The sequence below is a fragment of the Garra rufa genome, chromosome 21 (assembly GCF_049309525.1).
Source record: "Garra rufa chromosome 21, GarRuf1.0, whole genome shotgun sequence".
Taxonomy (NCBI): Eukaryota; Metazoa; Chordata; class Actinopteri; order Cypriniformes; family Cyprinidae; genus Garra; species Garra rufa.
Window position 1 is genome coordinate 42,174,524 of NC_133381.1, and position 144,179 is coordinate 42,318,702.

General features: G+C 40.1%; 1 protein-coding gene across 6 annotated transcripts; it reads right to left on the reverse strand.

Moving 5' to 3' along the window:
- Positions 1–2,031: 2,031 nt before the first annotated feature.
- meis2a (Meis homeobox 2a) lies at positions 2,032–62,562 on the reverse strand. 6 transcript variants are annotated; one of them, XM_073826657.1, is made up of 13 exons: positions 61,729–62,562; positions 61,120–61,340; positions 60,596–60,737; positions 60,291–60,341; positions 59,791–59,841; positions 59,187–59,336; positions 52,356–52,470; positions 38,611–38,753; positions 22,241–22,317; positions 7,274–7,332; positions 6,398–6,508; positions 5,729–5,814; positions 3,496–3,662 (listed from the first exon to the last, which is right to left on the reverse strand). In XM_073826657.1, exons 1-12 carry the CDS (start codon positions 61,738–61,740, stop codon positions 5,756–5,758), a joined length of 1,191 nt encoding a protein of 396 aa, XP_073682758.1. In that variant the 5' UTR covers positions 61,741–62,562; the 3' UTR covers positions 3,496–3,662; positions 5,729–5,755. The 6 variants fall into 6 exon arrangements, with proteins under 6 accessions (XP_073682761.1, XP_073682760.1, XP_073682758.1 ...); XM_073826658.1 differs by having other exon boundaries at positions 6,398–6,487; positions 38,611–38,756; positions 61,729–62,559; XM_073826655.1 differs by having other exon boundaries at positions 38,611–38,756; positions 61,729–62,559.
- Between the last annotated feature and the right edge of the window lie 81,617 nt (positions 62,563–144,179).

The following is a 144,179-nucleotide window of genomic DNA, read 5'->3' on the forward strand; positions in this document are numbered from 1 at the left end:
TTTAATTGTGTTATTGCGTTTTAAAATCGTTATCATCGGTGTGAAATTAAATACGAAAAAAATATAGGCTATATTCGTGCGCGCTCACGACATTAAATAAATGTTCAGATAATAATTATTTGTGAGGTTATTGTGAGTTGACCGCGAGGTGATGAAGGTTTGCTGTAGTTTGAGCTGAAGCTGAAGCTCTGCACCGATGCAGGTTTAGTTGTTTACTCTGCTCACTGTTTCTAAATCAAAAACAGAGAAAGAACGGAAAGAGAGAGAGAAAGAGAGGGAGAGAGAGGCCGAGCGTCGGTATTATTTCCCTGCATGTGCTTTATTGATCAGTGACTGTGAGCTAATGTCATTATCCTCATCAATAGAGAATCACTGTGATGCTGACAGTGATTAATGATCAGGGGCCTCTGCGCGTGACCCCCGGGGCCCACAAACACTCTCTCTCTCACACACACACACACACACACACACACACAGCAGATGCCGCTTCAGCTGGAACATGTTCTCTGCTTTATATGTGATATATGTAGAAAACAAGAGTCGCTTTGGTGAGAGTGTCGAGAACAAACGCGGAGTTCGTGTTGCGATCCCAATTCACTCGCTCGTTTTCTCCTGTTTATTGCGAACATTTCTTCTGCTTTTGTGTGTTCTTACATTCCCGTGACTCTGACACGATGATGATGATGATGATGAAGGCTGGATCATCCATCATTCCTGTCACAGGCGCAATTCAATCCACCTCCTGTCCCCTATTAATATTAAAATAAGCTCACAATGATGCCGCCCTTCCTTTCACTTTTCTTTTTTTCTGTTTCTTTCTTTCAGATCATATTCTACAATTTCACAATGAATTTTTTGCACGTCTATTTTCGCGAATGAATAATCATTTAAATTGTATTTGTTCGTTTGTGATCCCGGGTGAATAAATACGCATAAATAAATGCAATACATTTAAAGAATTAAAATGTGCATAACTGCACCACGCAAAAAAAAAGAAAAAATAAAATAAAAATGCACAAAACGCAAATCTTTATATATATATATATATATATATATATATATATATATATATACACACGCATATCTTCAGGTAATCATTTATTTCATGTCTTTAGAGGATTTCACGATGAAACGGCGACTGGTCATTAATTTTAACCGCTGGATATTTAATTGCAATGATATGTTTTTTGAAGTTATTATTTTGTAAATTAATAATTACCGCTGGTATAATGGTAAATTATTAATACCGTAATTCAGCTTTTTACAAATAATTCAAAACCTGCTTTAGGGAAATGCGGTTGTTTTCTTTTATCCATCGAGCGTAAAAAATTAGACATTCGGTACAAACGAGCCCTTCAGTAAATATTCAGAAAAACATATTAAACATTAAAGTAATGAAGAAAGACTAACTTTCACATCAAGCTCTTGAAACATTCGCCTGTGAACATGTTTGTTTTTCACTCCGAGGTGTTATTGCTCTTTTCTAGAAATGTGTTTTAATGTGTTTAGGGCTTTTCATTCGTTGCGTTTATTGCGCACGTGAGCGTCCTCATCATTGTAATCGATAATAATAATTTTACTAGCATGTATAAATGTTGTTGTAATAATAGTAATAATAGTGTTGTGCCGTGGTGCAGCGGGTTGAGTGTGAATGGAGCCGCAGTGCAGTGAAGCTCCAGCAGGAGGCGCCGCAGAGACTCAAACCTCCTTCAGTCTCTAATGTCGAACACTGACTGTCCATTTACCCCCTAAACCTCAAACTACCCCTCTGTGAGTCCAGCAGCTCTAAGTCAGCGGAAGCTCTTGTGTTTGTTTTGTGTCAAAAACAAACATCTTAAATGGAGGATCGGATTTAGAGAACATTAACACGCCATGATCCCTTTAACAACAATAGGCTCCTGAAAAAAAAAACTGTTCGTCACGTCCGACTTCTTAAATTAGATTAGGCTAATGATATATGATGTGTTATTATATTATTAGCTGTTATTTTTTATATCGATGACTTTTTAATAAGCGCAACACACAAGAATCTACCAAAATCAAAAATGAAATATTTATTACAGCATTTGTGACTGAACACCTTTGAAACATTACGCCACAGTCCTCATACAAGTATTGAATGTATTTCTGACAAAGCTCAAGGGAGACAGTATTTCATCTTCTAGTGAGGAGCACGTGCTGAGAAAGGAAGGGGAAATCATGGACATACAATATCAATGCCACAGCAGATCTGAAACTAGCAAAAACATTCGTCTTCAATTGAGGTAAACACATAGAATATCTAACATGAAACAATTAATAGACTGAACTCTGTACGAAGTTTCTTACAATATTCTCTCAGCTTGAGTTCATAATTTAAGTTCTGTTTTTTTTTTTTTTCATCCTGTTAAAAGTTTTTCACCGCGTCGACCGTCGATCGCTTCTCTACTGTATGTGCCAAAGATTTCAGAGAATCCACGAATCGGTATCGTCCGTATGGCAGATATATATTGATCCCCAGGCGTTAAACTGCTGCAGGATGTTGTTTTGTTTTTGTTTTTGTTTTTCTCGAGGATACACGTCCTTCATAAGGCTCTTACTCTGAGAGTCCGAGATACAAAATTAATAATAATAATAATATTAATAATAATAATAAAATAAAAACGTATAAAAGCAACACAATCCAGTGCTTGGGCAATTCAAACGAAGAACTTCACCTACAGGGCAACATTCATTCATGGACCAAAAAGGGAAAATGCATGACGAAAAAAGAGGAGGGGTCTCGTGAAGAGAGCGGGCTTCAATCGGCAGAAACTCTGATGGAGGAGGAATCGTCGTCGTCGTCGTCGTTATTACCGGGAACTGTGGTCCGTGACGGGGCGGAATCACTGGCGTTTGGGCCGAGACGCTTTTTCTCCCGTTATTGCTGCGATCGGAGCTTCTCTGCTTCGGGGATCAGCACACACAGTGTGAAAAACAGGGCAACGTTTTACTCTAGGACTAGCTCATGAAACATAAAGTGAGTGATAAAAATGTACAAGATTTAATTTAGTTTCTATACTTTTATACTACAGTAGTTTGAACTCTTGGAGTCTCTTTTGTCTTTTTTTTTTTCTTTATCATGTTTTGTGTGTGTGTGTGTGTGTGTGTGTGTGTGTGTTTGTGTGTGTTTATTTTCAATAAGCTGAAACATCCTCTGTTGATTTGAACAGACACCCAAGACTTTACAAAGTGTTTTTGTCAGCTCTTGGTCCTCCAGCAACAAAAGTAACAAAATTCACAAGATAAAAAACAATCACAGCTCGTCTGGAATTCCACGTGAAGCTCTGATTCTGCTGTCGGTCGCTTCACCGCGTTCTCTCTTATCCTTCAAAAATCTTTCGTGGGGTTATTGTCCAGTTCATCCGTGATGGTGTTGGTCGGTTCCCTTCGGTCGTCGGCCGCGGACGCCCACGCCGGTCCAGCAGCGCTGTGGTCAGGGGGGGGTCAGAGGAGTCGTGGTCGTTTCCGCTCGAGGAGGGGTCTCCGTGCATTAGCATGGCCGCACGGGATGGAGGGTGACGAAGTGTGACAAACGCAAGAGACGAAGGGCTTTCGGTGGAAGGGGGGGTGGGTCGGTGATGCCATGCTCATGCCCACAGGACCACGCTGAGGTACGAACTCCCCCGGCACGCCTCGCCGACCTGAGATTCAGAGAAACACACAGTCAGCGGTGCAAGACGAATGCGCCCTGATCTAGATTCAGGCCACGTGTCTGCAGCTAATGCGGCTAAAGATATTTCAAACAAAGAGCACACTTGAGCAGAGACATTTGATAACGGCCTGTGTCTCTGCTCTGTGTATCGACTTGTGCACGCCTGTTAGAAGATACCTAGATGGAGCGTTCATATCACTTCTCCATCCTCAATCACGCTGCAGAACGAAGAGTTCAAAAGCGTGCATTTTACATTCTCTGGGAATCGAACCCATGACCTTGGCATTGCTGGGGCCGTCCAGCAGAAACAACCTTATAGTACTAAAATGATTGAATCCTGATCCCAATCAAAAATGATTTAAGTTACTTTACGAACTTGCTAAATTACTGGTTAACAACACCCCGCAATACCTGCTTATTATACAGGACAAGGTCCTACACTGGAAGCCTATAATTGAGCCGTAGTATGTGCATGTGTAGCACTGAGCTGTTGAATCAGTGGAAGGGTAATCGCTAGTGTTGAGGTGCATGAGAACGGGGCGGCACACAGTGTTTTGTAACGTGACCCCAGGGGCATTAACAACAGTCATTTAAAGGAGGGGGACGGGGTCACTCCAAGGTCATCAGGCACTCACAGCACATTCCTGTAACACGCTATGTTGCAATTAAAGAACAGCGTAGGCCAAGTATTTGAGAGCAAACTGCATGCATTCATCTGACACGCACGTGTTTTTTAAAGCATCTCGTGAAACTAGTAAAACGAGTGGCAACTGCAATATAAACCTGCAGCTCTTCCCTTTAAATCGGCAGCAGACGCGCGTGACGCCGTAAACCGCTCTCTAGATCCGCATCCTTTAGTAACAGCACACCTCCGTGAGCGCGCTCCATCGCCGATCATAATTAAACAGCAAATACGGCATATTGTGTGTGTGCGTAATCGAATCAGAGATGGCTAATATTCCTCTGTATTAAGCTATTAATCTAATTGCTCATGAAGCATAAAATATGTTACGTAATTAAATAGTCTCAAAATTATCCCACGCCGTATTAAAAATTATCCAAGCTGAGCAAATGTTGTCTCTGCGGCTGTTTTAGGGAACGCGCTCGCCACGTTTCCGAGTCTATTAACGAGGGGGGGGGGGCCTTCGTGGCGGCATCACTATGGTGACCTACAGGAAACTGCCGTCTATTTACATATAAAGGGTTCTTTTAATCAAGCAAAGTGTTATTATATTGAGGCTCATTGAGCAGGAAGTAGAGGTGTTAAATAAAATCTTCTCTGCCCTGCCACCTTTGGGACGCCATACGTCTTGATTTCTCAAATGTCAGCGGCGCGGCGCCGACGGGCAGCGTAATGGGTGTCTTAATCAGACGAGGAACGCGAGCGAGATCTCCGCGTTTACATGCGGTCGTTCTTTAATGCCGTCCTGTCGTAGCCCACGCTCTCCCATCTGCGGATATTCCGATTCGATCTCCCTCCGTTCCCAGTAAAAAAAAAAAAAAAAGAAAGACACGCGGCTTCCCTCGGTGAAGGATGGCCGTGTCACCCGCCGTCTCTATATCTCTCTCCGGGAGCGTAATGTACTGCACTGCTCCCGTCTTTGCATATAAGATAATTTGGGCATCAATCCTTCCCCTGACGGATTTATGTCACTCCGAGGACAGTTTCACTTCTCCTTTTTTATCGCTTCACTGGAGCCCGCTTAATTTCACCCCGTCATATTCTACCCCAGGAGATGCCATTTTTTTCCCCCAAATGTCCAACATTTGCATTGGCCGCATGAGACATGGAGCGCGGCGCCGCCGAGGCGATAAATAAATTCCACTTTAGTGCTTTTCTGCCTTGTTTTTGTTGCAGGCCGTCCAGGAAACATCGCACGACCCGCGTCTCACCTGACTCGTTCTGCTGCCCTGATATTTAGCGATCGCAGGGCGAGCGTAAAGCGGAGCGTCCATGCTGTTATTTTGGGCTTTCAGGGGAATTCTGACAGGAAATGGACAGGAAAGACTCCTGAAAGAAAGGCGGAGGAAGAACAAGAGTCCCAGAGTACTTACTTCCCCCTTTTCTTTACTGTACAGCCGTTACATGTAGTGCCACTGGCCGTCCATGCCCATATTCATGCCCATGCCACTCATTGGACCTGCAGAGACAAACATCACAGACAGTCGATGTCCATCAGTGCTCGTCATTTACGACATGACTAAACACAAGCAAGCTGACAACAACTCGGACAACTCAGGAATTTGCTTTTTCATTGGCTCAGGTAAGGACCTTTTGATTTTGTCTTCAAAAACATTAGTTAAATTTGCATAGCAGATGAGATAATATGATCTAGGGAATCTGAAGAGAGATGAGTTCTGAGCAGAGAACTCTAAGATATTTTCTTTTCTGAAACTATGGGAGACAGCTGAGATTAATGGAAGAGAAACATTTGAGAATCAGGAGGCTTAAATTGTTTATTCAATCAATTGCATTACAAGACAAGAGTGTCCAATCCTGCTCCTTGGAGGTCAACTGTTTTGAAGAGTTCAGCTCCAACCCTCATCAAACACACCTTAACCAGCTAGACCAGGTTTTCAGGATTACTAGAAACCTCCAGCCAGGAGTGTTAGAGCTAAACTCTCTCAGAGCAGAGCAGGATTGGATTGGACACCCCTGGACTAAAAGAAATATCTTGAAGAGATCTCAGAGGTGATTGCGGGAAGATGGTCGCTGTATCTCACCTGCCGGCCGGATGCCCATGTGTTGCTGTCCGTCCAGCACGAAGCTGCCCATTGGCTGCCCCTCCGGACTGTATGCTGCTCCCTGGCTCACTGAAGGATCAAGAAGAAAACCTGAGTGAAGTCAAACGTGGACACCAGGGGAAGAAGAGAGAAGACACACCAGACAATCAGCGATTATCCCAGCAGCAGCCCAAACACAATGAGCTGTTCATCAGCCACACACAGACACTCACTCATCATTCTCCAACGTATGCATCAACAGGACATGAGAAGGTTACATCAACATAACTGTTCAACAGCACTGACTGATGTCTATCTCTTGACTTGCTTCACTGTTCTCGGGTTCAGTAGATCATAAGTCAGAGATCTAGAGACTATGCAGTGGAACTCTGAACTTTGCATGAAAATCTTCACCTACATCAGGAAAAAGCACCACTGCTACATGACCTGTATATTTCATTCTGATGTTTCCTGATTATCCCAGTGTTCAGATCCTAAAAATAGGATGCAATCTCTTACTCGAATCATCACAACTTCAGCACAGCGAGAAACATTATCAAGCCATCAATAACTCAAAAACTAGAGAATTTCCCTTATGTTTCTGGTGTGAATTCATGAACGATTATGCAGATCGCTTTCTAATGTACCATAACACAAAGAGAAACAGTGAAACGCTCCAGAATTACTGTAAAGTTCTCCTGTGGCCAATTAGCATTGAAATGCGCTAATGTCCCTCTAACCAGCGAGATGGAGAAACATCCAATTAGATCCAATCTGCTCTCGTTGTAGCGTAGACAAGGGAAAGGAGAGCTCGTGGACTCTAAAGTGAGACACAAACAGTGGTGAGAAGATCAGAGAAGATGAGATGATGTTTACCTGCTCGATTCGATTGGTCAATCATGGGCTGCACTATTCTTCTTCTGGCATTGATGAACCTGAAAACACAGAAGAAAAACAAGACCGATTACGTCACCTGCCATCACAAACCTAACATGTAGCATTCACAGTATTGTAGTACTCGAGTCCGGACAAGACCGAGATCATACTTTCAGACTAAACTTGGATTCGATTGAGCTGGTCTTGGCTAATCATAAAAAATATAGTCTTGGACGTAGGCTTGGGATGGACTCATCTTGTCTACTCAGTCTAGTCCAGATAAACCAGAAAACAACACTGAAACTCAGGAGCTCAGGATTTGAGAATCTAATTCTCTGATTTTAATAAATGAAAATGTTTGAGTAATTTGTCAAAGCTCTGCCTTTAGAAAGCTTCTGGAATAGCTTCTCCAAGACAGCAATCAGATCAGTGGAGATGTTATCTGAAGTCTCCTGCTTCTCAAAACATCATCGCACATGTGTCTTAGAGGAGATCTCAACAACATGCTCAGATCTGCCAAGAGAGATCACAACCATTTCTCATCAGGTGATCTGAGCTGTTCTCCACATTCATAAAGCTCTTTTCTCTTCCGGAGGAACTTCTACGATGATCATCAAACAAGTAAGTGAGAAGCGGACCACACCGTAGCCCAAACCAAACCCCCGCCTCACACATGCACAAACATTATTCTTCACGTGTTAGCGCTCATGAGACGTTCAGAAGGAGCCCGAAGTTAGCGAGGGCCGCGATACAAACGGCTCTTTGAGTTCGTCCCCTGCCCCCTGGTAAGGGCCCGTGGCAGGGGTCCCTCTCCTCTCCAGCTGTCTGTAAATGAGCTCCAGGCTTTCAGCAGCTATTGTTATGTCAGCGAGACCATCAATTAGCCTGTCTGAAGTTTTATCACCAGCACGGCGGCAAATAAGCGCAGCTCCACAAAACCTCCCGGCCCGGCCTCTCTCCTGCAGCTTTTGAGCGCCGAGCCGCTCGGGTCATCGGGAGGTCAGTGCCAGCCGAGGGAACCTTTTTAATGCGGAATGGGCCGCCGAGGGCCGTGTCAAAGGCAAAACGGCCGCTCCGCGTCGGGAGAGACCCCGTACTAAAGCGGCACAGAGGAGCGAGCGTCAAAGGTGCCCACATGTGTTTGATATTAGAGCGAGGGTTCGGATCACGCTGGGGCTATCCCGCATGAAAGAAGCGGGCGAGCGCACACAGGGCGACTCTATGGGACCGGTCATTAGATACAAGCAGGACTGGAATCAATTTGAGCTCTAATCCCTCCTGAAGCCGTCGTACATGCTCTTACCTTCCATTAACTTAAACGCCCGCAATCTGCGCTTTCGCAATGACACGCTGAAGTTCACTACGCGGACAGCTGGGAAAAGACGAATAACTTTGCTTTCTTTGTCTGAAAGACAGGAGCACTAGTAGAGAGCAATGGACTCTCGGATGGCATATACAACTAAACAGAAGAAAATGATTGACATGAGTGTAAATATGTGATGTGCGGGTATCACATGAACACACACACCTGTACGATTCATCACTTGCACATTTATGAAATATAACGCAGTCATTTACTGTTGGGCTTTATGGAACAAATGTGGTCCATGGCATTACCCTGTGGTTAAATATTTGTGTATAATGACACTAATCGTTTCCATTGAAAAGTCTGAGGTCAGTCCTATTTTTGTTTTCTTTTTTTTTTAAAGAGAGATTTTCTGCAAGAATTCATTAAAAGAGATGTACAATGCTATTAAAATGTTACAAAAGTTTTCTATTTCAAAAAAGGCTGTTATTTTGAATCTTCTATTTATCACAGAATTCTGAAAAATAAAATGTATCACGGTTTCCGCAAAAATATCCAGCAGCACAACTGTCTTTTCAATATGATAATAACAAAAAATATATTAGAATGATTTCTGAAGGATCGCACCGAACACTAAAGTAATGGTGCTCAAAATTAAGCTTTGCATCACAGGAATAAATTACATTTTACAATACATTCACATAGAAAACAGTTATTTTAAATTGTAATAATATTGCTTAATATTGCAGTTTTTTACTGTATTGTACTGTACTGTACATTAAAAAATGCTTCTGACCTAAACTTAATTTATTTGCCGTATTTGCTGAGTAATAGTAATCAGTATAACATACTGTCAGTCAGCCATTATCACAAAAAAAACTGATCCTTCCTGATTATACATTATAACTTAAAACATATTTTGTCAAAAAAAAAAAAAAAAAACTCATAAATGAGAAATACCAGAGAGAGAGAAGAGTGATTTATGAATTTCTTTAAGAGTAGCTGATGGGACTGACTGACCTCTTACACACACACACACACACACACACACACACACACACACACACACACACACCACATTTCTCCAAACTCAGGCTTTCATTTCTGTCTACACATTTTGATTTATATTTTTCACAACACATACATTTAATGGATACTTAAAATAACAAATTACTTAAAAAGACATAAAACAAATATAAAAACAACAATAATGTACAAGCAAATACACCAGATGTTAACGATAAGCCAAAAAAATGGTCAAATGTAGCTTACATAAATACTGAACTAATAAGGTGTTTAACAAAATCAAAAGGTGTTGAGATGATTCAGTACGTCTATCTGTTAGACTCTTTACTGAAGCTGCACAAACTACAGAAGTGGAACAGAACCCTCAGAAACACACACACACACACACACACACACACACCGCCTGCCGCTGCGCTCTGCATGGGAACCCCATGCTGTCTTCAAACAAATAATTAAAGGAGAGGTGAAGGGTCACGGCAGGGTCATTTCTCTGGATATGCCACAGAATGTGTCCTTTACTGCCGCTCACAACAAAGACAAACACTCCATGAGACGCAGCACAGAATATTCAATGCTCTGGAGTCCCCTAAACACGGCTGCATGTGCATCAGGAAAAATAAGAAAAGTGCCATTTTCTACAAATAGGGTCCCATTATCTTTTATAAATAATAAGCCCAAAATTCCATGCTCTGTGGAGCGCTATTAATCGAAGACAAACTAGTAATTAGCACATAATAACAAACTAGGTTTAAACAAATTGAACATATCTGTAATGCCTTTGTGTAATGTATCTTTTCAGCAGTCTTAACCTTCAAGGAAAACAAACAACAGTCTCATCATAACATAAGCTACTGAATTGATACATAAAATTCACTGTAGAAAATATGGTTACTCATATGGTCATTTTAATTACCCAAAACATAATTTAAAATTAAATACATTTTATAATATATGTCATATTTGTGAAAAAAACTTTATATTTATAATATTTACAATTAAATGATCCTATTTTGTTATTATTGACCATATTCAACAACTCCTTTACTACATTTATTTAAAAAAAAAAAATGTCTCAATCTGTGAGAAATACAAACTGATCAAAATACTGAATGAACTGAATAACAGCTCTATTTAGGCTACATATTCAACCCTGTTACTTCTGACCATTTTACACATTGTTGTATTTTTGTTGCAATAATTGGATAATTCATGTTTTTAATAATTTTTATTTTTAATATCAATTTATTTAAAAAATCTAAATATAACAAATTTTACATTTGCTAGGAAACAACAAAATCAAGGTTTTAAACTGTATAACTGCATTTCGCTCAAATTAGGATAAAATGATTGCAACAAAAGTAGAATTAAGCATTGCAGAAATGGAAAATTACATTTTCATTGCTCTTTTTTGTACCCTTTGGTGCAAGATTTCATGAAACACACGTGTAATCAGACAGAGCAAACACACATGGACCGGCTGCGGCTGTGAGTTATGGACTCAGAACTGCAGGAGGCCACTTGACCTCGCTCTAGCGTGGAGCTGCATCAACATTCAGAAACCTCACTTCAAACACACGTTCAGCAGCCAAACTCTCGTGAGAGGAGCAGCGGGCCGACAGACCGCGAGTCTCAGGGGCCGTTCGTGGAATTCCTGACAAAGAGCGGGAGTCACGTGATCTCCAGCGAACGTGAGCCGAGCCGCGGCCACACCTGGTAACCGGCCCCGTCGTCAGCATTCCTTTGCTGAAAAACCCCAAACCAAACCGCCCTCGTCTGGACGCCGGCCAGCGGCGCTCACCAGGCCCCGGCCGATCACGACGGGAGGGCAGAGCCAATCGTGAACGGGGTCGCCGGTTTGACGGGACAGCAAGCTTGTGCGCCTCTGAAGCTGCGAGAATTCAAACACGGCGCAGTCGCCTCGTCCCGCATCTGCTCGTCAATAAAAGCATCCCGTCCTGCCAGAAAAACAGACCCAACCAACCAAAACTAATGAAGCTACTCTTTAATGAGGCTCACAAACAAATAAATAGATAATGAAATAAACAGAGAAAACAGCGAGGGCTCGAGGGAGGAAGCGGAGAGCGCCGCCGTCAACTTTGACCTAGGAAGTGTGCGCAGATTAACGCCGGGCGGCACAGGTTTAATCAAAGCAAACAATTCCTCAATTTACACCCACTAACAGGGTCAGACGTGTGTCCACAGGCCAAACACACATGAGAGCTGTCTGTCCATTTATCACAGAGAGACAGACTGTCTCTCTCTCTTTCTCTCTCTCTCTCTTCTTTAAGTTAAACCAGGAGTGGTGAGACGAGCATTACCTCACCCGCGTTTGATTTACTGCAGATGGAAGAGAGCATGAGTGTGTGTGTGTGTGTGTGTGTGTGTGTGTGTGTGTGTGTGTTTACATAGTTTTCTGCGGCGGGAGAGGAAGAGCGTTTCATTCCGTCTGTTTGTCTGTCTGTCTGTTCTCCAGCTGTCTCACTCTCTGTTCTCTGGAGGAGGTTTCTGTCTGTCTTTGTGTTTTCGGGTTCTGGGGTGCAGAACTCATTAAAACCCCGGTGGAAAACCAGACTCAGACTTATATGTTTGTTTTGCAAACTGACACCATTTAACGAGCTGCTAATTAAAATAAATCAATAACACTGCGGCACCGCTCTCTTCGGATTGTGCTGAGTTTTCCTCAGATGGGCTTCAGCGTGTCACCACAGCGATTCCTGATCACGTCCCGTACGGACACAACAGGTGGGAATCAGACGTAGGAGTAACGCACCAATTCCATTCAGTGGTAGGTTTTTATCCAATCCATTTGAATTGTTCCAGGAATGCATAAAATGTTCCACGAATGGCGTAACTCGCTGCTTTACAACCATAGTATGATGCATTGTTGGAAAAACTAACTAACTTAAAGGGATAGATCACTCAAAAAAAAAAAAAAATGAATGCAGGGCAGTTGGACATTGCAGTAGATCAGAGGTAAAAAAAATACTGTTCAGTTTCTTGCACAGACTGTTTTTTTCATGTTTTAAGACTTCAATGTAGGGTTTAATTTAGTTTTGTCTGTGTATGTTTTTTTGACTCTCAAAGCCATTGACTGCCATTATATGACTGCCAGACTGCAACGGTTTGAGTTAAAAATCTTTGTGTTCTACTGAAGAAACAAAGTCACCTACATCTTGGATCCACTGGGGATAAGCAGATAAATATCAAAAAATTTCATTTTTGGGTGAACTATCCCTTTAAATCTCCAAGAACTGTTGTTAATGGCGCGAAGCAGGTAACCAATCAGTTTGAGATTAATTTAATGTCAGATTATTAATATTGAACATGGCGTCTGAGAACTGCAATTTTTGTTCTTGGTTATTTTGTGGGCTCATGTGCGTCACTTCACAAATACTGCTTAACAAACTAAAGTTGAATGAAATTTATTATGTATGGAATTATAGAAGATACTTGCTTATTTCGTTTAAATGCAAGATCTATGCTGGTAACCACAGAATTTGTGACCACGGTTGCTTTTGGGAAACGCAGCGCTGATTGGCTGAATGAAGGCGTGCTCTACATGCACCCATATAAAAGCAGCGCTCGGAGACGGCGGAGCGAGTCCGGAGGGTCCGAGTCGACCCCAGCTGTCAGCTGTCCGTCAAACACCTGGGCCAGGAAGAGCCGCTTGTTGCTCCTTTGATCCCGCAAGTAGCAGCTGCTGGTTTGTACAGCGAGACTTTGTTCTGGCAGTTCTGCTGTCTCTCTGTCCTGCGGCACAACAGCAGCCAATCTACCACGCGAGAAACACCTCTCCGCTTTCATTGGCTACATCAGCAAGCTCTGACAACTGCGGCAGGTTTGTCTTGGCCCCGGTAAAGCTCACAGACATCTGACGCTGCGTCCTTAAAGACATGATAGTCAGGGCTCAAATCAGAGCCAAAGACGCCCCGGGCGTCAACACACCTGTGTGAGGAGCCTGAACCAGCACCTCTCTCTCTCTCTCTCTCTCTCTCTGTGTCTCACCCTCCCTCTGCACCTTTGCTCTGCACTGTTTTAAAGTTGTTTTTGATTATCACAGACACTCGTCACTGTTCTGACCCGACACGAGGCTTTTCCTCTCTGGGGAAGTGTTGGCACTTTGTTTCAGGATCTCAAGAAAAGGTTCCGCCTGTGTTTTTATTTATTTGATCAGTTTTGTTTCTTTGGTTCATTTGGCAAATGCTTTGCTCGATCAGTTCATGCATTCCTTGGGAATCGAACCCATGACCTTGGCGTTGCAAGCATGATCTACGGTTTGAGCTACAGGAATACTAGAGGAATTATATTGTCCTACCTACTGAGGGACCTCTATAATGGGACGTGTCCAATCTAAGAGTAAATATCAGAGTTAATATGATTTCTTGTGTTTGGAACTACAGGTCGAGGCACTTTTACGTTTAAATAACAGAAGCCACTTTCTTTGCACTTGTATACATTTACAGATGCGGACATTAAAAATGTACATCATAAGAAAAGGGCCCATGGCCCGTAGAAAAGTACATCATTCCTTGGGAATCGAACCCATGACCTTGGTGTTGCTAGCGCCATTCTCTACTGTTTAAGCTACAGGAAAACTATCAGAGCATGTTTTACAAGAAAATACTATTTCAGTGTTTATATGGGCTGCTTCCTATTTCTTTGAAATAATTTGTGAAATTTACCAGAAGCAACAATTTCTGTGTGAAAATTTGTTTCAAAGTAAATCCTATTTTTTCTCTTACTCAGTTGTAATGTGTCTTGTAATACAATATTCTCAATTTTCTCAAAAGAAGCATAAATTATTTTATTGTTTTTAAATAATTGTTTAAAAGGAGACACTGCAGGCAAAAATACTGTTTTTACATGCACATGTCAAGTTTGAGATTTTGGTCTTTTTTTGAGACTTTTTTTTAGACCAGTGAAAAGAGACAGTTTTAAGTGTTTCTTTTATAGCAGTTTATCTATTTGTGTCAATAGATTTCAACTGCAATCCATATTTTTAAAGGCAGTTTTCTCAAAATGTGTTTTTCTCCTACACTGAGCCATAAACGCCACTTCAGCAGCACTTACACACACCAAACTTTACATTTTTATTTCTGTCAATATCCTAAAGGTTTTTACAGAGGGATTTGTTCAGATATATTTTGTTTGATTTTGATTTTGACAATGTTTTATTCTCCAAAAAAATGGTAAGTGTTTCCTGTCTGTTCTTTTTTGAATTATGTCATGACAAAATGAGATACCCAAAGTTCCCTCTGTAAAAACTTTTGACTCTAATATGTAAAAAAAAATTAAACAAGAATTTAGAAACTGACTTAACCCAGTGTTTAGATTTTTGTACTATAAATGTATTCAAATGAACACGTATTTTATTAAATAATGCCTAATTTGCATATTAAAGCTAACATTTTAAAAAACGTGTTTAATTTTATCAAATTAAATGATCAAACTGGGTAAGTAAGGTGGTAACTATTAGTTATTTTTTTGTATCCTATTCACCTGCAGTGTCTTGCCTTCAATGTAACACTGATGAAAAGGGATATAAAAACAATTTTAAAAATGGAGTAATTTTTTTTCCACACATGTTGGAGGGTAACGCTGGTTAATGTGAGTGTAAGTTACGGCGAGGAGCCGCTGCAGGGCACCTGCACCCGAGATCTGCCCGTCATCAGTGAAACCTCTCAATTAACCTCCTTTCACTTACCGCCGCCTGCGAGGACTCTGTCATTAGCCTCCACACCCCCGTCACCCCATTCAATCTCAGAATCAGCCCATTCTCTCAGACCCTAAAGGGGCCCACGGTTCAACACCCTCTCTGAGTCTCTCTCTGTTCCCGTCTGTCTCTCTGCTCCACAGACCCGTCTCACGCCTCATAATGAGAGACCAGAGCTTTGGATCTGACTGGAGTGTCCATTGAGAGACATTTAAAGGGCCCGCTTTGATTTCACCGTTGCATTTTTGACCTGTCCCGAGTCGGTGAGTGTGAAGAGGGTTTGGAGTGAGTCCAGTGTCTGTGTGTCTTGTTTTGGCATCATTTCTGCTGCTACCTCATCCAGAACATCTCGGCTCGCTGGCACGACGCGCTTCAGTAAACAAACCTGAAGTATTAATTTATGATAGCGCTGCTGGCGTCAAACTCACAGCGCAGGCCATGAATTGATTTTTAGGAAAATAGATCTCAGGTAAGAGGATGGCATTAGAGGCTTGTGTTTGAGAGACTGAGAGAGAGATGGGAAAATTGCAACATTATATAACATAAATATTTTTCTGATGTGGAAATATAAGTTTGTCAAAACTACAAGCCGGTGCCAGATTCCGCGACAGCTTCATTTTTGGCAAAAGCTGCAACTCTGTTAACCATTATTGCCCTTATTTACTTACATTTTAATTCAATTATTGTTTGTTTGTTTGTTTGTTTGTGAAGCTGCTTTGAAATGGCATTGTATAAAGCACTATAAAAATAAAGGTGACTTGATTTGTTTATTGCAAGAAAATAACAAAATCATAGCTGTGTTACAACTGTACTCATTCCCCAAATTATGGTTGGAAAATTGCAACAATAAATAACATTCTTAAGTTTACAACAAATAACAAAAACTACAAAACTGTTACCTACTAGCACCCTTATTTGTATGTATACTTATTTATTTATATTATTTTAAATAATTCAAAATTTTGTTTTTTTTATTTTAAGAAAATAACTATTATTTACAGCAGTGTAACAGCTGTATTCAGACATTATCCAAATTTATTTGCAAAACTTGCAACCTTATATGGCATAAATAATAAATAAAACATGATTATTGTTTTCTGAAGGTTCAGCAGATAATTTACTGGCCAATAGTTGAAAAAGCACTGCAAAAAAGGCTTCTATTACTTAGTCATTTTGTCTTGTTTCTAGTCAAAGTATCCTAAAATTCTTTAAATTGAGATGCATTTACTAGACAAGCAAAATGGCAAGATATCTAGTCTTGTTTCCTAAGGGTGGGGAGTAAATTAAGTGCATTTTGATAAAAACAAGTAAAATTGTCTGCCAATGGGGGAAAGTAAAATACTCTCTAAAGATATTCCACTGGCAGATCATTTTATTTGTTTTATACAAAATTCACTTTTTTTTGTAATTTTGTGTATTTAGTAGATGCATCTTAACTTAAGAATTTTTAGATATTTTGACTAAAGCAAAACAAAAAACACTAGGTAAGATAAGGCTTTTTTGCAGTGTGAACACATGATTTTGTAAAAGTTTAAGGCCTTTTGTGTGAGGAGTGGAGTAATGCACAGAATCACACAAACCTGTTCTGTCTGAAACTGATAAACTCGTTCCTTCAAATCCTGATTGTCAGTCGTTCTTCTCTCCAGGGCCTACCTCTCTTTCTCTCTCTCTCTTTTTCCTCTTAACTTCCTCTCAGCTCACGCTATGTTCATCTGCAGTGTCAGCAGAAAGACGCCCCGCTCTCTCTCTCTCTCTCTCTCAGGCTTTATTTCACTAATGTGGGCTGTATTTCCCTCATCCTCGGCATGAGGAGCAGCAGATCTGGCTCTCTATAAATAACTGGAAAAAGCCAACTGATCCGTCTGAGAGTGAAACACAGGAAGCTCTTAGCCATACATCCTCCACAGGACCAGCAGAGCCCAACGCAACCAAAACAATCTCGTTCCTCCCGCGTCTGCGAGGCCAGAGACGGCCGTCCTGTGCTGGATTTCCACATATGAAGTAGCAGTGAACACTAAAGCACGACGGCAGCTCATAAACACAACCTTGGCAGTACAGACTTTATATTTCAGCTTTAAGTGGGTTTCCCTTTTACAAGCCCGAGCCCAGAGCCGGATGGGAAGGGTGAGTGCGCATTTATTTTTCAGCGATATAAAAAGAGCAGATCGAAGCTCAGCGCTACTCCCGTCCGTGACATCTCTCCTCGTTTGCAGCTTCTCATTAACAAACAATACTGCTGTGAAATTGCTTTAATGACAATGTAATAAAATTGCTATTCGGCTCACAGATGGCCCGAGGCGCAGCACCATCCTACAGCGCTGCGTCAGACGGCCGCGTGTGTGCCGTACCTGCGCGCCATATAAATTAACCCACTTATTCACCTTCTGCTCTCACGTGCTTCTCTTTCTTCAATCCTTCTCTATTTGTTTCCCTCTCAAAACAAAACGTGCCGTCCCAGAACATAAAAGCGCTTCACCCCTGTGGCCCGGCTCACTTTCATTTGCATTCACAACGACGCACAAAAATGATTCTCTTCCTCAGTATATCTGTCTTGTTTTCCAGTACAAATATCCCAATGTTCCTAAATCAAAAATGCAATTAATGCATAACACACACGTAATAATTCATATTTTAAAGAAGTATTCAAACTCCATCCAGCAGATTTTTTGAAGGGAAATGATAACACTAAAATTAACTGCATAAGTTAACTTGAACTTACAATGAATTTCTTAAGTCATTTTGATTCTCGATTTAACCCTTGTGTGACCTTAAAGACATTTTTGTCCATTTCACTTTTGGTTTTTTTTTGTTATAAGTGTGCCTTTGTTAATGCCAACTGCATAAATTTTGGCCCAGGTGTTTATTTTTATTAAAATTTTAATATTTCACCATTATTTCCTTCAAAAAATCAGATTTACCCTCCGTACAAAAAAATACTTACACTCAGGACCTTAAGGACAAAAGTTTAAAAAATAAAACCCATTAAAACTGCAATTTTTTAACCCAGGGCCAACTGACTATAAAATGATGCAATATTTGCTAACAGACATTTGTTCTATTGGCAAGGCTTCAAATTTAAAAATTTTACCATTTTTTACTAGATTGTGCCATTTTTCAAATTTGGCATGTACATTTTTTTTATTAAATCTAACACTACATAACAAATATAAATGCCTCAAAATGAATGTTGTTGTTCTTCACTGACACACCAAAGAATCTAATAAGAAAAGATAAAAAATCTGCTTAGCATTTAGTATGTGGAAATTAACTAATATTTTTCATTTTTTCACAAAACACACCTGTGGTATTATGCAAACAAACCAGCATTTAAGGGGTTACAATTCTGAAAATTAAAGAATGTTTGGTATCTATGGATAGAACAGATGCTGGTGAAAAAATCAACATCAGTGAAAGTGAAAAAAAATATTAATAAATCAGATTTTTATGACAGTTTTTGGACCTATGTGTAACTTTTTTTGATGCAGTATGTTTAGATATATTGTACTTGTAAACAAGACAAAGATACTGAGGAAGAACATCATTTTTGCATTTGATTTTCTCTCTGTATCTCTGTCTCTGATAGGGTTCCTGTGAGGAGGATACTTCTGATTTGGCCTAAATGAGCGGCGTCCATCGGCCAGATGCAGACTCGTATGCCAAAAGCGGATCGGCGCTCTGGAGCTATGAGAGACATCAGATCAAATGAAGCTGGAGCGGGGGGTGAGGGTGGCACTTGGGAACCAATTCTGCTAATTAACTGCCAATTAGCGGTCCGTAAATGCAAGCGTTGCTGACGACGTTCTCTGCCAGCAGCTCGCGCCGCCCATCTCCGCTCGTCCTCTCACGCGGTATATTTAGAAAGACCGGCCCGCGATGTCTCCCGTGAGGCGCCAAAAAAAGCCAGGGCGCTCTCATCTAGGTCAAAGTTAAATGGATAACCAGCAACTTCAGTCATGATTCTGGCGGTGCGTAAGACGGAGACAGACAGACGTGTGTGCGAGCGCAGATCTGCGTTTAAACTCGGTGCCTCCAAACTTTCCCATGCTCTGAGGAGGAAAGTCAAACATCTTCACAGGCCAGTTTATACTTTTTACATTACATTTGGAAAATATTAAGCCATTATTTTGAATTTCATAACAGCTGGCTGTGCCAAGTGAAAGGGTCATAAAAAACATAAAGCTGATCTGTTTGTTCGTGACTCATTTGAGTTCGGGGAGGGAAGAGAGTTATGAAACCCTTTCTCCAGTCGTCTCAGCGTCAGCAGACTAGAATCCTTCAGGATGATTATTCATATCAAGAGGAACAGAGAGCCAGAGATTGGACACCGGCAGAGATGGTCCAGTCTGAGACATCTCAGCTTTCAATGAAACAACACACAACCAATAAATAGGCAAATACAGAGAGTGTGTGTGTGTCTGTGGGCATCAGGTAAGATCAGGTCCACACAATCACACAGATGTCGAAGGTCGTTCATAAGTCACCTATTTTACTCCATTTGTCAGCTCATTAGTCAAATCAGTTACAATACAGACAGATGCATAAGAAACCCAACAAACCCCATCATTGGGTGTTTCCTCAAGAACTTTCAGCCCTCTTGACATTAGGACAATAAACTTTCTTGTTTTTCTGCCACATTTCAAATCATCATTTATTCAGTGGCGGAAATGACATTTGAAATGGTTTCCTTTTGTCTACCATGTGTCCAAAATACACATTTTATATACATAATTTACCTTTTTTTCTTCATTTCAAGAAATTACAGCTTGTTTGTAAATGATATGCAATGCAAATATTCTGTCAAGTGCATTAACCTTTGAAAAATGTTCTGGAAACAAACCTGACATTAAAATGGTTTACGATTATGTCACTTTTTTATATTTGCATAATTAGTTTTACATGTAATAAATCATATTTTTACATAGTATTTTATAGTTAACTCTTGGTCTGAGTTACAAAAAAAAATAAAAAATGATGAAGGCATGGTGAAATGATTCCAAGACCGTTTTAATAAAAATTAAGCCCTGGGACATAAAAGTTCCTGAAGTTGAAGAAACACCCAGAAATGGCTACAAGAGCAACCAATAATGAGACAAGCCTGTCTCTCTTTCATAATACTGAGTGAGTGAGTGAGTGAGTGAGTGAGTGAGTGAGTGAGTGAGTGAGTGAGTGAGTGAGTGAGTGAGTGAGTGAGTGAGTGAGTGAGTGAGTGAGTGAGTGAGTGAGAGAGTGAGTGAGAGTGAGAATGTGTGTGTGTGTGTGTGTGTGTGTGTGTGTGTGTGTGTGTGTGTGTGTGTGTGTGTGTGTGTGTGTGTGTGTGTTTAGCAGAGGCATGTTGCTGTCAGCATGTGATCAGGCCTCATTTAGACAGATAGAATAACGCACACACACACACACACACACACACACACACACACACACACACACAGCTGCACTTATGGTGTGGTGTGTAAAGCGTCTCTCTGGTCAGACAGGATTGCTGTGCACTCTCAGATCATAGTGAACCACCAACACCAGTGACTGTCACACACACAGAGCAGAAGATCCACGGCACAGAGAGAGATGGACAGGTAGATGGGCTTGTCAGAGCAGGAGACGCGCTGTCTATTGACACGTTACACAGAGCGCCCTTGTGCCTCCTCCAGGTCTGATTGTGCCTCCGAACAAAGACCCGATTCAGGACGTCCATGCAAACCTCGTCCTGCCCGTCTCTCTCCCCTGTGCTCCATATCAAAGGCAGGATCCACACAATGACCATCACAGGAGGAATCCGGGACGGTTCTGGCCCAGCAGCAGGAATGTCAGGAGGATCTGAGACCTGAGCGAACGCTGCCGCAAATACAACCTGACCTCAGACGGACCGATAGATAGACTCGAGACTTTCAGTATCTAGAATCTAAAACCGAGAGCGTTCATCCAGCCTCAACTCGCTCGTTCGCTCTTGGTGGTTCTTAGTGGTTTTGCGGGTTATTTCAGCATTAATCAGCATGAAACAGGCAAAGCAACTCAATTTTCTGCTGCCGTAGGTGTGTGACGGCACGAAAGCTCAGTTACCGCTGTAATTGAAACGCTACGCACGCCGCCAGGCGCGTGAAAGTCAGATAACGGCACTTCCTGTGGCCAATTTAAGTACCTGGCCAGATCCGGCAGACAAATCGAGCTCATTCTCCAGGCGTGTTGCTCATTGTGAGCCGGCACCAGAATGAGGTGTAGAGGAAAAATGAATCACAAAAGCAAAAAAAATCAATTGACCCCGAGGTGGCGCGTGGCCCGCGGGCCGATAAAGCCGAGAGCCGCCGCCTGTACCCGACAGATAGAGCGCTGCGTAAATGAGTCCGCTTTGATAAATACATTAAGGGAAGCTGTGAATAAAAGGCAGGGACTTCTCATTTGTAAATAGAAGCTCCACTACACGGAATTAGACTGATAAAATAGCGCTCCGTATAATTAAGTTTGTGTAAGGCCAGAAAATCCGTGCAAATACCTTCCCGGTGTTTTGAAAAGAAGCTGTCAGCTCAATTAATCTGAACATCGGCCGGAGAATGTAGCGAACGAAATTAAGCCAGCGATAAAAAAAGAGCCCGGCCGAGTATTTTGATAAATCATTCCTGTATCATTTCTTTGGCTCTGTGATCATTTTATTTAATCCACCACCTCCAGTTATGAGCTAAGCCATCTACAAAGACGCTGCCGGCCAGAGCTCTAATCCGCACGGAGCGCCGATCGGGGGCGGGGAGGTGTTCGACTCTCTGGAGGAGGCGCGCCGCTGTCCTCTTACCCTTAATGCATCAAAGGGAACGCAAACGTTCGTCGAACGGTGATAATGCGCTCGCACGCTGCGGCCCGAGTCGAGTCCGCACGCAAACGCAAACGCTTCTGACGGCCACCGCTGCTGGAGATAGGGATGAAAAGTGACTCGACTCACCAGTTGTTTACTTGTAAGATGGTGAGGCCCGTGTCTTGAGCGAGCTGCTTTTTCTGTTCTTCTGAAGGATACGGGTGCTGCAAGAGAACACAAGAGAGAGACGCTCCGTCAGGATCACGGGGAAACAACACAGAATCAATGAACACTGCACTGCCGGTCATATTCATAGAGTAAACATTAAACACACGACTCACAGATATACAACTAGTCAACTAGTAGCAACAACAAATAGCTGTGGAATAATCAGAGTCCAACCCAATGATTAGAAATTGGTCACGATGCTGCTTCTGCTGGGCTTCATTACACACCACAACTATTTGTTGTTAGAATGACAAAAAGTTGAAAAATTACATTTTAGATGTAGATGTAGATCAGTGTCTCAATAACTGAAATAGCCAATCAAATCAAAGAAGGCAGGGCTTTACTTCAGTTTGACACTTTAGTTTTAATGGTGAAAGAGTGTGAGGTAAGATGTAAGTAGCTAAAGATTTAATAATTTATAATAAGTGTTTAACGACAGAAATGTCAAGTAAAATACTCAACATTTTTGTCAAATTTTGCCATTTGAATTAAAAATGTAGACTGTGATTTTTGTGCCTTATGTAATTCATAAATGAATGTGACTAGATGAAACACATTCACGTGTGCTGAACATATTAGGCATACAGTTAAGAGTTCATGTGTGTGTGTTTAAAAAATGCAAATGAATCAAAGGAATTACTTTACAATAAATAACATTTTTTAAATGTATTTTTCCATTTTTGGTAACACTTTATTTCGATAGTCTACTTTAAACACTCTGTGAGCAACTACTAGCAGTCACTAGAATATTAATAGACTGTCTGATTATTATCTGATATCTTTATTCTGATACACATTCTACTGATTATATGTAGCCCTAGTAATATGCATTGCTAAGAACTTCATTTGGACAACTTTAAAGGCAATTTTCTTAATATTTTAATTTTTTTGCACACTCAGATTCTAGATTTTCTAGATCTCGGCCAAATATTGGCCTATCCTAACAAACCCTACATCAATGGAAAGCTCATTTATCCAGCACAAAATTTACCCTTATGACTAGTTTTGTGGTCCAGAGTCACATATGTAACTTTGCAAGTACATGTCAACTTATTCTACTAACCCTAACCCTAACCTAATAGTCTACTCTAATGAGAGTTAGTTGACGTGTAGTTGCATATGTACCTAGAGTTAACAGATTGTCTGAAGGGGACCATCAAAGCAAAGTGTAAACTGTAATTTATTCCTGTTAAATCTTTTAATTATTGAAAAGTAGTTATTTAAAGAAAAAAGTTCCATCTCCGCAATGTTAAAGTCATGGTGTGTCCTGTATTTGGTTTGAATCCAGTCCTGCACATGGTTTTGCTGGTCTTTAGTGGAGAGATCACTCTAGTAATGAGCTGACGGCTTGAAGACTAAATCAAGGAAATGTTAAGTGTGCAGGAAAGGGCTTTGCATTTGTTGCATGTTTTGCAGTATTGTCTAGTAACAGTGGTAAAGTGCTGCTGCTTATACGATGCAAACAACAACATGAGAGATCAGCGGGGTGAGGGGTGCGGATGAATCCGGCACGCCAAACACGCAGATCCGTTCGGCACCGCGGTGAATTCTCCAGTCAGATTAAACGCATCGCTCGGAGCATAAAGACGGAAAACATCCTCCTTTCCTCGACGGTTAGAGAAACGACTTGAGCTCGTCCCTCGTGCCGCTGCTGAACGCAGGCCAAGCGCTAAAGCAAGACGTTTCTGCAAAGGTCTCTTATTGCCAGAAGTCGCACCTGCAAACACAATCCCCGCGCGGGATGCAATGATACAATTTGTGTCACTGTTGATCTGCCAAATGTGACATGATAGAAATGGCAGGATTGAATTTGTGCTGTGCACGTCTCAAGCATGACAAACAATAGTGATCCGCACTGACAGATGTCTTTAAGAGGCAGATTAAGAACCAAACAAACCTCACGCTCCGCTTTTATTCAGCCCTCGCCACACGTGCGCCCACACACACACACACACACACACACACACACATACACACACACATGTGAGGACAAACCAGGCTGTCTGCAGTAGGTGTAGGTGGCACATCATCTCTCTTCTAGTAGGTCAATCTTACAAATTATGCAAAAGTCACCAGGAACAAAAGCATAAAATAAGCTCAGCTGAATTCTGACCCTGAGCGCTCACCAACGGCCGAGGTTTAATTAAAGAGCGGGAGGAGGGAACATTTCAGGAATGTGTCCAATTAATCAGAAAACAATTGTAAGATTGAACAAATAATGAAGGAAAAAGAGACGCATGAATCAGATTTCGACTTGTGCACACTGGAGCTTTTAATATGCTAAAATCATTAACAAAGAAATATGATAATGGGCACACAGAAATACATTTTTTGATTGCTAAGTGCTGACATATGCTTGGCAAGACGAGGTCTGTTTTTCTGTGAAGCACACATACACTCTCTCACAGACAGCAGCAGATTCTCTCTCACTGGAGTCCTGCACTGAACTGGATTTAGTGTGAATGGTCATCATGTGTGTGTTTGTCATCAAAATCAAAATCAAAATTTAATCTCATGTGCTGTCTTTAAACTCTATTACACTGTCTCTTCTGCATCATTAAAACAATCCTGTATGGGTGATAAATAGTGTCTCCTCCAGCCACCACAAACCCAACGATTTCAACAAACCAGAGACATGTTTCAAGAGCAAGATGACATTATATCTTTTCGCCCCCGCCAGGAAAAAAACAGAAAGCGCTTAAAACCCTTCAAACCCAGCTTAAGATATCCTGACCGCAGACACGCAATATACAACAGATCCGGTTTCATTGAGCTCTGCTCCACAAATCACTGTAAATACAGACCTTGGGTCTGATAAACGCTGCACACGGCCATGGAAATGCGTATGTGATTTCTCATGCACAAACTTGGTGGTGGCGGGTATGCTACCATATGAATGGAAATGTGCATTTGGATAACGCAGGTCATGCACAGACTAATAATGCAGGTTATGCATAAGATGAAACCTATGCAACCCCTAATCCAAGTCTCATTATTTTTCAGTTTAGACATTGTTGTGTTCTGTAAGTACAGCTGTGGAACCAGAGTCCGAGGGACATCGCAGGTCGAGTCTAGCGCTGTAAAATAAAGCATCGAATGACAAAACAAGTGAAACCTGAACTGAGCACTACCTTAATATGAATTATTAATCTCGTCCAGCGGTGTGCATGACACGCTAACAGCATGACGAAGAGTAAACTTAGCATGAGAGATCAGAGAAAGATTGAAAGTGTTCCTGTCGCTTTAAACTCAATCAATAGAGTGAATTACTAAGAGCCGGAGCAATATCCTGAGAAACGGACTGACCGCAGAATGTGAAGAGGTGCAGTCTATAAATTATTAGACAGAAAAATGAGCAGCTTATTTTATTGCAGATGCCAGCGCTAGCCTGCGATCGAATCAACTGTTAATTACGCTGCAGCCTGTTAATGGCACCGGCTTTTTGCTGCTCGCGCCGTTCTGAGCGCACACACGCGGTCGGGGAAGGAGTCCTCTGGGATGTGTCAGTGCATCACACAGTCCGCAGCAAGTGCATGTGGGCCGATTTTATTTCCCAGAGTGCATGTGTGTGCATGTGTGTTTGCACTCTATTGGCTAAATTACAGGGTGTGATGTGCTCTTCACCACAACTCTGTGTAACGTCGAGCCTGAACCCCCAGTGCCCCCAAACACACATCAACCCCCCTTCTCACACACACACACACACACACACACACTCACACTCCCCAGCGGAGCGGCTGACCGTGTGCTTGATGAATGACTTCATCAGTATGAGGCCAGACTGCAATGAATTAAAGAGTCCTGCAGCCTAATGAAACCCAGCACATCCCCCGACTGAACCGCTGAACGCCTCTCCGCCGTTGCAACCCAATTCACATGCCATCCATCCAAAATAGTGGGCGAAATAAGAATTAGTGCACGGAAGTAGTATGTTGAAAACAGTGGGCAGAATGATGCAGAAAGTGCATGCTTTTTTGGCTGTTGCAACCCACAATCCATTGTGCAATGGATCGGTTAATTTTTTCTTTTGCATGCAGGAATTGCAGCAGTTTTAAATCCACAAACTTACATGCATTAGCTAGATGCTAACATGCTAAATGCTAGGGCACTGCGCTGTATTGTTTTGGAGGTTTGTGGAACCCAATCCTCAATACTCCATTGTCTTTTACCAACCATTTCAATTATTCTCAAACTACTCCATCATCGCTGAAGCGTTTGAGTTTCCCCGTGACACGCAGCTCAAATTGACTGTGATCATTTCTGTATGTTTAATCAAACTGAGCGCAGCAAGATAACACAGACTCCCAATAAAATCAATCAAAGCCCTGAATGACATTTTAATATCTGCTATGCAGAAATCTGCTGAAAGATTGGCACATTTTAAATTTAGAGCGGCTGTTAATAATGCATTTACATATGTGTGTTTCTGCAAAATTGATATTCTAGCCAAATGAAGGCTGCAGGTTTATTTTGATAAGACTGATTTGAATATAACACACATATATATATAAATTCCATTTTACAAGGCAAATTCATTTTGCAATTGTTGTATTTGCAATGAGGAGCTCTGCATTTACTGTGAAGAAGTTAACTTTGATTATGAAAGGACTTGTGATGTGTGTCAACAGAACAGAAGCTAAAAGACTTTTGTTTAAAAGATGGACAAAAGCAGCTTGCTTCTATGTACTCTAGCTTGTGTGTGTGTGTGTGTGTGTGTGTGTGTGTGTGTGTGTGTGTGTGTGTGTGTGTGTGTGTGTGTGTCTCTAAGGTTAAATGTGTGTGCTTAGGTAGTGTTTTGTGTGCGTTTGATTTTCTTCAGCACTATACACTGCATCCAGACAACAAGGAGCAAGCCGGCAAGAATGCAACCCGACTCACTTGCACAAAAGAGAACACGTCCTCAGTTTTATGAAATGCACCGTCGCAAATACACCCCCCGACGCTCGAGTGATGCATGCATGCCAGCGCTTATTGTGCTTGTCTGCATGCACACGTATGAACAAATGCGTCTTCGTGCAGCTCTGGGATCGGATTCAGTCCTGACTGCCATGCTGGCTTTTTTCAGAGGTAAAACAGTTTCAATTTATGTGGCTTCAAAGGGGCACCTGGAGCCCAGCGCGCCATGAAAAGCTATTGAGGAGAGCAGCTACACTCCCTCTCTTCATGTGTCTCTCTCTCTCTCTCTCTCTCTCTCTCTCTCTCTCATTCTTCCTCTCTCTGTGCCCCCACAACAATCGCTGGCTGGGCTGGGCTCAGAGCCGCTGGACCGCCGCCAGCCCCCCTGTTTGCTCTACACCAATAATTTATGTTCACTGAAGATGGTGCAAGGTTCTAGAGCGACTCTAGCTATCAATTTGCCTGCCAAGCAAACTGTTGCCCCGCAAAAACATGGATTGGCAAGGCCGGGCGGAGGGGGATGCTGGGAGGAGGTGGGCACCCCCGTGAGGTTGGCCTGGAACGCAGTTGCTGAGGGTAAACAAGCATTAGCGCTAAAAATCAATCACTCCCATTCTCAAGGCCGTCAGAGAGAACCACGCAGGGGAACAAACACACACCCACTGCAGTGAGAGATACACACACAGTCCAGCACACACACACACATGCACACATGAAACAAAACGCACAAACGATTAGAGAAAGTTTTGCTCTTTAGCGACGGATTTCAGCTCTAACTGCTCCGGCAACTGACATGTGCTCTCTTGGTTATAATGCTCGCGTTCTGCTCTTGAAAACAAAACAATGGTTAAAATAAAGTTAAGAGTATTGAATGTAGGTCCTGTGGCTCTTCAGATGGAACTCTAACACAAATGCTTACGTGCTGAAGTTTACTACTTGGTGTTCGGGGATTGTTCAAAGCGCTATCCCTGACTAGGTGCAGCATTGCAAACCCCTTGAATAAGAGTGAGCATGAAGGTTTGTGTAGACCTTGTGACTTAGACACAAAAAAACCCTCTACTATGTGTGTGTGTCTGGATGTGGCCCACAGCCATAGTGATGAGGCTAGTTAATCATCAGATCAGGTTCATGGCTTCTCTTACAGACTCGGCCAGCCGGCTCTTTCAAGGGGAGGAACCTGATCTCCATGTCCTTGCGTAGGGAAAGGGGAACAGAAGATAGGCTGAATCTCTTCTCATCCTCTTAACCCTCTGGCTTTAGGGTGTACATTTGACCAAATTAAAGTCTCACTACAACAGCCCTAGAATTTCTCTTTCCACCTGATCAGGCAAAGACTTTTTTTTTCAACCGACTAATTGTTACTGCATGCACATGCAGGAATATTCCCCAGCTTTCAAACAAATTCATTGCAGAAGTGGAAGCGAAAGATTCTTGTCAGTTGACACTACTGGCTGTCATAAAGTCACGTGACCACTCATGCTCAGAGGCAAATTGGCAAATCAAGTAGATAAACATGACCTGAGTTCACACAGTAAAATGAAAGCCTGTGAAATGAGGCAAACAACCTGCTGGCCTCAGAACAGATTCACAACTGAAAAAAAAAAAAGATATCTGGCCTAACAAGATCTCTCTCTTGTCGCTGCCTTCACCGGTCTGTAATGACTTGATTAGTCTAGATGGCACCCGTGAGCAACGGAGCCGAGACCTCACGGGTCACGTTCATTAGGCCACCGGGCTACTACCTATGCTTACTGCTGTCTTGCCCCCACCTTCCCACAGGGCAAGACTTGCTTATGCTATTCTTTAAAATATTTTGCCTGCATGAGACAGAAAAGGATGTTTATTGCTTGTGGGGTACATGGACTGGGCTGGAGAACAGAAATGTTGTCCAAAAGGCCACTGCGCAGCCAAAGAACAACAGGGTCGTTCTCCTCGCAGGCAACAAAGTAGTTCAGCAACCCCTCAATATTCCAGCCAAAGCCTTTTATGTGAGCTGGTCTTGGCAGCACGCATTATTGTAAGACTCCTTTTGTTCAGGCTGAAGGACAAGGCAATAGAATCGAAGATATACATAGCACATATAATTTAGCTTTTAAAAGTAGTTAGTCTGTACACATGGTGTCTGTTAAAGGCATTTTAGCATCTTTTACCAGCAGTTGCAAAGGAATAATCCAGAGCTATGAACCCATAATGTCATGTCTCATTTGTTACACTCGAAAATTCATGTTGTCAAATCTGCTTTACAGTCCAAACTCACAGTAGAGGAAACCTCGATGTTTAGCCATTAGCTTGGAATGTGGAGCAACCAAGCAGCCGGCAAACAGCTGCAGGGGCAATTTCCTGTAGGTTAATGATGCTAAAAATGTAGAAGTCAAGCATGGCGCCCATTTAGCTGGCTCTCCAAGAGGACTAAACAAAGTATCAACATCGAGAGGCCGTCACGGAGAGTTTCGGTAAACTCTGCCTTGCTGAAACGATTGAGCCGACTGAAGCTGGACAGAATAAGCCAAAGATCTCTCGCGGTCACGACGGCAAAAGCCTTGTGAGACAGCTGGCGGCGCCAAAGCGAACGTCATATCGTACCTGTTGTGCTCACTGCTTTCGTCGTTTATGACCTTTGAGAAATACTCTTCTTTACACAGGGCTTTGTTACCTTTGAAAGAAAATCAAGACCTCCCGTCAGCGCTGCACACTCAGGCAGTGGATTGCTGTGAGCCCTGGGGACTCTCCACTCTTGATGTTTTAGTCTAAGGGATGTATGAAGAGTTTTAATGGCTCTAAGAGCAGCAGAGCTAAGGAACAGAGCAAAGGGCCTCTTTTAGGCACATTCCAGCCGCCTGCGCTCTCCCCATAGTGCTCCTCTGCTCAATCCTGCCCTGAGGCCTGCTGACCTCTGACCTGACTGACCGGCTTGGCTGTAGGCTTCTCGTTTGTTACTGACTTTATCCACTGACAAAGCAAGCAGGAAACTGGCAGCTACCCAACAATCCCATGAGAGGATGACCAACAGCTTGCTCAGCTTACCGTTTATTAGTGGATGGGGGTCAACAGGCAGCGCAAATAAGAAATGTAGCCTGCTTTCTTCTTTTTTTGGCTAACCATTTCCTACCTAATGAAACTGCATGGGTCGAAAGAATGCTTGAAACCTGAATGGCTGGTGAGAATGGCAACCTCGAGTATCGGAGCAGATTAGCAACTCTAATGGTAGTTGTGCAATAACTTGCAGGCCTGTTCAAACCCCAAAAGGAGCGATTCATGACAGGATTGAGTTTCCCTATCACTGTGCCTTTGAGCAAGGAACTTGACCCCACATCGCTCGGGGTGGACTGCCCCCGTAGTAGATGTACTGTAGGTCCATTAAGCCAGCAAATAAAAAAGCGCATATCAGTTCTGACTCTGTCTTTCTTCTTTCTGCACTTTCCGTGGCGCGTACTGAGGCATCAAAGGGAGCTACAGTAATCCAAACACCGTCGTTACTCTGAAAGTTTACGCGTTGCCCTAGAGGGAAAGATAAAAAGGGATTGTCAGGATCCACTTACAGCTTTTTGGGCTGATCCAGGCCACAAGCAAGAACTGCGAGCTCAAACGCAGCAGAGTGCTGCTGGTGCACTGGACTCCTGCAGGACGGAAGAGCAAAGGGAGGTCATTAACCTCTGCAACTAAAATGCACTCAGATGGCTCCCTGCTCTGGAGGCTGATGACAAGCGTCTGTGTTCTTTTCAACAACTTGTTGAGCTGTCTCCACCCCCACCACCTGCCCCCACTTCTGAAACCAACACCAGCCATCCCCATCTCAGGAATGTAACCCAAGCCCCGCTGCTCTCCAATCACTTTGCAGAGAAGCCTGCTTGAGGTGTAAGACAGCTGTTGTTGTGTTCCTTCCATTGTGTTTGTGTATTTGCTTCTAACTATTCCCTTTTTTCCCCTTACTCGATCCCTCGCCTTACCGCTACACAATAATTCATGATCCCTTGCAGAGTCGAGTCTGACTTTGACTGACGGGAATCGAGCGGCGTGCCTCTATAATGGTAAAAGCGCTTCAGTAATGGCTATGCCATTGAGGGTTGGGCTCTGTAGAGGAAGATCTAGTGCAGAAGTCATTACCACATACTAAAACCAAATGAAGCCAAGAGAATTCAAAATAAAGCTCTGCAGGGCAGGAAAAACTGTTTCCCATCAGGTTTTCAATGTGGTTCCTCACCTTTAACTCCAGAGTTTAGACTCTTGGGAAGGTCTGGGCCATAAGGCTGTCTGCTGATTCACGTAATGTCTCAGGAAGTTATTTTCCTGAAAGAGCCTAGCCCGTCCCCCCCACCCTTGCAGCAGGGCCGTGACAGAGGAGAACAGAATGGAGATGCACAGTGCAGGCTCAAGCATCCGTGTTTGGCAAACAGAAGACAAACCACGGACTGCCATTTGTCCACAGACAACAGACTATTGAACTGGCTTTGTAGATCACTCTAATCCTAGGTGCTTCTGATGTTCTTCCACATTTCCATTACTGTCATCGGTTACTAAATCCAATGCAGCAATTGAGGTCTCGTTGTAAGGTTAGCAAAGCTGCACGACAAAATTGCTAACATCTGCAGAGTTCCCTCCATGTGTCAGGGGCTTGTCTTCGCTTAAGCACATTTTTTTTCCAGTCGCCACAGCTTGTTTCAAAGGCATATTCCACATTTGTTTACTTAATTCTGCTCAAACCATGCCTTAAAGAGATTCCTCGCTGTTAGAGTCCAGATAACGTAAAATGATGCGTGAAGCCTTGCCTTCCTTTCCTCCATAGGCTTCATTACTTTTTAATATGTGTGCAGGAAGAGGGAAAAATGGCGTGGAGATAATCAATGGTACAGAGGCAGTAGCCCATTAATCTCCCCACGGATTCCGTTCTAATATGCACACTTGCTTGGGCAAACATGGGCTCTGCTGTGGTGCACGTGTCTGCCTGGATGGGCCACTTAATGAAACAGCCAGCCTTCGCTTCCTTTTGAGGAGATTTTGCCGAATGAAAAATGAACTGTCTGCTGTTTGCCACGCCAAGGAGCGTCGACGTTTTATTGAATTCAGGTGGGAGTTGTACGTTCCCTGTGCAAGCAAGACAAACAATGAGAGCAGAAGGCAGGAAATGGTGTGAGCACTAGAGCAGGTCCCTATGGAGATTTTATCAAAGATCCCTAATGCAAACAGCAGCACAGCTGACCGGGGGAGGCGCACGAAAGCCGAAAAGAAAGAAAGGTGACCTGCGGCACTGAACCTGGACAGAGGAAGCAGATAAACATGGCACAGAGAGAGCAGGAGAGCCTCTTGTGTGGAGGTGTAGATGTAGAAGAGGATGTATACAATGACCGCTGGTTGGGCGGCTCTGAAACCAGAGCTAACCGCTGGGCTCACGAGCCCTCCTCTCAACGCGCAAAGAGCCACCTGTGGACGGAATTTGCCACCGTGACTGTCTCCAAAGGTAACCGAGATACACCTGCCGGGACGGGCTCACTCCTGCGCACGCGTCACGTGGATGTGTCGTCAGACGAGAGCGAGAGAGAGAAACAGAGCGGAGTAATCTGGAGGAGAGGGTGGGCGGCCTGGCAGCCATAAACACAGGGACAAACAGCAGCGATTGTACGACATAAGCCAGGGTGAAGTTCGATATGTTTTCTATGTCGGAGGGTTGCTGGTGGGTGAAGACAGACAAAAAGCCGTGGCTAAGAGGATTGCAAGGCAGGGATAGTGCATGCCGGAGCCCTGAGGTGGCAGAGATTTGTGCCTGTATGGAAATGTATGATTCACCCCTCCAGCAGCGCGCTCCGCTGCCGTGAACACGCTATACTTCATTTGCTGGCGATTATGCGGGTTGCTGGCCCTCTAAGCCCCTTTGAACTTGTAATTGCCGCCGGTTTTAAATAATGAACATTAAGGGAGATTCAGAAGAGTGTGTGTAATTACAGGTTTTCCCTGCTTTTCTTCTGCACCACAGTTGAAGAGGGAGAGGAGGAGGAGAAAGAAGGAGGAGGTTCTGCTTGCTGAAATCCGCAATGTCTCGCCAAGTCTCTTTATCTAAATCGCTGTAGATTTGAGCAGGGATTGTCGTGCCCCTGGGACATTACAACTACTACGATCTGATCAATATTCACATGCATTCACATCTGGAGCCAAAACGCTCCGGTTTGATTAGGATATCTGTCTTTCTTTTAGCCTTCTTTCTTTGGCATTTTGCGGATGTTTTTGATACTGCTCACCAGTTTAAGTCATCACAACAACCTCCCTTATGAGCTGTGAGGATCAGATAGAGGCACCACGGTGTGGCCGCGGAAGGCCTCGGTTTGCCAATGTCTTGGGAGGCTGAACGGAAACCACAGCAAATTGGCGCGTTTTGTTTGTTGCCTTTGATGCACCATTCAAGATATGAAATGATGTTGTGCAGTCACAGCGCTTGGTCGTCATTATGAAATAGAAAGGAGGTGCAGACAGAGCACAGAGGGAGGCCCATGAGGAGAAGTGCTGGAAAAACAAAACAGAATAAAAACAGCAGCAGAGAATGGGCGGGAAGATCACAGAGCAGAAATAGAGCTCTGGGATTCAGAGGAGCGCCAGTCCCCTGACAAACTAAACAGAGAAACGCAGTCTGGTTTTGATTTTTGCTCCACACACACGACTATCCTTTCTTAGTTTTCCGCTTCTATGTCTGAGCTGTTTCTTTGACCACACCCCTAGTTCTTCCCTCGTTTTGGCCTGAGACATACTCTACGTAAGCATCGATTTCACACAAACACAATATGAGCATCTTCTGCTATCACAGGTTTCCACTTTTACGTCAACTACTGCCATGGATTAGCAACAGTTTGAAGAGAATCAGGCTGAGCAAGTTAGTTAAACTTTCCACAAATTTATAACAGCTTCCTGAATAACAACAAATCTGGACCATATGATTGCAATCTTCTGAACAGGCACTGGCACCTTTGTTTGTGTACTTGTCTGGGCGGAGGTCAGTTTGAGCTGTCCACTGAGATCTAACTTCAGTTATTAAACTGAGGTTCTTGTTCTCCTCACTGTTTATATGTATCTTCAGGTCAGAGCAAATGCATTCCCTTCACACACACATGCATGGAACAGCGTGTTCCAGCCTGTTCAAGCCATCTTTATTAATACCGACTCAGTCTGGGTATGTAGGAACATTCCAAGTGTCAGCAAGGTCATCCCTCAACTGAAAGATTTCACTCTGTCTCTGAGGTTCAGAGAGACTCATTTATCTCTGAAAAGCATCAAAACATGATAAACATGCCATAACTTACACAACATACAGGATGATGCTCAAAGACAAGATAAAGACAGAGCAATTGCCTTCAGGTTAAAAATGCTATTGCAAACTGCCATATTCAGCAGCAACAGTTCAAAACAAGGATGCACAGAGATCTGAAAGTAAATCCCATTAAAGGAAGTGCCTAAAATCAGAGAACAATTAAATTTACTTTCATTGCCATTGCTGCCTAAAATGCACCTATGAATGCTGAAGCATGTTGGTGTGTGCTACAGAGTTTTAAATGTCTTAAAACAGACATGAATTTAAGAGGCAATGCTTCTATTTTAGCAGCTATTTTAAGTCCTTGCATATGACAGAGGATATGGCTTCTCATTTAATTCCCCAACCTGCAAGTATTAAAGAGTCACTCGATATGGACATCTGAACTTTCAGCCTCTCTGATTCAGAGGTTCTGACAAACGTGCACTTACAGCTGACTGCAGCAGTGTGCTGTTTACAGTGACATACTTGATTTCTAGATTTACAACCAGCAGGAATGAACAGAACAAATGGCAGCCAGCAGCCACAGTGTGTCCTTACTGTAGGATCACTATCTGTACTCAGCTTCACCAAACCTTGTCGCAGTCTCAGCATTACCACAAGGGTACTTCTATGGCCAGTTTTCGCTTTCGGATATGGTAAGAATATTACTGATGAGCAGTTAAATTTAGCAAAAACTGTTGCAATGTTTATAGTTACTTGCTCAATAAAACATCAGGTTTTAATAGTGCACACATTTGAAGGTTCATCAGGGTAAGTTATGTTTCTTCAGGTTTGCACATATGTGCAGATACACACACACTGAACAGATCTGTTATATAGGCTGCACTGGTGACAGAGGGCAAACAAGCCCATGATAGATTAGTGTTGCCCCACTGCAACCCCCCGGAGCGTCACAAAACAACCTCGCTGGGCCTTAAATGAAACCGCTGCTTTAAGAATGCCCTGCATTACAGCACACAGTGAGGGAGGAAACCTCTCCTGAGAAAACCCAGAGCTTACATGCGGCGGGGGTGAAGAGAACCTACTGACCACATTTCATGTTTCTGCGTGTGTGAGAGAGAGACGTAGAGAGAGGAGGAATTTGACTGAGGTTTTTAAGTGTGCTTTTTGTGTCTGTGAGTGTATTGTTTGAAACTACTGCAATGGAAATCAACACTGACGTGAATCAGACATGCAAACAGCTGCAGTCAGAGCAGATCAGCCCAAATGTTTAGTCTGAGACGGGCCTCAAGAACGTCCCCACACAGCTTTACTGTGCGACTCTATTGGCTGATCACTGGCTGATCCTGTTTATTTTTTTTACACATTTATCTGATGAGGCTTTTAACTTGTGAATCAAAGGCGGCAGATGAGAAATTAACATGTGACACTTAAGATTAAGGATGTTTCCATCAACAAATCAGCCCTCTTTATTAAAGCCCCTATTAAACGAAAACACTACGTAATAACTTTCTGCAAAACTGAAATGACTCTTCAGCTGACGTAAAGGCTATTGGGTAAAAATAACATTAGCCAACAATATCACAGCTTACTTTAACCTGATCAAATCCAGGTAGATAAAAGGATAAAGATCCGGGTGGATTTCTGAATTAGCCTTGCCCTACATTATTTTCCAACAATAATTCAGTTTACAGTCTCGCCCCAAACTCATGCCACCGGTTGAGTCGCATTTCAGGCCGTCCCGTTATTTTCACAGCTTTTTGAAGGTTTACCGAAGTGAAAGGACAGCACAGGCCTGGAGTGCTATCTTTGTATCTGAGTGCTTCCTGTTTTCATTGCAGGCTGACCCTCGTCTTAGCAGGAGACACGCTGAGGGCGCCAACGGACTAATTGAGAGGATTCAAAGTTTGTCTCCATTAAACTGTTAGGTGACCCCGCAGCTATGTCAGCGCAAACTACACTTCGCCACCACGCTCTCTCTCTGTGAGCTGCGTAGAAGGTTCTTTGTCTTGTTCATTAAATATGAAGCCTAATAAAGCAATACACCCCACAGTGGAGTTTATCTTTCCGATAACATAAGCTCTGTGCCGTATGGGAAAGCTTACAGCAGCCAGCTGGGATTTCCTCCCGCTAATGGCACTGGAAGAGATCCAGAGAGCTCCAGGAGGAAGAGAACATCTCTGGGGCTTCAACTGCGGCACGTTCTGACCCAAACTCTCGAGTTCTACAGGGGCACTTCAGTCAGGAGCTGCAGTGCATGGCTTCATCTTTCGCACCCCTGTGGGATTGGCTGTTGGCTGCCAATGCCCTGTTGGCTCACCCTTGGAGCATCAGAGAGGGACACTATTCCTCGGGAGAGGAGGCCATCGATTTCAGCCCACAATTGCAACTGTTAGCCGGCGCGTTTTTTTGTGAGCGCGGGGGATGGAAACGGGGGGAGGGAAGGGGTTACGTCCTTTTGAGCCCCTCAGAATGGGTGACAATGGCTCAATGTTGAGAACATATGTAAAGGGACCCCCACCGCTCATGGAAGAGCAGCTCCGCTTTGGCCCTGTGGTTGAGAAAATACAACCTCGCCGCTTTTCTTTTGCCCCCTCCAATGAATAGTTGAATGGAGAGCTGCCGCTACAGGCCATTCAGGGCCAAAGTCCCCATGAATTCACCCGCACACAAATGCATCCTGAACTGGAAAATACATTTGCTTAACAAATTAAAATAAAAGGCCTGATGTGTTAGTGTGTGGCGCGGTCGTGCAGTGTAAAGGATTGCGCGGGGGGCTGTGGTCGCTACTTCGGGATAATTCAATTAAGTCTCTTTGGTCGGAAAAAAATAGAAAGGTGGGTTAAAAAGGATGGATTATTGCTCACGCTCATAAAAGACTCTGCAATGAGAGAAACACCTAAAAGGACGACGGAAACTTCTGCATTTGCACTAATGAAAATTCTCCCTGCGTTTTCGTGTTGTTTAAAACAATTCTAAAGGAAGCAGGAGTACGTCTCTCGTGAATGTCGTGAATGGGGATCTCCTGAGCTGCCAGTAAAGACGCCTAATGATCTCTGAAAAAAGCGCGAAATTCCTGCGTGATATGGAGCCGAGTGAATGAAGCGAGAGGCGTTTGTGGGTAAAAGCGGCGATGTAGGTGGTGGGTTGACGCCTCCCTCTTCACCGCTTTACACACAAGCGCGCCAAGCGGCTCTGGGAGTGTGAAGGGGACGACAAATGAAAAGAGCGCAGGAATAAAGCAGAGAAAAGCAAAGCGTCTTTGTCTGTCTGTCAAATTGGGCTGCGGTGCAGTCATTCTGATGATGATGAGAGTTATAAGCGCATGGCAGAGTTCAGTGCCTCTGATTAGCCCTTTAAAATAGCCGTATTTAAGAAGAGTTATTATTTTGGCATGGGTTAGATCACCGGGTCCAAGCTTTCAGAACAAGTCCCTCACACACGCGGTCCTAACACGGCAGCCGCTCTCAGTTTCCTGTAGAGCACACGCTGCGTTCACGTGCTCAGGGACGGCAGCACCTCCCTCAGAAACCCGACCCTTCCTGTCCTAATCGATATATCCTGAGCCGTGGATGATGTCGTGACATCAGAGAGGCCGATGGAACACGACCCCGCGTGCCACCTCTCCACACCCACACACACACACACACACACACAGGGCTCTCTCCTTGTGCCACAACAACTAGCATTTGCACTTGAACTCTACAAATATTCTTTGGGAAGAAGTGATCAAAAACAGCATGGAGCTGGAGTGGTCAATCACTCTCAGTTAATTAGTAACAGCACACCCACATTTGTTGTGAGTATTACTGCAGCTGTGATTTAGCCAGCATTACTGCAAGTCTGAAATTGCTCATATTCTGATACTGAAATTAATATTGAATGACATTACACATAATATAGCTAAATAATTTATTTCTGCTGTTCAAATGAATATCGTTCTAAGCTGAGGCAAATCAGGATCAGCCACTGTGTGTCACTGAGTAACCCAACACAATCAAGAGGAGTGATACAAACTGTAAAAAGTCCCACCGCTGCTGGCATTCTTTCAACATCCAATCAGATTTGAGGGCCGGATCTAACTGCTGTATAAATGTCGATGACTGTGCATTGATTCTAGAGCTTCAGTAAGAGTTCACTGTGAAAAAATGAGACTTACCGTGAGATGCTGGAAGAGCCATGCCCGCATGATGTTAGTGGCGACTTTGGGGAAGATGCCCCTCTTTTTCTGACGCTTTTTGTCCTTGTCTGGATCGTCATCGTCGCCCGTGCCGGGTGAGGCCACGCTGTTGTCTAAACCATCTCCTGGACAAAAGGAGAGTCTTTTAGAAACGTGGCACACGATCATAAACATTAAAAAACAGACACACCCTTACGTCAAATCCTTATTTTGCTCAACACCATGCAGAATTACTAAGAACTGGTGCTAAGACAAAAGCTACAGTGTGATAAACACAAATGCACAACCCTGCAGCCCCTTCCCTTCCTGTGCCTCATTTGCATATCACAAACACATCTGACGCTCCTACGCCGATGTCCGTCCGGTGCACGTGTGAGGGCAGGCCGGGTCTCTTCATAACCTACTTCCCAGACTTACTTTCTTTGTCCTCTGCCATTAATTGTGCATTAGCAAAAATGATTTACTTTTAAAAGTCAGTTATTTTTTCTTGGCCTTGGGCGAAAATGCCTTGAAAGCCTTCCTTCAGGGCATCTAAATTATGTATCTGAAAAACTCCTGCACTACGCTGCGATATTCTACAAATTTACACTTGCACGTCTCTCTGTTTTTGGGGAGACATCAATCAGGCGCACCTATATGAGCAATAATCACGCATTAATATTTCAACTAATCACTTTAAAAAGGAGGAAAGAGAACAGATCCGATGGGTGGCGTAATCAAATGCAAAATACATGAAGAATACAAGGACAGTTGAAAGCCTTTCCTTCCCCTCTCTGTTTTAATCTATTATTTTTCTCACTAGTGCTGTTTTATCGCCTTCGCCGTGTGGATCTGTGCTAATGATGTGACCTCACAGAGGCACGCGAGAAGCATCAAACGCCCAAAATACACACTCATTCAAACTGCACGTTCAGAGATTGAAAGACTGCTTGACCGCGTACGGTGGTCAAACGTAGGCCAAAAGAAACGGGAGTTCACGCGTTTGCTCTAATGACGTCACCGGAGGAGGGGTGTGTGTTTGGGAGTGTAAACTTGTCTTGTTGTGGTGTGTTATGAGTGGACCACAGCGAGCAGTCCAGGCCAAAAGGTGGCCAGATTAATTTTATTGACGTTTCCATTTTCACTGCAACACGATAGCCTACTGCTCACAGCGGCCAGAGCGACCCACGTGTATTTACAGACCGACCCGTCGCTTCATTACCCTACGGCCCCTGACCGCTCGGGGTGAAACCAGACGCCCCTCGCGCACACACAGACACTCGCTGATAACCAAATCTATATGTACACAAACTAAACACACACTCACGTCTGGAGATCGGTGTGTGTCCGACAGATCTACATCACAGTAAATCAAGGACATAATGCAGAGAATGAAATGTACACAAAAATGTTGAAATGCAGTGGACACTCATTTTAACACAATTATCCTGATAGTACATTGGGGCATTGATAACAGGGTGTGTTTTTAGCTGATACCAATAATCTCTTCTATAATCAGCCAATAAACCGGCCAGTATATACCACTCTATCATCACTAGTGAAAATATGCTCTCACACACGACAGTGAGTCAAAGCAGTGGAAATAATCAAAAAAATGATGCAATGGGATTAGTGACAGAGCAAGAGCGACAGAGGCAGAAGAAAAAGGAAAAGAAAAGAAAGGGCAAACTTGCTCATTACATGTGAAGCTGCTAATCTACATGGCCCCCCCGCTCACTGGTTAGCGCTGCAGCGCCGCAGGGCGAATCGTCCCAAACGCTAATGGCCTCTGACTGTTCCCTGGCAACTCTGCCATTTGAACCTGTGCGGATGTGAACTCCAGCACAAAACATGAGGACGACACGAGGAGAAGAGGAGAGGGGGAAGGGGAAGTATCCCATCATGCACCTCTGAGATGGGGGCAGATGGGGGGGGGGGCTATTAGGAGACGCCCAAAGGCCTCCGGGAGACGAGGTGCTACAGTCTCGCCCCAGGCACTTTTGGAAAAGCAGTACCCTTGGAGAAGGAAAAAACATGCCCTCTCTCTCTCACCCTCTCTCTCTGCCTCTTTCTGGCTCAAACGTGACCACTGTGTACATGTGTATTTGAGTCAGTGTGTGTCCACATTAAACTGGATCCCACTGACCCGCATAAAACCGACAAGAGCAAAAATGACTGTAAAACTCAGACTAAAGTTCAGTTTCTCAGCATTAAATATTAATTATTAAAAATGGATCTGCACATCAGCCCGTGTTCCTGGCAGCTTGTCAGTTGAGTGTTCCAGTGCAGTTAAATTATTATTCTAAAAATGTGATCTTGGACCACAAAACCATAAGTGTCAATTTTTCAAAATTGAGATTTATACATCATCTGAAAGATGAATAAATAAGCTTTCCATTGAATGCTTATTTATGCTTGCACCTAGGACACGGTTCAAGACCATGGGCGACAGGGCTTTTAAAGCATCCGTTCCTCGTCTGTGGAATGCCTTCCCAGAACAACTCAGAGCCCCCAAGACCACGGATGTTTTTAAAAGAGAACTGAAAACCTTCCTTTTTTAGAAAAGCGTATTTTTAAGTGTCTGTGTTTTATTATCTATTTTTATCTGTTTGATCTTTGTAGCACTTTGAGATTTGACGTCAAATGTATAGTGCACTATAAATAAAATTCATCATCATCATCAAAAAAATTTAAATATTTAAAGTTGTCCAAATGAAGTTCTTAGTAATGCATATTACTAATCAATTAAAAAATTGACAAAATATTTTCATGAAACATGATCTTAATATCCTGATGATTTTTGGCATTAAATACAAAAATTGATCATTTTGACCCATACAATGTATTTTTGGCTATTGCTACAAATATACCCGTGCTACTTAAGACTGGTTTTGTGGTCCAGGGTCACAAATATTATTTAATAGTGTTGAATCAACCTAAATACATTGATTTGCATCAACAGAACAATTTTTAACGATTAAATTTGGTAGAAATAGCTCTCCAAATGTTGTGTAGTAGACACTGGAGCAGAACAGTTAGTTGAGAGTTGAGCAGTAGATTGAAGCTGTGCTGACGGTAAGAGCGTGTGATTATACAGCACATGTAATCAAAAAGGCAAAAAAGGCAAATCAAGTGGGCTGAAGCGCTTCACATTTTCCACCCTTTGTCTCGGAGAGAGTCGCAGTCACCGATTTGTTTGGCTCGGACATTTGTTTCAGGCTAATGGGGCATGAACGTGGAGGCAGTGCCGTCACAGGCTGAGCTTAAAGACACTAATTACAACCTCCTGCTGAGACGCCGTCCACAGGAGCTGCTCCTGCTCGTCACAGAGTGAGCTGAGGCTGTTCACGCTGGAGAGCAGTGATCCAGACCGCTGCACTCACCCGCAAACACAGACCGCACACCTCAGCCCTGCTCCTGACATGACTACTCGCATTCACTAGTCCTCTCATCCAGAACAGTAGTCAGTGGGTCAGTGTTTACCTTATGCTAATGACTCACCCGCTCATGTTTTCAGCTCCATTTTCTTCATCATTGATTAAATTCAAAGTTGCACTTTATTATGGTGTACATTTTTACAATATAGTCAACACAGACTAGCAGCTACTCCAAAAACAAGCAACAGTTTAAACATTTAGCTCGGAATAACCTTCACACACACATCTGTACAAACGTCCTCGGACAGCTGCGCTCTCACAGTCATTCTCGCCATGTTGTTTTCCTGCAGATGTAATGTGCAGTTGTTTGCGCTGAAGAACTAAAGCTTCTCTTTTGGTTGTAAATGAAGTGGAATAAAACGCTTTAATTAGACGTCTGTATGAGGAAGCGACTTAATAACACAGACACAGTCACGTCAGTGTCATCCTAGGAATGCTACGGATTTCTAAATCTCTAAACCCTGTGCTGAGAAAAAGAAAATGGAGCAACGCTGTTTGGCTCACGCACGGAACCAGAGGGGGAAAAAATGTTAAAACCTTTAACAAACCAACCTCGCGAATGACAGGAGAAAGTAAAAGGAGCATCAGCATTCAAAGGTTGAAGATGATAATCATATGCCAATAGTGCTTCAGACGAGCCTGTGTGAAGCGCTTGAGTAATTACACGTGTAATTAACCTGCTACCTGTAACGGCAATTATCTCATTACATCATAAACAGGGCCTTGGAGGGACGGCGTCTGATCGTAGCGCTGCATCCCGCCGCCCCTCATCTCGTCTCTTCATTAGTCCGCTAATCACTCTGATGAGTTTATGAGACATTAAGTGCTGCGGCTGTTTCCTGCATCTCTGAGCTTCTGGCCCGTGCGAAAGACAATCACAGGGAAACAACATCCCGAGAGACGCTTTAAGGAAGCTGCACATGAACCTATGCTGTAAGGACAACTAATTCAACACTAATGCAAAAACAAGCACAGATGCGGGGCAGGAGCACTGCTGCCTATAGTTCACAAACACAATCCCAGAGTAGCACTAACACTCAACTCATCAGCTCATTAGTAGAGACTCCAAGACCTGAAACAGCTGTGTGAGAGAAAGGAGACGTGCAAAATGTGCAGTTCCTTCAGGAACATCGTTGGGAACCACTGGACTGATAGGGAAGAACTGAAAAAGTCTAGAGACTGCACACACCCACAGCACAAGCACACTCCAATTGCCCCTAAACACACCCCAACACATGCTACATGCCCCACAACACACACCCAACACCCTTCCTGCAGCCTGTGTTCCAAATCAAATTACAATAATTGGCCCCAGAGGTTACTGAGGTGCATCCAAGTCTATTCTCGCTCTCTCCAGTCAGTATCAGCACACTTTGAAGCTTGTATTACGATGGAGAGCAAATAATGACTGCGCACATGAGAGCCACTGGAGGAGCCGCAGCACTTTCACACCGCAGTCATTAGAGAGTTAATTACTAAGATAATTACTACAGCAAATTACATCAATTTTCACCAAAACAGGATTTCTACGGCCTATGAACGCGCCATTATAAACCACACGACGGAAAGACTGAAACAAAGCTGCGCTGGATTCGGCTTCATTCGCCTCAAGAGAGGGGATCAAAGTCCTGCCCCAAACCGTGAGATTGTCGAGGGTCCGATTCTACACGTCACCAGACAAAACCTGTATTTATGGAGATTCTCCACCCTCAATTGCACTTCAGACTAACACAGACTCGGCGGACACCTTGGAGTTATTACGCACGCCCCTCTCCGCTCCGCCTTCCAGAGCCGGGCATCAGCAATGGGCTTACGAGGGCAAGCCGCGACCGTTAAGGCACGAGACACGAAGAGGCCAGTGAATTAAAGGTTCTACACCAACAAGTCAACCATCAGATCGCGGGCTCCAATCGGCAGGCCTCTCTCATCAGCCGTCTGCCCTGAACTTTCGCTCACAAATGTCCTGGAGGCACGGAACAAAGCAAGCAGAACTGATTGCTGCACCGCGGCCCCACTCCGTTCCGCTGCGTCTCGACTCTGTTTGGCTTCCTAATGAGCTCACTAAAAACCCAATTCATCACCCATAACCCCTTCTCAACCCTACTTGAAATGCAGTTCGGAGGAGTGCTCAAGGGCGGAGGGGGGCGTCGGTGACGGGGCGGGCCGCGGACGAGCGACAGTTCAGTCCTTTTCACTTTAGGAATGTGTGCCTCTCTCCAGCGGCCCTACAGCAGAGATTTCCACATTAATACCCTTCCTCATCCCTGGGAAGACTGGAATTCGGTGGGAAGGGAATGCGGTGGAGGGGACTGGGTTCTGCGCAGATGGAGATACAGTTTAGGAAGGCAGATGTGTGTGTGAGAGAGAGAGAGAGAAAGGGGTGTGTGGGGCGTAAAGTCCCTGAGTTCCTCATTACACGCGGTCAGAGCGATTCCTCAGGGCACCTGAGCTGAAAGCAGGAGATTAAAGCATTGATGAAGCCTCCGTTTAAAATGCAGCTGTTTTATTCTGCTTTGGTAATTAATTCTTTTTCCGATAGCGTATTGATTAAGCGCAGCCCCTGATGAAGTTCAAACTGCGAAGAGCCCCCCCCATGGGCCTCGGCTACCTCATCGCGGAGTCAATGAAAACTTCCTCTGATTCTCTCTCGCATGCACATGTGCAGTTTGCGCTCATAAATTAGTCAGCGTTCTGTTGGTTGCAGCTGCCCGGTGCACTAGGGCTGGGTATCGCCAACTATCGCCTTGATATAACATTCCGAAAACTAGATTGTGACTGAAAAAGGTCTGTGATCTTATTCATATTAATATCCATCCAGATTTAGAGAGCGAATGCTTCACGATAGATCGACGTGCACAAACAGAAGCGTCCTCGTGTAGTTCAGAGATGCCGTTCACCGTTGGGAACACCTCCAGAGTTCACGTGTGCATTCTTCTCTGCAGCAGCTGTGAGCTCCCATCAGCCCAGCGGCCCCTCTGGGGACCCAACTAGCAGAGAAATCAGATACTGCTTTACAAGAGCAGGAGAAGCTCGCGTCTTATCCAGACACTTCTACCGGCTCCTTTACAAGTCAATAACCGCGGCCCGCTGTCCTTCCCACAGTCATTCCCAGTGTTCAAGCACTCTTCCACAAATGTAAAAATAATGAGCAGAACTGCATTAATGGAGAGAGAGACTTCTGTTAATCAGTCGGTGATGAGTTTTCTATTGACTGTCTCTTGTGTTATAGGTAAACTCAGAAACTCATTCTGGGCTGGGTGAATTCAGGTGAAACTCATCTTAAAGCCAAAAAAGTGAGCTGAATTCACCTTACTTACACTTATTCGAGAAGCTCAGAAGCCCTGCATTTGAACCAAACAGGAGCAGGTTCAGATTACAGCCACTCCGGTGTCTGTGGAGTTTCTAACATTCATTGAACAAAGACATTTAGGAAAACGGTTGACTGACGCGGGTGTGGTATACGTCTGTGACGCAGCTATACTACAGTGTTTGAATGAATTCACCGTGCCCCTGAATTAGTCCAAAAACACGTCTCAAATCTACGAGCAGCTTTATGTCTGTCTGCTTCTTCAAAGCTGTTATCTGCTTTGCTTTTCGCCCTCTGTGTATTTTTTTTCCGTCTCACTCTTTTTTGGCTTTTTATTGATTTTTCAATTTTCTCTTCCTGTAAAATCTCAACAGCAGATGCAGCCGTTCCCCTAAAGCTCCCGAGCGGAGGCAATGACTTCAACCATCAGGAAAATCAAAGGCAGCGAGAAAGAGAGCAACAACGGCTTCTCTTCGGCGTAATGCACGTGTTGCATGCATCGAGGAAAGAGGCGAATTCGGTGGAAGCGGACTGCGCTCCGACCCAGCGACCCCAGCGAGGCGTAAGCGGCCCGATGGAGCACGAGACGGACCGAGACGAGACGGCAAAGATCTCCAGCCAAAGGTCGCTCTAGCCGCAGCCGCCGCCTCCGGATGCTGCGGGGAACGCGACTCATTTACCGCACAACGATGCGCTTGGACGCCGGCCCACCCAACAGCAGGTGCTGTGAACCTCTGCAGCACTGAGCTGCTCTTTACTCATAAAGAAGGAAAATGATCTCATGGGCATCTGAGGAACGCAGACCGCGAGGCCTTTGAGGAAGAAACAAAACCGTTCTGACGCGCTTCGGCCGGCTCTGCCTGGCTCCCTCTTGTTCTGTCTCTCTCTCTGTTTCTTAATAGCGCTGGAGTTTGTCCTGCGGGCCGTGCGAGGGCTAAAGGCAGCATTCCCTCACTTCAGAGCGCTTCTGAGGGTCGGCGGGTCGGATTCGCAGATGTCTCCCGCAGACAGTCGGTTGTCTGAGGACCGCGGCCCAGCGAGAAACACACAATGCAGGCCTGACCCCGCAACACCGCTAAACACAACATGTTTTTCTTTTTTTTGTCTCGTTTGGTTTTGTGCTTTGTCTACACTTGTGTTTTCCCTCATGACTTGTAAAGCTTTTCCACTGGAGGATGTCGAATGTGGAAAATCGGTTGCTATCGCGAGATGCCATTGTTTGGTATTACATTTCAGACATCTAAACGGTCTCTCCTTAAACTTCCTCCAATTGTTTCAAGAGATTAAGTCATTCTAGTTCTGAGGGGACGAGGAAAGATGCTTTCGAGAAGAGAAAGAGGGAAACGGTGGACAGAATAACTTCACGAGGAGAAAGACGAGTATTGCTGTGCTGCTGCAATTAAAACCAAATGGAACCAAGAACAGTCCTCACGGGAAAATGCGTCTCAGGAGTGAGAAAATCAAATTAACTCTAGTTTCTTAATTCACGCTTCTGGAATTATTGTGAATGAGTCATCAGCACACAAAGAAAGATACACCAAAATGCGCCTCTGAAACAATCAGCCAGGTCAGTTAAGTTTCACAGTCGAGTCCTCCGCAAACTCTGGTACGAAACACCCACTCAGTTCCAGAGGAATAACATTTATTCCGCGCTTCACTCTAAAATGCATTTTCTGGGGGTATGAGATCAGAGAGGAGGCAGCGTTTAGCATTCAACAGCCTTAAAACATGGGAAGTGTGTAATTGGAGCTACCTGAACAGACCAGGAGGCAGTGTTTGAACAGCAGCCTCATTTCCTCATCCTTTTTTAATGGTTGGTGTGTGTTTGTGTGTGCGCGCACAGCCCTCTATTCTGAAATTGATAACATTCTAAATGAATTATCATGATGCATAATGAGCGTTATCTCGGCCTCCTCCCTGAAGCCCGCAGCCCTGCGTGGCACGTTGATTTGTTTTGTTGCACATTAGCCTCCGTTCTTCTAGAGAGCTCACCGCTCCAGGCGTGCAAATAAGAAATTATCCTTGCTGACTAACACTCCTAATACCTCCTTAGGGTAATTAGAAATTATTAGACGGCTGCCTCCAATAACGAGAGCTAATAGCACTAACCGGCGTCAAACCCCTCCATCCCCGTCTCCTCAAACGGAACGCCGGGACGGCACTCGCGGCGCACGGACAGACGGACGGACCGACGGAAGGACTGGCGCTCTTCCCCGACACGCTCCCTCGTGCTCGACGACTCATTATGGCACACGAGGGAGCGGAAATCAGACTATAAAATGAGCTTATCTGCAATAATGCCCAAAAAGATTTGCATAAATACGTTAGCGGTGCTTGGGAAGGCAGCATCTCTTTCTCATCCGCCCACTCGTTCCAAAGATACCTGTAGGGCATCGGCGCTGTGACGTGCTTCAGAGACCACACCGCCGAACGCAAGCCCTTCACCGGCATTCTGGCTGTTTGGAGGGAGGAGGCGGCTGGGATTAGGGAGCGGAGGGGCGTAAGACATGTTGGACAAACACAATAGGGGCGAGGGGACGCATACTGCAGGAGAAGGGGTTAATGCCGAAATAAGTACACCTTCAATAGGCAAAATGAGCAGGTGGGCCTGGCAGCGAAGGTCCCGCAGGACTGCTTCTCAACAATGAGACTCAATGTACAGACGTAAACAAAGATGGTGCATTGGAATTTATATAAACTGCATGAACCCAGTAATGTGAATTAACATGTTAAAACAATAATATTAACATACATTGGCTTTTTAACACCTGGGTTGTTTTGTCTTTGACATTGTGTAGTTTTGCCAATGTTTTTTGAAGATGAGACTGTCAGACAATCTGTCCATGTTTATCTGTCTGATGTTTCCTACCAAATGTAAGATATTTTTTAACAGTTAAAAGATAAGTGTTTTCTCCTCTCCTTTAAAGGAGTAGTTCACTTTCAGAACAAAAATGTACAGATAATGTACTCACCCCCTTGTCATCCAAGATGTTCATGTCTTTCTTTCTTCAGTCGTAAAGAAATTATGTTTTTTGAGGAAAACATTTCAGGATTTCTCTCCATATAGTGGACTTCTATGGTGCCCGCGAGTTTGAACTTCCAAAATGCAGCTTCAAAGGACTCTAAACGATCCCAGCCGAGGAAGAAGGGTCTTATCTAGTGAAACGATTGGTTATTTTCTAATAACATTTACAATTTATACTTTTTAATCTCTACACAGAGTACACACAGAGCTAGACAAGACGAACATTTGAGGTTAAAAAGTATATAAATTGTAATTTATTTTGGAAAATAACCGATCATTTTGATAGATCTTTCCTCGGCTGGGATCATTTAAAACCCTTTGAAGCTGCATTTAAACTGCATTTTGGAAGTTCAAACTCAGGGGCACCATAGAAGTCCACTATATGGAGAGAAATACTGAAATATTTTCCTTAAAAAACATAATTTCCTTACGACTGAAGAAAGAAAGACATGAACATCTTGGATGACAAGGGGGTGAGTACATTATCAGTAAATTTTTGTTTTGAAAGTGAACTACTTCTTTAAGTCTACTTGTTTTGCTATTCTAAGTATACATGATTATCTACAGTATACCATGTTATATTCCTACTGTCTGAGACCCAGGCCTGAAACACATGGTTTAGACAGCGCTGGCCTCAGTAGCCCCTCGCCGGCACAGAAACACGGGTCAGACTCTCATGAGAACAGAACCGCTCATGCCATCCGGGAAAACAGCGCTGGAGACTAGTGTGATGGGATTATCACCTCTTAAGGGTGACTTCTTGGCTGACCCCCTCAGGCACAGCGTGCTAAAACAAGAGCCCGAAAAAACACTCAGTGCAGTAGCGCTGTTTTATTAAAGGGCCAGCGCAGTGCTAATAAAGCTGCTAGAATTGAGCAGGCATGTAAGGTATTCCCTTCCTTTCACTAATCTCATTTCTCTTCTGTCTGTAAGCTTTACTGTGCTTGTTATTTGTCTACAATTGTCACCAGCAGTATTTAATCGTGATCATGTCCACCTGCGGTCACTGAGATGAACACACACCCTGTACAAGGACCCTGAGTCCGGAGGTCATGAACAACGTGTTTTTCACAGATTGATTCTCTTGCAAGCAACAGGAAGAATGTGATTGTTTGTTGATGTTTTCTAACATGACATGGATAATTAAAAAGCTTTAAAGCAAAGACACTATTAAAAGTCAATATTTCTGTTGCAAAGGATCCAAAGTTACAAAGATCTCAAATAAAGCCATGCGATATCCCTGCTTCCCATCGTTCTGTCTGTGTTTGTGGGTCAGTATTGAGTTTACTAAGACACACGTATGTGTAAGAAACACACAATGATGTCCTAGTAAAATTCTGTCTTTGTGTGTCTGAACTTTTCCCTTTTTCGTCTCTCTGTCTGTGGCATAAACTTTAACATTAAAAAGAATAAAGTCTGAAGAGAAGAAAGTCTAAGGCCAGATCTGCAACAACATCTCAACCGTAAGTGTGTGTGTGTGTGTGTGTGTGTGTGTGTGTGTGTGTGTGTGTGTGTGGAGGGTCTCAGTGCCTGAGGGCCACAACTGATATTTCATTTTCCTAAAAAACTGCTGTGGAAAAGGGCAGAGGATTCCCGCTCACTGCAGTCAGTGAAATGAAACCTCTCAGCCGCTTCCAGCACAGTGAACTGATGTTGAACAGAAAGAGTGTGTTTGACCGGATGACACTGAACACGCTCATGTGTGTGAAGATATATGATGGTCTGATGGCTTCATTAACTCATTAACACTGGACAGACACGCTGCTGTCGTCAGTTAGCAGTGATTGCACACAGACAGAGACGGATGGGTCCTTCTGTAATGATTGATATTAAGTCAAGCCAAATGTTTTTGTATAGTGCTTTTCACAATACAGCTTTACAGAAAATCATAATTTTGTGTGTATGATGCCTGAGAGCACAAAGCAAGTTTTAGGGCTGGGCAATATCACAACATATAATGGTTCTTAGTTTTTGCGGTTTTAGAAATATTTCTAGTTCTTGTTAGTTTTTAGTTTAAATTATTTTCAGTGTTGGGGGTAACGCATTACAATTATCGCAAGTTATGTAATCAGTTTACTTTTTTCAAGTAACAAGTAACGCATTATTTTGAATTTTTAAAAAAAGTAACACCAGTTACTTTTTTCCCCAGCTCTCTGTTGAGAAAGCATGCGAGTAAGATGTTACTTTTGTTCTAAAAATAAATGTGAACATGCATTATTTAACTCACTCACAAAAAACTGATTGAGTATTCCTCGAAATGAATAAAAACAGTGAAATTCAATTTAAAATATGACACAAACCTGCAATAACTAAATGTTAAACAATACAAATATCCTTTATGAATTCAATCTCATTTTATTAACCAAAATCTTTGCTGCTGACCTTCGGTGATCCAATTCAACAATACTAATAGACAAAAATTACTCAAGATAAACTAACATTTGTTCTTCTTTTTTTATTGCTTTGTAATAGGCTTTTGGTGTGAAAAGGCTCTGACATTGCCAAAAATAGAACTTTTTATATTAAAAACAAACAAGCTAACACTGCCCAGATTTTAAAATTAACGCAAACGTAACGCATCACTTTCCATAAAAAGTAACTAAGTACCATAATTAGTTACTTTTTTTAGGGAGCAATGCAATATTGTAATGCATTACATTTAAAAGTAGCTTTTCCCAACATTGATTATTTTAGCACTTCAATTTAACCTGAAGAAAACTAAGAAATGTTGCCTTGGGAACTAGCTTTTATATACATATACAATTTTATTTTATTTGAGTTAATGTTTATTACTATTTATGTTATTCCAAACAGACTAATACACTGATCACTAATCTGACTATGTTTAAAACATTTGACCCTCAAAAGTACAGACAAGCACACACTCGTACGTATATTAGAACGATACTATACTGCATTTACAAACAGCACAAGGCTCCAGAGTTTGTGTCTCTCACACACTTTCCAGCACTGTCAAATAAACTTTGTTTTAGGAACTCACGCTTGTCCTGTCTCATGTGAACGTGTGGACTGGTTGCTGAGAGCGAACGAGCGCTTCTAGCGTGAACGTAATTGCAAGAATGTGAGAAATGAGGCGTCTGTTCTGCTAGCCGGGGTGAAAGGTCACAGTGCGCTGCAGGACGGCTGCATTGCTGCACCAGAGCTCCACATCTCTGCCTCTTCGTGACTGCTGTCCTGCTCTCTATCTCTCTCTGTCCTGCCTCTCATCTCTCGCTCTGAGTGTGTCTGTCTCACTCTCTGTTTGCTTTAGTTTGGGCCAGGGCTTGACCGGATCACTCGGAGGCAGTTCTGCGTGCTGTACCGTAAGTGTGTTAGCCCGTATCGACCAGCCGTTACTGGATCCAGTGTGAGAGAGTCGATAACTGCAGTGGAGGAACAGCTCACTGGTACTTATGACTTCAGCATGATCAATAACACTCTCCTCTGCTTCATCACACACAGCTGCACTATGGATCATACACTATATTATATTTCTATTATATATTATATATTGCTATATCATTAGTAGACTACACAGTTTTTATACTGAGCTAATGATATATTTTTTATCTCCTAACCCTAAAGGGCCTGTTCACACCAAGAATGATAACTACAATGATATCTATAAAGTTTTAATAATCGCTGTAACTCAAAGAGAACAGCGAGTCCACATTACAATGATAATGACACAGGGGGATGATTTCAAAACTGTTTTCCAGCTGATGAATATTTAAAACATTGACAGGATTGAAAGCTTAGAATAAACAGAACGTTATTGTACATTGGTGTAGTTATCACTATAGTGATTGTTCTTGGTTTGAATTGATCTCAAAACTTTTTTAATCTGTTTTCCTCATGGGGACTGTGGGATGGTATGACACAACGTAGCTGACGTGAGGTTTCGCTCTCCACATCAGCAAACAGTGTTTACGTCATATCTGATATGGTTCGGTCATGAAAGCATCACAGGACTCACCTTGTTCGCTGCTATTGTCTCCGCTCTGTGACGCGTGTCCTCCGCTGGAGGGTCCCGGCGTGCCGGCCGAGTGTGTGGACGTGGCGTCGTCGTGATCTCTCCAGGACGCTGGGTTCTGGAGACGGCCAGAGCGGATCCATCCGTCCACGTTCCCCATCCACAGCACAAAAGAGAAAGAGAGAACTCATGAATGAGCTGGACAAACACTTCAAAGATTCAGATGCACATCTAAACACCAAACAGATGTTATTTGTCTGGTGCATTTCACAATTCACATTATTTCAAATCAGCTTTACAGAACATCAGCTTTAGTTCATCATATCTTAATAACTTCATGACTTACTGTCACTTTAGAAGATCAAACTGGACAATAATATAGTTAGATATATTGCTTTACGCAAGCATGCTGTATGCATGCAGATAAAAGTGGATATACTTATGTATATTCTTATATTATATGTATCTGGCTTTATGTATAGAGCTGTTTGATAATATGTGACCCTGGACCACAAAACCAGTCATAAGGGTCAGTTTTCTGAAATTGAGATTTATACATCATATGAAAGTTGAATAAATAAGCTTCTCATTGATGTATGGTTTGTTAGGATATGACAATATTTGGCTGAAAATCTAGAATCTGAGGGTGCAAAAAATCCAAATATTGAGAAAATCGCCTTTAAAGTTGTCCAAATGAAGTTCTTAGCAATGCATATTACTAATCAAAAATTAGGTTTTGATATATTTACAGTAGAAAATTTACTAAATATCTTCATGTTACATGATCTTCACTTAATATCCTCATGATTTTTGGCATAATTTGGCAAATTGATCAGTTTGACCAATACAATGTATTGTTGGCTCTTGATACAAATATACCAGGGTCCATGTAGCATACATTTGTGACGATATAAACAACACAAGCCGCCTAACAGTGTCATTACCATCTCAGCATCTTTAATGCAACAAAAAACAACATTATAAACTTGTCATAATTTATTCACCTGCATGTTGTTTTAAATCAGCATAACTTTCTTCTCAGAAACACAAACAAATATTTAGCAGAATGTCTGAATGAAAACCACAGCTTGTCAAGCAATGAAGTGTTTGTCTGTTGCTCATACAAAGCAGAACATGACATACTTTTCTCATTTTTAGAGCCCTCCCTCATTGGCTTTCATTATATGGAAAAGAGCAACTTGGACATTCTGCAAAACATCTTCTGTTGTGTTCCTCAGAAGAAGAATGACCAAAACTTGGCTGAATTCCAAACGTCTGTGTTCTGAGCAGCAGTTGATCATTTCCACTGTCACAAGCACAGCATCTAATCGGACACACACACAGCGGTCCACGAGGGCCGTTTGTCATGAGTAAGAGGGCATCTCCTCCTCACCCTTCCTGAGGTTTCTCAGGGTCCGATCGGGCCGCGGGGGAAACAGGATTTGTACTGTACAGGAAGAGCTTTATCTGTGTTACACATAGACGAGCAAGAGGAGGAATTTCCTTTGCCACTCCAGCGAGAAAAAGTCTTACAATCCCGGCACACACACACACACACACACACACACACACACACACACACAGTGAGTCACCTGCATGCACACTGTGAATAACTGCAACCTAAAAATGGCATAAATATTATTTAACATTTCCAAATCAATTCACAGGTTAAATCGGATAGCTCCTTAAGGTAGCAACTGCAGGTCATCTGTCACTCACGAGTGTGAAGTGTGTGTCTGATACAATAGAGTCCCATCCAAACAAACACATTAAACACACACACACACACACACACACACCAGAGACACAAATATCTGCAGAACGACAGCAAGCATTTGCTGTAAGCTCATTAGAGACAAAGCTCAAGTCTTAATCTGAGAGCAATGGAGTATGTGCAGCAACACACACACAGACTTAAGTGTTCTTACGAGTCTCAGCGGCGTATGTCTGCTGTTAATGCTGTTAGTTCACTACGCTAGAACCGAGCCAATCCACACAGTCTACAGACACAATCACACTCACAGAGCTCTACCACAGACATATCATAGTTATTTCAGTCAATATAATCCATAATTATGTTATAGTACTATGCTAGTCCAGTCTTTGCATATGAAATAGGTTACAATGTTTACTCTACCCTATTGGTCAATAAAGGCCTGTTCACACCAAGGATGTTAACTGTAATGATAACACAACTATAATATTCACGATTATCATTATTCATTCATTTTTCTTCAGCTGATGACAGACAAAAACACTAACAGCCAATCAGAATCCATCTGAGTTTGAAATGTTTGAGCAATTAGGACGGCAGATGCCACTTATAATAAACAGAAAGGTGTTGTTCATTAGTGTGGATGCAGTCATAGCAGTTATAGTTATTGTTCTTGGTGTGACAGATTTTAAAAAACAATCTGTGCTGCTCAAATTCAGATCAGATTCAGATGATCAGGGATCTTGTGGAAAATACATTTGAGCTGCTGGGATTCATCAGAAATATCTGCAGTGTTTTCATATTACAGCTATTTTATTCCAAAAGATCACGGAGAGTATGATTTATGCCATTTTTAATAACATTCCCCAAACCGTGATTGGACGCTGTAGCTGCAGTGTTTATCTGAGATGAATATCAGCTGTTGCTCATGTAATAGTTTAGCAGTGAAAATGACGTTGGCTCTGTCAGAACATTTACGGCACGTCTTCAGAGAAGAGCGGAAAGAAAAAACAGCCGTCTCTGCGTAATGCAGTTCAGCTGAAGCTTCATCCACCGAGAACGAGCTCGTGTTGTTCCAAGCCATGAAAATGACCGGGTTCTGTTTCCTGTAGCCGAGACGCCCACTGCCGCAAGACAGGCCTAAAAACACACGCGCGCCCCTGTAGTTCCACTCGAACAAGGCCGAACCGTATGTGCTGACGGCTACACATCCACGCGAGCTTCCCAGAGTTTTGCAGCTGATATCTAGTTTCCTCACGCCACTCGGCAGCAAAAAAGCAACAGCCCTTTTCCCACTTATGAATAATGCAGCCGCCCCTCTCTCTCTCACTCACTCGCTCGCTCTCTCTCAGGCCTCACATCACAACAAAACAGTTGTCAGGGCTCCCAAGAGTCCATTAAAGTTCAAACAAGCTGTAAAGAAAGCGAGTGAGAGACATCGTGTGACCCAAACGGCTGAGAGAGCCTCCACCCCACCCAGGAAAGAAAGCAGCGAGCATGTGACTATTCCCCATCGCCGCAGATAATTAGGAGTCAAACGCAGCCGCTGTGTGCTCTCCTCTAATTGTGTTAAAGAGCACCGTTAGCAGGCCGCAAACACAGCGCCGGCACAATAGAGCAGATAAAGAAGAAGATAGAGGGTCGCCGTGTCTCCGGGGGCCGTCGCACGGGGTCACGGACTCGACGCTGATAATGCGAGATGTAATTAATATAAAAGCCGGAAACAATGGCGGAAGGAGAGCGGACGATCCACCGCTGGCCGCCGGGTCTCGCTGACCCGCACCTGCCTTAACTTTGACTCGCAGTCGTCACTAGATACCACGCACTTGCAGAAAAATGTATGTCGAATTGGAAATGCCTGCGAACACGTAAAAATGATCCCGCTGACACATGCGAAACGCAGGCGAGCGCATCTTCAGGCCCTGACCTTTCGCCAGGCCTCCTGCGCGTCACATCCACACGCGCTTCTGTTGCATTTAACATGTAATTACACCAGCGCTCCCAAAACATGCTAAAGGGACGGTCTGAAGCATCTCAGAATGACTATTCAAAGCGAAACTGCCAATTATCTGACAAGAATGAGAAAGGAGCCCTCGCTGAGCTGGAGTAATTGACAGCCCAGAATTTTTAAAGAGATGTGAGTGAAGGTTTAGTAATGCTCTTCTGTTTGACACAGAATGGCAAAAGCACACCTCACTTGAAAAAACACTTGAAATTTTTTTATATTATTTAACATTTCTAAATCCACCTACATACATCAATTTGCACTAACAAAACTTATTTTATGGATTGAAATGTTGTGCGATTGCAGGTTACCAATTTATAATTTTTGCATGTCACTATGTTCTGAAATCCATGAATTTATTAAACTGGAGAATAAACCTCAAACACACACTTGCATCTGAAGCACTAAGCAGAAGCCTGCAGCACTATAGAAGCACAGCAACAAGTGAGTGTGTGTCCAGACGAGAGCAGTCGAACCCTGATCAAACAGATCAGACCAGTGCTTTATTAGGACAGGCTGATGATCTGCATGAATGCACTGACTATATGACCTGGAAGCTGTGGTCGTGTAAACAGTTTAGCACTACAAATCAACACAAAAACAACGTTTTAAAAAGAAAACTTGTTACTGGCCTTAATATATTTGAGAGAGATCTCCACAGCACACTCACAGAAGATATTTGTGTTTAAAAAATGACTCTAGTGTTTTAGATACTTCTATATGTGGCTTATATTACTTATTTATTATCAACATTCAAGCTACTGACAGCCACAAACAATTAGGAGAAATGTGGATGCCAAAGGCACGTCACAGTATTTCACCACGTCACAGACAAATCAAAATGATGACACTGAGGTCAAAACACCATCAACATATTATGAATTGCACTTATTTATTTATTTTTACATTTGCAAAAACAAATTTCATATAACATTTTAATTATTGTCTATATTATTAACTGGTTACTAACAGATTATTAACTAGACAAAGCTAACGGAGGAGGTAGATGTCATTTTTATTATTTAAAAAATTAAATGCATTGTGCAAATCTCTGTAGTACAGCGGTTGAATAGTGTGGATACTTTGATTTAATTTCGAAGCTTATTTTTGAATAACTGCAGGATGAATGTTTTAAGGCGCTGGACAGTAACAGAAGGCAAATCAAAAATATAATGACATCCTGACAAAGGCCTTGTATACTCTGACAGCACTATAAACCACACTCAAAGACAATGTAGCATTCAATAGTAAATAAAAGTGCCTATATTCACAGCCTACAGCAGGTACAGAGAGAGAGAGAGAGAGAGAGAGAGAGAGAGAGAGACAGAGAGAGAGAGAGAGAGAGAGAGAGAGAGAGAGAGAGAGAGAGAGAGAGCACAAGGCATGTCCTTCATCCCCAGCAAAGCAACTTTCACCAAATGAAGTAGCCCCGGGCAAAATATATTAAAAATGCATATCAAAGCAGAAAAAAATGGATGAGATAGGTACAACCTAAATAAATTTGCATATCCAACTATCAAACTGCTGTCCTCAAACATACAAAAAAGGGAGGAAACGCATATAATAAAGTGCAAGATCCAAATGAAATTGCAAAAGCGCTTAATTTAGATTTGTAATATAATCGGAGCAGTTGTCTGCTTTGTGTTTTGTGCTGAGCTGAACATCAGGCCAGTGTGTCGCTTATGAAGTTGTGTGTTTCTCAGTATGTGGGGCAGCAACAGGCCTGCAATCATTTATTCTCATTAACAAACAGCCGCACAAGCACACTATGCAAATGTGACGTTTGGACCTCAAAACACACACAAAGCACTCTGCTGCACATGCGAGCTAATGCTCACACATATTTAGATATTTATGCAAACAAAAAATAAAAATATTCTACACTAGCTATTAAAGCTCACATTGTGCATTTGACTACAAAACTCAAATTATCAGACAAAAATATCCAGCGTTAATCGTGTAATGTAATGGCGATGCAACATGCACAAGATATCAGCATGTTTTAAATGATATGCCAATGGAAATCTTAGGCTACAAACCGCTCGAAAAAAAACGACGTAAAGGCAATCTGAATCCACAAAATATTAAATGCAGTTTCGACTCGCGGTCAGTGTTTAGATGTCCAGTCGAATTAAGTGTCGTTTTGAACTCAACTGACATTTCTAATTTTGTCATTAGCAAAATTAACCCAATAAGAGAAACAGCGGGTCTTATTTCTACAATTACAAACACATCGAGTGAGTTGTTTAGTATATAGAAATTGAAACAGTCGTTTGAATGTGATCCCGGTTTTTAATCGATCAATACAGTTTGAGATGAACCTAACAGATGCTCAGAAGCCTCAAATCTGCTTTAATTCTTAGCAGGCTTGATCTGCTGCTGTGAACTCCATCTATAGCTCCTCAACACATCAACGAGACTCACTGCAGGACGCTCGATATGAACTACACGACGCGGAAAAGTTTTTTCCCCCCCAAACATTTCATTTACAACACCGAAATCAACACGTTTAAACACAGCCGAAGTCATTTAAATGTAAAGCTTCTGAGTCGCTATTGAATTCAGTATAATGGAGCATCGGGCCTGTAAACCGGACTCAGACCACAACAAAAATCAATAGGAGACAATTAAACACATTAACAACAACATCATCATCCTGGCAAACTATAGAGAAACACATTACAAACTTGACTCTCCAATACTTTAAACAAAATAGTGTGCACGCTCACATAACACTGATGCATATAAAATAGATTATAACGCCATTAGATAGGCTATATCCATGTCTCAATTATTAATTTGTTTTAAAGCAGACATGTGCAATGCGCGACTGCAACAGCCCAAAATATAGATATAATATAATACAAAAGCCAAAATAATAGTCTACATCAGCTAGCAGCAGTAAATGAACAAAAAATAAATATTTCCACACACACCGTATTTGCTCACAAGCCGCCTGCAACTTTCAGCCAAGAGTCTATTTTACCATTCAATTTAAATTAAGAACATCGTTTCTATTATTATCAGCCATTTGGATCACCCACGTTATATTTTAGAGTAGACTGCAGACAATATCCAACGCAGATAGAAGCTATTAAATCATTGTGTTACTTACATGATCGGCTAAGTTAGTTGAAGATCCCGAGAGTTCTTCGTGGTCTGATTTTGAGCTGCCATCCCGTTCATCAATCACTAAATCTATGGGCATTTTTCCTTTCAAACAACTGATGTACCGATGGCAGAAATTGTCGCAGAGTTCGTGCACCTTGAGAAGAGAAAAGAAAAGCTCTGTCAACAGCCGCTCCAGAAAGAAGCACGATTAAAGGCCATTATGAGCACAGACAAGGAAACAATAGAGAAATTGTAGCAATGCTTAATATTCTCCTGAGACCTATGCAACAAGTTAATCGACAAAAATAAACGCTTGAGACCAACATCATAATTACGCAGAAACTATAACTTCTGTGTATATTTCTGTGTAATACATTGGAATATTTCTGTTACATTCCTATGAAACCAGTTTCCACAGAAAGTGGAAATTAATGAGTAACATGGTTTTAATATCAAATTATGTTCGGAGTAATTTTGTCAAATTGTATTTTTATTTTTATTACACCAAGTAATACAAAATTTGAATTATTAATTAAAAAACAAATTAACCAGTAAATTCACCCAAATTATTTCTAAAATTAAATCAATACAAATCATTGAAAGATTACCTTTTCTAACTCCAAAAGATGAAACCGTAATACTTGTATGGCTTGTATCATCTGTAAAGAGAAATTGACGTCGTTAGAATTGTCTCTTCTTTGCTATTTAATTTTAATATTCGTTGCATAATATTTCGCAGTGAACAAAAACCGCCCATTCAAATATAAAAAAATTGAATTCAATAATACGAAATAATTCAATAATGTGCTTGAGAAATAAAAAGCAATTATTTTTTGATATCTAAAAATTGCAGGTGGAATGATTGGCCTGTGTGAAGTGTTAAGGGGGTTGATGGTGATATCAGCCCTATAATGAGTGACTTATTTCACACTAATATCCTCCACTCCAGACCGCTGTGAGCGGCTCTCCTGTTCACTTCAAACAGCCCCCTCGTATTTACTTTCACTATCTCCAGATCCAATGAAAGAAAAAGTCTCGAAAAAAATGAGTCACACTCGTTTTAGAGAACTCAAGTGCGAAGACAATCAGTGCTGAAGTGTTATCTTACCAAATTATCCAATTCTGGATTTGAAGAAAATAAAGGCTTTTCTGCGCGGACCTAAAACACACCAAAATGAGGGTTAATAGCAATCGATGAAGAAATGCGCAGCAATTCAGTCGTTAATGAAAAAACATTAAAATTGCAATCGGCACTAATCTGGTTAAAGTAGAAAAACAGTCGTTTAACGTAACATCCAAGTGCACTGATGGAAATTTAATTATCGGTCTTAAATAAAAAGGACGCTTTTAAGTCATCGATTATTATTATCTTTGTTTTAATGCTTTAAATACGTATGTCGGCTCGTGAGTGACCTGTTTGGCGAAGACAGCGATGTCCTCGTTGAAAGAGTCCGAGGAGCACACGTCTCCTCCCGCCACCCCGGGCTCGCGAGGAGTGCATGTGGCCAGCTCACACTTCTCAAAGACCAGAGCCAGCAGAGGAAACAGAGGATGACTGCAGAAACAACAGCAACACACTAACCTTTAGAGCGCTCACTTCACATTAACTGGCGATCAACCGACGAATAAAATCAGGAAGAGTGTTTAATAGTTCGAGCTCGGCGGGGAATAACGCCGCGTCCCGAAACAAAGCAGAAATGTTCGGATGCTACATTTTTTTTAAATCAGTTGCATTTACTGCTTTTGTAACTCTTCAGAGATTTTAAACTGGAATGGAATTAAAATTATTTTTAAGTAAAGTTGAAGTTGTGAAATAAAAGTGCACTCTAGCAAAGCTTGCAAAACGCCGTGCAGAAACACTATTAAAGTTTCAGAAAAAATACAACTATTACGGGAAAGAGCTTGTTTGAAGGATCCGATATTAATACGTAACTCACCCGTAAATTTGATCTTTATCCCTCTTTAACACGTCGTTGACAGCTGAGCCCATGCTGGTGGGCATGACATTGGGATGGGGGGCATGTGTGCCGTAGTGCTGGCTGGCGTGGAGCGGCGGTCCGTGATTCAGATGATGGACCTGCGGGAGCGGCCGAGGCGCGTGAGGATCCCCGTACATCCCGACCCCGTCCATGCCGCCGTAATGAGCCAACTCATCGTACTGCAAGAGAAGCAGAAAGTCAGAAAGAGAACACAAAAATGAAATAAAATAAAAAAGACAGACACAAGGCTGCAGAGAAAGAGGGCTTGAGTAGCGTTGTGGGGGAAAAGCTGAGAAAAAGTGTCGAGCGAAACTAAAGTTTGCGGGCGGATTCGGCCGTAATTACCAAAAACATGGTAAAGTCGTGCTTCCCGAAGGGGGTAAAGCGTGTCGTTAAAGCGGCTGCAGGAGCAGGAGCCCGTCGGCGGAGCTCGGGCGCTCAGACTCGGAGAGTATTCCCAATCAAGTGCGTCAGACTGAAGGAGTTTTGCTCGTGCGTGCGGCGACACTCGAGGCCTGTGATAGATAGTGTATTAGTGGAGGTGAGTGTTGGAGATTTTAAACCTACCCTTTGCGCCATCAGCCTGCGCTCCAATAAACCTTTGGGTCTGTGTCGTCGATTTAATTTCCCAGTCCGCTCACAAACTCATGCGCGGCGAAAGATCCCTTTTTTCGAGCAACTTGGCGAATTGTCCTATTCTCCAGTACGGCCGAGGACGAGCGCAGGCATCAGGAAGAGTTTTGCAATTATTCTTCTTTTCCTCTTTGCCCCCCAGAAAAGAAAGGGAAAAAAGTCAAGCGCCAAACTGAAGGTTACAGCCGGCCCATCAACAACCTGCATGTAACTAAACTGTCGTGTCTCATGGCTTTTTGCCACTCCAGCTGTCAATCAAAGCCAGGGGTTGTCAAGGTAATGAATGAATGATGGTTGGTGATGATGTTCAGGAGAGGATGAATCTTTTTAGCCCCGTTTTCATCCCACAAGTCCCTGTCTCCTTTATGCCTCCGGTCCGCTTTCTTGTTTTATTACTAGTGTAAAAAAAGGAAAAGAGAAGAGTTTGTAAAAAACGCGGCGGCGGCGGCGATCTCTCTCTCGCGCGGTCTGAGATGAGTGAGTGTCAGTGAGTGTTGGCAGGTCGGCCGCTCGCTCGCTTATAGAACACAGTGAGTTGAGCTGCGCGCATCGGCGGGAGAATGAAATGACGGAAGCCGGAAGTGGCGCCGAGCACAGCCAGTCCTGCACGAGCTCCACGCCAAACCCTGCGCGAGAGGCGAGCGTCCAGTGCGCGAGGGGGGAGCCACGTAACTCAGCGCACCGCGGATCCCACTCACATACGCTGAGGAGAGGCGTCGCGGCGCGTTGGGCACGCGTCCAAACGTTCAAATAGCGCTATTAGTATCTTTATTGGACAAAGGAAAGTCACTGCAGCCTTCAGACTTTGCTTAATGCATAACTGAGCGATGTGATACAACCGATATCGAGTGTCACACATGTTCCCCCATTTTTTTTTTTTTTTTTTTCTAGTGCGAAGCACAACAAGGTTTTGTTTTGTTTTGTTTTGTTTAATGGATATTTGGACGGGCCCCTCTCAGAATAAAGTGAACTTTTCCACACGCCAGAAGAAGAAATGAGGTTTATGTTTGGAATCCCTCTCTTTAGTCCAATAGCATTTGAAGATTGAAATGTGAGCCGTGCATCGCGCTCCTAAATTATCAAAGAGCCCCAAGATCATCAATCATTAGGAAGGCCTGAAGTTTCAGAGGAGGAGCAATGATATTGATTGTGCTACAGATGGCCCCTAATACCACAAACAGACCCTTAAAATACTACTCCTCATCAATGATCATATAGCCGGCATCGCGGCACATGTGACATCATCGCCGTATCGATCGCTTTTTACATAAATGTCTACATTTAGAGCTCTCTGACTTGTTTTGTTCTCGAAATTAACAATTCACGGCTTAGTGGAGCCGAAATCGAGCGGGATCTCCACAAACAAGGTCAATAAAGTGCTCCGCAGACGCCCGAGCTACGGTCTCGAGTTCTAATGAAGCAAGCAATTAAAACGGATTTCATAAATGCAACGACTGCTCTGTTTATGACAGAGGGGAGGGAAGACCACGAGGAGAAAGTAGAAGGGATCACTGTGCAATAGCGACTGCAGTGGACACAGAGAGCGCGCTGTCTGACCACTGCTTCATCGCGAGGAAGAAGATCAGGACCATTTCTATAGAAACGCGTGATCGGACAAAAGTGGTAAGTCCATCGCATCCTTATAGAATCGAGTCTGCCGCGGCGCACTAACACTGAGACTACCACTGCTGATCTACACCATCACAGCAATTACAGAAACAATTTTAATTCATTTGGAACAACTGCAACTTACTTATAACGCGTGCAAATCTAACAAAACGTATCTGTGAAGTCATACAACAAATCAATACCATAAGAAAAATGCTCTGTTAACGTTTTCGGTTGATTAAAAAAAGACTCTAAGATGCGCATTGGTTTACTTTTCAGTTTATCACTGGTATAACCACAGCGCTTCTACCATATAAAACCGACACGACGACTCAAACTTTACTGACATAGAAAAACGCTTTCGGTTTCAAAAGTGTCTGAAACACTTCGCTTCGTCTTTTTAAGAAATAAAATATTTTAACCTACCGAGTGAATTAAACTCATGCGTAGATACTTTAATAATAATAAAAAATAAAAAAAAAAGCTCAAATCTGTGTTGTGAACGGGATCCGTGGCTCCGGCAGAAGATGGCATTAACAGGCGGTAAAATTTCATCTGCTGGTGTCAAATTGAGGTCATTTTAGGGTTAAAGCTCTCGGTGTCTCTGCCCAGCTGCGGGTGAGAATACATTTCAACGCAAACACTTTTACATAAACTCTCACAATTTTTAACTCATCCTTTCACGAAAAAACATCACATAAAATAAACACAAAAATATAATCGAAATGTAAAACATCAGTCAGACTCAGAGGCGTATCGATTTCTAGTTTTGTGAAATTACTTCATGTAAACAGCTTCATCCTAGCAACAAAAAACGTTCGAGGCTTAATGTTCAAGGCTTCAGGACATTGTTAATGTCGAACTATTTGATCCTTTTTAATTCTAACGGTTTCGTCTTAAAATTCTAATTATTGTTTTATAGGCGACCTATAAACAGATTTCTACAGAACAACAGGTCGCCGAAGCGGGAGTTCACGCGCCTCTATACGCGCCCAACGAAAAACACGCCTAGTGCTGTTCCCTCATATATTTGCTCAACTATAAACAATTCATTTCATACAAGATTAATTATGATTTTTAGATCAACCATCCCTATTTGTAAATGCTCCATCCTTTTAAGTTCTGATACGTATGGAGGTCCTGTTCTTTAGTGAATATTTATGTTAGGATAATAATTTCTCTGTTTACTGCTTTAGCTCCGCTTAAACTCTGTCTGACCTCAGGGAACATGTCATTCTAGTCCCTGAAGGAAAGCTGTGGAACTCCAATGTTTGTAGAAGTTTCGTGAGTAACTGTAAATTCTTGTGTGTGAAAGGCGTATTTTCCTTCAGTGGCACTATTCTCACGGCACTGTGAGACTCTCAGTGTGTGTGTGTGTGTGTGTGTGTGTGTGTGTGTGTGTGTGTGTGTGTGTGTGTCCTCTATGCTAGTCTGCAGCTCTTTAGCGCCACCTGCCGGATCAATCAAGCCCCTCAGTGCATCCACTGTAAAACTCTAGTTGAATTAAAATAAAATAAACACTCATATCGTGAGAGCGAAAAATACATATATCAACGAAATTTGTTTTAAATAAATTATATTGAGCTCATAAAAGCTTGCCGTGAGCCAATTACGAAGAACGAAATAAACAGACTACCAAAGAGTGCGCATACAATGCATTTTTGTTTGTTTTATTCGTTTTTGTTTCGTAAACTATAGTGTTTAAACTATCTTTTGTAGATGCTGTTGAAATATCCACACTATCTACAATTAGAGAGCTTTAATTTCAGAATTACGCTTTTATTTTTCACGTGTCAGTTTTCCCTCGGGTTAAATTCATAAATGTTATATAATAATATAAATGTTATATGTTATATAGCCTATTTTTTTATCACCGCAGGTCAAAACATCTATAATTATTTTCTTCAAAATAAATGTATTCAAATGTATCACACACCGCAAAAGGAGTACGAACCTTTCACGCTTTGTTATTATTGCTATTAATGATCCTTTTCGCCATGGTTTGGAAGTGCAAACATATCTGATGATATCTAAGATTAAAAAAGGGAGGAAACTATATATAATCTTTACAGTACTAAATACAATGGTAGCCTATATTAATCGAATACATTATGACTAATAAACGAACAAGCATTTTAAAAAAGAAATAAATAAACAATCAATAAATAAAACGCATTACAGCGCCTGATCAACTCTTGTAAAATATCTACTTTGCAGTATCTTGAAATATGCCTATATGTCAAAAGCTTTCCGCGTCCACGAGAATATTTAAAAAAAGAAAAAGAAAAAAGAAATGCTCGATTATTAATGATCTTGGGATAATAGGCTAATGTGTTATTTGTGTTGCTGCTCTCTGCTGTGTGTCGCTCGTCTCGAGTGCGTTAAGAGGCTTAAAGCTCTGACACCTTTACATTCAATTCAGCCAACACCTTTAATTTACACTCATATCCCGCAACAAGAAGAAAGTCATTACGGCACGTATATTAAAAGTATTTTCTCCGATTAGATTTTTTTTTGGACATTGTTTTTTATTATAGTAGCTAATGTATAGGCCAATATGAGGAGATATTATGTTTTTGTAATTCATGTGCATTCGTCTAAAAAGTATGAATCAGCTAATAGCTAAACAATATATATATTATCAGTTGGCTATTTTTAAAGAATTGCGGTTAGCGGTAGAAAGGGTTAAAGTTTTGCACATAGATTAGAGTTTTAGTGACTGCGTGTCAAAACAGTAATGAAACACGAGCCACGCCCACTGACGTCACTGACAACTCATTAGCGCTAATCATTTGCTTTCAGGCTAGAGGACAAAATCATTCCGCTGATGTCTTATTGGTAATTCGTTTCAGAGCAGGTACTCCAAATACACCGAGTGTTCACACACAGAACTATAACAAGCCGCCACTTTCCACAGGTTCGCTCATTATGCAGCTCCAGGAATCGGGTCCCCCTCAGGACTGCTGATTTCCCGCGATTTAAACAAATACCCGGCGCAGAAGAATTGTTTTCCGTTTCCACTGTTCAAATTAAAGGTGTAAAATCCACATAGCTGTTCGCAATGTGTTCAAATAAATGCCGTTGCCATCTTTGTTGTTGTTTTGTTTTTCTTACATCTTCCCATTTGACTGTATCTCCCTTGGTTCTGGAAGAGTTTACATGATCAAGCCGGGGAGCCAGGTAATTACCACACACTGTCAAACACAGGGGCCGCTGATTCAAATGCAGAGTGAAGTATCAAAGAGGAGCGTTCCCTTTGCAGGCGGCCCCAGATCTACATAGGAGACGCTGGCGAGACGACTGCCACAGGGACACCGTGAGGATGTGACAGCACTTCCATTACAGGCCTGCATGGGAACGTTTGCCTCTGCCCTCCAATCTCGCACTCTCACAAAGCCTGACTGTTCCTAGTTTGGCGTAAACCCTTAAAAAACGATTTAGAGTCGGGTTAAAATGCCGCTTTTAGATGCACTTTAATTATGATACTGTTTACGCTGAAAAAGAAACCATGCGGTTGCTACCTTAAAATGTTATTTCTGCCTTATTTAAGGCGAGACACTGCAGGTGAATAAGGTAAAAAAAATAAACTAATAGTTATCACCTCACTTAGTTGATTGATTGCATTGATAACTGCAAACATTTTTTGTATTACAAGTTTTCTAAAATGTTAGGTTTAAATATGTAAATGAGCCATCATTTAATGAAATATGCACTGATTTGCATACATTTCTAGAACAAAAATCTAAACACTGAAGTCAGTTTCAAAATTCTTGTTTTTTTTGTATGCTTTTACAGAAGGACTTTTGGGTATCTCATTTTGTCACTCCATAATTTAGAAAAAAACTTAAAACAGACAGAAAACAAAACAAATCCCTCTGTAAAAACCTTCAGGATATAGACCAAAATAAAAATGTAAAGTCTGGTGTGTGTGAGTGCTACTGAAGTGGAGATTTATGGCTCCAGTGTAGAAGAAAAAAACTCATGGCCTTTAAAAATATGTATTGTAATTGTAAATACAAAGTGCTATAAAAGAAAAACTTAACTGTGTCTTTAGAGTGTTTTCTTTCGACTAGTCTAAAAAAAAAAAAAAATGAAACAACAAAAATCCCCAAATCTAAAACTTGACAGGTGCATGAGAAAACTGCGTTTTTACCTGCAGTGTCTCCCTTTAAACCATAAAAACTTGTGTATTTCGATTGATTACACTATATTACAGAGTATTTTGTGACATACTTCAGTAAACCCAGTTAATTTAGATTATTTTTAGTGTAGATTAGGCTATATTAAAATGGTAATGAATAATGTAAACATAAGCATGATGACGCACTTCCGCTCACATTACAGCTACCGCAGCTGTTTTATTAGTAAGTTGGCTATCCAAACATCTGACGTATTCCACCAAAAATAAATGTTGCCACATTTTCCTCAAATGCATCATGGAATTATTTCACTCAGCTGCATCTTAAGAAACTGAAATTGACTTAGTTGAAATTAAATGATGAGGCGAGTTAAAAAAAAAGATGCAATGGCTCAGTTGGTGTGCAAAACTGTTGGAATCTAAATCCGGTCTGGAGGGACGTTTGAGTGTTTAACATTATAAACATGCCCCTCTTCTCCAGCTCAGAGGGATATTTTACATGTAAATATTCACACAGCCAAAGAGCAGGCCATGAATTATTGAGCACTGTAAAGAAGTAAAACGTCTCTGTGTTCAAGCTCGAGAATGGACAGGAAGAAAGTGAATTATCCAAAAGAAAACCTAATTGAAGGATGATGAAATAAAGCCTGTGGTTATTTCAGATCACCACACACACACATGTATATGGCACATCTATAGGTGTGTGTGTGTGTGTGTGTGTGTGTGTGTGTGTGTGTGTGTGTGTGTGTGTGTGTGTGTGTGTGTGTACCTGGTATTCATCACGTTGTGGGGACCAAATGTCCCCACAAGGATAGTGATACCAGTAGATTTTGACCTTGTGGGGACATTTCTCAGGTCCCCATGAGGAAACAGGCTTATAAATCATGCACAATGAGTTTTTTTGATGAAGTAAAAGTATGCACAATCTCCTGTGAGGGCTAGGTTTAGGAGTAGGGCCATAGAAAGTACGGTTTGTACAGTATAAAAACCATTACGCCTATGGAATGTCCCCATAAAACATGTAAACCCAACATGTGTGTGTGTGTGTGTGTGTGTGTGTGTGTGTGTGTGTGTGTGTGTGTGTGTGTGTGTGTGTGTGTGTGTGTGTGTGTGTGTGTGTGAATCTACACAGTCTCACGTCAAAACTTGTCAAAGTTTCCCGCTGAAGTGAGTTGGGCTGAATTCTGGCTGTTCTGGTCTTTGTTGTGTTGTGGCCTGTGGCTGAACACTTGACAGACTGTCAGGAGCTGATGGGATATGAGTGCAGGCACTAGAAAGCCGCTCATTTCTGTGGTTGATTCACCACTCTGTTCTTTATTATCAAACAGGTAACACTCAGAACACTAGAGAAACACACAACTAATGGGAGACTGTGATTATTGTGTTTGTGTTTTTCACTGTGGAATTATGATCGTACAATAATTGTGCATTGTTAATATAATATTGATTCTCAAATCATGTAAACATGAAGATTCTCTGTTTGCTCCATGACCTCACCATTGAAAATGCAGAAATGCATGACTCTAATGAAGTATCCCAGTGCAGCACAAGGCTTGCTAATCCCCATACTACTATTAAGTAATTGTGAATTACTGTACTATAATTGTGCGAGTAAACTAAAAGTCTATTAGCAATTTAACAGCGTGCAGAAGTCTCTCTCTCTCTCTCACACACACACACACACACACACACACACACACACACACACACACACACACCAGGGCACTAAACAGACACAATTCACAAGTGGTCCTGATGTCTCAGAGGACTTTTAATATGTATGAGCAACATCAAAGAGGAATATCCTGACATGTGGCACCTCCAAATGATCAAGCTTATTATCACATATATGCAAATGTTTGCCATTTTTGTTGCTCTCTGTTTGTGGAACTGCTGTGGAAAAGATGATGGTTCGAAACACTACTGATGATATCCAGTGACCGCTACTTGCATGCATTTTGTTGTTCTTGTGCATCAAGCTTATATTCTATGAGAAAATACCGGTTTTGTTTGTAATTTGTAATAAAAACCCTTTGAAGAGATGCTGCAAATAAATAAATGAAAACAACGATTATGTCTTGTTCAGATACTCACCGTGTTTCTTTTTTATACCATATTCTTTCATTAGTTTCACGTTTTTACGGGTCATTTAAAGGTGAATAAAAATCTCCTGATGCGAATACAATAACAGGCTTTTCTCCAACATTAACGTGAGTGCGCTATAACAAAAGCATACAGCGCTGAATTAAATTCAAAGAGGAAAGTATGTTTTATTATGAGCTCAACTCCGATTTATGAATATCATTCGTTTTCTGAATGTGTCTCTTGAAAATCGCTCAGATCTCCTGTGATGTTTACTTTTATTCCATTTTAACATTTTATTACGAGCATTATAGATGTTTTACTGTATGCATATATCAAAAATGAAAGAAATGACCTATATTCACAGTGTAACTTGAGGAGGCTTTTAATAAAGCGCTTGTGGTTAATGGATTGCTAATGACAGGTCACATAGACTGAGATGACCGATGACCTTTTGTTTTCTTAAACGCCATTGGTATATAACTTTGAGAGCTCATATCATTCCAGGGGAAGCCTAATAATATACAATAAGCCACCAAGTGGCCAACAGCCTTCACACATCATGAGTGTTTGTGAAATCTCTTCATAACCAAAGTCATTTTGGGGAATAAACTGACTTTTAGTGACTTTTATATGTTAAATAAACAGACTCCAGGCCTAAATAATCCAACTCTTCAGCAAATAACCAAACTAGCGATTGGACATCGATTGGACCGCATGAAATAAGCGTTGGGACCACAGCGATCCGTCAAGCCGTGTTTAGCTGACGTTTTCTAGAGTCGCTGTCAACGGTCCAGCAGAACTGATGGAATCGTCCTTTTGTTCCTTGATGCAGTCAGAACTGAGCCGTGAATCTTGCATTCTCCTTTAATAGTCAGTGGTAGTTAATTATTAAAGGTATGTATTTGAATTATAAATATACTAGTTATACAGAAGTAGGCAAAGCAGGCATAGCGCCTGAGGCTAAATTCCTCCATTAGCCATTATTTTCCAGTCTCCTGCCTCCATTTCCCTGCCTCCTAGTTTTATGTCATCTCCAAAAACAGCCAGGCATTCCTTTGTACTTGCCATCTCCTCCCCGCTATGACCACAAAAAACCTCCCCTCCATACATATAGCTGCTGCCGCCGCCTTGAAGTGGGATGTCATACCTGTCTTACATTTAATGAATCGCTTTCTTCAGCGTGTCCCAGAATTCCAGACACTCTCCTCGGAAAGCTGACGGTGCTTCCAGCGAGCGGCCCGCCGCGTGTCAGCAGTCATCCGGCGTGGCGCGCATTACCGTACATCATTAGGCGTGTCAGGAACGCCGCCGCTCGCAGGCCGCACGCCGCCCTGCAGACCCGGCCCAAACAAAGGACTTTGGCGCGCTTCTCTCTTTTCGTCTCTCTGTCTCTCCGGTCCGACTCCCTCTCCTCCGCTCGACCATCATCTCCTCCACCTCTGGATTTATGAATAAAATACGACACGCTCAGAATAAGAAGATGGCACTGCAGTAACTGTCAAATGCCAAGATGAAATAATAAATTCAGGTGCCTTTTTCTGCTCTGTTGAAGGAAACTTTGTTCTCTCCAAAGCTAGCTTTTTCGTCTTCGTTCTCTCGCTCGCACGTTTTTTTTAAATATATTTTCCCCATATTTCTGCAAGTCTTTCTCACCTCCTTCAAGCAGTTCACATTCCCTTTCCATTTGCTCGATGCTTCTCTTTCAAAGCTTTCATGGAGTGATTGATGACATCTGAAGTGAAAGCAGTGTGATACAGTTTGTAACCTTCATCAAAACATCCATCCACTTTAAATGTAATGAAAGCAGCAGTGGATGAGGCGTTAGCGTTGGGCCCGTCTGAGAGGAGTCTCTGATTGTTCTGTTGGCTGGACGGGTTCAAACTGGGTCAAAATCTTAGCAATGTGTGTGTTTCATTAAATGTGTGCCATGCCATTTGCATGCAACACATTTGCAATTTCCTTAGGTTATTATAGTTAAATGACAGGCGCTTTATCCAAAGTAAGTAAGGAGTTCATTCTGTCTATGCATTTTATCAGGTTCTCTGGAAATCAAACTCAGGAATCGCTGTAGGAGAATGCAGAGAAAATGAACTTGCTTTGTTGCTTCCTTTCTCGCTTTCCTGTGCACATTCAGTCCTTGTCCATGTTGTCTGTAATACACCAAGAAGAGAACCTGGTGTGATCTTCCACATCACGCATTTAGAAATGAGACAATACATTGGGTATGGTATGGCAAAAACAATGTAAAACAAAAGTTAAACATTTACATTCAAGGCATGTATTTATCCAAAACCAATTTACAAGAGAGGAACAAAAGCATTTTTCATCGAAAAGCCAACAATATTTGTAATACACCATAATACCACATTTATTAGTCAAATGTCTTGTCTAGCTCTGCAAGATGAGCATTTAAGATTAAAAAGTATATAAGTTGTAAATGTTTTTAGAAAATAACCAATCGTTTCGCTAGATAAGACCCTTCTTCCTCGGCTGGGATCATTTAGAGCTCTTTGAAGCTGCATTTTAGAAGTCCACTATATGGAGAGAAATCCTGAAATGTTTTCCTCAAAAAAAAATTCAAACAAGTTACCGAATTGACTCGTATGAAAATGTATAATTTTTGGTAAAAAAAAAAAAAAAGTAAAAAAAGTAGAGTAGACACTGTAAACAGGTGTGAATTGCCAAGGGAGTGTGTTGTCCAGCTTCGGTCAGTGAGTAGGAACCTGTGAAGATCCCATGAGCCCATCATAACCCATAACCAGCTGATTTCACATCTACATCTCCTGCTGAGCAACAACACTGGATCTGTGTTTACACCTGATGGAAATGTGTCATTTTGTATTTAAACTCTTGAATGTTTGAACGTGTTTATGGAGGGAGTGTGTTTGTGATGGATGATTGATGAATTCTGACAGCACACTCAATGTTTCCTCAAGCTTCATGAAACATACATACACTAACACCTCAAAGATCTTCCTCTCTGCCATTCCCTGTCTCTCTCTCACGCACACACACACTTCTCATTAAGAAATATCCATGAAGTAAACACATTGGGGACCAGCTGCATAACCTCTGTGTTAAGACAGTGTCTTAAGAACTAATCTGACCCACTAGCAGCTACCAAGGGGTATTGAGTTGTATTTTTGGATTTTGATTAGACCCATGTACGTTTTTATGTAACTGACTTTAGAAGCAAAACTATGACCTTGTAAGACTGGTCTAAGCATCTTATGCAACTGGTCACAGATCACTGTACAACACAATGATTAGATGATTGAAGTCAATCACTGTGATGGACTGTCCAGTTCTGAGATGCTCAGATATTCTCCTGCAGCCCTACAGAGGACAAGTAGTTTGGAGAATGCATGGATGGACAGTCAAACAGTGAGTATTATGGATGGATTTAGCCTGTATTGAGCAGTTTATAGGTGAAGTGTGTCATTGCTGCTTTTCCTGACCGCTCTCCTCCTCTTTGTCATTGGTCAGTCAGTCAGATAGTCCCGCCCCAAACTCACATCATTGGTTGAATTAGAAGGCTGCTTAAACTACCCAACATACAGTAGTTAAACAATTCCCAAGACCATAGTTCCGATGAACGACCTGTGTTTAAAAACATAGTTTCTTGTTAGTATGACAGGTTGACAAGGCATGTAGATCATGCCTATGGGCATAGTAAGCAAAATAACCTGCAGGGCATACTATATCTGTAATTCCATTTGAATACATATACATATTTCAATATATTTTAGATTTTGAAGAATGTGCATAAATGCGCAAGTAAAGTAAATGAAACAAATAAAGCAAATGACAGGCAACAAAAATACTGAAGTAGTCCTCAGATGCCATGTTTGTTACAGCAGGAAAATTAGACATTGAGAATTCTTCATGTATACAGACAGAAGTGAAGTGTATGCCAAACAGGTTAACATCATTACGAAAATAAAGGGCTTCTCTTGTCTGAGTATATAATCTATAAAATCTGACATTAATTGTGATCTTGAACTGATTCATTAGCAGAAGTTATTGCTCCACCCTGGTACTACGATTTATTAATGACAGTTGCTCCAGTGTGGTGTGATCAAGTTACTGCAGTTTTGACAAACAGTCATGACTAACTAGGTCATTTCTAATGAATGATGTATTGTGCTACGGTGGTTAAGCAGTGAGTTACATTTTTGTACTGGAAAAGCATCTCAGAACTCAGATGATGTGAAATCAGAATCAGAAAGTGTCACAGAGTCACAGTGTTTCACTCTTCAACGACCAAAGATGTCAAACAACCAGTGACTGACTGACAGAGACTCTGAACATGGAGCTGCAGCACACTCTCACTCCAGCTCATCACATATGGACACTTGGTCAGAACCCCTGGCATCACTCTTTAATATATATATATATATATATATATATATATATATATATATATATATATATATATATATGCCTGTTATATTCTGAGTTTTCTATTGTTTTCAATTGAGAAATGGTTAGGTTTAGGGGTGGGGGTTGGGTTGGGTTTAGAAATGTCTATAAAGTGTAGATAAAATTATTGGGCTGTTTAAAATAAAAAACACACCCCAACATATGTGACCATAGAGCACAAAACCAGTCATAAGGGTCAATTTTTTAAAAAATCTAGATTTATACATAATCTGAAAGCTGAATCAATAAGCTTTCTATTAATATATAGGATATGACAACATCTGGCTGAGATACAACTATTTGAAAATCTACAATCTGAGGGTGCAAAACAAATAAAAATACTGCAAAAATCACCTTTAAAGTTGTCCAAATTAAGTTCTTAGCAATGCATATTACTAATCACAAATTAAGTTTTAATATATTTACAGTAGGACATTTACAAAATATCTTCATGAAACATGATTTTTACTTTATATCCTAATGATTTTGGGCATAAAAGAAAAATCTATCATTTTGACCCATACAATGTATTTTTGGCTATTGCAATAATATACCTGTGCTACTTAAGACTGGTTTTGTGGTCCAGGGTCACATATTTCATAATGATGGTATGCTATAAATAATATTTATAAAGTCTACGTTTTTTCATTGAAACCAATGGGGTTCCCTGCATGTTGAAAAAAGACTCTAAGTGTGTTAAAAAGTGACTTCCAAGAGGTCCTGACCAAGAGTCCATATGTGATGAGCTGGTATTGAGAACATGTTGAGAACTGAGCCAAAACTAGCTGAACATCCGAACGTAAGGTCTATTTCCCGCTTTGGAAAAGGTTCTTTGAAATATACATGGTACTGAACGATTGCTGAATGGTATTTACATCGCACATGATGTTGTCCGTGATAGTAGCACGAACCTTTAGTTAATGTCTGTTAGTTACGATCAGTGACCCAGTGGATAAATACAAGACAAAACAACATTTAATATGCAGCTGCGCACGACGCTAGGAGGAAACTACCATTAAAGCAAGGCGACCGGCGTTCTTTTCACTAAGAATAAAGTGTGACACATCACAGTCACATCAGACCAGCTTCCTTTGCTGTGAGTCATTTACAAGAACAGAATAATTTAAGAAAGAAGAAAGTTGGAGCCCTACTGTCAGACGTGCGCTTGATGGCCTCTTTGTCTCAACACTGACTCTAATTGCGTGTGACGTTTATAAAGAGTTCCGACTCCATTTCTTTTCATTTCCGTGAGTAAGATAGCTGTACATCCTCCCGCCATCTGCCGAGCAGCGTGAGGAAGACGATCTGTTTGAGAACGCTCCATTCCGCTATGAAGATATAATTGTTCCCCCTTAGCTGCAAAACAAAGAGCAATCAAACTATGTGTTTATTTTTAATTTCCCATGCATGTTTTATCGCGGCATATGCCAGCGCGCGCTACGGCGGGAGGACTCTATCTACACGCGCCGAGAAATGACTTCTGCCGTGCATATATGCCTGCCAGATAAAGAACATTATCACATTCCTACATTTCCAGCGGCCTATCATCGTCACTCATACGCCCGCGCTCACGCCGACCGTCCGGGGAGGACGGCTGGAGTCTGTCAGCGGGTTCGGTCCGGCCCCAGAGCCATATCGCGGCCCCCGTACGCCATGAAAAATCGTCCTGTCTGCGGGGCCGGATTCGCCCTGTCACGGCCTAATACACGGATTGATTCATGGTGAGAATGGATCAGGAATATGTCCTTCTGTCGAGACTATTACCCGTCTCAGCCCATCTCTCAGGCTGTAATGATGACGGCTGATGGGCCTCTAATTTTTGCTCTCGCTGAGCAAAAGCTATTTCTATTGGTCAGGCCCTTCGGCCCCCTGAGCGGAAGCAGCTCGTGAAGCGACCCGTGACACGCTTTACTGAGAGATTCCAGCAATAACCAGCCGTATGGAGCTGCTCTTCCAGAGTCAGGAAAAATATGTACATGTATTCACTGCAAATGATGGCTACACTTTGTTTTGATAGACATTCTACTAACTAGAAGTAACTTTACCACTACATGTCAACTAACTCTCATTACAGGATTAGTAGACTGTTAGGTTAGGGTGAGGGTTAGTGGAATAAGTTGATATAAGTTTAATATCAAAATATCTAACTATCAAAATAAAATGTGACCCTGGAGCGCAAAACCAGTCTTAAGTAGCACAGGTATATTGGTAGCATTGCCAAAAATACATTGTAAGGGTCGAAATTATTGTGATTTTTTTAGTATGCCAAAAATCATTAGGATATTAAGTAAAGATTGTGTTCCATGAAAAGATTTTGTAAATGTCCTACTATAAATATATCAAAATTAAATTTTTGATTAGTAATATGCATTGCTAAAAATTTCATTTGGACAACTTTAAAGGCAATTTTCTCAATATACTGATTTTTTTGCACCCCCAGATTCCAGATTTTTTAAATAGTTGTATTTCAGCCAATTATTGTCTTATCCTAACAAACCTATTTATTCAGCTTTCATACGACGTATAAATCTCAATTTAAAAAATTAGTTGGACATGTTCTCCAGAAGGTGTGCATTACTGATATTTTTGTCTTGTTTTGCAGATGTACTTTTTGATATGTTGAAATCAAGAGAAAACGATATAGGGTGATCTTGGGAAAATAAGCCAATGATTTTGGTCGTACATTCGGAGTTACTATGTTTAAGGATAGAAAAAAATAAAAAAAATAAATAGGAAGTTGCAACTTTTTATCTCACAATTAAACTAATTTTTACTCACAATTTAGAGTTTATATCTTAAAATTATGATGTAATTTCACAGAATTAAGAGTTTATGAGAATTACAAGAAAAAACTGTTTCCCATACATTAATTTTGCCATTAACATTGTTTAAATGAATATATGAAGCAAAGAGTTATATCAAATATCAACATTAACATCAAATGTGTAGCATCATTTAGAACTAACATGATCTAATAATGGTGATACTCGAGATTTAACATTACGGACAAACGTGTGAAAAAGACATTAATTAATTAATGATACCTATTTTAGAACATAAAACATGTAACATGCATATTCTGACATTTTTTTGCACGCAGCAGTATTATATCACTTGTGAAGCTAGTGCATACTCGCAAAGTCAGTGTCCTCTTTAGTCACATGACATCTGAGTCTCAGGTGATTATTGGTTGAGTTTAAGGCCACATGTCACCCCTGAACGACGCCCTCAAACTCACCCTCTTCACCGCAGGCCAGCGGCGAACGCTAATGCGTGTGGATTTCACTTCTGATGGCTGTTCATTTTACTGCTCATTTGAGCAGATTTACAGCACACGTTCTATCTCTTGACCGCAGCGCCACTCTTATCTGTAATGAAAGCGAGCCGAGCATTAATCAACGGCCCCGACCGTCGCATTAAATGTATTGTATATGGGGAGTAAACACGCTCCACGACTCCTCCGTATCAGGCCGGTAGAGAGCGAACACGCCAGAAAAAACCCTCATTATATTTGTCACAATTTCACATCTGCTGTTTTTGAAGCAATGTACCGTGAGGCCATAAACCGCATTACAACCGCGCATAAATTTGTCTGATTTGTGGCTGGAGTAACTAATTCCTTGAGTACATTTTAGAAAAACAAGCAGCCAGCCCTGAAATTGCAATTCTATAAAGGCTTTAAATTACTGAGTACGGTATGGAGGACCGGCCTGATGTGCGCGTTATGGAAAGCGACGTTGCTTCCCGAGATTGAGTCAATAAAAGGCAAGATGACTGAGGCATGTACTCAAACAGAATTAAAAGGAGACGAGACACCGGGCCGCAGAAGAGCCATGCATCTCATTTAGAGAGAGAGAGAGAGAGAGAGCTGCAGGCCATGCGTTTCATTCACACGTCTGGAGAGCAATGACAAACAGCACACGTCTCCACTAAACCATGCGTGCACTTACAAACAGGTGTTACGTTTTGTTCAGAACAGGTCCTTTTTAGGAGTTTACCACTCTTTCTTCTTGCAACTGTTGTCCAGATACTCCCTGAATGGCATGTAATTAAATGCTTGTTTATGAAATTGAATGCAAAACAATGCATGACCATATAAACAGGGGTTCAGTTCCCGAACAACAGCGTAACTCACTGCTAAACTGCCATAGCACACTGCACTGTTGGAGAAACTAGAGACTAGTCACCACTGTTTCCCAAAGGAACTCTGTTGCACCTCCATCGTTCAAACCATGTTGGAACAATCTGTTGTTAATGACATCAAGCAGGTAAGTTCTGCTAACTAATCAGTTCAAGACCAAATTAATCTCAGATTTTTTCTCCAAGTAACAAACATAGCATCTGAGCACAGGCATTTTGTTTTGTTCAGCAAAGTGCTGCGTTTTCATCTTAGATTAGGACCTTGTTGCAATTGTTGCCAAGTCTTTTTATTAAACTAAATGCAAAAAATTCCATCACAATATAAACAGATTATTAAGATTAGGAGAAAAAAAAATCTATATTTAGTTTTTCTGTGATATATACTGCAATGTGAAGAAGTACAGGAAATTTTTGTTGCCATTTTTGCATTTTTCTTTATAGGATAGTGAAATATGACAGGAAGTGAGCAGGAGAGAGATAAGGTCAGGAAAGGTCCAAGAGGTGGGATTCGAACTGAGGACACTCAACTTGGGACAAGTGCAACTGTGCCATATAGGGTTACAAAGGGGTGGAAACTTTCCAAAAATCCCAGGAAGATTCCAAAAAATAATGGAATGTTTCCAAAATTTGTCAATAGTGGCGTACGTCAACCACCACTTTGCTGCAAAGTATTAAAGTTCAGTGTGTAAATCATAAATGATCTCTCAGATCATGTGTGTTTGTTAAGGTGAGTGTAATCAGATGCACTATGTTCACCTACTGGAGCAGAAAATAGCTGGAAAATCCCACAGATGCACATTGAAAAAGGAACTGAGAGACATCAACAAAACCATGAACACACCTAACAACCACCCAGAACACCCTAGAAACCCTCTGGAGTGAAGAGCAGTCATATTTTGTTTGTAAATGTAAAGTTATGTTTATTTGTTCAGAACTGATCACTATCTCGTATGGAGAGGGATTTCAGCACATCGCTGAGCTTCGGATGACAAACGACGTTCTGAAGTTTACTGCTCGAGCGGCGCCTGCGTCCAACAGACTCATCAATTATTTCTAGACTCGAATCTCTCTGTAATTCTGCTGAAGCATATTAACACCGTAGTTCAGATCAAAACAATTCTCCTTCAGGATTCGAAAGAGGAATTCGGCGGAACGGAAGCGCAAAATTAAAATAATTTCTCTTGCAGCGTGTAAAACAATAGCACTCGGTTAGCTTTATTAAAACGCCCAATAATAACTGATTTAAGGGCTATAAAATAGTATTCATTAGAGGGTCATAGTTAAAGAATTATTAGAAGTATACCTAAACCTGTCACTTTTATAGCAAGCGAGCGAGATCATATAATTTGAAAAGAGTGTGATTATATTTGAGATTTGTCCTGAAGCATTAGCGGGGAGCTCGTAAAGAGCTGAAATTTAATATGATGCTTTCAGTCAGTTTAATTGAATTTTAATTGCCACTTTGGGCAGAAGGTTTAGATCGGATCGATAAAATATTAAAGATTCAGTGCTTTGGTGCGGAACCGTCTCCGGTTTCGCGCGGCACAGAAGATCTGGCTCTGGAAGCCGTTCTTGTTTATGATGTGTTCTGCGGCATCCGGTGCCGCTCCGGCCTTGTCCGACACTCCGGAGTGGATAAATTAGACGGCGGCGCATTGCATTAATTAAGCGGCTGAGGGAAGAGCGTTCGGTCACCTTCAGAGGGAAGCCCTTAATGTGCCAGAGCTATAAATATTTTGAAATGTCACACCTCGCTGAGACAGCATCAGAGCCCAATCAGCCCCATAAATCAGCAGCGCCAAACGGCCAAGACCCAAAAGATGGCTCTTTGGTATTTTAGAAATAATTACTAATACAAAAAGGGTAATGAATGAAGCTATAAATTCCATTAAAAACAGACTAGCAGAGAATTATTTGTTAAAACTATGCATTGCTCCAGGAAAACGGTCCTTCCTCAATCATTCCTTCCGGCCGTATCCGACGCAAACACGAAACCGCTTACATGATGTCATCGCAGACGCTGATTAACGGCCGCTTAATTGATCGAGCTCAATGTTGAGTTACACAGAGACGGCGACAATAAGCGATGTGACATCAGATTTTAAAAAATTACATTAGTGCTTCAGGGATGATGTATTTTTGTAGGCCGAAACTGAGCATTTCTGCACTATACTTCAAATACAGTGACTGGAAGTAAATCTACTGTTTTACTATACTTCCACATCAGAGTGAATGAACCTTATGCATTCTGCTTTGGACTGAGATGAAACAACACACTAAAATAAAAAAATAAAAACAGCAAATTAAATGAGTCATCGGATGCCCATTTTCAACAAGTTCATATGATTCTTTATGGTCTCAATGAAGAGTCTATAACACTGGTCTCAAACGCAATTCCTGGAGGGCCACAGCTCTGCACATTTTAGCTTCAACCCTAATCAAACACACCTGATCCAGCTAATCAAGGTCTTCAGGATTACTAGAAACTTCCAAGCTCTGCAGAGCTGCGGCCCTTCAGGAACTGAGTTTGAGACCTCTGGTCTATAATATACTTTGGTTAACAATTCTCAATAGTAGTGTAAAAAAACACCCTTTTATCTTGTCAAAATCAGCTCTGCAAAATATCAACTTATCACATGGTCCCTTTAAATGCAAATGAGCTCTGCTTGCCCCGCCCCTCTCTGATGTGGGATTATGAGCCGTAATGTTTACTTTAGCCGGATTTAGCTGCAAAACTTGCCAACAAGCACATTATTAAGAAAGGCCGTTTGCAAAGATGCGTAAAAAACCCTTATACTCACTTCTGCTGTGGGTGAAGCTCACACAAACATAGACGCATATATAGTTTGGGATCAGCGCTTTCCTTATACAAATGAAAGTAGCGTTATCATCTTCATTGGCTCAGATTTTGGGAGTAAATGAGGACTGCTGTGTTCATTATTACATCCAACAACAGAACACCTCAATCGCTCATTTAGAGTCTTCCTCTGCTCCTGAGTCACACAATGAGGATCGGAGTCAATGAGGGCGGGGCTAAGGTAAGACGCTCATGTCAATCAACTATTGTGGGAGGGGCCTCTGTCTGTGTGTTCTCACACCCACAAGAAGCTGAGAACGACCTGATTTTAAAAAGGGGATATTACTTTTAAAGATTAAACAAATACCACAGGGTTGATTTTAATCATTGTAGGGTGGTTGTGTACACAAACTACCAACACACATTAATGTTCAAATAACATATAAAAGTGAGTTTTGACCCCTTTAAGTTGAGTCTGAACTGCCCTAACGGTAAAGAAAACGCTCTGTATCTCCACTCACAGTCAACACAGAAACTCTGTGTTAGTATTATTAGCAGCGTTAGTCCATCTATCCTGTCTGCTGAAGTGTTAAGACATTGGAAACACACGATTTGCAGCAATTACAGAACCCGCCCCTGAGAGTGCTCTGTGCTTCTTATAGAGACGTCATGTGAATATGTATCAGCGGAGGACGGCTCTCCTCAGAGACTCCGTCTGACAATAGCTGCTGTCATGTACAGAGCCTATAGTGTGGAATTGCTTTAATACTGTTCCTTGTACAACAGCTGAAATTACTGAGCCAAAACTATACATTATGAATCATTTATTGTCCCTAGCTTATGTATTACCGCCCAAGTAAATCCCAGCGAGGGCCCAAGATCCTCTCTGATGGACACACCATTATTCACGGGGCAGCGTTGGCACAGGACGACAGCAACGCTGAGAGACACTAAAACACTCCCTCAAGATGAATCCTCGCGCTCCACGTGCCGCTTCTGCCTCCGAGTCAAACTCTACATCCTCGCTTTAATCAAGAACTTTTTATCATCTCCAGAGCAGAAAATACTATGTTCTCTTTACTGCATATACAAGCCAAACTAACACTGTATGAAGAAAGGAATATGCTCTGTTATGAAGCAAGACTGTTTCTGGCGATCCCTCATATTGGAAACGTTTTGCTAAACCAAAAATGAGGACAGAACAATGCTTTCTTTTTTTTTATTCACATTAAACTTTTTGATCGTCCAGCGTTCTAATTTTCTTTATGGTTAAATTACTTCAACATTTATATTTAAAAGTTTTTTTTTATTTTTTTTTATTTACTACTTTAAGTATTTTTAAAAAAATATATATTATTTACACACATATAATCAGAACTGTTGAGTCATTTTTTGCAAACAACTATTTATACTGATACAGGACACTTCAAGACAGGAATAAAAATCATAAATCCTTTCGCTGGAAAATGATTGGAATACATGGCAAAACACTACTGACTGGTTTATCATTACGACCCAATCTTACTAAAGCTACCAAAACTATCACTCATCATTTTTACAGTTTTCATAAAAGAGCTAGGTAAATTTACCCAGTTGACAAGTTTAAAAGTAGATTTCACAAAAAATAAACAAGGTATAAAAATGCATGTGTCCTTGTCAAAAATGTCAGATATACTGTGCACTGCAACGATGACCAGTGTTCAAACTGCATTTGAAGTAAATTCAACCTGAGTCCATCTACCAATTGTACTCTATTACACACCTTTCTTTCAAAGTTATCTGACATTATCTTGTTCTTGTCATATTTTTTCGCAATTTTCTAAACTATAGCAAATAAACTGTAATAATGTAAGAAATGTTGAAGGTATCTTAATACATTTAGGTTTGACTGAGAATTTCTTACCTTTACAAACATAGGCTAGACATGAGAATCATCAGGGGTTGAATAATATCATTTCATGTTATGTGTTTTTTTCTGCAAGGTTCTGTATCTACGTTAAGATTCGTTTTTTTTTTTTTTTTTTCAAATATAAAAAAGCATATACTGAATCAGCATTTTTCCTCTTAAAAACAATATCTACGTTTGCACTGGACTCTAAATTCTGGATATTTTCCTTGAATCTGCCGGAGCCGAAGCCAGTTCAATGTTTACCTTGAAGTAAGACGTTAGTTATGGCGCGACTATTTCCTTGAAAGGGAGAAACTAGCAAAGGCGCTGTCACGTTCTGCTCAATTTCGTATGATAAAAAGTCCATTGTCTACTGTGAAAGTTGTAGGGATGTAAAACGCATAGTAAGCAGTAACTTTCAATACACAAATGTGTTGATCAAGGCGTCGAATCATCATGACCTAAGTTACTCAAACCCGGATTTTTCGCCCTCAAGCTAGATTCCAGATCGCGTGGATTCTTCTACGTGGGATTCTACTGAAATTACTGGATTTCGCCCGCGAAAATTAACGGAACAACGGCAGATGTGGCTGCAACTTAAGTAGTGAATAATTAAGCAGTCGTTGTGAACTGGAGGGACGTTGTGACCTACCTACCATCCGTCGAAATCAACCGCGAGCTCAACGGTAGGTGGACCCGATGCGATTGTTGGCGGCAGGAAACACAAAAGGACTGAACGCGACTTCCGGTGAGTACACTACTGTCTTAGCGGTACGTGCCACTCTAGCTTTATGGGACTGTATTGTACAGTTGTGCGATACTGCAAATTTTGATATCCATCCGATACCAATACAGGTCCAATATGGCCGATATTGATACCGATACTTTTTCATTTCAAAAACATAAACTTAAATGACCAATAACACATTGTGTATAAATAATAACTATTGATATGACTAAAATATTATATTGTATTTATTTGACCATCTAGCACCCTCTATTCTAATTATATTCTTTATAAAACAAATCTTTTAGACTCTATTAATTTACTTACTGCTTGTTTTCTTAACAAAAAAATCTATCTAATTTAAAAAAAACCTTTCTATGTGTACTGCGTTAGACTAAATGAGACTTGTCATAACATGTGCATGTTACTGCGGTTTTGTTGATTATGATTGGTTCCAAGTCCTCTTTTGTAAGTCGATTTTAGATAAAAGCGTCTGCTAAATGTCTAAACGTAAATGTAATATTATTCACCTTAAAACTGTGTTAAAAATTCTTTGCCTTTCTAAAAGGAGTTTGCAAGCAGAGGACTCTAGAATATGAAAGCAATGCATATAGTTTTATGTTAAGCCTTTACCTCCCATAGAGGTATAAACAAAAACTTAACGTGGCTTAATGCATTAAAAAGATTAATATTAAAAGGCCAAACCCAGTATACTGATGATGCTAATGATGTGCAGGCAAGCAGCCCAGGATATGAACACAAAGTGCATGCATGTTAAGTGTTTTCCTCTGATAGAAAACCATTTATACAGAATTCTTATTCTTACCATATTATTTTAATGTATTGTCTTATTTATAAACACACAGGGTGGATAGCACAAACATTTAAAAAGTTTACTTATGCATTGAAAAATAATGTGGATAAGTTGGTGGTGTTGCCACAGATGCAAATTTGTACTGTTCCATATCTCGCTTTAACCAAAAGTATCCGCTTACGCTTGGAGTCACGTGATGGCATGACAACAAAACAGCATAGCAGCACCAATGTTTGCATACGAGATGTGAAAACAGCGGCATATACACACGTCTATTCTTTGTTAAATGTATTGAGCAATGCGTGAAACCACATGAAATCAGTAGCAGTAGCAGTGTTATTTCAGATGTTTTCCTGAATTTTTGTGCAAACGAGCTAATAATATAACAACATAAGTTTGTGTATCTACATTTACACTTGGCTTTAGATTCCTAGGAAAGGCCATTAAAATGTGGAAATGCCAGTAGCAGATTGCGTTCCACTTGACTGTTAGATGTCACTGTTAGCCAAAATCACAGAGTAGTTACTTGCCTGCTTCATGACCCGTATTTGAGCGTGTGCAGTATAAGTGAAATCCAGTTTGATTACATATATACATATACATATATTGATGTCATTGTCATGTATCAACATACTTCTACTTTCATGACATATTCCCTGTATTTGGCTGTTGTGTTCAAGTGGACGTAAAGTGTGTGGAACTCTTGATTATCCGATGGGACAGCATACAGCATACATACTGTTGTAAAAATGCAAGTGAAATTGTTACAAAGCTATATTTGCACATTTTTAAGGCATTTAATACTTTGTACTTTAACATAATCGTATACATTTCTGTTCATAGTCCCTGTGTTGGATGCAATTTAATTGTGCTGCTTCTAATTAGGTGATAAAAAGCATTTGCAAACATTTTACAACATGCACAGTTTCATTTACGTTTTGTTTTAACAGCCTACGCATTTAGAATGGGGCTTAAAACAATTGATATATGTGACCCTGGAGCACAAAACCAGACTTAAATAGCACAGGTATGTTTGTAGCAATAGCCAAAAATTTGTTGTATGGTTTAAAATTACATATTTTTTTATGCCAAAAATCATTAGGATATTAAGTAAAGATCATGTTCCATAAAGATATTTTGTAAGTTTCTTACCATAAATATATAAAAACTTCATTTTTGATTAGGAATATGCATTTCTATGAACTTTATTTGGACTTTAAAGGCGATTTTCTCAATATTTAGATTTTTTTGCACCCTCAGATTCCAGATTTTCGAATAGCCAAATAGTGTCTTATCCTAACAAACCATACATCAATGAAAAGCTTTATCCAATTTCAAAAAAATTACCTGTATGACTGGTTTTGTGGTCCAGGGTGTAACACCAAGAAATTGTGTCTTTAAATGTGTGTAGGGTGACGATCTTTAGTGGAAAACTAAAGATGTAGGCTAAATCCTGTTTTTCATAGTGAAAGTTACTGAGTGTAATTGTTTAAATGTCAGAAAACACCAGTTCATAAGATAATTGGTGAATTGTGTCTGCTTTCTCAAATGGTTCTGTTTATTCACATCATGAAAACAGTCCAAATGAGTCAGGCATGATTCAGACTGATTGAGTTCTCCAGTTTGATTTGCAGACACTTGTAATATGGTGCAGGATTGGGCTGATGAAATAGACTGGAGTGGATTGTTAAAATACATTCATTATAATTGTATAAAAGGTGTGGCCAGACAAAAATTTCTCACCATAAAATTAAGGTTTTTGGTAGGGATGCACTGAATGTTAATGAAAAGGCTGAATGAATTCTACCGAACAATGACGTGCACTAATGCAGCAAAAATGTGGGCAATGTGGAAGCATTTAAAACTGAAACTTTAAAACTTTAATGACTGAAATCATCCATTAGTAAATAAACTCCAGAACGTTCTGTTGTCTAATACACCAGACACCAATTGTATTTATTCTGACAGCAGCTCCTTAGCCAGGGTTCAAAGACCAAAGATGACAATCATTCACAAATCTGCTGCTGTCAGCAAACACTAGGACTGAGCTCTTCTTGCGGGTTTACCACTAAATAAAAGTCAACATTCAGAAATGTTAAAATTGCATTTTACTGTTGTTCTGTCAAATAAAATTAAAAAGTAAGACAAAAATAATGCTAACAATCATTCCAACAGCTCTATTAATACATTTATTCTAACATTCTCCTTTGCTCAGCAAGACTGCATTTATGTGTCGATTAAAAACACATGCCTGATTCAAGAAGGGGCTCTTAAAAATGGCCAAAGAATATTATTTTACTAACTTACTCAATTTAAGTTAAATTGTGGTTTGTTGGTAGGCTATAATGTCTACTAGAATGTTAAAAATGTTCAGTGTTAAATAAATATTTTTAAATTAATGTTTTGTAGTAGATTTTTTTTTCTTTGAAAAGCAAGGCAAAACTGTAAAAAGCACATTTTGGCTATTTAATTTATGCAATGGTGAAAAAAATTGGTAAAATACATGGGGAAAAAATACAAAAAAATGTGTTCAGTCCAGTGTGTAATTTTGTTCGGCTTTGGCTTTAGCCAAGAGTTTTCATTTCGGTGCATCCCGAGTTTTTGGGTTTATGAGGACAGAATGTTCATTTCTGCATGAATTATTTGTAAGTGAACGTAGTACATGAGGTTGACTGTGGAAAAGCTCATTGATCCAGCTATTTTGGCAAACTTTGTTTCTTAGTTATTGTTGAATCTACATCAGGAACACTTCAACTCAACGTCCATCCAACAAAGCTCTGGTTTGTATATAGTTTGATAGTGTTTGAGATGGTTTTAGGATGCAGTTTACTCCACTGCCAAACGCTCAAGAGTTTTCCTCTGTCGCTTTTTGACTTTGTCTAATCGTGAAAACTTTGTGCTGGTGTCTGTGGCGACAGATGAGATGAAAAGTTGCTGCTAAATTCGCAGCTGGCAGGCAAATGAATGCGGTGTGATGCGCGCCAGCAGAAGTGCAGGTTCCCGCTGCTCTGCCAACAAAGAGCCTCCGTTCGAGACATCTGCCGCTTAGTTATCAAGGATGTTCAGTCGCTCGCTCCAGCCCAACCGCCGCACTTCCATTAGCATTGCTCAGAGCTAGCGCTCGACCTACTCAATCTTTCCCTCCGCTTCGGAGGAGTCTGTTACTCGCCGTCTCGCGTGGAGCCGATGTTGTGTGCGACGCTCGCTGGTGCTGTTTAGAATCCTAATGAGCGGGTCTCATGGAAGCAAAAGTAAATTGAGCTCACTAGCATGATAAATGATCCTAATGAGCGCTATTGTTCTCGTCTGCGACCGCTAGCTTGGGTGCGAGCCAGATGGTCGGTAGTTAGCGCTCACTTTTTGTGTTCATATCTGATAACAAGCACTAATGCGTGTCCTTTCTCATAAAATTAGTTTGATTAGTGTTGATGTGGAGGTATTTTGGATTAGATATATATGCGTTTTAATTGTTCTTCACTGGTATTAGTGAAAATGTTTGATTTTAGAGCACTTGGATAATATTCCCTCAATGCGGATTCACAAAAGAATAATCCTAATAATCCGTCACTGATGTAAACATCCGCATGCTGGTTCTTCTCATTGTCAACCTGTCTTCACAGCTTTGAGGCTGTCTGTGGATGCGTTTATTCTCTTTTTTAACTCATCAGCTGTTTACCAAAGTACTTGATCTCAGCACATAGCTGTGGTTCGGGACGGCCCGCGTCAGGGGACACACAGAGACCCATGCGGATATTCTTCTCTCAGCAGCAGTCTTCATCAGACTCCTGACGCCTCGGGCTTCACGCACATCTGTGACTCTCTCCTCCTGCTTTATCTGTCCACATCCTTCTCTCTGTCCTCGCCGCTATATTCCCATGATGCACATTCACAAACATCACCGCTAGACGCGCCTCCACAATCAGGACTGTTCGATTCTGCTGTCCTGATCATTATGATTTTCACTTGCCCTTTTCAGGTTTTATTATTAAAAGTACATTTACAGCATACTTTGAGTAAAAAAAAAAACATTTTATTCCATAGATAAAACTTTTATAAAAGAATTCTAAAATGTCATATAAAATTATGAAGAGAATATTTTGTATCATTTTGTATCTTTAAATAGATTTTGAAAAATCGCACTTGAAGCAAACACTTCAACAACAACAGCAACATCAACAAAAAAAATCTTCTTTGTATTTTTGTGTTTTATTTTGCCAATGCAAATATCTAAACATCCATAAGGCTAAACCAAGATACATTTACTTAAGAAGCAATATAACGTAAGATAAGTCTTGTTTTCCCAAATCTGTATAAAAAAGTGAGTTTCAGTGTTTAGTATCAGTAAGATTTTTTGTTACGAGTTGGAATTAATTTTTCTATTATATTTTTTATTTTAATGTTTGTTACAGTTTGTGTAATATAGTATTATAGTATCATAATATTTTTTTTGTCTCAGTAAACACTTTGCAATAACAATTGTTTTTATGATTTTAGTTTTAGTTACAATTTACAGGTCAAAGTTTACATCCCCTTTCACAATCTGCAAAATGTTCATTATTTTACCAAAATAAGAGGGATCATACAAAATGCATGTTATTGATTATTTAGTACTGACCTGAATAAGTTTTTAGAATTTTATAAAAATGACCTTGTTAAAAAGTTTACATCCTCTTGATTCTTAATACTTTTTATTTTGTCTTCTGGGAAACATGTAAGGATCTCCTGTAACTTCTGAAGGGCAGTATTAAATGAAAAATATGATTTATGCAAAATTAGAAAAATGTACACATCACCATTCTGTTCAAAAGTTTTCAAGTTTTAAGAATCAAGTGTATGTAAACTTTGAACAGGGTCATTTTTTTTTAAATAAAATTAGCTATTATTATCTCTGTATGTGAAATATGGTATTCAGGTCAGTACTAAATAAACAATAAACATGCATTTTGTATGATTCCTCTTATTTTGGTAAAATAATTACCATTTTGCAGATTCTACAAAGGGGAATGTAAACTTTTGACTTCATCTGCAGTTATACCCTGCTGAGTTTATGCTTAAATCAAAAAATCTGCCAATAATGCAGTTTTCCCTTTGAATTAAGTTTATTTTTCTGAGTCCATTGACAGATATTTTTTCTGGCTTTAAGCATAAACATAATTTTGATACATACCACTTAATCTTTATATATAATATCTTACATACAACTTAATATCTTCACTGCTAAAAATGCTTTTCTTACTTAGATTTTTTTGTCAAGAAGGATTTTCTAGACAAAAAAAAAATTGTTTTCTTTTTTCAGAAAAAAAACAAGTCAAAATTAAGTGAGTTTTTGCTTAGAACAAGCTAAATAATCTGCCAGTGGGGTAAGCAAAAATATCTAATTTCAAACAGAAAACAAGATTATTATTTTTTATTTAGCTTGTTTCAAGGGAAAATGCACTTAAATTTGACGTGTTTTTTTCTGAAAACAATAAAAAATTTTACTTGTCTAGAAAATCTTTCTTGATTTAAGAATTTTTTGATATTTTCGGTGGAAACAAGACAAAAAAAATCATAGAAAAGCATTTTTTGCAGTGTTATGTCATGTTGCATCTGCATTAAATGTATCTTGATTTAAGAATGTTGAGATATTAGTACTTGAAAACAAGACAGAAATACAGAGGAATTAAAAAAACTGTCAAATCAGTAAGATAATGTAGCAATGTAAGTCTATTACAGCTAAACATTCATAAAGAGCTGGAAAATGTTAGAATGTGACTCAAAATGTTACTGATTTTCAAAAAGGATGTGCATCCCTGCAAATAATTTTGAAAAAAAAAAAAAGGGGGGTAACTAATATAACGGTGTGTCATATCGCCCAAATCTCTCTCTGGATGACCCCAGCCCGTCCTCATTGTGGATCTCTTCCAGACAGATCCGGTCTGACCGCTCTGATTCGGGTCTAATAGAGACCAGCAGCGCTGCTAGCATTGTGTGACTGTGTGACTGAAACACACTGATGCCGTTTGCACAGGGAAACATCAGCAGGATCCTGAGAATATCTGGATGAGGCGCTCACACACACACACACACACACACACACACACACACACACGCTCACAGTCGCGGGCCGGCTGGCGCGTCACCCCCAGTCTTGTTTTCAGGATCATTAAGCCCCAGCGCTCCACAGTTTGCCTGACAGGATGAGAAACAGCAGCGCGCTCTCACCCCGCAGGTATCTGCAGCCATTATTACTGCAAAAAACACTCTCGTTAGGGCCCTTGTTACAGCTCAAGGGGGAGCGGCTAATTAGGGGGACAAACACGGCTTGAAAATGAGTCGATTACACCTGTGGACTCTTGAATTTCTGCAAAGTCTCCGCTCCGCCACTTCATTTGTGTCCCGCGAACGAGGAGAAGCGAGAGGACGTGAAGGACAGACGCTGTCAGCCGTTCCGGCGGCTTTATGAAAATCATCTCCAATTAGCAGAGCGCCAGCCTCTCCAGCGCCAGCTTCTCTCATTAATGCTGCATCACCGAGGCCTTTTCTGTTCGCGGTCCTGCAGACACAAAATAGTGTTTTGTCAGAACTTGGAAAGGAAAAATGAACCATCCACGTGGGCGTGACTTACAGCAAATGATCCTTTTTTTTTTTTTTTGGATGAGCGAATGCAGCGGACACGTGCTGAAAAGACGAAAATAAGAGCGAAAGCAGAGACTTGAGGCCCGTGAAATCAAGACGGATCTGATGGTTTTTATGGCTGGCTGTAATGGCTGGCCTTTTGTTGAAACACGAGTTAGTTCCAGCGTTTAACCCCGGCGCATTAATTTCTGCTCGGCGCTGGCGACGTCTCCATCAGCAGCCCCTGTGGGGAGACGCGCTCATGTCATTAGGCAGGAGTTAATGAAATACAAGGATACACTTCCTCATTCCACAGATTACTGCAAGAACAACCGGGTGTAAATTTCAGCCGCCCGTTTGCACATAAATTGTCATCTCGGCGAGGAGAGGAGCTGCCGTAACATATAACTCCGCTCCGACATCAACCTGGTTTCCTGTCTCACACGTGATGTTAACGGCAGCTCTAGCCTGTTCATTAATGTCTTTTCACCTCTTACATCAAATCAAATCCATGCTTTTCTTTAGAGATTGTTACTGCTGAGACAAGACACTACAGGCAAAACCACTGCTTTTTAATGCATTTTTGCTTACAGTGTTACATTTTTGATTGCAGTTTATGTATTTGCATCTGTAGATTTCAACGGCAGTACATATCATGAAACACCTTATTTATACATTTATTCCATTGTTTTCTGTCTGTTGACAGTATTTTCTGATTTATGGATAAAACAGAGAAATACAAAATCCAAAAGTATGCTTTATTCTTCTGTTAAAAATGTAGAGTAATTCATCGGTAGTGTCCTGCCTTAAATGTCATTTACTGCAATAATCTTCTAATTGACTTTGTTCAGTTTTCAAAATGTCACATTCTTTATATTTTAAGTCAAAAACAATTTAACAATCTGCCAGAATGAGACAAAATACAGCACAGGATATATGTGACCCTGGAGCACAAAACCAGTTTTAAGTAGCACAGGTATATTTGCAGCAATAGCCAAAAATGCATCGTATGGGTCAAAATGATCGATTTTTCTTTTATGCCAAAAACATTAGGATATTAAGATCATGTTCCATGAAGATATTTTGTAAATTTACTACCATAAATACAATTTTTGATTAATAATATGCATTGCTAAGAACTTCATTTGAACAACTTTAAAGGCGATTTTCTCAATATTTAGATTTTTTTGCACCCTCAGATTGCAGATTTTCAAATAGTTGTATCTCAGCCAAATATTGTCCTCTCCTAACAAACCACACAACAATGGAAAGCTTATTTATTCATTTTCAGATGATGTATAATTGATGATAAAATTGACCCTTATGACTGGTTTTGTGGTCCAGGGTCACACATTTACTGACAACCAGCCTTAATATCCATCTCAGTTTTACTGCTCAGGATGTAAATGTGTGTAGTTTTGAGGGTGTATTGATATTTTTTCTGTAAAACAGTCAGAGATGCTCATTACGAACATGGTTTTTGCAGCGTTTGTCTTAAGCGAACCGATCCCATGTCTAAAAGCAGGCCTGACAGGATGGAGCTCACATCTATAACATCCTCTGACGGCTTTAATTGCGTCAGCCGTGAGCCGAAGCGACCGCGGAGGAGAGATATGATTGTGTTGTGAAGGAGGAGGAGAGCTGCAGTCTCACAAAATATACAGTACGTGTTCATTATGGATGGACGGCGGCAGAACACAACAATAAAACCTCCACAGCCGGCAGCGGCGCGACGCAGAACATTAACACTGTAATTTACATAAAATTACTCACATACTGCAGCGGTAATTTAATTTGTTTGACCAGTACAGTGCAGCCGGCAGGAGGAGATTCAGAGACGCACCGGAGCCGTGATTATTCTTCCACATGAGCAACTCGCTCCTGAAAACATGACTGACAGAATAAAACCTTTTACTGAAACACACACTCTCTCTCTCTCACACATTGAGCTGAAGTAGAGCTGCATGTGGTTGCATTATTTGTCAGAATGTGAGTGAGATGCTCTTTGTGGTCCACTGCTGTCATGACACGTCAATCAACGCCATCATGTCCTGACAAGAGTTTCCTTTCCTTCTTTATGAGCTCATAATAATGAAACATTTCTCATTTTACATATTGGTTTGTCACACCACAAGTCTATTGATGTCCTGAAATCTTGATCTTCTGTTCACTGCAAAAAGGCTTAAATAAGTAAAATGGCCTGCCAGTGGGGACATTTGCAGATCATTTTACTTGTTTTAAGCAAAATGCACTTAATGCACCCCTGGAAACAATACTAAGTATCTTATGTCATTTTGTTTATCTGGTAAATGCATTTTAATTTAAGAATTCTTAGATATTTTGACTAGAAACAAGACAAAAATACTAAGTAAGATAAGTCTTTTTTGCAGTGTTGTTTGTCAGCTACCATTCGAGATGCAAGATTTAAGTGGCTTTAAGGGCTGAAGAATTGGTAATGTTAAATTACAGTGTTATTTTAGTATTGTGAGATGCAATTATACTAAACGTTCAATGAGATACTATCATAATTTTAATTAAGCGTTGGAATTTGTTTTGGTTTTGTTTAATTTTTCTGTTTTTATTTTAATTTACATTAAAGTTTAAGTAATTTGGGCATTTTTTAAGTATATTTCTCTATGGGTTTTACTACTTTTATTTCAGTTTTAGTTATTTTAGTACATCAACTTAAACTAAATTTTACTCAGAAATTTTGCAATGGCAACTAGCTGAAATAAATAAAAAATACTACTGAAAATTATTTTAGTATCAATTACATACTATTGTAGTTTTAATTAAGAGTTGGAATTTGTTTTGGTTTTGTTTATTTTTCTGTTTTTATTTTCATTTACATTAAAGTTTAAGTAATTTTGGCATTTTTTAAAGTATATTTCTCTATTTTTACTACTTTTTATTTCAGTTTTAGTTTTAGTTATTTTAGTAAATCAACTTAAACTAAATTGAAATGAGAAATTTTGCGATGACAAGCTGAAATACAATATTCAGATTACTACTGAAAGTAGTTTTAGTATCAATGAGATACTGTTTTTATTTCAATTTACATTCAAGTTTAAGTAATTTTGTGTTTTTGGCATTTTAAGTATATTTCTCTTCTACTATTTATTTCAGTTTTAGTTTTAGTTATTTTAGTACATCAACTTTAAATTGAAATGAGAAATTTGGCGATGGCAACTAGCTGAAATAAAATATTAAAAAAATTACTACTGAAACTTGTTTTAGTGTCAGTGAGATGCTATTATAGTTTTAATTAAGAGTTTGAGTTAGGTTTTGTTTTAAAATTGTCTGTTTTTATTTTAATTTACATTTAAAGCAACACTAAAGAACTTGGCTCCCTCTACAAGTTGGAAGCGGAAATGTCCATTACCGCTGTCGTAAATAATTTAGCCTACCGTCGCGTCACATGCACGTTATTTGTTTGGAGGCTATCCAGGAAATAACGATGTCCAGTGACAAGGTAGAGTATGTTGCATGACTTCATGAAAGTATGAAAACGAAATAAAACATAATAATGACATAGTTTGCTATTTTTTTTTTCCGTAAAGCAAGACGCATTTGTAGTCTTATTTGAACAACAAAACCACGACCCGACGAGCCAAACTTACATAGTGCTGTTCTGGACGATAGAGGGCCGCAAAGCGAATACGAAAGTGCCCTTTCATCCTGTTATGAGTTGATGAACCACTGACACGAGTTCAGAAACATTATTTTAAGGTAAAAAAAAACTCTTTAGTGTTGCTTTAAGTAATTTTATGTGTTTTCGCAATTTTTTATTTTTTTTTTAGTTTGAGTTATTTCAGTACATCAACTAAATTGAATTTTTTTTTTTTTGAGATTTATTTTATTTCAGCTAGTAATTTTAATCTTAACTTTATTGTCAGTTTTAGTGAACTAACCCAGAGAGATAGAGTGATAAAGTAATAATTGTTCACTCTGTATGTATTCGTCTGCCAATCTGCAGGTAGTGAGTGTTAATGATGATTGTGATGTTGTTGGTCATTGATGCTGCGTGTGTTTCTGCTGACGATGCAGGATTTGTATTTGTTTCGTCTCCATTCTGTCAACAAGCCTCCATCTCTGCTGTCTCTCTCTCTCTCTCTCTCTCTCTCTCTCTCTCTCTCTCTCTCTCTCTCTCTCTCTCTCTGTATCTCACTCCATCTCTGCTCTCTCTCTCTCTCTCTCTCTCTCTGTTCATCCTCCATCTCTCCGTGTATCTCACTCCATCTCTGGGCTTGTTATCGCAGGCGTGTGCATGCTCTTCTTAGGCTGAGCGGCTGGGATGATTTTGCAGCCCTCTCCCGTCTGTGAAGCGGCTGGGATATTTCCAATTGCAGGCGGAATGAGCCGGGCTCCATCGCTCTGACAGGTGAGCTGTCACCGCCTGCCGCTCAATGGCCGTCTTTAACTCGCAGCGTTCACAGCCGGCCCCGTCAACTGACAGAAAAATACCCAACAGCAGCACAGAAAAGGACTTAATGTCCTATTCACCCCCAGTCACCGTTTGAAAATTGCTTCCCTTTTCTGCTCACGTATTAGATATTGTTTCCGTGACAGAAGCACTTGCTATTATTGCACTTTGAAATATGAAAGTTTGAAAAAAACGGAGAGAGAAAGGCGCATTTGGAGAAAAAGGTTGCGGGGGGGAGAGGCTTGTGAGGATGTAATTATTTAAAATAGTCTGCTAATGTGTATTATCATGCCATTAAATGTAAATGAGATGAGGCTAAAAGACCTGACTTGTCAATTGCTTGAATAAAGGAAAAAAGCTGAAAAGAGAAAAAAACAAATCTTTGGATGAAAAAGGGCACTTATGTGAGCAAATGCATCGCCTGACGATCCGTCTGTTCAAGGCTTGAGCTGCGGATGAAAAACGCTCGTCTCCTTCTCTAATACCTGCGCTTTCACATCCCGTTCTCCTATTCCTTTCATTCTCTTGCTGTTTGCATGGTAAAATCAGACTGACACCGGGGTTATAGATAACTAAAACCATAAAAAACACTTTTGCTGCTTGAGATAAATTAGTTTAAAATGAAACATATAAACCTTAAACTATTTTATTTCAGCTGGTTGCTTAGGCTACTTTTCTCATTTTCATTTAGTTTACCTGACACTAATAAATATGACAAAAACAAAAAATAGCTACCTGCAATTTTACAATTTATTCTGTTATTTCTGTTTCATTTTAATTCTGTTCATGTTAGCAAAAGGGTTAATGAGTGCTAAAACCTAAAACTAAAATATTTTAATTAATTGAAATCAATGTAACTTTAAGTCAAATAGGTAAGAATGTGTATATATATATTCTAACCTATTTGACTATTATAAACTTTTATTTTTACTTTTTTTATTTTTACTTTTCTAATTTTCATTTAGCATGACTTGATCTACTACAGTAACTTGAACTAAAACTGAAACAAAAATTTCAAAATATATATCTGTAATTTTACATTTTAGTCTCTTATTTCTTTTCATTCTCTTAACATTTCATTTTAATTCTGTTTATGTTATCAAAAGGGTTAACTAGTGCTAAAACCTGAAACTAAAATATTTTCATTACTTGAAATCAAACAAACTTTAAGTCAAATAATTTTGAATATATATATTTATATATTTATTTATATATAAATATTTTATTTCAGCTATTTGCCAAGCATTTCTCATTTTCATTTAGTTTAACTTGATCTACTAAAGTATCTTGAACTACAACTGAAAAAAAAAAAATTATTAAAAATGTATTTAAAAAAACGAATAAAAATGACAAAAACACAACAAAAACTTGAACTTAAAATGAAAACAGAAAACCTAAAGATAAAAACTGATTCAAAATATTAATAAAAAGTGACACACTGAATGCTCTTCTGCAAAGCAGTGTTTACGTCAGTCATGGTCGGAATACGGCAGACGGTGTGTTTGTGCGTCTGATTCCTCGCTCATCTGTCCTGTCGGCCGTTCCTCGTGACCCGCAGCCTGTTATCAGCAACATTAGACTGAATATTAATGTTCCACGGTGAGATGAATGTCATTAAGCTCGGCTCTTCTGTCGTTCCTCTCCGCCGTACGAGAATTAATGAAACGTGCTTAACGTGGCGAAGCTGAGGATGCGCCGGTATTCTTCAGCCTCGCAAAACAAACCTGGCGTTTCCTGAGCGAACGCTGCTCTCGGGCTCTTAGAACAAACAAAGCCTTTCGTTTCCATTTCTACTTCTTCTACGCCGCTACTGGTGTCATCGGATTCTCAAATTAATTCTGGGTCCGCGAGACCTTTGTGCGGCTTCGCGGAGCAGAAAAGGGCTAAAAATGACAGTTTGATAATGACCCGGCGGTTGAGGAGAAGCTGGAAAGCACTTATTACTCTCTAAGTGCTGCGCGGCTGCAGCCGGCCAAAGTGAGCTGTTAACGAATATCATTTGAGGAGAATAGCCAGAGGAGGTCTTTTGATATGCAGAAGAGCTGACCCCCGCGCCGCTCCTTTAATTGGGTTTTTAATTTTCCAGGCCATCTGACGATATCAGACATGATCCTCCAGCTTTGTCACAGTGATTCCAGACGCCGTGACAAGAGGGCCACCGATCCCGCTTTGTGTGACACCAGAGGATCCGCTCTGTGTGTAGATCACAAACACACCACTGCATCCACTGGTTTTTGTGACCCTGGAGCACAAAACCAGGGTATATTTGTAGCAATAGCCAAAAATACATTGCATGGGTCAAAATGATCGATTTTTCTTTTATGCAAAAAAAAAAATTATTAGGATATTAGGATCATGTTCCATGAAGATATTTTGTAAATTTCCTACCGTAAATATATCAAAACTTTATTTTTGCATTGCTAAGATTCATTTGGACAACTTTAAAGGCGATTTTCTCAGTATTTTGATCGGTATTCAAATAGTTCAATCTCAGCCAAATATTTTCCTATCCTAACCTTTTATTTAGCTTTCAGATGATGTATAAATCCCAATTAAAAAAAATACCTTTATGACAGAATTTGTGGTTAGGGTCACATTAAATACAACTGAATCTACTAAACAAAAACAAAAAAAACTTTTTAAACAATTTCCGCTTAGAAATTGCTAGTAAATCTCACTAATAATTACAAAAAAAGGCAAGAAACAATATTGAATTAAATGTACTTTAGTAAAATGTACATTTACAGCTTCAAAAATCATTCTTACAGTGTACATACGTTAAAAAGATAAAATAGCTGAAATTATATATATATATATATATATATTAATAATTTAACTTCTTATGGATGCATTAAATACTCAAAAGTGACAGTAAAGACATTTTTTATGTTACACAATATTTCTATTTTACATCAAAGCTGTTCTTGTGAGCTTTCTATACTGAAAAATAAATATTTTTAAGCATTGTAAATAAAACAATGATTATTGGATTCTATTTTACAAGAAAATACAATTTGTTACAAATTTTGCACTTAATTCAATGAATTACTCGTCATTTCTTCATAACTATTTGTGAAGTTTACTTGCAATTTTGGAGTGAAAATTGTTTCAAAAATAACTCCCTTTTTTTTCTTTTTTTTTTTTCTTTTTTTAAGTGTATTCATCAATCCTGAAAAATAAAATGTATGGAGGTTTCCACAAAAATATTGTGCAGCACAACTGCTTTCAACGTTGATAATAATCAGAAATGTTTGTTGAGCATCAAATCAGTATATTAGAATGATTTCTGAAGGATCATGTGATGCTGAAAATTCAGCTTTGATCACAGCAATCAATCACATTTTAACATAGTCTCTAAACTTTAAATTCTAATAACGTAAGAATATTCCTGTGTTTTGAGCAGTACTGTACATAGTACAATCACACCAACACAAGTCATTTAAGATCAGCTTCAAAAGGAAAAACCCTGCGATGTATTTGTCTGTTGGAGTGCTGATCTGTTTGCAGCAGTGTTTTCCGTCCTTATATGTGCTTAACTATTATCACGAGCGCTCGCTTTTGACGTGAAGCGCTTTGAAAGGCATCTCTTGAGTCGGTGGATTGTTTGGCTCTCCGGCGTCGGTGCCCGGGGTCTGGAGTCGAAACCGCTGTGGGTTTTTAAGCGTTTCTGCCCTCTGTTTGTACAATCAGCAAGACCACACAAAGAGACTCAACCTCCTAATCTCTTAACCAAACAAGACAGCAATTACACTCGCTGATAAAGTGGGAACATTTCCATCGGAGCGGTTTTGTTCTCTCTCTCTCCGTGTTTGTCTCGTCTCCGTTTGCCAGCATCTGCCAATTTGGAGCGGCGCGGCTGCGGTGTCTCCGCTTGTGCTGCTGATAATGGGCTGAGCTCAGCATGTGCCCCGTCAGAGACACTCGTGCCTCCAGAGATGTTTAATAGATGACCACCTCTCCATCACAATGACTAGAGTTTGAGGAAACTACTAGAAATAATGACTAGTTACTCAACATCTGTGCACAAATATCTGAAGAGCTCTTCCCCTTCGCTTACGGAAGTCACACGGTTTTATTTCTGCAAAACGACCACTGTGCTTATAGTTGGACACACACTCAATTATTGAAATCTTATTAGACGAATCAGTAATTACAGCACATGAGGATCCTGATTGTAATGGATGTGTCCGGTGTTAATGTAATGGCAGCGCTGCTGTGATACGGGATTGTTCTCAGATGAATGAGCTCATATGGGAGCTGGAGATTATTTCGTCAGAGAAAGAGCCGTCGTGCTTTACATGAGGAACAATAGACAATCCCTTCGGCTGCTTTATCACCGCTAACAAGAGCCAAAGACGTCTTGTTTCACGTGTGTAAAATCTGCTTGTTCTCTGGTTAACAGCGAGACGGTCGTTCTGTGTGTCTCTGGACGTGTTTGTGTCAGAGTCTATGCAAGTGTCCATAATGTCATTTCTTTGAATGTCTACAGTAATCCACAGCATGTCGTTTTGTCAGGATTGTTTTTGTTGTTGCTTGAATCCGAAAGTGATTTTAAAGGTATATTTGATGTAAATTCCCTGCATTTTGGTGGTTCTTTCTTCATTGTGATTTGTTTTGTTAGTGACCTGCATCATAGTGTTATTTGATGTTCAGGTTTTAACCTTCAGCTTTGAGCCGCCCAACATGTCAGCCAATCATGTGACTGCTTGACTAACCAATGACAGACAGGAGGAGGGTTCAAGAAGAATCATTTTGGAGTTTCATTTGTTGATGCTAGTAGCAGAATGTCTGACATTTATTTAATGCGTTTTAAGTGCTTTTTTGGCCCACTTCAGAACTACACTCTTAAAACTAAAGGTGCTTCATGATGCCATAGAAGAACCTTTTTTGTCTATATGGTTCCAAAAATAACCTTTAACATCTGAAGAACGTTCATGTTTCACAAAATGTTCTTTGTGCCGAAAGAAGGTTCTTCAGATTATAAAAAGGTAAAAAAGAGATGGTTCTTTGACTGAATGGTTCTTTGTGGAAGCAAAAATGGTTCTTCTATAGCATCGCTGTGAAGAACCTTTTAAAGCACCTTTATTTTTAAGAGTATACTAAACTAAAGCTGAGTATAGATTTTAAAACACAACTTCTAATGGACTCGAAATGTATTGATACTTCATTTATACACTGGAGAGTATTTCGACAAGCACAGCCTGTCTATACTGTGGTCTATATACTTTAGTTTGAAATTTGTAATTTCAAATAACTACTGTATAGTTGACAACAATCAAGTATATTTTTGTAAAAAAAAAAAAAAATTACTTTAATCAGTAAATAGGCACTAAAGTGATTTAATTGTCCTTCTTAAGTCCAGCAGATTATTATTAAAAAGGTATCCTTTTAAATCTATATGGGTCAAATACGCCTTTGAATTGTTGTTTTTCCAAAAAAATGTTTAAAAGTTTTCCGTTTAATTCAATTGCATTTTTGGTTTTGGTTTTCTGAGCAAAAAATAAACATCATACATTTTTCCCTAATTTACAGAAGACACCCACTAAAATATCATTCAGTGTCTTGTCAGACATATTTACAACAAAAATCAATTAATGACAAATTAAAAGAACTAAAAATACTAATTTAAAACACAATAAAACTTAATATGCTCCCTTATTCTTGTATATATTTTAATATTTGAATTAGAATTTTTACATAAATATTGTGTTAAACTGAATGACAATGTGACATTATTTCAACAAAATGTTGACATTTTATTCTCCAAAAACTTATTTGAAACCTTTAAAATAGACACTTGCATTTAATGTTCTTTATATGGACATAAAATTACTTTTGTATTTTTTTTTTTTGTATTTTTTGTTTTATGTGGACATCTTAACGTCTTTGACCCATATATAAAATAAGTGTATGTTTTAAATGTTCAATTAATAAAAAAAAAAAAAATGTCAGAAGTAATTACAAAGAAACAGCAAGAAACACTTTAAGTGGACTTTCATTGTAAAATGTGCTGATGATCATCAATCTTCACGTTGATTCTTCAACAAGGCACATCAGTGAAAGTGTATTTGGTTACAGTATTAATTAACATCTGCTTACTATGAGGTTAGTATTAGGTTTGTTTTAAGATTAGTTGCGTGTAATTCTGCATCACTTCTGTTTCTGCTTTATTGAGCTCATGTCACGTGTCAGAAGGACACTGTCAAATAAAGTGTTGGTGTGTATTTCCTTACAGCACAATGAAGTGTCCTTGAATTAGTTTGATTCAACTCTGTTAGGGTGGAATTGGGTCATTTAGGCCATGTGTAAAAATAAAATACTTGCATGTCCTTCATACAGAGATATCAGTATACACTGTGTTACTGTAAGAGTTTATAGGTGATTTATGTGCATTAAATCAATGCATTATTAAACGTTTTCCCATATGTGTGTAGTATGATAACAGAAGCTGATTTAATACTCAATCTGTCATTCTTGAGGTTTATAAATTTACATTTTTCTCCTTATCATTTGTGCTAGAGTTTTACAGAGGTTTCTGATTGTGAAAACATCTGTAAATCCACACGCGTGTGTCCTGCAAGGACGGACACTGAAGGGAAGTTGAGACGTGTCTCTCCTGCGGCTCATTTACTGTAAATCAGGAGTGTGTGAGTCAGATGTTCAGAAAGCTGCTTCCTGGAGTCAAAAGTGCAGCGATATTTATATGATAACACTGTTTCATCAGACTCACACACTCCTCATTAACAACAGCTCTATAAACGCAGACATTCCATAGACTTACATTGTTTTGTATATTCAGCTGCTATATTATAAACACTATGGACTGAGACACACTCATCTCAACACAACACCTAATGCAATATTGCAAGTCAAAATGAAAAGTTATAAAATGAATGCCTCTGGTTGGTTTAGTTAATGGTCTGCTGTGAATATGATATTGGGTTAATTAGTTGCTTCATCTTTCATCATCATGTCATTGTTATGGCATTTTATTTTGACTGCATTATTGTCATTCTCTCACGCTCGCTGTAACATCTGCATCTGTCAGGAAAGACTATTTAGAGTTATCAGATTCCAAAAATTAACTACTTAGTAATTAGATTATATTGCTATTTAAAATGCTCAGTCAGGTTACAGTTACTTGTTTATAGATTACGTAATTACATATTATTCCCTAAATGGCAATAAGTTATTAATCATTCATTGATTCTCCATAATTCTAATTTTCTATCCTCAATTGTCCTTTCTAAAAAAAAAACAACCACTTACATTGGTAAAGTCATTAGTAATCATTGTTCGCCTACAGTTCTCTGGTGTTAGTTAATGGTCACATTAATACAGTATGCAGGCAAACTAATACAATTTTTATATTTTTACTGTTCAAGTGCTTTGTTTTGATTATTTTTAAGGATGCACCGAATGTTCAGCAACCAAAATTATTACAGCCAAAAAAATTAAAATTTTGCGAAAAAGGCGAACAATGATCTGACGCGATCAAATAGAGGCGTGCACTAATGCGGCAAACATCTGAGAAAGACCCAAAAATCATTCCCAGCAGCGACAGCGAGAGACTGTTTAGAAGCGCATCGCATGTCTTCAGAGAAAGGTTACTGTATGATGACTGAAATCATCCATTAGTCAATCAACTCCAGAACGTTCTGTTGTCTAATACACCAGACACCAATTGTGTTTATTCTGACAGCAGCTCCTTAGCCAGGGTTCAAAGACCAAAGATGACAATCATTCACAAATCTGCTGCTGCCAGCAAACACTAGGACTGAGCTCTTCTTGCGGGTTTACCACTAAATAAAAGACAACATTCAGAAATGTTAGTATTACATTTTACTGTTGTTCTGTCAAATAAAATTAAAAAGTAAGACAAAATAATGCTAACAATCATTCCAACAGCTCTATTAATACATTTATTCTAACATTCTCCTTTGCTCAGCAAGACTGCATTTATTTGTTCATTAAAAACTCATGCCTGATTCAAGAAGGGGCTCTTAAAAATGGCCAAAGAGTATTATTTTACTAACTTATTAATTTTAAGTTTAGTTGTGATTTGTTGGTAGGCTATAATGTCTACTAGAATGGTAAAAATGTTCAGTGTTAAGTAAATATTTTTAAATTGTTGTTTTGTAATTAATTTTTTATTTTTATTTTAAAAAGCAAGACAAAACTGTAAAAAACACATGTTGGCTATTTAATTGATGCAATAGTGGAAAAAACTGGCAAAATACATGGGGGAAAAAACATGATATGGCCTTCGGCTCTGTTTAATTTTGTTCTGCGTCAGCCAAGAATTTTCATTTCGGTGCATCTCTAATAAATACATATTATTCACTTAATGGCAAAAAGTCATTAATCATTATGCCAGGATTCATAGACTGTTTTAGTCTGTTTTCTGTGTTTTCTAGTGTTTTTCCCCCCTGTGGTTCTACTGTTTTGGTTTATTCCTCTGTCTCCCCCTTTTGTTCAGTTTGCTTTGGTTTTCCCTTATGCCCTTATTTGTACTTCCCCCTTGTTTCCTTGATTGTGTACACCTGTCTTGTTTAGTGGCCACGCCCCTTTACTTCTCTTTAAATAGTCTTTTGTTTCCAGTTTTAGTTTGTCCTGTCTTAAAGTTTTGTCGTGTCTGTTTGCTCCCTGGTTTTCTGTTCTTTTATTTAATAAATAAGTGTTATTTTGTATTCCTGGCTCCTCCCGTTTTCCTCTGGCCCCTCATTCCCCACACAGCATGACACATTAATTGATTCTCCATAATTCTATATCCGAATTTTCTATCCTAAATTGTCCTTTTCTTAAAAAAAACAACCACTTACATTGGTATAGTCATTAGTAACACACGTTCACAGTTCTCTGATGTTAGTCAATGGTCACATTAATATGCAGGCAAACAAATAAACTTTTTATATTTTTACTGTCGAAGTGCTTTGTTTTGATTGTTTTTGCACATCGCCGACAAAATTGCACTTCAAATATAATCTAAAAGTAATCAAAGAGTAGCCAGAACGCATTGCCTAATATGTGCAATCCAGTAGATTACTAACTAGAATTGTTGTGATGTAATCTGCCGTCAGTAATGGACTACAGTAATCTACCAGCAGTGTTCGCAGGTTCAGACTGTCTGTTCTTCTGGATTTCAGTCTGATGTTAGGGGTCCTTGATGTTCAAACCCTGAAATTGCTCATAATGCTTCAGTTCTGCAGAAGTTCATAGAAATCAGAAAATATAGAAACACCTAAATGCATTTGTGTCTGTATGTGATTTTTTTTTTTATGAGAGAATATTTTCGATAATGCAGAAAGAGCGAGTCATTTCCAACTGAAGACACAAGTGCCCCATGGTTTAGGGTAATGACGGTAGGCGTGCGGTTGTGGGCATGAGCGAGATGTTCTTCTGGGTCACTGGCGGATGTTGGACGGGTTGAGCTGATTAGACGCTGCTCCGTGTCTCTGAGTCGACTGTGGCAGCACCGCTTTCTGTTTGCCATTATTCCGCTCACTGATTGTAATAATAACTCTCGTTTTCTTCTCCACACTGCTTTTCTCCTTAACAACCTCCTTTAAAAGTCATTATTTAAAAGCATTCCCTAATTTTGCCCCTCTGTCTGTCTGTCTTCCTTTCTGAAGCGGCTTTACGCGTCAGCTATTGTGTGAAACGGCTCCTATTTGTTTCAGTTTAAATGCCGCTATTGTGAACTTTTCTTAGCCGCTCTCATTTCCTTCATTTAGACTGTCCTTTTTTAGCTTAAATTATTCCCTTCCCAAATCTACTGGAAGATTTTATATTGTAAACACTGCATGTGCACTAGGCTATACATTACTTTTGAAAGCTGAAAAACATACTTTTATTCATTGAGGATGTATTAAACTGATCAAAAGTGACAGAATTCAAATAAATTTCAAATCTAGTTCAAATAAATGCTGTTCTTTTGAACTTTCTGTTTATCAGTGCATACTGAAAAATAAAATTTATCACGGTTTCCTCAAATATATTTGACAGCACAACTGTTTTCAACATTGATGATAATCAGAAATCTTTCTTGAGCAGCAAATCAGCATATGTGACCCTGGAGCACAAAACCAGTCTTAAGTAGCACGGGTATATTTGTAGCAATAGCCAAAAATGCATTGTATAAAAACCATTAGGATATTAAGATCATGTTCCATGAAGATATTTTGTATCTCCTATGATAAATATATTAACTTAATTTTTTATTTATAATTTGCATTGCTAAGAACTTCATTTGCATAACTTCAAAGGTGATTTTCCACAATATTTTTTTCACAAAATTTTTTTTGTTTTTTTTTGCACCCTCAGATTCTAGATTTTAAAATAGTTGTATCTCGGCCAAATATTGTCCTATCCTAACAAACCGTACATCAATGGAAACCTTTTTTTTTAAATGACCATTATGACTAGTTTTGTGGTCCAGGGTCACTATTAGAATGATTTCTGAAGGGTCATGTGACACTGAAGACTGGAGCAATGATGCTGAAAATTCAGTTTTGATCACAGAAATCAATTACAGTTTAACAGATATTCACATAGAAAACTCTGTTTTGAATTATAATAATATTTTACAATTTTACTGTATTTTTGATCAAGTAAATACAGCCTTGATGAGCAGGAGAGACTTTATTCGACATATTTACATACCCACCACACTACACTACATGTAAGTACATACGATTGCCACATATCTTTAAACAGTCAAACATGTTCTTACTGTCTTTAGCCAATCTACAAAAATATTTCCTAAAGTGTGTTTTCCACTGAATCTGATGATCATAATGACTCTGTTTTGTTGGAGCGGCTCGGAGCGTTGAGTAAATCCCATCATCCCCTCCGTGGTGCGGCTCACCTGACCTCCACCCGCTCTCATCGCCGCTCCATCCACACGCCGACTATGAAGGGAAGTTAAAGAGGTCTGAAGGTCGAAGGTGAGACTCCCGCCATGTCACGGACACCGGTGTGCTGCCGTTGCTGGTGTTTTCCTCCAGATAATTTGTTAAATCCGGTTAGAGAAATCAAACCGTGTGACCATCTTTAGCTGTGAGTGAAGAGCTGCAGAAGTGCTTCCTCTCCTACATTTTTATCTCATTTGTCATGAACAGCACTGATAACACGGTTTAACTTTAGAAAGCTCATCTGGGAAACAAGCTTGGAAAATAGAAGAGCTGGACAAAAGAGAGATGAGTTTATTTCTGTGGTATTGAAGCATCTGCTGTCACCTCTGATCTACTTCTGATCGATATTAGCTACAGAATTAAAGCAAATTGTGTGATTATTCTAGGCCTGTTGTTCAAACTGCTGTCTGTGGAATCACATTCATCTAACCCATACGTTTCAGTCTATATTTGCCTGTGTGCATAATTGTGTAAGGAAACCCTGGAGTATGATGTAAGTGTTGGGGGTTACGCATTACAAGTAATGCTAGTTATGTAATTAGATTACTTTTCAAGTAACTAGTAGTTAATTTACAAGAAAATATCTGAGTTATTTTTTCCCCAGACATCAGGAGTAAGATGTTACTTTAGTTCTAGAATAAATGTGAACATGCATTAATTCATCTCACTCACAAAAAAACAGATTCAGTATTCCTCAAAATGAATAAAAACAGTGAAATGCAACTTATGATGCAAACCTGCAATAATTAAATATGTTAAATAATACAAAAATCTTTTATGCATTTAATCCAGGGTGTACTGTTGTATGTATGCAGACTTTATAGGTATGTTTATTACTATTATCATTGTTGTATTATCAGTTGCGTTTATTTTTATTTTTTGGGTATTAGGAAGGCTCTAGCCACTCCCATTGATTAACCAGCTGCTTGTGATTGTTTCTGATTGTTTAAGATCACTGGTTTGAACTACTGATGTGTATCCTGAAGAAGGCTGATTGAGCCGAAACGCGTAGAACTTTTTTAAAAGATTTAGCCCATTGAATTAAAGGCTTTTTACTTCACGAGTGCCTTGGAGTACTTCATCTTCTTAGTTTGATACGTACCTCTAAATATCCAAAGAGCACCGTTGATTACACAGAGAGACCAGTGCAGCACATTTGGCCTTTTTTTTTTTTTTTTTTTCAACATTTGTTTTTCTTTGTTTTAATTGCTGAAAAGTGTTGAACTTTCTTCTTCTGCGCTCTACTGTACAGAAATGAATTTACTATTCCTTCAGCCTGAGGCTTTTGCTGTGAAAGGGCTTTTACATTTGACAAAAATAGATATATAAAAAACAAACAAGCAAACTCTGCCCAGATTTAAAAAGTAACACAAAAGTAATGTAACGCATCACTTTCATAAAAAGTAACTAAGTAGCATAATTAGTTACTTTTTTTAGGAAGTAACTCAATATTGTAATGCATTACTTTTAAAAGTAACTTTCCCCAACACTGAAGTGAACAAAAAATGCTGAAGAAGTGCAGTCGCTGTGTTCATTATAGCAGCATCTCATAGTAAGTGTTTGGTAACATGGACAGGTGTGATGAGTTGGGACTAGTAGTTCTCACACTGTGGTAGTTAATCAGCGAAGTACGTCATTGTACAGGATTGGCTGTTGTTTCGGCACAATCAGACACATAGCTTTAGTTGCCAGAAGCTCTCTACATTGATAGGAGCTCCAAGAGAAGATGAGAGCTGTGCTGAACTAACTGAGACACGCAGATAACCAGAGTGTGCTTCAGACTCTCTATGTTTATTTCATATTTATTGAATTTCTGCACACGGCAGATGATAATCTGTTAAACGTCTGAGCGCCCGTTCCCCGCACCAGCCGGCTTCTTATTAAAACATGTAGATGAGCGCCTGACGAGATGCGCATGTGATCGCGGCTCTCTGGACCTCGTGTGTGTGTGTGTGTGTGTGTGTGTGTGTGTGTGTGTGGGCATGTTTTTGTGACATATCAGGACACAAATGTGTGTAATAACATGGGTATGACATAGGTATTACAAAGAGAGGGTGACTTATGAGGACATTGCCCATGTCCCCACTTTTCAAAAGGCTTATAAATCATACAGAATACGTTTTTTTGAGAATGTAAAGATATGCACAATCTCCTGTGAGGGCTAGGTTTAGGTGTAGGGAAGGTGTAGGGTGATAGAAAGTACGGTTTGTACAGTATAAAAACCATTACGTCTATGGGATGTCCCCACAATTCACAAAAACAAACATGTGTGTGTGTGTGTGTGTCATCTTCTGCGATGAACGCTGAACTGAGAGCTTGTCAATTAAACTGAACGAGTTGCTGAATTAATGTGGCTCATCTTCATCTTTCTGTTTTCTGCTTGAGTGAGTTTGGAGTTTCGTGTAGGAGAGCCGCATAATTGAGCCGCTGAAGTTCTCGGGCGTGAGGTGGGAATGTTCAAGAACACACGATGGAGAATGAAGATAAGTCAATACCCAATCAATGTATGGCACATCCCACATAAATTGGCAGCATTTTAAACCCATGCCATCAAGATTTTCCCTCGTGCCTTTGTGCAGCAAGTGAGCGATGTTGGAGATCAGAACCGTCTCCGTCCTGACAGTTTCCAGGCAATTATAAATTGGCTTCATCAAATGGTGAGCCGTTCACCCTCCGTGCTTCATTGACAGCTCATCGCGCGGCAGCACCAATCGACTGAGCCGCTCATGTGAAGCTCTCAGAACAATAGACCATCAGCCGTCCTCTCCCAGAGCTCTTTGTCATCAGCTACAAAGAGATGATTTAGGTTAATTAAATCCAGGCTGATTGTCGGGGCTGAGCGCCATTTCAAATGCCCCGTTTCATAGAAATTGAATTAAATCTGGTCCGGTCTGAAAGCGCCGTCAACGTGAGGTTACAAAACCATTCACATTCATACATTTGGAAGAGAATTTTATCCAAAGTGACTTACATTGCATGTATAGGCATCACTTTCTCACGATGGATTCTCTGCAGTGAATGGGTGCCGTCAGAATGAGAGTCCAAACAGCTGATAAAAACATCACAATAATCCACAAAACCACTCCAGTCCATCAGTTAACATCTTGAGAAGATAAAAGCTGAAACAAATCCATCATTAAAACATTTTTAACTAAAATACGAGTCCAGAATCCAATAACCCTTCCTCCAGTGAAAAAGTCCATTGTTAGAATTCTCTGACGTATTTGTTTAGGACTGTTTTGGCTAGATCTGTGTATATTTCTCTCCTGATTCAGAGGACTGACTTTTCCTCTGCAGACATTAAGTTATGTGGATTATTGTGATGTTTTTATCAGCTGTTTGGACTCTTGTTCTGACGGCACCCATGAGGATCCATTGGTGAGACAGTGATGGAATTATACATTTCTCCAGACTTGATGAAGAAACAAACTCATCAATCAATCAATCAATTAATCAATCACCTTTATTTATACAGCGCTTTTAACAATATGGGTTGTGTCAAAGCAACAGTATTACAGTATTAAACAGGACAATAGTGTCAGTAGTGCAAAAGTTCCATGTTGCAGCAAAGTCAGATTTGCAACTCATCCGGTTCCAGTGATCTTGCGCTGAAGGCCGTCTAGGTGAGGAGTTGTTTGCTGATGATCTGTCTCTGGGGCTCATCTAGTTGATGTGGTCTCCGCTGACATTCAGGGCTGTAGAGGTCATCTCTGGGTGTTGATCCACCATCTGATCTGGATACAGACTGGATCTGGTGACTACGGTGACCTTGGAATAAGAACAAAACAGACTAATATTAGCGTAGATGCCATTCTTCTTACGATGCAACAAGTACATCAGGTGTTATGGGAAGTGTTCCTGGTTCCGGTTGACCTAATTTATACAGCCTTTACTGTGGGATTATAGAAATTTGGATTATAGAAATGTGTTAGTTATAGGCCAGGTTAAAGAGATGTGTCTTTAATCTAGATTCAATCTGACAGATTGTCTGCCTCCTGAACAGTGTTAGGTAGACTGTTCCAGAGTTTAGGTGCTAAATAAGAAAATAATCTGCCGCCGGCAGTTGATTTTGATATTCTAGGTACTATCAAATGGCCAGAGTTTTGAGAACGCAGCGGATGTGAGGGACTATAATATGATAAGAGCTTGCTCAAGTACTGAGGAGCTAACCCATTGAGGGCTTTATAAGTAATTAGCAAGATTTTCAAATCTATATGATGTTTAATAGGGAGCCAGTGCAGTGTTGACAGAACCGGGCTAATATGATCATACTTTCTGGTTCTACTAAGAACTCTAGCTGCTGCATTTTGGACCAGCTGGAGTTTGTTTATTAAGTGTGCAGAACAACCACCCAATAAAGCATTACAATAATCTCCCTTTGAGGTTATAAATGCATGAATTAATGTTTCTGCATTTGACATCAAGAGCATAGGCTGTAATTTCAATATATTTTTGAGATGAAATAATGCGGTTTTGCAAATGTGTCTTTCAAACTAAAGATTGCTATCGAATAGCACACCTAGGTTCCTAACTGATGGCGAAGGATTGACAAAGCAGCCATCGAGTATTAGACAGTGTTTACAAACTCATCTACTTCTTGGATGGCCTGAGGGTGAGCACAATTTCAGAAAATTATCATTTTTGCGTGAACTATTCCTTTACACATTTACATTTGATCAGTTCTTACTTTGTCCAGAAATCAAACCCATGACTTTGGTGTTGCTAGCGGCATGCTCTACTGTTTGACCTACAGAAAGCTTTAAACATCAGCATGGAGTTTGTAGGCCTGAATGCCGGCGTGATGTTCTGACGGCTGAAGCGAGCGAGTAACCGGAGAGAGCGATGAGTAGCGGTGGTGTGGTGCCAGGTTCTCCAGCGCCGCGGTCGCTCGCTCTTGCCTGACTGGGCGGTTTACTCGGGCTGAAAGCGCAGTGCTTGTCATGTTGGAGTGCACTAATTAGACTCCAGCCTAATTTTCCAAGCTGCTCCGCTGCCCTTTAAGCCGCCATTTAAAATTCAAAGTGATGGTAATTGTACAAAAGCACGCTGATCCAGTAATCACCCCAAGGTTGCCGTTTTCTTCTTTCCTCCCCCTTCTCCTCCTCCTCCAGCCAGTTTTTTGATTGTCTGAAGCTTTAGTCTCTTATGAAGAGGCTTTAAGTAAGCACACAAACAAAACCCCCTCGCACGTGAACCCTGCCCTCGGCGCGCAACACAAACCACGGGTCAGGCTTCCAGGGGTTTCACAAGCACCATCGCCAAATTAGATGTCAAAATAAGTGTCTGCTTCTAACCGAGAAGCAGTGGGTGCATCATTTCAAATAAGAGTCATCAAATGTGATGTCAAGAGACGGACAAAACACAAGCGCAATCCATTAAAGGACCTGCACGACAAGTCAAGTGCCCTTGGTAGGGGAGCTTGTGCATAAACTGTTGGCTGAGTAAATCGCTGAACACTTCAGACTCAACGGACGGTCGTTTCAGCCTTTCTACAGGAGGTTCAATGTGCGGAAATAAATGAAAGTTATGCACAAAATTTAAATACTGACAAGACAATACGATCCATATTCATGCTAAAGGTATTTAGAGCTTTTAAGACATGTTATAATATTATGAGTTTGATTTCAAGGGCACATGTATACTAATAAATATGTACCTTACATGTACTGCAAAGTCACGGAATAAAAGCATTGGCCATAAGGTTAGAAGAAAGCATTAACCGGCATGTAGAATTGTTAAGCTGCTCATTTATATTAGTTCTAACTTTTTTTTGAAAAGGGTTTAAACTATGATTTCAGTAGACTAACAAAAACTGTGTGAAAAACAGACCTACTTTCTTTTACTAAAGAGCAAAACAAACAAAAAACCCTGTTCTTTGTGAAGGAGAGTGTGAGTGTCCGCAGCTTCAGATGTTCACCATCCATTTGAATTTTTCATTCAGAAGCAGGAATACCCAAAGCTGTTTGATGCTGTTTATTATGGCTGAGGCGTCGCTGCTGTCAGCCGCTCTCTATGAGCTCTTGAAAGAGATTCTTGAAGTGACTGGAGTGTCAGTCCTGAGACGCTCATCTGCTCGATTGTCTTTGCACTCATAGGAAATGTAAGAGCGTGCGGCTCCTCAGCCATCACAGTATTGATACCGCAGGACGGATGTCTGAGAACAGCCGAGCGTCTGATCCGAGATGACAGTCTGCCGGAGAGCCGTACCTGCTGCAGGTGAGACGCTGCGGTCTGAAAACCATCAGAGGAAGTGAATTTTCTTCTTGAAAGCAGAGAAGAAATGTGTTGAAATCTGAGAGCACACAACTGTGCTTCATTTTTAATATCATCAGATGTACAGTTGATGAGCTGCAGTTGAGAAACTTCTCATGGCATTTATAGCCATCCCACAGCGGCTGTGCCACTCTGGCCTGGCAATGAAACCATCCCAAATAGTTGCAATTTTCTATTGTTATCCCAGGCTTGTTATCCCAAAAAAGTTGTTGTGACTTTATTTATTTATTTTGCACTTCTCATTTTAAAAAAGTCAGAATTGCGATATATAAACTGAGAGTTCTGAAAAAACGTCAAAATTGTGAGATGTAAACTCAGAATTCTAAAAAAGTAAGAAGATAAATTCAGAATTGCACGATGAAAAGTATGAATTGTGAGATGTAAACTCAGAATTTAAAAAAAAGTAAAAAACTCAACTGTGAGAAAAGTATCAATTGCAAGAATTCTAAAAAAGTAAGAATTAAGAGATGTAAACTCAACTGTAAGATGCAAACTCAGAGTTACGAGATGTAAGCTCCGAATTGTGAGATATAAACTGGGATTTGTGAAATGTAAACTCAGAATTGAGATATAAACTCATACTTCTGACAAAAGGATAAGAATTGTGAGATACAAACTCAAAATTGCAAGAAAGGTCACAATTATTTTTCTCTGAATTGATTTATGTCTTGCAAATCTAAGTTTACATCTCACATTTTTTTATCTCAGAATGGGGGACAGAAAGTTAGAATTGGATATAAATTCAAAATTGTGAGGAAAAGGCTAAAAACTCACAATTACCTTTTTGTATTTTTATCCCATGGCGGAAATAAGCTTCCATAGTTTTGAGTGAGCGGATCATTACTGTCCGTTTTGCAGTCTCAATAATATTTGTACATTTGTGTGAATTTGACTTGCATCCCTGCGCTCCATTATCGGCAGGTCGAATCTTTCACACTCCATTTGATGAAATCTAGGCTATTTGTTTGTTTGGGTGGATAAACAGCGGTCAGTTCACTCAGAACATGCTGTCAAGCGGTGATTTGACAATGAGGGGTTTGCTGGGCCGCGGCGCTCCCACTGAGGCGAACGGTACGAGTGAATGACAGGCGGCGTCAGGAGCGATGCGCTTTTACAGTATTTTACTGCAAACATGCAGCAATTTAGCCCTATTTCACTTTAGACAAAAGTGCCTTGTTCGCTTCAATAAACACTGAGTCCCAAACCACACTGCAACTTAGATTACACATACAGGATTCTTCAGAAACGACAATGTTACAGTGGACTTTCATTCATTAGTGTGTGTTGTCTTTTATTAATGTGTTTGTAGTTGCATTATGTGTGTAAATTATGCCACAATTTTCCTCAAAGAAAGAGCAAGCGTTTCATTAGCCGCTGGCTCAGAGCCGACCTCTCGTACCAGCCTCCCTGTTTCCAGTCTTTGTCTGCTCCGGGCTTTTCCTCGTCCTCTTCTCTCCCACAGGAAAAACTCTTGAATTTGTTCACTTATCGTGAGGAAGGAGATGAAGGCCAGAACTTCTTTTCTTCTGTCAGATTTGCAGAGATTACCTCCAGCATGATCCTATTAGCTGCAGAGAAAATGTGACTATTTAAAATGGATTTACGAAAAAAAAAAAAAGAGTCAATTGAACTAGCCCTGCTTTGCTGAATGTGAGCTCTCAACACAAGTTTCCCCCTGCTGCATTCACATGGAGGCTCTAGATCTGTCTGTGCAGGACAACAAGTGCTCAAGTCATAATCCTGGACGGCGAGGGCTCCTTGAGTTCCCAGTATGCAATCTGCTGAGCCCTGAGAATGATTTGATCTCTCAGAGAATTTCTTCATCAGACTCTTGAAATCATTAACAGTGTCAATCACAGCCGCTTTCATGACTCAGTACTGGCCTTCAGGAACAACTGCCACTAAGGAGAACCACAACAACACCAGCTCTGCTTCCTGACACATGCTAGCAGTGTTATCAGGGTGATGCTGAGTGGTTGTTAGGGTGTTACTAGATGCTTGATGGTGTTCTAGGGGTTGCTAGGATTTTGCTAGGTGGTGTGTATAATATTCTGGATGGTTACTGGGGTGTTACTAGATGCTTATATTTATTCTAGGGCTTGCTAGGGCTTTGCTAGATGTATCATATTCTGGGTGGTTACTGGGTGTTATTGGATGCTTGCAAGTCTTCTAGTGGTTGCTAGGTGACATAGGATAGTCTGGGTGGTTACTAAGGTGTTTCTAGATTCTTGTAAGTATTCTATGGGTTGCTAGGGCATTGCTAGGTGGCTTGTATTATAGTCTGGGGGTTACTAGAGTATTACTAGATGTTGCAAGTATTCTAGGGGGTTGCTAGGGCATTGCTAGGTGGCATGTGTCATAGTTTGGGTGGTTACTAGGGTGTCATTGAATGCTTGTAAGTCTTCTAGTGGTTGCTAGGTGATGTAGGATAGTCTGGGTGGTTACTAAGGTGTTTCTAGATTCTTGTAAGTATTCTATGGGTTGCTAGGGCATTGCTAGTTGGCTTGTATTAGTCTGGCTGGTTACTAAGGTGTTTCTAGATTCTTGTAAGTATTTTAAGGGTTGCTAGGGCATTGCTAGGTTCTGTGTATTATAGTCTGGGTGATTACTAGAGTTTTAGTAGATGTTGTAAGTATTCTAAGGGTTGCTAGGGCATTGCTAGTTGACTTGTGTTATAGTCTGGGTGGTTACTAAGGTGTTTCTAGATTCTTGTAAGTATTCTGTGGGTTCCTAGGGCATTGCTAGTTGGCTTGTATTATAGTCTGGGTGGTTACTAAGGTGTTTCTAGATTCTTGTAAGTATTCTATGGGTTGCTAGGGCATTGCTAGGTGGCTTGTATTATAGTCTGGGGGTTACTAGAGTATTACTAGATGTTGTAAGTATTCTAGGGGGTTGCTAGGGCATTGCTAGGTGGCATGTGTCATAGTTTGGGTGGTTACTATGGTGTCATTGAATGTTTGTAAGTCTTCTAGTGGTTTCTAGGTGATGTAGGATAGTCTGGGTGGTTACTGAGGTGGTACTAGATTCTTTTAAGTATTCTACAGGTTGCTAGGGTGTTGCTAGGTGGTGAGGTATCATAATCTGGGTGGTTACTGGGTGTTATTGGATGCTTGTAAGTCTTCTAGTGGTTGCTAGGTGACATAGAATAGTCTGGGTGGTTACTAAGGTGTTTCTAGATTCTTGTAAGTATTCTAAGAGTTGCTAGGGCATTGCTAGGTGGCTTGTATTATAGTCTGGGTGGTTACTAAGGTGTTTCTAGATTCTTGTAAGTATTTTAAGGGTTGCTAGGGCATTGCTAGGTTCTGTGTATTATAGTCTGGGTGATTACTAGAGTTTTAGTAGATGTTGTAAGTATTCTAAGGGTTGCTAGGGCATTGCTAGTTGGCTTGTGTTATAGTCTGGGTGGTTACTAAGGTGTTTCTAGATTCTTGTAAGTATTCTATGGGTTGCTAGGGCATTGCTAGGTGGCTTGTATTATAGTCTGGGGGTTACTAGAGTATTACTAGATGTTGTAAGTATTCTAGGGGGTTGCTAGGGCATTGCTAGGTGGCATGTGTCATAGTTTGGGTGGTTACTATGGTGTCATTGAATGTTTGTAAGTCTTCTAGTGGTTTCTAGGTGATGTAGGATAGTCTGGGTGGTTGCTGAGGTGGTACTAGATTCTTTTAAGAATTCTACAGGTTGCTAGGGTGTTGCTAGGTGGTGAGGTATCATAATCTGGGTGGTTACTGGGTGTTATTGGATGCTTGTAAGTCTTCTAGTGGTTGCTAGGTGACATAGAATAGTCTGGGTGGTTACTAAGGTGTTTCTAGATTCTTGTAAGTATTCTAAGGGTTGCTAGGGCATTGCTAGTTGGCTTGTATTATAGTCTGGGTGGTTACTAAGGTGTTTCTAGATTCTTGTAAGTATTCTATGGGTTGCTAGGGCATTGCTAGGTGGCTTGTATTATAGTCTGGGTGGTTACTAAGGTGTTTCTAGATTCTTGTAAGTATTCTATGGGTTGCTAGGGCATTGCTAGTTGGCTTGTATTAGTCTGGCTGGTTACTAAGGTGTTTCTAGATTCTTGTAAGTATTCTAAGGGTTGCTAGGGCATTGCTAGTTGGCTTGTATTATAGTCTGGGTGGTTACTAAGGTGTTTCTAGATTCTTGTAAGTATTCTATGGGTTGCTAGGGCATTGCTAGGTGGCTTGTATTATAGTCTGGGTGGTTAATAAGGTGTTTCTAGATTCTTGTAAGTATTCTAAGGGTTGCTAGGGTTCTGTGTATTATAGTCTGGGTGATTACTAGAGTTTTAGTAGATGTAAGTATTCTAAGGGTTGCTAGGGCATTGCTAGTTGGCTTGTGTTATAGTCTGGGTGGTTACTAAGGTGTTTCTAGATTCTTGTAAGTATTCTATGGGTTGCTAGGGCATTGCTAGGTGGCTTGTATTATAGTCTGGGGGGTTACTAGAGTATTACTAGTTGTAAGTATTCTAGGGGGTTGCTAGGGCATTGCTAGGTGGCATGTGTCATAGTTTGGGTGGTTACTAGGGTGTCATTGAATGCTTGTAAGTCTTCTAGTGGTTGCTAGGTGATGTAGGATAGTCTGGGTGGTTACTAAGGTGGTACTAGATTCTTTTAAGTATTCTACAGGTTGCTAGGGTGTTGCTAGGTGGTGAGGTATCATAATCTGGGTGGTTACTGGGGTGTTATTGGATTCTGGTAAGTCTTCTCGTGGTTGCTAGAGAATCTGGTGGTTGCTAAGGTGTTGCTTGTGTCTCTTAGGGGTTGTTAGGATGTTGCTAGGTGTGGTCGTCAGGGTTGTAACTAGGGTGTTGGCATGTGGTTAGCAAGAAATTCTAAACACTTAGATGTCAGTAGGGCATTGTCAGCTAAGGTGTTGCTAAGTGCTTCTTAGAGTGTTTTGGGTAGTTACTAGGGCATTGATGTGTTGTTGCTAAGGAATTCTGAATGGTTATCAGTGTGTGAGTAGGGTTCTGGGTGGTTACTAGGGTGTTGCTAGGTGTCTTGTAGGGTGGGCTGGTTATAGGGCCTTACTATGTAATTGCTAATTATTGCTATAATAGCTAAGTTATTGTTAAATGGTTGGTGGGAAGTTTCAGGTGGTTGCTAAGGTGTTGCTAGAGGGTTTGTGGCGTGGTCTGTTTGGTTGTTATGGAGTTACAATGTAGTTGCTAATAAATTCTGCAGTTATTAGTATGTTGCGCTGCGGTTGCTCAGGTGTTTTAGGGGTTGTAAGTTGACTCATAGGGTGGCATCACTATTTTTCACTAGTGTTTCTAAGTAGTTTTAGTGTGTTCAGGCTGTTTTCTGGGTGGTTTGTTAATGTCTAGAACGAAAAGAGGCCTGCTGCCTCAAATGTCTGTGGTATTCTGCAGTCTTTCTCTCAGTGTGAGTCCTAAATCATTTTGTTTACTGTTATTAAATTACTCGGTAAGCACCACAAATGACTATAGTTTGTCAGAAAACAAGAAAATGTTGTAGTTCAGGAGGTCTGTGGCGGGTGCTCAGGTAGAGTCCTGTAGAGGATGTGCTGTCTCTCTCTCTCAGAGGACTGGAGCTGTTCAGACCTTGCCCCATCACCGCCATCTCTCCCCCATACACACACCCCCAGCCCAGCGGGGCATCTCCCATCCTGCAGCCCGAAGAGAGCCGATGACGGAGCTCTTCCAGCCTTCACCGCAGCCACTGCAGCTCTGCTAAGATCATCGGTTTTACACTCAGATTGAAGGCCATTGTGAGGAATACACCACAATATAAAACACGATCCCGGCGTGTCTCTGTCACATGAGCCGCACACACATCCGGCCTTTCATTTGGCTGCACGGGGAATCGATTCCCCCAAAATATCATGTGAATAATTAATTACAAACATTGATTAGCCAGTTAGATAATATTTAATCGAGGCGCCTCGTTAAAATTCCTCATCCGCAGCCATTAACGGGTCATTAACGCAACTAATTAATTAACCGGCTTCTGAATATAAAAAGGATTTCAATCTGTAATGAGTAAATGTTTGCTGATTAGATCCTCCTTCGCCTCAGACGAACTTTAATTGTTGGTGCGCCGAGAACAAATAAGCTGCGCAATGTTTTTGATCTAATTAAGTTTGTATCTAAATCCAAATATTAAAACTAGAGCGTGTGGGTTGTGCGTCTGCACGAATGATGGATCCCGTGTCTGTGTTTGCAGCATCAGTGAGCAGGTTTTAAACTGTCTTCACATTTCCATAAAGCTCCTCGCTCATCAGAAGTTCCTCCAGAAGATAACGCGCGTATCCCGGCACATCTCCGTCGCGCACGGGCCGCGAGAAAGAGCGATAGAGCGAGGTGGGGGGCGATAAAGCATCCGTCCATGTGATCGGGATCGAACCCCCCGGGATCCGGCGGTACTGTACCCTCGCCGATCCCCACCCGCCATCCGGCCGCATAAATAATGGCGGTTATCTCCCGTGGCTGTGCCTCACTGTCCTCGCCGCGTGTTTAATCAAGCGGCGGCTGACAGGATAGAGCCGTTTCTCAGGAATAATCAGAGGCGTTTTTGCCCTGGTCAGATGTACTAATCCCGCTTTCCTATAACCGGCCTTATCAGCAGCAAAGCCTCTCTCTCTGGGGAAACGCTCTGCCTTCTACCAGCCGCTAATCTGCCCTGAGAAATGGTTAACAGGATGTAAATGGGTTTCAGGATAAAATATAGGCCTGTGTAGAACATACGCCGTATTGTTAAGCTTCTCGCATGCCGGTTATAGATTACACGGCCAACGCTCTGATGCCGTCGATCGACGGAACGAAGCGTATGTGGATTTCTTTAGATGCAAATGATCAGAGGCTTCGTATCACAGGAGATGGTTGAGCTCTGAGAGAGGCTGCGGGTCTCTGACGGCGAGAGTTCATTCCCTGGAAGCCAGAACTGAGTTGACAGGATCTCATGGTATGGAGGTCAAATAAAAACAGTTATATGTCATTCGTCTGCATGAAATGTATTTCACCCTATCTATGTGTGTTATTGATCTATATGATCAATTTATCCATGCATATGGTTTTCTTATTTGTTTTGACCTTGTCATTTTTAATCAAACTATCATAACTGGATACTCCAGTCTAAGCTTGCATTCGGATTTACCTACATCTGATCAACATCTGATGCAACTCAACCTACATTTTTCTAATAATCGAATATCACTTGGATGTGCATCATCATATGGAAGAAAATATCTGTTTCTGCTTCTGTTACATCACAACTTAAACTGTAGAAGAGAATTCATGTTTTGATCGGATTGCTTAGCCAAAAACAGTCATGCTGTTTTCAGCAATTGACTTTCAGATGTTTGATTAGTAATTGCAACTGGTGAGATAGATCTTTAAAAACAAAAAAAGGATAAAATAAATAATTCCCAGGTTAATCATAGTTTAGATCATATGTAACCTTGGAGCACAAAACCAGTCTTAAATAGCACAGATATATTATATAGCCAATAATATATTTACAAAAATTCTTCTTTACTTAATATCCTAATGATTTCTGGCATAAAAATTTTGACCCATACAATGTATTTTTGGCTATTGCTACAAATATACCCATGCTACTTGAGACTGGTTTTGTGCTCCAGGATCACATAAATACAGCTGTTCAGTGTTAGTTTATGTTAGATAGTATTACATTTTACATTTAATTTTATGCATTTAACAGTTGCTTTTATCCAAAGCGACCTACAAAAGAGGAACAAAAACAATTAGTCAAAGAGCTGACAATATTCATTATATACAATTCCAGGATTTTAAAATAACTACATTGTTAGCAATTTATTACTAAATATTTAAATTAACACTAACATTAATTATTGCTGTAGAAATATTTTTTTATTTGTTCATGTTAACCAATGTAACTGATGTCAACAAATGAAACCTTACTGTAGTGTTACCAAAACAATAACATAAGAATGCATGTTATTTTTGAGCTCTTCTTTCAATGCAGACATCAGCTGTAGATATACAGCTCTATATGTGACCCTGGACCACAAAACCAGTCATAAGGTTAAATTTTACAAAACTGAGATGTATATATAAGCTCAGTAAATAAGCTTTCTATTGATGTATGGTTTGTCAGGATAGGACAATATTTGGCCGAGATACGTCTATTTGAATATCTGGAATCTGAGGGTGCAAAAAAATCAAAATCCTGAGAAAATCACCTATAAAGTTGTCCAAATTAGGTTCTTAACAATGCATATTACTAATCAAAAATTACATTTTGATATATTTATAGTAGGAATTTTACAAAAAATCTTCATGGAACATGATCTTTACTTAATTTCCTAATGATTTTTGGCATAAAAGAAAAATCAATAATTTTGACCCATGCAATGTATTTTTGGCTATTGCTACAAATATACCCCAGCGACTTAAGACTGGTTTTGTGGTCCAGGGTCACATATAGAGATCTACTTCATATACATTGATTTTTGTTAGCTATAACTAATGTGAAACAAGTTGCTGGTCGTCTGATCCGTTAGTGAAAACAACACAGTAGGCAATACAGTATAAATGTCAGTCAGCAGTGATTACATGAATGTAAAGAGTGTAAAAGCATGCATCCTTTCTGTTTCAACATGTTTACATTGGATGAGGGCATGAATGGACACTGACGCTGACTGACCGTCTTTCTCTTCATTGTTGGTCAGCTGTGAGACTGAAGTCATTCAAGCAAACGTCAGCTCACACGGGATGCTTTACGGCAGAACGTCAGCTCCCAACGACAGGAAGCTGCATCTATAATTACAGCCTTCCTCTTTCCTGCTACTCGCACGCAAAGCGACTCGATCGAAGGGGCAGCGCGATCAGAGACTCGTTATTTTAGACGCGTCCGTAGGTGACGACGACTCGGAGCTCGCTGACACGTACAAAACATATAAACACAGCCGTCAGCGTTTACGGAGGAGCGCCGGACGAGTCGTTAACAAATAATAGAGCAGCACTGTCTGTCAGCCGTCCGGCGGGTGAGATCGCTCTTCATCAAGCGCCGCGCTCATCTACACGGTGGCAACTTTTAATGGAACTGTTATAAAGCAGATCCTCAAATGAGGAATAATTTCTGTCCGCTCTCAGCAGAAGCTCACAGTGTGACGGTCCCCCCGCTGGGGTCTGATTAGGCTGCGTCCGCAGGACGGACATCGCCGGGCTTCCAGCGAGAATAAATTTGCACCTGCACTAGGCCGAACAATGGCGCTCCGGCTAATGCCGAGAGATGCGCTTAATTAAAAAACATGGCTAATTTGCACACTCGGCTCCGGATCTAAATTGGAATCCAGTTCACCACTGAGTGTGTTAATTTGCGCAGGAAACAGCTGACGCCGGGAGGACGGGGACCGGACGTCTCTCTGTAAACTCGTCAAGAGCAAAACACGCGTTTGACTGAAGGAAGGAGAAAAGTCGTCCTCGATTGATGAGTTCCCTGTCAGCGACGCTCCTGAGAAGCGGATGAATTATGACAGTCTTCATATTAAGCAGACTTATCTGCAGCAAAGAGCATTAAGCAAGCCAAGAATATCAGCTTATAGCATCACAAATTAACCTGCCAATCAGCCGGCCCTCGCTCCAGACGTGCAGATAAAGTCTCGGAGGTCACTGACGGCACGTGCGTCCGTGTGTTAGTCTGAGGAACCAACTGACGATCGACGGCGCTCCGGACGAGGATATTTGCTTAGGCTTCTTTCAGATCTCCTAGAACTTCTGCTACTAGTGGAACTGCTTTAAGAAACCAAGCTGAAGAGGGAATATTTCCAGAGATTATGAAGTAATCTCACTGATATTTGTTCTCTTAATGAACACTAACCTAGACAAACCTTCAGCAGTCGAGTAGCTTAAAGACGTTCTGTTGTTTCAGATGATCCTGCTGGGTGTTAACGCTAACCAAATGTAGATTATGTAGATTCAGACTTATAGAGATTCAGATCTCCACAAGTCATTTTATCTGGATTTCTTAAGATTGAAATGTAACTATCATACACTTGGAAAAAAAAAGGTACAAAAGCTGTCAATGGGGCGAGATCCTTTCAAAAGGTACACCTTTGTACTCTATGTACTGTTGCTTTGGTGTCTTTTTTTTAAAAGTTTCAGCATGAAGGGCCAAAAAAGAAACCTAATTGAGGGCCATGGGCCAAAAGTAAATGTTGCATCATATCCAAATAAATTAAAATGTTATCTAATTTTAAAAAAATTGAATTCAATTTCAGTATACTGTGTAAATTTCAAAGGAAAAATAGAACAGAAAGTATTAAAACAAAGATAAATTAGAAATTAAAATGTACTCCAATGGCATGTTTCAAGCATAGCAGACCAAAGAGTATTGTTTTTTAGTTTTAAGTAATATAAAAACAAATTTATGTTCTGTTTTAATTTGTCTTAGTTAAAGTTTTAGTTACCTTTTTTTTATTTTAGTTTGAGTTTTAGTTATCCTGATAGAGGTGCAGTGGAGCTGCTTCATTATTGTAAACTGTATTAAATCTGCTTTAGTTGCACAGGATTGAGACGGAGATGTTGAGGAGCGTTTGGCTCCCGTCACTCCTCAGGCGCGGGGCTGGTCGTACCTGTTGTCGGAGCGCTGACAGCCGGTTTGTTTGCGCAGGAGGTCAGAGGAAGTGTGAGAATGCTGGGCTCTTCCAGAGGTCAGGCTTGATTTGCTGACCCGTGGGGTGTGATGTTGACCTGAGCTGGAGCTGCAGATATCAGCTCACGTCCCTCTGCTCCTCCACGATCAATCACTGCGGCTCCCGTCACGAGTTCGCTCTGAATCTGAGAGGTCAAGGTCTGGACGGGGCTGTGGTCACTCTAAACCACACTGTGTTTTCAGTTTATGTGTTAATGTGATGCACTTTGGTGTACTCACACATTTGTTCAAGCATTAGAGGCAACATTGCATGTTTTTTATTTATTGTAAAATTGCATTGTAAGAAGCATTGTAACATACTGTTAAAAAACCATGAGAAGAGAAAGGTTACTGTATGATGACTGAAATCAAGTCCAACAATTAGATTCATTCAGAAATCTGCTGCTGTCAGCAAAAAGTAGGACTGAGGTCTTCTTGCGGGTTTACGCCAAAATAAAAGTCAGCATTCATAAATGTTAGTATTGTAATTTTACTGTTGTTTTGTAAAATAAAACAAAAAGACAGCCCTATTAATACATTTATTCTAACATTCTTCTTTGCTCAGCAAGGCTGCATGTATTAAATACATACATTAAAAACACATGCCTGATTCAAGAAGGGGCTCTTAAAAATGGCCAAAGAATATTATTTTACTAACTTTTTTTATTTTAAGTTAAATTGTGGTTTGTTGGTAGGCTATAATGTCTACTAGAATGTTAAAAATGTTCAGTGTTAAGTAAATATTTTTTAATTGTTGTTTTGTAATGGATTTTTCCTTTGAAAAGCAAGACAAATCTGTACAAAAGCAAATATTGGCTATTTAATTTATGCAATGGTGAAAAAATGGGCAAAATACATGGGGGAAGGGAAACATGAAAAACCGTGTTCTGTAATCGGCCTTCGGCCCAGTGTTTAATTTTGTTCATCTTCGGCCTGAAAAATTTTCATTTTGGTGCATCTCTACACAAAACTGTCAATGATCTCAGTCTCAGCTTTAAAGCTTTATTCAGTCCTCTCATGAAAGAAAAAAAGACAGCAATGTAAAAAAAAAAAGCAAAACAGTTCATGTAATGTTCAACTGGAACTCTGATTACTGGTTGAAGAACAGATCATGTGTTTCAGGTGGAGCTGTAAGCAGCACACACTGAGTCTGATTATCCCTCAATGTGTGATATTTGACTAAAACTTGTAAAAGTTAAATTTTTGGGCTGCTCTGCCTATAGTGCTGCCTAACAGCGGTCGTCAATGTCAGAACAACTCAGACAACCAATCAGATCAAGGAAGGCGGGGCTTTACTTTTTTAAGGTGGTGATCATGTATTCCAGGTTGACGCTTTGGTTTTAATGGTGAAAAACATAAATAGAAGACATAAACTAAATATTTAATATTTGATGACATTTTTTGTATTATTTTTTTACATTAATGTTGATGTAAAACAACCAGCTGCAATTTCCAGTGATGTAAACTACGCCACATTTTTTTTTGTTATTAAATTTGTACAATTTGAATTAAAAATAATTCTCATGAATCATGTAACTAGTGCTGAATGTAAAATAAATGTATTTTTTTTAGAATTCTTTTAATTTGATGACTTACAATAAATTTTAGTTATTTTTTTATCTAGTATATATCACTGTACTTGTTTTGTGTTCTGTTATCTGAAATAGTACATTTAAATATAAAAAATTTAATTAGGTGGTAATTTCCATACATTTTCAGATCATAAATCTGAACTCTGCAAAGCCAGGTTCAAAATGTGTGTTTGATTTTATTGACATATTAAAGGTTTTTCTAGAAGGGATTTTTGATTTCTCTTTTTATTACTCTATAAATCAGAAAATACTGTCAGCAGACAGAAAACAAACACATGTTCACTATGTTTTTGTGAGATATTGTATAAATCTGAATGACACAGGAAGAAACCTACAGTTTGGTGTTTGTAAAAGAAAAAAAACTTTAAAGATTGAAATGTACGAATGCAAATAGATAAAGTGCAGTAAAAGTGTGTTTTGTTTTTTCTCACTAGTCTGAAAGATGTTATAGAAGAAAAACAAACAAAAACAAAAATCTCAACTTTTATGAAACTCAACGTTTCTCTGTAGTGACTTGCCTTAACTAGATGTTCAAGTCCTGGTTGCAGCATTGGCTTCAGGCCGTGTTCAGTAGCAGCTCGTGGATCTCAGATGACATTCTCACTTCTCTATTAGCTCACCCACGAGACAAAAGCACGCTTTCTAAGTTTGTTTAATGGCTTTGCTGTGTTTCAGTGTAGCGTGACTCTCTTAAGATTTGCATCTGCTCGTCTCTTTTGAGTTATTTGTGTCCATTGTGCTGCGGTCTATGGGGATATTGCTGTTATTGTTGCAGTAACAATCGTAAGAGTGATAAGTGCGGTAAACAGAGTAACCTTTTCAATGTGTCCGTTTTCACCTGGCGCTCTCAGCTGTTTGGCCTCCATTGAAGACGCGCTCGCGGCTGCTTTCAGCGCCGCATTCAGGTGTGTGTACTCGCCTGCTGAATGAACGCCAGCACAGCTGTTGTGCTTGTTTGGTGTTGCTGGTGTTGATGCTTTAGTGGATGTTGACACTGTTGCGGCGTGTTTCCTGACGGCTCTGCCAGCTGCCAGACCTCCGTTTCTGCCTGTCTGTCTGACAGCGGCTCCGCAGACGGCCTGATGACAGACGGCTCCTCGCTGCGGCACACGCTACTGTTTCACACACACACACACACACACACACACACACACACACACACACAGCCCTGTACATCATCAGCGTGCATGTTCACACACTTCAGCTCTGTGTTTACACACACATATATAATTTCCATTTGAGGAAATGCACATTTAGCTCACTAATGGATACACATTTGTCCCTATAGAACCACAGCCTGAGCACCAACTTTTAATAGTGTGTTTATATCGGACAAATGAAACGTCTTCGTTTAAAGCTGTTTTGTTCAGTTTGTCTAGAAGCACTGCCTATATAAACATTTCAATTGTGTTTTGTCATGATATGCTTAAAACATACAGACTAGCTACTGGCTGCAGAAGATATGTAGGGTTTTTTGATCTCTCTTTTGTTAGTACGTAACAGAAATTATGTTTCTTATTTTAAAAAGACATTTTAAACATTAATGCTTTTGAAGTTGTCTTTATTTATAGCAAGCATTTACTAACTGTTTTTGTTTTATTATAAGTGAAAATTCTTCATATTCCCATCCCCATTTTCATAGTTGGTTAAGATTCTGACAAGGATTGTTGATAGAATGTTTGTTAGAATCTGGTTTTTACTAATGTTTTCAAATGTTTTTATTTTTGTTACATCATTCATAGATTTTTTTTTATCTGAAACATTTTAGTTGGACGTTCATCCAGCATTTTTTAAAAATGTCACTATTGTGTCACTGTAAACATTCTAAAGTAACATTACCATAATGTTTGGAAAATATAAATAAAATGGAATATTCCCTTAACATTCGCATAATCAAGAAAAATACATTTTGAATGTTCAAAGAACGTTCAGTACACCTTTAAATAATCACTGATTTGAATACATTTTTGCTTTTTTTTTTAATCATTTATATTTTTTCTCTTTTCTGAATGTATGCATGTGTTTTTTGTATCTGATTTTTGGCTGTTGTAGACATGTGTTGTGTATATATATATATATATATGTGTGTGTGTGTGTGTGTGTGTGTGTGTGTGTGTGTGGGTACCCTGTATTTTTCATATTATTATTTTTTTTTATATAATTTCTTTCTGTATTAATGGACAGCATGAATGCCTAGGGATTTGTCGGTAAGGGTTGTGGGATTGTTAAATGTGATATACATTGAAAAATCTATAAAAATATTAAAACCAAAGAACATTCAGAAATGACATTTTCATAACTTAATGGTAACACTGGAAAGATGTTCATCAAACTAGCTAAAAATTTAGTGATAAAAAAAATTAGAGCTAAAATACATTGATAACGTGTAGTGTAGACAGCTCACATTCAGAGTCATTCTTCATCTGAGCTGCTCATCATTACAATGAATCTGAGTGATTCTCAAATACATCTGAACAAGAACTGGTTTGAGAAATGCCTGTAGTTTTGTGTGAGGGGTTTAGGTGTAGGATTATAGTAAAGAGATGGAAAATACAGTTTATACAGTAGTTTATACACCTATGGAATGAACCCATAATGATAGGAATACCAGTCTGTGTGAGAGGAGAGAGAGAGAGAGTGTGTGTGTGTGAGAGAGAGAGAGAGAGAGAGAGTGGGAGTGAGATTATTCAGAGGAAGCTCATTTAGCTCACTCCTGCTAATGGAAATGTCATTGCTGTATATATCTGTTGTGTGTGTGTGTGTGTGTGTGTGTGTGTGTGTGTGTGTGTGTGTGTGTGTGTGTGTGTGTGTGTGTGTGTGTGTGTGTGTGTGTGTGTTTTCTGTGGTTGAGGTGAGTGTGCAGGTTTGATCCAAACACAGAGCTGAAGTGATCAGTTGATCCGTCGGCGGCGTATGTGAGGATCAAACCCAACACACGGCGATGTGCGGCACAGAATCTAATGAAGGATCCGTATGAGTGATGTGAGGCAGGAAAAGCCTATTAGAGCTGACAGAGGGATGATGATATTACAGGACACCCCACATCTTCATCCATCTTCCTCTGCCTCTCTGCCTGCCTCTTTCTGTTCTCTTCATCCGTCTTGTCTCTTATCAGTCTCCATTGCCTTTCTTTTCCTCTTTCCCCTCACCACCACCATCATCATCATCATCATCATCATCTCTCTCTCTCTATCTCTCTCTCTCTGGTGGACAATACAAAGACAAATTCTGCCCTTTTCTTAGCCCATGAAACATTTAACATTTCATTTCAGATGTTGGCAGACGCAAATAAAAAATGACCAAATGAATCTTTCTTATTGTCTGCTGCGAGTTCAATTAAAATATGAGCTCAACTGGGATCAGCAGATCCGGATCGGCCGCGTTCTCCTCCACGACGGCTTCTGGATCAGACGCTTTCACAGCTGGGATCTTCTCACCAGCCACAAAATTACAATTAAGGATGTAGTTCTTCCAAAAATCTATATGGCTTTGTTCTGTGGAAAAGAAAAAGGGCAGGACTAAAGCTCTCAGACTCTACCATAAAATAGCCTAAAATAGGGATGCGCTGATGTATGAACCAATAATCGTTAACAGACAATAAAATGATTATCTGCACTATTGGACATCGGCTGATTGTTTATAAAACAGCTGATGATCAGGGCAGATTATTTCCTGTCAATAAAAAGCGGCAGAAAAACATGCCATGCATAATAATAATGCATGAACACAATTTAACTTGAAAATCATCTGTAGTTCAAGCCAGGGTTGCCAGGTCTGTTTTTTTTTTTTTTTTTTTTCACTTAACATTATTTGTAATGCACCTAACATCCAATAATCAGAGAGAGCTTTTAGCTCTCATATCTGTCCATTTTATCACAAAATTCAAACCATAAATGCAGTTTTGACGCTCTTCAACGTTTGGTGACAGATCATTGTAGCACCAGTGCAAATCTCTTCCACTTTATTACAAGTTATAGCACAAAATAAACATCAGAACGTGTGGAAAAACACACACCAACTTACTGAAATGTGTCATGTCTCGTGTAATCAGTGGTTCAACCACAGAAACATGTCAATTCAACTGCTTGTGAACAAGCTATATCTCATTTTTGGAACAATATATCACTTAATAGGGCTGGGCGATTAATCGAAAAATAATCGAAATCGACATTCAGAACCTATAATCGATCAAATGTTTCCAGGTCGATTATTTCGATTACTTTCCCTTTAAAAACAGTACCGCGTGTGGAGTCACGTGACCCCGCTCCGTTACATTACGTTATTCCGCCGACATGTCCATGGAGAGCTTAAAAAATTTACAGGATATACAAGAGTAATTTTGTTTAGAAGACAGTGCTTATTTTCTACTTTGAAAGTGCATTTTTGGTTTTCGGCCGAAAGACTTTTATCACCGAAACAACACGGCCGAAACAGTATGTTGACACAAACAGAACCCGCAGCCTGCACGTGCTTGTCTGAAGCAACACGTCTGCGGTGTGGACGTATGGAAAGACCCACGGATAACGATTTGCAAAACTTGTTTTGCCGAAATTTCCAGAGGGGTTGTGTCTGCAGTCGTGCGTGCAGTGATAAGAGCAGAGATCGAGACAAGATGTAGCTTTCAGTGAGTGAAAAACATTAGCTTTACGTTGGTGTTACGTCACAATATTTTAAAGATATGTCTTTTCATACTGTATTTTTATTAATATTTATGTTTTAAACCATGGAGGTGAGCCAATGGATATCACACAAGCAACGTGAAAACTGCGCAATGTTAAAATGAAAGTGAAAACTGATTTTCAGCATCTGACGTGCATTCTCTCAGAGACAATGAGAGACGATTATACTTCATATGCTGATATTAATTTAGTCCCCTAATATTTTCCTTGTGCCCTGAATATGGTGGGAAACGTATAAAAAGAAACGTATATTGTGCAAGGTTTGTTTCAGAAAATCGGTTCTTGAAATAAAGCTCTTAATTTTAATTGAAAACTGCAGTGTTATTATGGGTTATAAAAGTCATAATTATGATTTCAGGTGGTCTTAAATGTGGGGACTGAAAGACAAGAAATGATGAAACTTCAAAAGGCTATCCATTGAATAAATCTGAGCGTTGCACGTTTCAAAGTCATTTGTTGCGCTGCTTTGTATACCAGTCTGACAGCGCCTCCTGCTGGAAGAGAAACGCGTAGTCTTGTAAATGTGAATTTTTTTACAGTCTATGATGTGATGGATCCAGAAGATAATGTTATAAAAATTTAAACAATTTAAACAAAGGCAGTAAAATATATGTATATGTCAAGTAATAAAATACTTGATTGATGATAATAATTGTTTAAATTAATATAATTGATTTATTCTTTGAAACTTTAATATTAATTTATGCAATTGCAATGCCTTGAGTCTAGTAAGATTAGTACACAGTCATAGCCATAAATGGAATGGTACTATTAATTGGCATAATTCTTTCGGTGTTTCGGTTTTCGGCCTTGGTTTCCTCTTTTTCGGTTTTCGGTTTCGGCCAAGAATTTTAATTTCGGTGCATCCCTACTTGTCAGTGAACTATGAGGGCAAAAAAATAAATATTATATAAATATAATTAAATATAATTTTATTAATAAATAAAATATTCGTTCATTAATCGTAATCGAGTTAAAATGTTCAATTAATCGAGATTTTGATTTTAGGCCAAATCGCCCAGCCCTATCACTTAATGTTGCGTTTACCTCGGGTATGTTATCCAGTGTTTACTGTTAGTTAGTTATTAAAAAAAACACTAGAGGGAGCTTTTCTTATTGTTAATTAGATACTTATGTTTGAATAAAACTATCGTGAATACTATTTTTTAGTACTTGAGTTGTTTTTATTTGAGTGAGATTTTTATAACTGTAAATAAATAGCGGTTGAATGTAATCATTTGGGCTCTGTTGTTCATTTTAACCTCTAATGTTACAGTAATGCACAGTGAGAGGGTTCCTTATATAGTTTACAGTATTAGTTGGAGGAGATAAGTATTGGCAGAGAAATGTAGCATGGCTGCAAGTATGGTAACAGTAGTCTATGTGACTCATGCACTGTATTTCAAGTCTTCTGAAGCCGTGATAGTTCTTCTCTCCTTAAAATGTTGCATCAACATGCGCTGTTGACATAGACTGCTTTTATGTTGCTCTTTGAGATCTTCACAGCCTCTGGTCACCATTCACTTGTGTAATATTTAAATAGTGGCTGATATTTATCAACATCAACCGTTTGAGTTGCACAGAAGAAATCAAGTCATTTGAGGCTATTTCAGTTTTTACTTGTAATAGTCTTCAAGAGACTGTTTGTTACTGGGAACAAATTCAGACATTCAAAGAAACAAAGATGAATGAATGAACTCTGAAGTATTTCTGGCATTCTTTGTGTATGGAGGGTGATTTTGTCCTGTCATGACAATCCTCAGGTTTTCTGTATGTTTTGTTGCTGAATGCTCAATGAAGGATATGAAAACAGCATGTTGTGCATGTACAGAAACACATGAACTCTACATGAGTGTAATGCAGAAGGGCTGTATCAGTTGGAAATGTCCAGAAACAACATTTCTGTGGTGGAAATGAAAATCAGAAAGAAGCTGTGAATATTAAGATGACGTGCCGGTGTTTGATTCCCCCTCTTCAAGACACACGAGTGCATTAAAGCTGACACGAGTGCATTTACGTGCCACGAAAACACTTTAATTGGTCTTCATTATGCACACTCGTCCATGCATATGAAAAGCAAATGAAAAACTCTAAAAGCATCACAGCAATTTGGATCCGTCACAGTTTTTGTCAAGGAGAAGGTCTCCAGAGATGATCGGGAATCCTCCAGTGCTGCGGATCGCAACCTTTCTGACTCCAGGCTCCTCGCTGACAGTCGAAGAAGAAGACGACATATTTATGATACACTTGCAAACTTATTTACACAAACTAGACTTGGCAACATAGTGAAATAATTAAAGAAATATGGTTAAATTTGAGTACCTGAATGCTTTTCATGGTTTACACTTTTTATTATCAATGAATTTCAAATAATTAAATTCCCTATTTCAAGTAACTCATTTTGTATTACCAATGAGTCTACATTAGTTTTCTAGTTTTATTCATTTTTTAAACTGGCCAGACCAAACCAGCAGTTTGTAACAATGTTATGCACATGTTTGAAAGTGAACCACATGCTTTAATGGCATTTGTTTTCAGTGCTATGATGTATGATGTTTGAGTAAAGTTTACAAACCGTGGCTGAGTGAATTGTACTTGAGAACTGCAGAGTAAACTTAAAATAAATAAGTAGAAATTACTCATCAAGCTCTAACTACTCGTTAAATGTACTTATTTCCTTTGCTAATTTTACTTAAATTTAAAAATTTTACTTACACAAAATAAAAATTAAGTAAATTTACTTATTGTTTTTTTTTTCAGTGTACCAAATAAAATGTTAGACTTTGACTAAATTAATATCCATTTGTAACCTAAACCTGAATCTTTTAAATGACTAAAGATTATAGTCATTTCTGTTTTTTTTTTTTTTTTTTTTTTTTTTTTTTTCTCAGGTCTATAAACCACACTTAAAAACTCCAGTATATCCAGGTTGTATATCCAATCATGAAAACTTAAATATCATGCTTCTTAAATATCAACAGTTATTAGGGGAACAAATTAAATAAAAATGAACAAATTCGAATAGATTTGAGCTGTTTTAACATATTTTAAACCTTGTTTTGTCTTATTTTAAGTCATTTGAAGCTACACTCTTAAAAATAAAGGTGCTTTAAAATGTTGCCACAGAAGAACCATTTTTGGTTCCACAAAGAACCATTCAGACAAAGGTTTTTTAAAGAAACATCTCTTTCTAACCTTTTTATAATCTGAAGAACCTTCTTTCACCACAAAGAACCTTATGTGAAACAGAAAGGCTCTTCGGATGTTAAAGGAACCATTTAGACAAAAAAGGTTCTTCTATGGCATCGTGAAGCACCTTTATTTTTAAGAGTGTCTTCTGGCCCTTCTGGTTGAGCACCATTTCTGTAGTAAATACCAGACACAATTAAATGCCTTCCAGAATCTTCCTTTTGAATGTTATCAACCCTTCAATGGGACACACAAGGGTGAGAGGTCAGAGGTCACAAGATCGCAGCCCTTCCTCCAGTCAGAGACAAATCCTGATTACCCAATATTCAAACGCAGCGTATTCTAGTGCTGATGTTGTGTCGAGCAATGTGTTCTAGTGTAGCAGATCAGTCTCTTCTTTTAATGTCAGCCGCATCCCTTCATGCAGCGCAGAGTCTCCTCGTCCCGTCAAGCCTTTGTGCTTCGTTCTGTGCGAACGGCAGCATTAAAGAGCCCACGATGATACGCATTCACAGAGGCCGGCGTCTGTAAAAATATCCTGGAAATGTAGGCCGGATTATTCCTGGGCTGATACATTAGCTATCAAAACAGAGGAAGCCGAAGTCGCGGGACTTAGCTAAAGACTTTATGCAAAACAAGATCTCTCCGCCTTTCCCTTCGACGGCCGCGCTCAATGACTTCACGCGTTATAGACGTTTCGGCGTGAAGTAATTAAAGGATTATTATAATACAAATCACGTCGGCCGTTTGGCCGTCTGGCAGGTTCAAAGCCTTCAAACACCAGAGTCTTTCTGATGGGCAGGAAGACACGTTAATACCTGAGAGAGCCGCTATCCCGTGTCGCTTCCACTAGAAAGACGCTTTCTTTGGTAAATCGCCCGCAGACAGACAACAGAGTTGTGCGGCAAACAACTTCATTTGATCAGCTTTATGTAAAACAGAAGCTTTGCGGGAGCAGCAAATTAATTGTAAATGTTTACGCAGGATTTTAGGAAGTGTGCTAAACGAGATAATCCCGCCCGCGACCCACAGGGGAGCCGCTAATAAATTTATAAGAAAAACGCATCTGCTCTCGGCGAACCGGCGTCTATCCCACATCCGGTGTCGCTCCACACCTGAACACGATGGGAGGGTCTTTGTTTTCGGTGATCGGCTCTCCCAGACGGACCGGCGTCATTAGAGGACTGAGGACTGCGGCTGACTAATTCCTTTAACACATGACACACAATTACAGCCAGAGAAGGCAGACAAAGGGAGAGGTCTTTCACCCGTTTCCACACTCTGAGAGGATGTTAATGATGAGCCGCTCGCCGCGGTGTAATCAGCTCTGCCTTCCATCAGGAGGACTTAATTAGCTACTGTTATGAGCGTAAACACGGCTCCGCTCGGACCGCCGGCCCCTCGCTGTTTAACAAATCCAGAGCGCTGCCAGACGTTTGCTCGCGTGACGTCTCCAAACGCAAATCTCAGTCGTGTACGGTATTAGACGATTCTGGCTTCTGAAAAGGCATCAATTGTTCAACTTTCAACATCCGCTGAACCTTTTCTTTCCACAAAAGGTTCTTCACGAAGGGAAAAAGCTTCCTGTATATTATTAAAATGTTCTTCACAGTAGAAAAAAACGTTCTTTTTAAGAATTGTCCACTGAAATGGTTCTTCTGTGGTTTTGATGCAAAAACATATATTTTTAAGAGTGTACTGCAGAAATCTGTACATCATCTTCCATTTTTATTTCACTAATCACTCAATATATGTCAAACACACACATTATATGTCTTATATCTTTTAAAATACACAAAATAGAATCCATGATTTTATATTGTAATAACATTTTGCAGTATTATTGTATTTTTCTGTATCTTTTGATCAAATGAATGCAGTCTTGATGAGTGTAAGAGACTTACAAAACATTACAAGTCTTACTGATCCCAAACATGAACTCAAGACTTGTAATGTTTAATGTTAATGTTTTTTTAAGTCATCAAGACTGCATTTATTTAATCAAAAATACAGAAGAAAAACAGTAATGCTGCAAAATGTTATTACAATATAAAATAATGGTTTCTATTTTAATATACATTAAAAAAAGTGTCACGTGATCCTTCAGGAATCATTCTAATATGCTGATTTATTATTAGAATTATCAGTGTTGGAAACAGTTGTGCTGCCAAATATTTTTTTGGAACCTGTGATAGTTTTTTCAGGATTCTTTGATGAATAACAAGTTAAAAAGAACAGCATGTATTCTAAATATAAATCTTTTCTAACAATGTAAATCTTTGATATCACTTTTTATCAATATAACACGTCCTTGCTGAATAAAAGTAATAATTTCTTTCAAAAAAAGAAAGAATATAAATGTACTGACCCCAAACTTTTGAACAGTAGTGTATATTGTTAGAAAAGATTTATATTTTAAAATTATTAAGCAGCACAACTGTTTCCGACATTGATGATAAATCAGCATATTAGAATTAGAATCTCTGAAGGATCATGTGACGCTGAAGACTGGAGTAATGATGCTGAAAAATACAGCTTTGATCACAGAAATAAATTATTTTAAATTTTAATGTATATTTTGTTTCTGCATAATTACAAACAACCCACCCAAAACCAAACTCTAACTCTAATTTTACTCCTAAATTCTCCTAAATACTCCTAAAAGGTTTCTAAAGGGTGTTTTTTTATCAGTGATGCCATAGAATGCCATACATTAAGAGCCTTTCAGTTGTCAGTTCTTATAAGAAACATTTGTTTTCTTAGTGTGAAGAACATTTTAATCATCTAAAGGAATTTTCTCTACTATAAAGAATCTACAATTTTTCAAAAAGATAGAACCTTTACTTTTTGATTGTTTCAGCACTCATTTGTGTAATTACACTGTAACAGCATCACCTTAAAATAGAAATCTAGTTATGTGATGCAAAATTAGTCAAACCATGATTTAAGATTCAATTATTTCACCCAACTCTAATAGATACTGTGCAGATTATGATAAAAAAAAATATTATACTGTTGGAAGCTTGTGGATAGTGTCATCAAATAAAACATGAATTTGTGAATTGAGAACTAAAAGAAAAGAAAGGGTTCTGTGGAAGAAATAAAGTAAAGCGTGTGTTTAAACGCACAATATATGACAACAGATGACTTCTGAGGGAGAAAACGTGCTGAAGCAAATAAACCACTGTGCATTCTGAACAACTGCACACTGAGAATGACAAGATCATCTCGATGTCCTTTTTGTTCTCCAAAAATGTAAACCAGAGCGAATCCATCACGGTGTGGAGCAGGATCTGTGAAATACTGTGGTGAGGTCACATATTAAAGCTGAAACTGTGCAGTCAGCAGAAGGCCCGCGGACCCAACGATCCCGCCGAATGCGGCGCGCCGGTGATTTATTGCGGCGGCGAGCGCTGGGCCCTGCTGCGTCCTGACAGAGTCTGGCTTTATGTAAAACAAACCCGGGCTTTTTAATCTACTCGCTCTCTGCAGAACTATCCGCCAGATTTCCCCAAGTGCCCAAATGACAAGGGCTGCATTTAATTGTGGGAGGCTTGAATATGATAAGCCAAGCATAGGTGGGTTATTACAGCATAAAGGCTGCCGCTGGGAGCAGTTCGAGGTAATAAACGGCCACAGGCTGCGAGCTCATATAGATGTGGAGGAAGCTCAGGTGATGAGATGGAGGACGGTGTCCCAGCATCCTTCACTGCTCCGTGAGGCTCGCTGTCACGGGATATGAATGCGCTTGATGCATGGCCGCGTGCTGCACGTGTTTCGCCTGTTTGTTCTCATATTCAGCTCAAACACTGGGATGGAGGATGCTCCACCTTCTTAAACATGAAGCCGCTTTATTGGCAGTGATGGTTCCATGAAGAACCTTTGACATCCATCTGCACAAAAGGTTCTTTATAGTGGAAGAAGATTCTTTAGATTTTTAAAATGTTCTTCATAATAAGAAAAACATGATGAACCAAACATGGTTCTTCTATGGTATCACTAAAAAAACATCAATTACAACCTTTATTTTTATTTTATTTTTTAGTGTGCACTTTTAAAAAAAGGTTCTATAGAGTGGAAGAAGCTTCTATAGATTAACATTTAAAATGTTCTTCACACTAAAAAAAAAAAAACATGCTGCTTTTCAGCACTGATGACTGACAGGTTCTTTAAGGAACCAAACATGGTTCTTCTAAGGCATCACTGAAAAAGATCAATTAGAACCTTTATTTTTATCATTTTTTTAGTGTGCACTTTTAAAAATAAAGGTTCCTATTGGCATTGATGGTTCCATGAAGAACTTTGAACATCCATGGAACCTTTTAAATGCAGAAAAGGTTATTTTTAGTGGAAAAAGGTTCTTTAGATTTCTAACATGTTCTTCAGAATGGTTCTTTTAGGAACTGTTTACTGAAATATTCTTTGGGGAACCTTTTGGAACCTTTATTTTTATTTTTTAAATGTGTGCATTGTTTTCTCGTACATCATCAAACATATAATGATCCCCTTCCCAAAATACTGTCATCTATAACAACCAATTTTTATTGTGTAAGAAAAACATTAAGCACGGCAAGAGACAACATGCATTTTGCAAAAATCAAAGAATTATTTCCTAAATTAAAACAATATGTGACCCTGAACCACAAAACCAGTCTTAAGTAGCACTAGTATATTTGTAGCAATAGCCGAAAATACATTGTATGGGTCAAAATTATCAATTTTTCTTTTATGCCAAAAATCACTACGATAATAAGTACAGATCATGTTCCATGAAGATATTTTGTAAATTTCCTACCCTAAATATTTTAAAACTTATTTTTTGATTAGTAATATGCATTGCTAAGAACTTCATTTGGACAACTTTAAAGGTGATTTTCTCAATATTTAGATTTTTTTTTTTTGCACCCTCAGATTCCAGATTTTCAAATAGTTGTATCTCAAACAAATATTGTCCTATCCTAACAAACCATACATCAATGGAAAGCTTATTCATTTAGCTTTGAGATAATGTATAAATCTCAATTTCAAAAAAATGACACTTATGACTGGTTTTTGTGGTCCAGGGTCACATATCTGAATGCTTTTCTTCCCTCTACAGATCTGCAAACACATTCAGTTACTTTTACAATAAAAACCTTATGATTCAAAAGTAGTTTGACAGAAAACCAGCTGAACAAAATGAAATTGCACAACCAAAGTTAATAATGGAGAGAATCCTCTAGAAGGAACAATTCTATGTTTTTTGTCTTATGCTGTCAGTCTGTAGAGTAAGTGCTTGCAACACCAAGGTCATGGGTTCAATTCCCAGGGAACGCATGAACTGATGAAATGTAGACCTTGAATGCAACGCAAGTTGCTTTGGATAAACGTTTCAGGCAAATGCTATAATTGAGATTAATCTTGTTATTACTGAAAATAACATTACAAATTTAGTTAAAAAAGATCACAAACTATCATGTTCAGGTGTTCTGCAGGTGCTCTAGTTTAAAGGCCTGTCATAGAGTGTTTTTTATGTTTTTAGAGATGCGCTATTACAAGCATTGCTGAATACTTGCATCTCTCCATACATGCTCTTTTTTCCCCATGATGACCTGCACTTGAGCATCACCTCCTCGGGCGAATTAGACGCCGCTAATAGATGGACAAGTGACCGCTACAAAAGCCTTCAGTCAACACGGCATTTAAGATCCATTATCACGCGGGTAAACGCATCTTCATTGATCTGTTGGACAGACAGAAATATGTTTTCTTGTTCCCCCATCAAAAGCATTGAGCAAACAGTATCTCAGCGAGCTGGAAGAGCATCAGCACAGACGTGACAATCACAGGAGAGTAAATAACACTCTGGATTATGGGCCTGTCTGTAAACTGTGAGCTGAATGTTGTGTATTGTAGATGCTAATATCAGCCCAATGATCCTGAGAGCGTTTCACAGCGCTGCTGCTTTACAAAAGAGGCTGAAAAGTGAGTAACTCCACTGCGAGTTCATTTACATGGGTGCCGCGTGAGTGTTAAAGTGCTCCGTGATGAAGAGGACGCGCCGCCGCGCTGTTTTAATAATAATCTTGGATTTACCAGAGCTTGTTAAAGCGGGAGCTCGCTGGCTTTTGCGGGAAAGTCTGTGGCGCTGTAATTTCAAAATTGCGCTGGTGAGTGAATTGCGGGTTGAGGGTCTCTCAGCGGGAGTCGGATCGCTCGCTCTGGTTTAATGACACATAAGCAGAGCGACTCAGACCCGCGGCAGCATCCACTGCACATTAGCAGACAGATAATGTCAAGCGTTTGCTGTGCTGTTTTATATTGGCTCTGGAGCAATCTTCCTCCTCTTTCTCTCTCTCTCCTGTAATGCACAGTGGGTAATTCACACTATATTAAAAACTGTTGGTGCAACAAAAGCGCCGTAATCACCAGCGCAAATGATCAGCCGCAAATGAAAGGAGCTCGCGTGTGGAACGTGTCCCAGCATCCTCCTCTTCCACGCTAATCGCCATCGCGCTCGCTCGCTCTCCGTCTGAAATGTTTGTTTTGGAGCCGCTGGAACGGTCCTGTGTTTTCTAACAGATTAAATCTTTCTTTCTGGAAGCGCAAACAGACGTGTTTTCATTAGCAAGTGTTTTCGTGAATTGTTTTCACTCCAAAGATGGAGCTCCGTCATCACGTGTCATTGTACAGTGCCTTGCAAAAGTATTCATACCCCTTCATTTTTTTTTAATTACTTTTTTCCACATCAATCTACATCTCATACTCCATAATGACAAAGCACAAAACAGGTTTGTAACAACTTTGCAAATTTATTACAAAATTAGAAAAACTGAAAAGATCCCGTTGCATAAGTATTCATACCCTTCTCTGGGACACTGGAAATGTATCTCAGGAGCGTTCATATTGCTTCTAGATGTTCCTACACTTGGAGTGGAGTTAAACTGTGGCAAATTCATTTGAATGAGTCTGATTTAGAAAGACACACACCTCTCAGAAAAGGTCTAACAGCTGAAATCAGAGCAAAAACCAAGATAACTGCCTGTAGAGCTCAGTGACAGACTTGCGTTAAGGCGATGATCTAGAGAAGAGTTCAGAAACAAATCTGCTGCATTGAAGGTTGACAGAAGCATTCTCCATAATGGAAGACGATTGGAACAACTAGGACTCTAGAAAATGTCCAAGCTGACAGAGATGGAGAGGTGAAAAGGTGAGGTGAAGAATGGCAGATAATTGCCAAATGCAGATGTGCAAAGATGCTCACATCAGACCCAAAAAGACTTGAGGCTGTAAAGCTGCTTCAACTATGGACTGAGTTAAGGGGATGAATACTTATGCAATCTACTTATTTCAGTGTTTGATTATTAATACATTTGTAACATTTGCAAATCTGGTTTTTGCTTTGTCATTATTATGGTGTATGGAGTGTAAACTGATGTGGGGAAAAACTCATTTAAAGCAGTTTAACATAATGCTGCAACAAAACAAAATGTGGCAAAAATGAAGGGGTATGAATACTTTTGTAAGGCGCTGTAAATGGTCGTCAGTGATGTGAAGGTGCTGGATTTCTGTCAGAAGAGCCTCTGCGTTCAGTGTTTACATGCAGGGAGGCCGTGAAATGCTGATGACTCCTGCGAAGGCCGCGCGTCTCCTCTCCTCGTGTGATGGCATTATCACGAACGCGCAGCGGCGCCGCATTAGCATAAGTGTCAGCTCCAGAGGTCTGACGCTCACAAAACACCTACAGTGGCAAACTTAAAGCCAAACTTTACGTTTCACGCGACGGAGGGCGAGCGCCCGTGCTTTCATCTGATTACAGCCGTGTTCCCGCTTTACTCCTCATTCACACGAGCTGCTGAATACAAGCCGATTATGGATAACAAGCACATTACAGCACAGCGGGCGGCTCCGCAGCTCATTTCAGATTTCAATTGCTTCTGAAACACGCGCAGGACGTTGAATGTATCAGACTGAAGTGACACGCGCTGATGCGTTTGACATCAGACCTCGGGACAAATGTGTGTTTGTGCTCAAAGAGCCTCTTCATTTACTGCTTATTGAAAATGATGGTGCTTCACACTCCTGTCATTCTCATGGACATATTTTTGTGAATTTAAAACCTTGTAATTTTTGGAAATTAAGCTTTAAAATAAGTGTATTTGGCAATGCTACCTACACTGACTTTTTTCTTTGTGCACGGGTCGCTCTATAATTTAGAGAGCACTTTTCTGCTGACAAAAAACAGCTAAAACCAGCGTAGGCTGGTTTTATCTAGTCAACCAGGCTGGTTTTAGAGGGGTTTTGGCCAGGTTAAGAGACCATCTAAAACCATCTACTTCCAGCCTAAACCAGCTAAGACCAGCCAACCAGCCTAGGCTGGTTTTAACTGGGTTTTTTAGTAGGGTTCATGGCCATTAATGATAACTATATTTTTCTAATAATACATTTTATCCCTTAAAGGGATAGTTCACCCAAAAAATTTAAATTCTGTCATTAATTACTCACCCTCATGCAGGGTTCCCGCGGGGTCTTAAAAAGTCTTAAAAAGTCTAAAATTCGCTGTTCTAGGTCTTAAATAGTTTTACACAGGTTACAAATGAGACCAGCATGCAATAGCCAATCAGCTTTCTGTTATTGGCGCGAGTCTCTCTCGGATTGTACCGCAGAAGTAAAATGGATTTAACTTTTTAGCTTTGGGGAAGTGCAGCTTGAAAAAACTGAATATAGGTTTCGGCTAAGGCCAGTTGCTAACAACTGTAGATTTTTTTTTCCCTCTGTGGAAGTTACTGCATCTTCAGACAGAATCGCAGTAGCAGAATACAGGTCAAACTACCTTTTTCTGTATATAATGTTCTCAATAATAATAATAAATATAGGTGGAGCTAGCTGACCGCCAGCCTTCGAGATACTTTTAAAATGTTTTTTTTTACTTGCCCGACCGAACAAACCGCCTGATTAAAACTGAAGTGACAAAACAACTAGCGAAACATCGAAAGGCAAGAAAGATTCCTATTTTAATACATTCAAGGTAAACAGAAATTGATAATGGATAGTGTGTTTCTGGTCTATTTGTGACATACTTTAAAACAAATGAATGTAACAGCACTCTAAAGAAACACACTCAGGTAAAATTTAATTTAATTTACTTTTTTCATTTTTGCCTTTGTCCCTTAAATTATAGTTTTTGCAATGTTGCTTTTTGAATGGATGAGTCTTGAGTTAAACAATTGAGTAACATAAAATAGATTGAGCTTAAATTTGATTTTCTTTCAAACAAGAAAATATTTCAAAAATATTATTTAAATTATCGTGTGATTTTAAAACCTTGTAATCGTTGGAAATAAAGCTTTAAAATAAGTGTATTTTGGCAATGCTCCCTACACTGACTTTTTTCTTTGAGCACGTTCGTTCTATAATTTAGAGAGCACTTTCCTGCTGAAAAAAAAAACAGCTAAAACCAGCGTATGCTTTAGCTAGTCAACCAGGCTGGTTTTAGAGGGGTTTTGGCCACGTTCCCAGCCTAAAACCAGCTACTTCCAGCCTAAACCAGCTAAGACCAGCCAACCAGCCTAGGCTGGTTTTAGCTGTTTTTTTTTTCAGTAGGGTTCATGGCCATTGATGATAATTATATTTTTCTAATAATACATTATATCCATTAAAGGGATACTTCACCCAAAAAATGAAAATTCTGTCATTAATAACTTTAATTTAGTAATTAATGACAGAATTTTTGGGGGGTGAACTATCCCTTTAAGAGAATACACACTATAATGTCACACATGTATTTCATGCACCTATTTCTTTTCTTTTTTTGCCTTTGTCCCTTAAATTACAGTTTTTGCAATGTTGCTTTTTGAATGGATGAGTCTTGACTTAAACAATTGAGTAAAAAAATCTAAATGATCTATATTGAAAATATTTCTACAATCCAAATACTCTAAGAAACCATAAAATAGATTGAGCTTAAATTAGATTTTCTTTCAAATAAGAACATATTTCAAAAATATATAATCATGTCCAAAAAATCTCAACTATGTTTCTAACCAAACACCTTTCTGAAAACTATGTGTGTGGGCCTTTTTTCAACATTTTTTGGATTATCGTGTCCTCGTTTTTTTGTCCTTTTATGAGTGCTGTGAGGTACTGATTTCTTCAGCTCATAAATCCACCAGTTTGAGAGCGTTTGTGTGACACACTGTAACTTGTCAAATATTCATATCTGTTCTAAAGGTAGTCAATGAATGAAAGTGGAAGAAAGCTCATTTTGATCTCATCCACGCGATGTCATCTTACTCTCACCTGTGTTTGTTTTCTAATGAACGCCCGTGTCTTTAAACGGGCACCTTCACATGCTCGCAGGTATCATAATGACTGTTATCACACCCGCGTCTGAAATCTCCATAATAATCGAGCAGCGGCCGACCGCAGACACTGAGAGAGGTGTAAAGAACAGAAAGCGGTGAGGAACAGCATCAGCGCTCCTGATTGGTGAGAACTCATGTAGTTTGCTGACATTCTGAAGGGATAAAAAAGACCACCGTTTGTGTTGTATTTGTTATTCTTTTTTAAAAAGGAAAGTGTAGATGAAAGTGATTTGCTTTGGATTCAAAGAAGTCATTGTTTACGGCAGAATAATTTAAGCCAGGGTGAAATTCTGTTGACTTCTGCTTTGCAATTGCTCATTTTGTCCATATCCAGTCAGCTTGTTATTTTGACAAAATAAACTCCTTACAGGATGATTTGGATACTGGCTTTTGGATCATCCCCATGGGCTGTATTTAACAATAATCACATAATTTCTCTTATAATAGGCTAATATGTAAATAAAATAAATACATAATATGCGACCCTGGAGCACAAAAAATATTTGTAGCAATAGCCAAAAATACATTGTATGGGTCAAAATTATCGATTTTTCTTTTAATGCCAAAAAATCGTTAGAATATTAAATAAATGTTGTGTTCCATGGAGATATTTAGTAAATTCCCTACTGTAAATATATTAAAACTTCATTTTTGATTAGTAATATGCATTGCTAAGAACTTCATTTGGACAACTTTAAAGGTGATTTTCTCAATATTTAGATTTTTTGCACCCTCAGATTCTAGATTTTCAAATAGTTGTATCTCAGCCAAATATTGTCCTATCCTAACAAACCGTGTATGAATGGAAAGCTTGTATACATCATCTCAATTAAATCTCAATCAAAAAATTGTCCCTTATGACTGGTTTTGTGGTCCAGGGTCACATACAGGGGCGGACTGGCCATCGGGAGAACCGGGACAATTCCCGGTGGGCTGGCAGCCAATTTGGCCCGCTGCCATTTTTTATTTATATTTTATTTTCATATATATTGTTGTTGTTGTTTCTGTTGCATGCCGAATGTACTAAAGTGATTATTTCCAACTTCGCCATTCAATAATAATACTCTAATAAATCGTAATCCGGTTCGTCTTGACTGAAGAGAATGCAAGACTC

Bases quoted from the DNA above. Each gene is read 5' to 3' on its own strand.
- meis2a (XM_073826659.1), bottom strand. The intron at 52,471-59,186 runs GTAAGTAACACA...GGCCGTCTCCAG, and splicing joins CAACTAACTTAGCCGATCAT to AACCCAGCGTCCTGGAGAGA. The intron at 22,318-38,610 runs GTAAGTCTCATT...GTTCTCTTGCAG, and splicing joins GGCTCTTCCAGCATCTCACG to CACCCGTATCCTTCAGAAGA.